The sequence below is a fragment of the Pteropus medius genome, unplaced genomic scaffold (assembly GCF_902729225.1).
Source record: "Pteropus medius unplaced genomic scaffold, Ma_sr-lr_union100, whole genome shotgun sequence".
Classification (NCBI taxonomy): domain Eukaryota; kingdom Metazoa; phylum Chordata; class Mammalia; order Chiroptera; family Pteropodidae; genus Pteropus; species Pteropus medius.
In genome coordinates, this window is record NW_024346667.1 from 12157107 (window position 1) to 12301285 (window position 144179).

General features: G+C 42.1%; 3 protein-coding genes and 1 long non-coding RNA gene across 6 annotated transcripts in view; 2 read left to right on the forward strand and 2 right to left on the reverse strand.

Annotated features, from left to right (window-relative positions):
• The window catches only part of CUNH8orf74 (chromosome unknown C8orf74 homolog), a 19873-nt gene extending 15328 nt beyond the window's left edge, over positions 1 to 4545 (forward strand). Inside the window, exons 3-4 of the mRNA XM_039875774.1 lie at positions 1501 to 1904; positions 4309 to 4545. Coding sequence (XP_039731708.1) covers positions 1501 to 1904; positions 4309 to 4545 — 641 coding nt within the window. The remainder of the gene's footprint in view (positions 1 to 1500; positions 1905 to 4308) is intronic.
• An 18710-nt stretch (positions 4546 to 23255) lies between these two features.
• SOX7 (SRY-box transcription factor 7) lies at positions 23256 to 30039 on the reverse strand. Its single transcript, XM_039876065.1, has 2 exons — positions 29664 to 30039; positions 23256 to 26052 (listed from the first exon to the last, which is right to left on the reverse strand). The coding sequence occupies exons 1-2, from the start codon at positions 29899 to 29901 to the stop codon at positions 25130 to 25132; spliced, it is 1161 nt and encodes a 386-aa protein (XP_039731999.1). The 5' UTR covers positions 29902 to 30039; the 3' UTR covers positions 23256 to 25129.
• Positions 25629 to 29041, forward strand: LOC120613343 (uncharacterized). The gene is made up of 2 exons (XR_005655673.1): positions 25629 to 25705; positions 28390 to 29041. It is a non-coding gene; the product is annotated as an uncharacterized LOC120613343 (long non-coding RNA).
• Positions 30040 to 50107: 20068 nt separating the features above from the next.
• PINX1 (PIN2 (TERF1) interacting telomerase inhibitor 1) lies at positions 50108 to 119292 on the reverse strand. 3 transcript variants are annotated; one of them, XM_039876068.1, is made up of 7 exons: positions 119181 to 119292; positions 114282 to 114391; positions 112403 to 112495; positions 110489 to 110567; positions 102768 to 102860; positions 96808 to 96884; positions 50108 to 50809 (listed from the first exon to the last, which is right to left on the reverse strand). In XM_039876068.1, exons 2-7 carry the CDS (start codon positions 114312 to 114314, stop codon positions 50345 to 50347), a joined length of 840 nt encoding a protein of 279 aa, XP_039732002.1. In that variant the 5' UTR covers positions 114315 to 114391; positions 119181 to 119292; the 3' UTR covers positions 50108 to 50344. The 3 variants fall into 3 exon arrangements, with proteins under 3 accessions (XP_039732002.1, XP_039732000.1, XP_039732001.1); XM_039876066.1 differs by having other exon boundaries at positions 119136 to 119292; XM_039876067.1 differs by lacking the exon at positions 102768 to 102860 and having other exon boundaries at positions 119136 to 119292.
• Between the last annotated feature and the right edge of the window lie 24887 nt (positions 119293 to 144179).

Below are 144179 nucleotides of genomic sequence, written 5' to 3' on the forward strand. Positions count from 1 at the left end.
ACTGGAACTCTGTACCCTTGACCAACATCTCTCCAATTCCCCCTCCTCCCAGCCCTCAGCAACCATCATTCTGCTCTCTGCTTGTGTGAGTTCCACTTTCTGAGATTCCACACATAAGTGAGATCATGTAGTATTTGTCATTCTGTGTCTTGCTTATTTCAATGAGCATAATGTCCTCCAGTTCATCCGTGTTGTCCCAAATGACAAGTTTTCCTACTTTTTAAGTCTGAATAACATTCTGTCCTCTCTCTCTCTCTCTCATATATATATATATAAGATTATATATATATAATCTCACCATTTCTTTGCCCATTCATCTGCTGACAGACACTTAGGATGTTTCCACGTCTCGCTGGTGTGAATAATGCTACAACGAACACGGGAGCACAGCTACCTCCTCAAGGTCCTGATTTCATTTCCTCTGGATGTGTACACTCAGAAGGAGGGTTGCTGGATCGTACCGAGGAGCCGTTTTAGACAATTTTCCCTAATTGTCCACCTCTGTCAAATTGTAATACCATAGTGTGCATATCTGATTACATACTGTATGCATACAGTAACTACTTTATACACACATAAGCTTACTCCTTATATTCGATTCAGAACTAAAGATTACTAAATAGAAATTTTAAGATAATTTTAAAAGCTTATAAATATCTAATTTAACGTTATAACTGTACTTTCTGAGTAAATTTTAATGTAATTCATTTCCTTACCTAAATCATAATTGTCAAATTACATATGCAAAGAAGCAGTTTAGGCAAATACAGAATGATAATAGCGATGTAATAAAACCTTCTATCAGTCAAACCTGTCACTTTTGAAAGCAAAATAATTGATAAAATTAATTCCTTAAAAATTATTTTCAGTAAACTTAAGGGGATCCCAGGCCGAGGCCAGTGTGCCCGGAGCCAGGGGCCGGGGTGGGGAGCGACCAAATCAAAATAAAGAATAAAGGAGCCGCCATAGCACTCGGCTTTCGCAGCGTGAGGATGCCCGTGGCACCGTCCTCAGAGTCCTTTCCATGGTATAAACGGTATTTGCCCAACTCTGTGACACAAACCTCCAGTGCAACAGTTGCTCAGGCATCTGTCTCCCCAGTCACTTCGTGTTCCATTCTTATCAGAATCCCTTTTTCACACCCTCACCACCTTCCCAAAGAGTTCGAAGTGGAAACTATAAAGCACAGCTGAAGTAAGGCTCTAAAACAAGAGTTGGAAGGCAAAATATAGGTAAGGAGTTGGGATCATCAAATTTTTAAAAACTGGGGTAAATGTAAGATATTACACAAAATTGGCTTTGAGCTTCCAAGAAACCAAGGTAAAAGGAGAAATGTGATACATTCTAGAGCTTTCAAAGACTAATAAATGACAATATAGAATAGTTGGTGGGACGTGGGCTCTAGGGTCAGAGCGCCTAGGTTCAGAGCCTATATCAATCAGCTATCAGTGTAGCTTCGCCTCAGTTCACACCCGATGCCTGGCCTCTTTGTGCCCACAGGCTGCTCCATCACTGAGGCTGTGACAATCCTAGGGAACAAGCTCAGAGATTACCAGGGGCAGTTCAACACCACCCACCTGCTGGCCCTCTGCGACTACTTCCACAACACCTTCATCCGCCACTACAAACTCTACCAGTATGTCCTGGGCCAGGACCAGGAAGTCAACCTGACTGTCATCCACCTGGAGGTGTGTTTGCCACCCCAGCCCCTCCCACTCTCTGAGGGCATGGACAGGGAGCTGTGGAAGCATGAGCAGCAGGTGGCCGAGCTCAGCATGGCTGAGGTGCAGAAGCGCACCAATGTGCTGCTCCTGAAGGAAACGCTGCACCTGGAGCAGGAGCACATGCTACAGAAGAAGTTCTCGGAGGTGCTCGCACAGCACACCCAGGTTCTGAAGAGAGAGGTAAGGCTGTGCCTTCAAGGTGGGAGGCTGCTCACCTGCCTTGTGCAAACGCCCACTTCTACCAAGAGAACACTCAGGCTGGAGTCAGACACACAGACAAGACCCCCTTGTCTGTTCACGTGGGAGGGGGCAGAAAGAAACCTAGAGTCATTGAGTATCTCCCACAGGTTTTCCATGCGCATTTCACCAAGCAGCCCTGTAAGGTATAGTTCATGTCCCCATTTTAATGATGAGACAACCGAGGCTTCAGAGAATTTAATCAATTTACCCAAGGTCACCAAGCCAGCAAGTAGTAGAGTTTGGATTGAGACTGAGGCCTGGCTGATCCCCAAATCCAAGTTCTTTCCACTGTAGCATCGATTAGTGACAGATTCTACCAAAAAAGACCCCAGACTCTGAACCACCACAAATTCTTTGAGTTCCCTTTGTCTGCCTGCAGAGCCATGTCCATCAAGGCCTGGGGGGCATGATGAAGGATGGGCTGGGGGTGGGGACAGCTCAGGGTAGGCGATGTGATGAGGTGGGCAAAGGGGTGGAGACAGTGATCCTAGAAGAGTCTGATGTGTGGATCTAAGAAACTGGGCTGCCCTCCTGGCAGGTCTTACAGACATCTGGGACTCTAGGAGCCAGAGTCTCCAATGATGAGGTCTTCAGTAAATGTCGACTAGCTTGGTCCCAGGGCAGCCAATCTCTTGAGGGCCTGGAAAAGTCTAAACTTATTTTTCAACTATACATAGGCACCAATATCATCATTGTTACATCGTCTTTGAACACAGAGACATGTGCATGTGTATGTACATGTATGCATGTGTTGGGGGGTGGCGAGTGGGTCTGGGAGTGGGGTTGGGCGTCACAGGGCCTGTGTGTTCCAAAAGGGTTTTGGTTTCTGAATTGTCAGCCAAAGAGTAAATGGCCCTGGAAAAGTATTCCTTTAAATATATATAAAACATTGGGAAAATCTCTAAATAACAATTAATACAACAGAATGAATGATATTCTTATGAGGGTAAGTCTCCCGGATAAATAGCACATTAGACTGCCACATAATCTTAGTGCATTAAGATGTCCAACAAGGACCCAACAGAACCCAAGCAACAGCCTGTCTCCACTCCCTTCCAGGGACCTTGCTCTAGAATATGTGGGCAAGGTCACAGGTAGAAGGCACTACTGCCCATCCGGCTCCTACCTCCCCCACACCCCGGCCCCAGCACACACACACAAACAATACCAAGGTCATCATCATCATCACTATCATCACGGTCACACAGTCATCACACACACACAGAGCTGTTCCTCCCTGCTCTTCCCAGCTCCCCTGTGGGCCTCTATCACTTTGTTACTGATCCCAGCCTCATGGATTGTGGGCTAGAGTCCTCTCACTGTGTGCCCCAGTGGTATGCCTGAGCTGGGGACATTCAATACCATAGAATCAACATGATGCATCCTCTTGGAAGACCCTCCTCCCCAAAGATTTAGGGGGAAAACATTCTGGGGCAAATGTAAGATTTTGCAAGAGATTCTAAGTTAAAATGTGAGATCTCAAAGAAAGGTCTTCTGGATGACTGGATACTCCAAGTACGTCCCCCAGTATCCCCCAGGGCAAGTCCGACCTCTCATCTGCTATTTGGTTGCTCAAGGAGAGAAATTGGAGAAACACAATTACACACTGTTCATGTCTCTGGGATTCCACAATGCCGTGATCCTGATCGAGATGACAGAGAGGGTCTCCCGTTTAAAACGGCAGATAGAGGCTGGCTGGTTGGGAAACACACACACACCCTGAGCTAGTCCCCACCCCCTCCAAAGAAGCTACTAAACTTTGAGACGTGAGGATGAGATGAAGGCAGGAAGGGAAGGAAAGAGAATGATATCCAAATAGAGATTGCACTGACCAAAATACGAGGGTTAACGGGCCCCCTGGGGCCCGAACAATGTTAGTAATAAATGACACACTTTAACAGGGCGATTGCCACAGTAGGCATGAAGGAAGAAAGAAAGAAGCAATTACCGGAATCCCAAAAGACAGATGTAAGAGAGGCCACAGGACAGGAAGTGTGGCTGTAGGTAGAGGCTCATAGCAATGGCCAACCCAGGGCTGGTCAGGAGGAAGGTGAGGGATCTCATTCCTCTCCCATGTTCAGATCTCCTGTCAGGACCTCCCATCGAAAGAACTCAACCAGAAGCCAGAGGTCAAGGTGGCCAGTCAATGCTGCCCTTATAAGTCAGAAATGCAGGGCACAGAGATGGGTAGAGAATGGTGGAAAGGAGATCTGGAGGGGGAAATGGAAGGTCCTGGCACACAGTAAAAGGAGCTGGCCACTTGAGAATTGGATCCTGTTGATCTGTAGATGGCTTTAACCCTCTCCTGAGCCCTGTTCTACCAGCCATGTTTTGTTTCTTCCAGGAATTAGAAAACCTTGTCCAAGAGGCCATTCGAATCCAGATTGAATGTCTAAAAAAGCTGCTACAGTATGAGATACAGATAACTTTTGATATTTTGGACCTGAAACTTCAGAAGAAGGCTTTAAATCTCAATGCTCCTGTTCCTTTCCCACTCTCAATCACTGGCCAGCCCGGCCAAGATGAATCTCTTAAGTTCAACAAAGCAAACAAAGGAAAGAAAGCGAAAGCCAAGAACTAGAAGGCCCCTGGTGCCTATTGTCTAAAAACTCTGGTTGAGGAAGAACCATTGACAATTATGAAAGTTTTATGTGATATGCTCAACAGATCGGAGATTTCTAGTGATTAAAAGAAACAACACTTATCATTTTACCTCTATCTTTTTTCTGGAAACTGTCTTCTACCACCTGAAAATCTAACCCAAATAGATTTTTCCTGTGTGATGGCAAAAGGCTGTCCTTCTCTGCTAAGTACAGAGCTTTGCGTCCGGCAGGCAGGCAAACGCCGCTTGTTGACTAAGCCTGAGCTTAGACGCTGAAGACAGAATTACCAACAGGGGGTTGAAGCAAGTAAGAGTGAGGGTGGCACCAGACACCAGGAAGGACTTCCAGCTGACACGGTGGTTCTGTAGCTGGCATGGGGCAAACAGGTCCTGGGATTCTGTCGCCTTTCTGAGCTTTGTGCAACCGCAGCTGCTCTGCACGTACTGGTTTTCCTGCTGGAGGACCAAGGGCCACGTACCTCCAGGAAACTCTTCCTCCTGGAAGAATCTACACTGTTTAGACTGAAGCAGGAGAGCGAGTGCTGTCTTGGGGGTCAGAGATCTGGCTTCTCACCCGGCTCTGCCACCGGTCTGCTGCGTGACCTTGCGTGTGTCCCTTTCGTCTCTGGGCTCCAGATCTCTCTTCTCTCCAGTGAGGAAGTTGCTGGCTGGCGTCTAAAATCCTCCTCCCACTCTTACATCCTAGGAAAGAGACAGGGCGAGTTTCGCTGTTCCTACTCGTCAAGGGGTTCAAGGTTCAAGGAGGTGTGGAGTATTTACTCAAAGTCACTTAGTGAGGCAGTGAAGGAACCAAGACTAGAACTCAAGTCTCTGGACTCTTACTTCCGGGCTCTTTCACCTGCAGCATTGTGCTTCGAGCAAATGGCCACACAAATCCTATAGTGATTGGCTTACCGCAGCCATAGAATTGACTGAGATCAGGGCAGAAAGGACATTGCCACTCGCTGCTTCTTCCTAGGCCAGCCACCTGCTCTGTTACCTCTGTCATCTGCTCCACGCCACTTGCTCACGATGGGATGGGCCACGGTGCAGCTCTCCTTGTCATTACCGTGCCCATCTCTCCATGGACACAGCTGCTTTCTAGGCCTTGTCACCTAAGGTGTGCCTGGGTATGCTTTTGAAGGCCAGGCTGGACTTAGGTAGAGAGAGGGAGCCCCAGAGAGGGCATGTCACCAGCCCTGGAGCCCTCTGAGAGAAGTCCAGGGGACATGAGAACCCGATGGGGAAGAGGGCCTTGCCAGGAACACTACTCCAGACTCTCTCCTTGTCTTACCTTGATGCCATAGTGAAGGGGATTTATACCTGAGATGTTTGATAAGCTTCTCAATACCTCGCTGAACAGAGGAAGGCTGTCCCAGCATTTCCTTAAAATTTTTATCCTTCATTCGTCCACTTAGGTTGTCATCCTTCATTCCACAAACATTTTTTACCATCCAAATCTACTGTGCAAGTGAAACTGCTGTGGCCCAGAGGGAAGTGTGAAAGCTGCCATGCAACCTGTCTGTGTGCATGCACGTACAAGCGATATTATTATTGATGTGTGTGTGTGTGTGTGTGTGTGCCGCGCGAAAGGCTGGCTGATCTTTTCCACCTTCAGTCTGAGGCCCCTCACCGGCCGAGAAAAGGGCATTTCGGGTCCCCATTTTAAACTACAAAATTGCCAGTGAGCTTTGGCTTTACTGTTATTCCGAGAGGCGCTTCGAAGCTTTTTTAATCACCAGACATTTTTTGGCTTGCAATTCGGCTCACAAACTTTTTTTTTAATTTCCTTTAACTTCTCACTGCACACACCTACCAGAGTAGAAAAGACCCCACTCTCTCTCACTTTCCACACACACACTTTCCCATGCACACACTTCTGGTGCTTTAGAGAGACCCTCGGGACCCCCATGGCTTTGAACCCTTTCAGACTCAGGCCATCCAGACCCTGAGTGTGGGTAGTGGACTACTGGTGCTGTCCTCCTCTCTAGACTTGGGCCTCCCCCAGGAGGACTCTTAATGTGAAAGCCCCAGTCACCACTCCAAGGGCTAGACCCCCAGCCTGGCCAGGGTCATCATCCTAGCACCAGCCAAGCAGCCAGCAAGGGAGTGGGTGCTGCAGAGGCTGCGAGACGGAGAAGGTGGTCCCTGCAGCCTTGTGGGGTCAGCCTGCAGGGCACCACTTCGCTCTCAGGGGTGGCTTGTTCTCTAACCTGGAAGGGTTGGGATTGAAGCTACAGTTTCAGCCACACAGAAGGTACAGATGTTAAATAATGTCTGGGAACTGAAGGAAGGATGAATGAATGAATGAATGAATGAATGAATGAATGAATGAAAAATTTAAGAAAGTCCTGGAACCTCATTCCTCTGTCCACAGAAGCTCATCAGACTTCCCAGCATCACACTTGCCAAGGGCAAAAGTGGAGTTAGTGGAAATAGGAGCCCATCCCGCCCTGCCTTGTGGAAACCTCCACCGAGTTAAGTTTCTGCCTTATGGAAGATCTCCTCATCTAGCAAAGGAGACCAACACCCCCATACCCAGATGACTTCCAGAGTCATTTGGTGTCATCTGCTCAAAGACAAGCAGAGGGGGCCTGGGGGGGATTGGTGTCTGAGGAAGAAGGAACCCCAAGGCCAGCCTGACCCAAGAAAAACCAGACGGACTGTGGAAATGTCGAATTCCAAGCACAAGGCCTTGAGTAGACTTAAGAAGTCACCCTCCTCCTTCAGCTCCTACCCAAATGTGTACACGTCCTGGTTATAGCACTTGTGAAATGTCTATTTCATGTGTAGCCGAGTTGCATTTATGAAAGAGATGGGGACAGGGAAATCACAAGGAACCAGAAATGAGGAGGGAAGCCACAGTGACGAGTAAATTCAAGGCCTCCTCGGGACAGGAGTGGAGGCCTCAAGCTCCATACACCATGGGAGCTAAAACTGGGCTTTCAAGGTGAGAACAGAGAATGGGTGGTCCCAATGGGAAAGCCCCTCTCTCTCCCCCACCTGAAGAAGTGGCACCAGGCAACCTTTTGCAGCAACTCGTGGAGGACCCCACATCTGCTGTGGGAGGGCAGAGTCCCCACCTATGCTCCCACACTCAGGCAAGTCCTGGATGCTGACACCACCTAGGCGTGGAAACCCCAAAATGGGAGAATGCCCTAAAACTGGGCTAAGATTAGAGTATCCTTTAAAACCCAAGGATAAAATACCCCATAGGTGAGGTAACCATATGTCCTGATTGACTCCTAGTGTCCTGGTGTCCTGCCTGGTTTGTCATGGTTTGGTGGAGTCCTATTCAGAATTACTTGAAAGAATCCAGAATGGGATTGGGACCCCTCCACTTGCACTTCCAGCTTCTGCCAAGACTGCATATCATGGTGTGCGAGTTGCATGTGTAGTGACTTTTCACCTCAACTGGAAGCTAAATTCGGAAGGCGATGAGGGCTGGCCTGACTCTCCTTCCCACATTTTCTTGACTCAGTGTAACCTTCTCAGAGGCAGCTCATGCAGCTAACCAAGACAGTGAAATGTACGCAGATACAAGCAAATGATGAGAGCTGATCTCCCCTCTGGGGTGGTGCTAAGAGATGGACTCAGTGTTGCTGCTCCTGCCAGTTGAGTCACAGCCTGCGAGATGCATGAAGCCACCAGGTTCCAGAGTCAGCGGGGAAGGTGGGAGTGACAGGTGAGAGGTACATGCATGATGAGCAAGAGCTAGAAGGCAAGAGTCAGACAGCCAGCAGGAGCAGCCTTGCTGCAGAGACTTTGCCATTTACTATCTGGAGTGAATCTACGACTGTTTATCTTGGTGTTTGCTATGGCATTTTCATTTTTCAATAACTCTTAGTAGCAATGAGTTCGACAAAAAAGGAAAGTACATGAGTAATAAAAATGTAAATTATCTTGATTTTCTCTTTTTTGAGAAAATTAATGATGAAACTGTAACATGTGCAAAATGGTTATCTGTGTTAACCATCCACCTGAGAATCACAGTGATGTCAACAATTACATAAAAAAAACAAGACACAAATCTGCTCAAGAAGCATCAACGTTTAACCAAAAAGTCATCAGTTACTTTAAGAAGACTGTCTAAAATCCTGGCCAAACATTATTCTGGGTGTTTTTGTGATAAATCCTGGCCAAATATTATTCTAGGTGTTTCTGTGAGGATGTTTTTGGATGAGATTAATATTTAAATCAGTAGACTAAGTAAAGCAGATTGCCCTCCATAATGTGGGTGACTCTCATTCAATCAGTTGAAGGCTGATTAAACAAAACACTGACCTCCCTTGAATAAGAGAGAATCCTTCCTTCCTGATGGCCTTTGAAATGAGACATCAGCTCTTCCTGTTTCTACAGCCACCTGCCTGCCTTTGGACTTGAACTGAAATATCAGCTCTAAAGATTTTGAACTTGCCAGCCTCCATACTCATGTGAGCTAACTCCTTATAATAAGTCTCTCTAAATATACATATAGATATATGTAGATATATAGATACAGATATATAGATATAGATAGATATAGATATATAGAGATTGATATAGCGATAGAGATAGAGATAGATAGACATAGATATAAAGATATAAATATAGACATATTAGATACTGGAATATGGGTAAGGAATCAAGTCCTCATTCTTCTCAGACAGAGTACTCAGAATGGAGTAGGATCTTAGGCCCTAGTCATCCTCACAGAACTCAGGTACAGGGCTAACAACAAAAATATTGATGGTACCTGACACCTATAGCCCTATAAAATAACACTACACCTCAATGGGCATTTACAGTTTGACTGTCCAGATCAACAACTCTGAAGATCTGTTCTCCACCTCCTGCCCCAATCAGGTGGTTCTGATGAGGACTCCCAGCTACAGTGCCTCCCTCCCTGGCCAAAAGATGAGCACATGCCCCCAGTGGACCAATCATAGTCCTCCATTGCTTTTGGCCACAGTGATTGGTCTAGGCATAGGCACATGACCCAAAGCTAGACCAATCAAAATACTTTATCCTTACCCCACCCACCACATCCCCAGCCACGGTGATTGATTCAGGAATTTTTCTACCTACAGCTGGCAAATTTCTCTCTCTCTTGGTTGTGAGGCTGTAGGGATTCTAGTAGGTCAGAGCAGCTGGTAACTCTGATTCCAACCTGAGAGAAGGAAGGCAGCATGTAAAAGGAAGCAGAGGAGGAAAAGGAGAGATTGACTGAGAGGTTACTCCTTAATCCAATCACCCTGGAGGCAGCCTCCACCCTGGCAGTGGTTTGAGCCAGCGTGCTCACACCTATTATCTGACTGAGGTCAGTGAGACAGGCAGGGCAGGGAATGCTTCCTCCATCACAGATGAGGAAACTGAGGCTCAGACAGGTGAAATGATTGCTCAAAGTCATTTGGCTAATAGGGGGTGAAGCCATAACTGAAGCAACCAGAATGTCTACCCTCCTTCTGGATGAGAGTTCATATCTCATCCACTGCCTCAAAAGGCACAGTCCCTGTAGCCAAGACCACCGCCCTGCCCACATGTGTACTGGCTCCTGGGTATAAGTCACCCTTTTTGTTCTGGACTCTGAGCGAGACCACAGCATCTACTCTTAGGTGGAAAACTACTCAGGGCCCAGGGAGCAGAACTTCTCCTCTGACAACTTGCACACACAAAATCAAATGGAGGATTTGAGCAACGCTGATCAGAATTTACCAATCATCATTGTTCTCTCTTCAGAAAACTTTTACCCCAACAGCAGCGTCAGCATATTTTACTCATTCCATAGCATTTCTACCATAAAATGCATTAAGTCTAAACTTCCGTCAACCATCAACATTTTATTATTATAGCTCACAGTGGAACTTGTAAAATGTCCTTTAAAGAGCTCAAAGGGCTTTCTGACATTTTCTGTAAAGTTCTTTCATACCTACTCCAAAAGGTGAGAAAAAAGAGAATGTCCTCAGTGCCCACATTTTTAAAATGAAGAGCAAAGTAAAACTTGTATCCTTCTTGAGGCCCCTTCCTGCTCCAACATTCTAAGAACGTGGCGATGTGGCTCCCGGCCAAGTGTGCAAGGCACCTGGGTTAGAGTGAGAACAGGGACAGTTTTCTGAATCTGGTACAATATGTTATCAGGCTCCACTACCCCAGAAGAGTTTCTCGGGAGACTGTCCTTCACGGTACAGCTGAGGAAACTGAGTCTCAGGGAAAGGAAAAGATTCACCCATGGTCGCCGTCATGGCGACAGGCAGGGCAGATACCAACCCAGTGCTCCAGTTCTCAGTGTGGACCTTCCCACCGTGCTGTGATGCTGGCAGGAGGAATGCAGGAAGGGCTGCCTTCCCCATAAGGAACTCCTGTCTTCAGTGTCCCTTTCAAGTCTTTATCCCCCGGAAATGCCACACTCCAACCTGATGTAAGCAGCTATTGAAATCTCTTCAAACACCGAGCCCAGGAGGGAGCCTGTGAAAGGGCCGAGGGTGTCAACGTGGGGGAGAGGCTCCGACTGGACCCAACCAGGTCTGTGTGTGCAGCTTTGCCTGTTTCGTGTTTGTGCCCATCGTGGCCACATGGCCCAGCCCAGCACTCCCATGACTGTCTCATCAACGGTGTGTTGCTTCCCCATTTTGGGAGCAATGGTGAAACCCCTGGAATACGCATGGCATATAGGAGAATGCAAAAATAACAATAAAATAACATCTCTAACTTAATATTCAGTACCTACCTAGTGCCGGCTACTTTATTTCATTATCCTCATTGTACAGTTGAGGAAATTGAGGTTTGGAGGAGTTGAGGACTTACCTATTGTTCCCAAGCTCATGAGTAACCTGTTGGGATTCAAACCCAGGCCCATCTCACCGAATCCTCACCATCTACTGTTTTCCCTAAACCGGTTGTCACACTGATGTGATCCCTCCCCTCTAGGAGGTTCAGTCTAAACAAGAGGCTGAAACACAGCACACTTGGTCTGGAGAGTGTTGTGTGACCGAAGGCTACAGGCCCACGGGCATGGGGTGGGCCAGTCACAGAAGAAGCAGGACTCAGGCCTAGGAGGGACCTCAGGACCCCAGGAGGGCACAGGAAGGTCGGCTTCGGGAATAGGAGGCTTCAGAAAGAGGGAGGGCAGGTCAGGGCACTGGAGCAGGCAGAGTGCCCACCTGAGCAAAGGCTGTGCTGGGAAGAAGGGCGGATGGTTAGAGGTAACCTGACCGATGGAATCCAGGGACTTGAAATGTCCTGCCAGGAGGCTGGGGGGGGAGGTCTCTGTGCTCAGTTTACACTTAAAGGAAGCAGGGAGCCTGTGTGAGCCACATTTTTTTGTGGCCCTATTTGTTTTCAAATTTGCCTGTTCAAGAGGGCATGGGCTTGCTCCTTGCAAGCCCATACAATGCAGACAAAGATTGGGAGAAGAATATGGAAAGAGTCTAAATTTGAGTGATGTTTTCAGGGTTAGGAGCCCAGATGGTCAGGGACAGGATGAGGCAAAAGGAAAAGTGCTCATTTATTAAGCGTCTGCTCTGAGTCACTCGATGACAGCAGGGAAGTTCAATCCACCCATCTACCCTCTGAGGGGCTCTCAGTGTCCCCATTCTTCCAGCTGAGCAAACTGAGGCTCAAGGAAACTAAGAACCTCACGCTAGGGCTCCCAGCCAGCAACCAGAGGGCTGAGAGCCAGGCCCAAGCCTCTGCCCTCCTACGAGCCCTTTCTCCCCACACAGCAACGAGCTAGAAGGGCTTCAACCTGGAAAGGTGCAGGAGACAGGAAGGCCACATCCTGCACAGTCACAGTCTGGCTGGAGAAAGGAGACGCACACAGGAAAATACCATCCAAAAGCCCCCTGTGAATTTTCTAGCAGAGGGAGCCATCTCTAGGCCCAGGGACACCCCAGGGCCTTTGCCCCTCCTTCCAGGAAGAGAAGTTTCCGCCCTGAGCAAGACAGCGCACGTCAGAGGCTGAGATCTGGCAGCCCTCGGCCCGGGCCGATTCCCAGCACTCTCAGGGCAGCTGGGCCAAACTGCTGACTCATGGAGCAGCCCTCAGACAAGTCACTTCCCTCCTGGGCACCCGTGGCATTGAAAGTGGGCATCCCAGTGCTCCTCGCTGCTCACAACCTGTGCCAGGGGACCCTTCTCGCCAGAGCCACTGGCAGCTGGTTGAGTGCAGAGGGAGGTCAAGTGATACCGAAGGGCTGGAAACATGGCGTCTGAAAACTGATATTCAACAGAAAATATAACCTACATTTAGAAAGTGAAAACAATGCCTACTTATTTTCATAACACACACCGCATACTTCTTGGGTGGTGGGGACAAGCCCTGATGGGAGACCTGGGGGTGGCTGTACTCCAGGGAAAAGGGGCAGCCGAAGGCTGAGAAACCCCAAAGCTTGGGCATGTATACTTTGCTCATCAGACCAGCAGGTAGACTGCTTTGTGGCAAAAGAGGAAGGTCCTCATTGAGGAAAGCTCAGGCTTCTTCAGCAAACTGCAGGACATTCTTGGGGTCCAGTAACATGGGGAACAGAAATGTGACTCCTAGAAGAGCCCAGCAAAGAATGTTCGTCACCCCTCAAAAGGCACACATTGACCCAGAAAGAGATTCAGGCTACATTTTTACTTTTTTAGAAAGCAAGTTTATGGAACAATATAATCCCACTATTCTAAAATAAAGTTCAAAAACATTTGTGTAAGCACACACATACATGTGTAAAGAAGCCTAGAAGGAACACGACAAGATGTTAACAAAAGATCTTGCACTGTGAGATTACAGGGTACTTCTCCCCCCAACTCTCCCTCTCTCATTGTGTCTCTGTATTTCCAAGTTTTCTGTATGTACCTACATAACACATTTAATAAAGGAAACAATTAACAATTTTTAAATTAGGCCTGGACAAGGGAAATTGCCAAAGGTCTAAATTACTTCCAAAGAGAACTTAAAATTTTTATTACTGTAGAATTAGCAGCCAGCTCCTCATTGTAATAAACCCCAACACTAATCATTATTAGCGACAGCCCCTGTATCTGTCTCACATTTAAGGTCAATAGAAAACGAAAGATATCCCTAGTGTGTCTTTTTTACTCTTCGGAGCCTCAGAAGGGAGTCATGTGGCGTGTGTGTAATAAATGTGTGCATTCAGTAGCCCCATGTGTGTGTGTGTGTGTGTGTGTTGCACCTCCACATGCAGCACAAATTTTCTTCTTAATCTGCTCTGGTGGGGACAATATTCCAAGTAGTTTTTATTCCTGACTGATGGACACAGGCTAGGAAGTAGCAGAGAGTCAGCTAGAATTAAATTTTTCCAAGGATCGTCAAAAGGTAATTGTGTTGCAAATTTATACCTCACTGTTGATCATCTCCTGAGCTATTCCCATTGCCTCTATTTATTACCATAATCTAAAACTCTTCACATTAACCAGTACCAATGTACAGAGGGAAAAACAGTCAGAGAAATGAAGCAACAGGTCTAAGCTCGAACACTGAGCAGAGGACGGACCAGTACGTGTTAGAGCTGAGCAGCTGTTTCATCATCTAACGAATATTGATTGGACACCTACTATGTGCCTGGCACAAAGTAGGCCACATGGAATCGAAGATAAATGAGATGCCTTTCCTAGATAAATGCGTTCCCAGACTAGTGGGAGGATAGAGGCTTAAAAACAGAGAGATTGCGTCAACACTCATAGGGTGCTATGTGAGAGAGTTGTAGGAATATGCAGAAAATGGGGCCGCAAACTCACTTGGAATGGGGGTTGGGGGAGGATAGTTTGGATAGGTGGAGAGTGTATGGAAAAGGCTTTCTGAGAGGGGAAATATTTGAGCTGGGTCCTGAGACGTAAGTAGGAATCCACAGAGTAAGGATGTGGGGAAAGGCATTCTATCTAGCCTGAGGGAACAGCCTATGCAAAGAAACTGGGTATGAGGAAACAAATCCTATTTGGAAATTTGCTATGCCCAGAACACAACGCGGGCCGTGAGGAGCGAGTCAGGGCAGAAGAGGCTGGCTGGTTATTTGGGACTTGAATATCCCTCTGAAGAGTTTGAGCTTCGCCTCGTTGGCAGTACCTGATAGGGAAAGCTTAAGCAAAAGGGGGACAGAACTTATGGACCCTCCCGCTGGATCGGAGGGGGTGAGGCTCAGGACGATAGCTACCGTGAGGGCCCGAAGTGGATAATTAGTCGTGGGGCAGGGGACGGCATTCAGGAGTCTCCATGGACCCCCTCAGGAGATCAGATGCGACCTTTGCACCCTGTCCTGCCTGGCAGGGAGGGTGCTCTTTGATATCAAGTTTACATGAGGACCTGCCAGGCTGGGCCCAGACGACAGAAGCCACTTGCCCCATCCTGTCCAACTCAACGCCCTACGTGGAGAGGTAGAGAGATTAGGCGATGTGGGCAAGATGAGGCAGAGTTCCAAGGAGGTGGGACCGGGGCCTGGGTGATGCGTGGGAATGCGGCCAGGCCAGGTGTTCTGGGGGCCTCATGCTGTGGCCTGGTGACAGAGGCTGGGCGGCAGCCCAGGGCAGCCGAGGCAGGAGTGGGCGATGCACTGGGAGGTGTTCAGGGCCTGGATGAGGGAGCCGCAGCTCCAGCACAGGTGTGTGCAGCTCTACCTCTGCTCAAGGGCACACTATGTCTGTCACTGCCAAAGGACACCCCACCAGTGCCACCTCCCTAGAGACCCCTCCCTTGCCAAGACCAGGAGCAGAGAGAAGGGGACTCTCTTCTTTTCCTTGCTTCACAGACTCAGAAAACCAGGGTATTCTAGCTCCTGGAAACTATCAAGTCTGGTCTCCTAATTTGCAGAGACTCAGAGAGGGAAAGTGATTTGTCCAAGGTCACACAGTGGCAAGTGGCTGGGCTAGCCCTACAGAGTATAAAATGTCAAGACTTAGGCCCCGATGTTTCTTCCTTCCCACCACTCCCCAAACCAGGTCTCCCATGACCAGGAGACCCCAGATCAGGGAGGGCTGCGCAGCCGAGGAGACAGCTCGGGTGGCCTCACGCCATCAGCTGGGCTGCAGGCTGTCTTGCTGCCCAGGGAATTCCCTACCTTCCCCTCAGCCACCACCAGCTGCTCAGGCTCAGCTGTGGCTGTGTGGTTGCTCCCCACCAGGGTCAGGCTGACAGATAGCCCCTCCTCCTGGGTAGGAACAGGAGAGGGCAAATTTGTGCCCCATCCTTGCTTGCCAGCAACATGACCTTACTCAGACCCTTTGCTCTTCCTGAGCATCAACTTCCCCACCTGTGAATGGGCATAATCTTACTTCTATCAGGATTGCTGTGATGATCACATGAAGTACCCAATGTGATGGCTCTTTGAAAACGGCAGTGCACCCCACCTGTGAAAGGCAGAGGTGCCGCCTGCTCGTCTGCGTGAGTGTGCATGCTCAGGTGTCTGTTGACACCCATGCGAATGCTTTCTCCAGGGCAAGCACATGTTCCTCCGGGCTGGGCGTTAAATACTCCCTTTGTGCACTTTTATTACCAAGAGCTGGCTCCCCAGTGAGGGTAGAGGGGGTGCCTTTACCAATGGGTTGGGTAGCAGATTGGGGGTGTGTGGAGAAGGTGCTGGCACCCACGTTTGGAGGTGGAATGCCTGGGGCGGTGGGCCTGGGGAGAGCCATGTTGTTGTGACAGGGGGTTCAACTGGGCATTGGTGGCCCACAGTCCTGGTGAGGCTCATGTCTGTGGATGTGTCTCTGAGCAGCCCCCACTCCACCCTGGCCTTTGTCCTCATTTCGGAGATGGCTACTGTCCCTGGTGCTCCTAGAAATGGTCTAGTCCAGCACCCTAGTCCTCAGTCCTGAATGTTGGGAGGGAAGAAGGCCCTCGCTCAAACATGGTCACCCCAGTTACAGACGAGGAGCAAAGCTAAGAGGGTGGGGGTCTCACTCCGGCCACACAGCCCGTCAGGGCAGAGCAGGGCAGGAGCCGGGTACTGGGGGCCAGCCCCTGCCCCTCCCTCAGTGCTAGCCTGGCATCTTGCCTTCCCACCCCACCACCCTCTTTACTCAGTGCCCAGGGACAACTGGCTGACTGGAAGGGGGCTGGTATATGCACTGATCCATTTTCTAGGCCCAAACTCCAAGTGTGAGATCTGACAAGTACTTCGCAGTCACTGCCCTCCTGGAAGTGGTTGACTTTGGAGCCAGAAGGCTTCCATGCGCAGGCAGCTGGGCAGTGGGTCCCCAGACAAACAGGAGTCCCCGAGCCTGGAGCCTGAGTGCCCTGAGGTGGGGACTTCTGGGCATGCTGTGCCCCAGCCCCATTTCCTGTGGCTGGTAGGGGTGGGGGAGGAAGACTCGGCTTGGGCCAGCTAATCTGGAGAAGTGATTTTTCTCCTTAGCCAGCCCCTCCCTGGGCAGGGCTTTGGGCTGGAGGGGAGGCCAGCCAGGGCTCCCAGGGAGGGGCTGGCTTATCAGACAGGAAACACTGGGCTCTGGCCACATCCTCCTCCTCCTGGTCACAGCAGCTCCCAGGGGCAGGAAACCACTCAGCAGCCTGGCTGCTCCTCCGCCCTCTCCAGCCCCTCCTGTGTGCCTTCGCCCTCCTCCTTGTCTTCCAAAGGACTGGGGAGGCAGAGCGCTCGGTGTTTGGGTCTGCCGCCATCGGAACTCTGCCCAGGCGCCTGGCCTTCCAGCCCTCCTCCGCCCCTGGGTTGCCTGATGACCTTTTTTTTTTTTTTTTTTGCAGTCTGGTCACAGGGTGGGGCAGGCAGGGATGACAGAAGCATGACAAAGGGGCACTATCTCCCAGTGATGTCCAGGTGGGCTCCTCGTGCCCCTGATCTTCAGAAGCCACCATTTGTTCCCTGAAGTGCCTGGGAAGCCTAGGGCGCTTGCCTGCCTTAGGGAGGCCCAATCCGGGCCTCGCTCTCCTGGGCCAAAACCCACAGAGATCATCTTGGCTTCAAGGAACATGAGAAGAAACATCTTTGTGAGAAGTCTCCTGAAGGCGTGCTAACACACAGGGCTCCTGCCTCCCTCCCACCTACATTCCCACGGCCCCTCTCCCTGTCACCCCACATTCCTGTATCTGTGCCACTAGTCCCTGCCCACTGCTGAGAACTCTGACTCAGCAGAGAGAGCGATGGGGTGCCCTCTCCCTCATCCCTGTCCGGCTACTTGGCTGGCGCTGCTAAGAAGCGCTGACCGCCTGACCCTGAGGGGTCTCGCTTGGCCCCTCACCCTCCTCCCACCCCAAGAACCCTCCAACAGCTTCTGAGCTCAGTTGCTGGCTCTCAGGAGAATCCCCTGACCTCTCTGGGCCTCCATTTCCGTTTTCATCAAATCTGGGGCTTGACAGAATGATAACGATTTTTTTCCAGCTCTGACCGCCAGTGATTTTTTTCAAGGTCACAGAGGTGGGATGAGAATATCCTAATTCTAAGGCCCGTGTTCTCTCCAGTAAAAATGGGGCTGCTCTGTTCACATTAGGGCACCTCCGTCAGTTGATGATCTTCATCTGAACACATTGCTTTCTCTTATTATGTTCTCTCTTGCAGAGTTTAATGTTACAAACTTTCCTTGACCTTCGCAGCCCCCTACATATGGGAGCTGGTGCTTCTGTTCATCAGGGAAGGGCATAGAGAAAAAGAAAGTTATGGACTTGTTGGGATCGGAACAGAGGAGCTAGGAGATCTCTCTTGGATTCTCTAGCATGATGAGAACAAACCAGGGTGAAGAGACATAGGAGGGAGCAAGCAGATAGCTTTGGCCACCTGCCCTCTGCGAATAACCTCTCATCCTTGGAAGTCACAGCCTCACCTCTCAGGTTTCATCATGAGACACAATAGCCAGCTCCCTGAGGCCCCTGCAGGCTGCAAAGGCCTTTCATTCATCATAATCTAGTGATTTTTCCAGAATCCAGTGGAATCTTTTTGTTTTAAGGTCCCCCCTAATTGTTCTAGACTTTTGCCACACCACAGTCCCTTGGATGGATAGAAGATGAGTGACTATTTGATCCACTGATGCAAACCACTGAGAAATGACCACACCCTACACCTACGTTCAGAACATTCTAAAAATGCCCACAGCATCCACCCTCCCACTCGCTGGCAAAATCCCCCACCTTCCCCTCTCCCAGTGTCCATACAACATTTAGCCTCTGATTAAGGGGAGTGCAGACCCGAGAGAGGGTCTGGAGGGAACCACAGCCCCTGCTATGCCTCAAACATGGTCCCATAACCAAAAGGAAAAGAGCCAACCACCAGCCTTTGGGGACGAGGACTATCGGGGCAAGATGCGGACGAAGCGTGTATACCTCCAGAAAGGACATCGAGTGGACATGGACTTGGACTGAAGCAGGAGGGAATTAGGAGTGGCAGAAGAAAGAATTTTTGACGATGGAACTTGTTAAGACTAGCCTCCAGAGGAAAAAAATCTCTTTTGCTAGAGGACTCTCAAATCAAACAGAAATCCATCTGCCAAGGATGGTTAAGAGGCAGTCCTCGTAGAGGCAGGAGAATGGACTAAATGAGCCAATGGTCTCTGTCAATTCCAGCTCAGTGCCCAGAGAAAGAAACCGACAGAGTCCTCCACACAATCCCGAGATGACAATCGCTGAACGCATGGCTCCAGATTTTTCAGACTCTCACCTGCCTCCAAGCCTAAAAGAAATGGAAATTGTCTAAAGCAGTTAAAATAGACAATAGGTATTCTGTACACACATATTAAGCTTTACAATTTTTCAAGCGCCCACACATTCCTTAAGTGCCCCCTTAGATGAAAGAACAGGTCTAGGATTTACTGAAGTCCCAGTCAAAATCCAGTGATGGGGTAAGGCCAGACTCCCACTCCAGCTGTTTCCAGACACCCTCCCGCTATGTCTAGAACTCGGAGGGCCCGTTAATGCAGCTGGCAGCCCAGACGGTTGTGCTCTGGGGACTCTGGGAGACCAATCCAGTTGCCTGGCTAACTGACAGAACAATCCTTTCCCCAAAATACTAAGTTGATGCTCAGGGAAGGGCATGCCATCCACGTGGTGTTTAGGGAAAGGAACACTCTCAATTTGCCAATGGAAGCTAGCAGCAAGCACATAATAGGTCCTCGAGAAGACAAAGCCACTGTGACAAGGGAAGCCACCTGAGCCTGGTTAGATGTAAGTCAGTTATAAACCGTCTTCGAATTCTTCCTGTTAAGAGTCGGTTCATTCTGCGAATTAAACCGAGTCATTTTGTGCCTAAACTATTAGTCGAGACTCTTTGGGAAAGACAACAATCACACAGTTTGAAGTAAAACCTGTGAACTTGTTCACACACTTAGACCCAGTGATACCCTACTGGGATCCAGCCAAGGGACGTAAACAAGTAAATGTTCCCTGCAGTGTTACTTATAATGGCAAAAAAAAATTAAAATGGAACAATTCAGTTATCTAATAGCAAGGAGGTGATCAGGTAAATTAAGCTACGTTAATGCACTGAAGTATAGTGCTGTCATCGAAAATGACAAATGTGAGGACAAATATCAATGTGGCAAACCTTCTACAACAGGATGTTGAAAGGATAAAGCCAAATACCAATAGCCCTACGTCTGTGCTGTGAGCGCACCAGATGCAATTCTGAACACATGAGTGCAGGTCTAGGAGTTCAGCATACAAAAATAAATAAGTTGAAAATGGTTTTGTCAGGGTCGTAGTGGGTAATTTTTCTTTTTTCCAAAAAGTTTTATATTGATTTTTCAACTGCAAAGAAGACATTTTTTTTTTGCAGAACTATAAAGTTTAATGACATAGAAAAATGTTTATTTAATATTAATGAACAAAATGTCTGTTATAAAAGACATATGTGTATGTAGAGCTAGACCAAAAAAAAAAAAAATACTGGATGAATATATGCAAAAAATTTTCAGTAATGTCTCTAAGTTGTAGACAATAGATGAATTGTTTTTTCTCTATGATGTTATTTTTTTAAACTTTCTACAAAGACTGCCTCTTTTGAGAATTAAAATACCAATAGATGATTGATAGATCGATAGATAGATGGGTGGGTGGGTGGGCTGATGGATAGAAGGATGATAGACACATGAGTGGGTGAGGTGGATAGATGAATAGATGGGTAGGTGCTAGACAGATGATGATAGAGAGATAAATGGGCGATAGATACATGATAGATGATAGAGATACCTCTTTTCCTTCCTTTCTTCCATCTTGCCTTCCTTCCTTCCTTCCCACCTTCCATCTGTCCAAATTCCTTTCACTGGGGTGAAGTCAAGAGCACAACCTTCTCAAAAGAAAAAGTAGACAGTTAGAAATGTTACAGATCATCTGTCCTCAGCTCTATTCTTCTGCTCTAAGATAGAATGAAAGAGAAGCTTCTCCCCCAGTGCCCCCGAGGCCATCTTCCGACCTGTGTGCTCCAGGCAACACTCCAGTGGGTAAGAGTGAATAGCCATGGCTGCCTCACTTCCAGCCTCAGAGCCTGGGAACTACACACACAAAGGCTCCGGGGTCTTGGTTTCCAGAGAGATGGGCCAGAAAATTAGGAACCCAGATGTTTTAGGTCTTTCTCACCAAGATTAACCAGAATAACCTGCAGGACATTGCAGGTGTTTATTTATTTGTTCACTGTTTTCTTGAGCAGCTACTATGTGCCATGGGTAGATGATTGCGAAGCTAGGTGTTAAGTGCCGTAAGACATCTGCTCAAGGTGTGCAGGAGCTCAGGGAGGAGTGACTAGCCCTTCTCCTGGGAAGGTCAGGGATGTCTGAGCTGGATTTGGACAGTGAGTGGGATGTCCTCAGACAGCTGATGGAAATCCCTGGTCAGGGAAAAGCATGGGAAAAACACAGAAGTATTTTTGCGGGGGGACACGGAGAGGGGAGAGAGCACTTTCAAAGAACAATAGGCATTCTGTGCAGTAGATACACCATGGGAAGGGAGAGGGGGACTGTGAGAGGCTTCTGGAAAGGAAAGAATCTGCCACAGGGGTACTCACAGGAGACCAACACAGGTGTTAGGGGTCCTGATGTTTGCACAATTGGGGGAGGGGACTTTAAAGGAAAGGACACCGAAAATCTTCCTTTCTGCAAATTTATAAGAACAAATGGCCATGTGACTACATCCTCCTCCCAGGACCTTGCAGAAGGGACTCAGAGGCATGAACCTCGTTGGCCTCATGTGAACCTACCTCTTCACTCACTCCGTGTGCCGTGGGGACGAGCAGGAGCTGAAGGATCTTAGGGAAAAGACTGAAACGGTCACATCTACATTTTAGAAAAAAAACTTATAACTATTCTTACCCATAAATTCTCACCAGCCAAAGCAAAAAAGGCCCTTGTCCCTGGGGGCTGTTGGATGCCCGGAATGGGCAGCTAAAACTCTAAAATGCCTCAGGTTTCTGGGCACAACTGTTTCACTCACAGGTAAGTAAAATGAAAGAGCAGCCGAGTCGCTGCTTGTTTCCTGCCCTCCCAGAAGCAGAGACAACACCCCTGCCCCCGCGGTATGTCCTGGAATGAATATGCCCCTTTGGCAGTGTTGATGGCCAAGGTCTCGGGCAGACACAGCCGGATGAGTCCTCCAGCCAACTCATGACCCTGCAACCGGCACTGCCAATCAGCCTCCATGATGGGCCCGGGCAGCAGTGAATTCAGGTCTCATCTGTCTCTGGCCCTGTAATTTCCTCTTTGTTTGTTCTTTCTTTCCCTGGGCTGTGGTAGGTATGCACTGGACCGCATGTACAGTAATTCCATGTCATGGTAAAAAGCACTAAAAAAGGCACAAAGCCTCTAGCCGTGAGACTGTTAAGCCGTCGCTGCCAACAAATATATGTGACAAGGGCCAAAACCTCAGCCTCCACCAGCCAGGTGGGATAAGTTACACTGTACCACCTCCTGCCCTGGACCTCAGTGTCCCTGGCTGCTCAATGGGGTGGATAGACAACAGGGTCCCACCCGGGGCTGTGGATGAGAAATAGCCCATAAAACTCGCTGTAAAACTCCCTACACCTATAAAGTGCTATTAAAGTAATGACTATAGATTATGATCCAAATTGAAGGAGGGACGTATGCCCAGTTGGGTCGTTCCAAGACCCACTCCTTGGCCCAGAGGGCTTGAGAGAACACAAGACTACCCTTGATTCGAACAAGTTACAACTGCTTCATCGCAGAAGAAAGCCAGACATGGGTGACCTGCATGGGGACTGAGTAATCAGCAGTTTTTTTCCAGGCACTTTTTGGCTGGCATTTCAATCCTAAACCTCACAAGATGTTACATCCTTTAATTGCTGATCCGTGTACTCCTCTGCCTTCTCCACAACATTCCATCAAATTCTGAGAGCACGCGTGTGTTGTTATTACTACATCCATAAATAGGTAGTAAAGAAGGTAATCCAGGTATTTTTCAAGGCTATTTCCAAAAGAAGGAAAAATATATAACAGCCTTAAGTTAGCAAATAAATGGGCAGAACTTCCTATCTTGAATTGATACCCGGTTCTAGTTTATAAGTGTGAAGTCAGGCTGGGGAGGAAATTTTTCTGCAGGTAGGCTAGGAATTGGTCTTTTCTTTCAATATTAATAATAACGATGCTTTCTCTCTTTACCGTAACTCATAAAATGAGCCACATCTACAAGATGACAACTTTTTAAAGTAAAAAAAAAGTCGACATAGAAAACGTTTTGACCAAAACTATAAGTAGCACTGGGTATAATATCTATGCCTCACTTGGAAACATTTTCTTTTTGCAAAACTAGATTTCAAATGATAGAATGGTCATGGTACAAAAAAAAATTTATTTAAATTAAATATTTTAGACAAAATAACATCCACCACTGTTCCAAAGTGTGTGTAGTTCTTAGCAAAAAACGGAACCGTTTAGCTTAATGTCTGCGATCATGTTTTACAAGATTATTAATACATATTCTGAACTGCACCAGTCAATCATATTGTCAACGATTTACTATTTATTACCAAACGTCACATACAGTAATAGTGTAAAGATTAATCATATCTTATAAGTGATTTTACAATAAGTCTCCTTGGAAGGAAAAAAAAGGATCTTTCAACAATACAAAATATAAGGTGAAAATAGTAGAAGAATATATAAAACACTTACATATTTCATACGGGCAATAATATGCTGACATCAAAAGACAAACTACTGCCTTTTCACTCACTTTTAGGTATGTTCCTTCAAAGGAGGTCTGAGAGAAGGACGGAAATGTTTTAGGGGTGGGGTCAAGGCTCAGAAACATTTTCCGAATCACAGTGCATTTCTGTTCTTTGGGAATTAAGTACTATGAGAGTGCAGTGGGGAAGTTGTTTTGAAGTGTTGGCTGAAGATGTTACCGGAAGAACCAGCTGGCTGGTGAGGAGGACGAATTCCCATCCCAGCCATGAGGATCAGGCTTGAAATTTTGAAGTCAGGGGAATCTTTGAATTAGTGGTCAATTCAGGGGTAGAGAAAGAGCAAAGGATGGGGATGGAGTGTGGGATGCAGAATCCCAGGAAGGAGGGAGGGAGATAGAGAGAGCCGGAAGAAAGCTCCTTTTGCATCTGCAGAGGGGAGGGTGTGCTAAAACTTTGCTCAAGAAATCGACACATTCAGATTGGAGGAAATTCTTTTTTAGGTCCCCTGCTTTTTGGGTCATTACGAACAGGGAGTGGACAAGCAGCCAATATCAACAACAGTATCTGATTTAGGCTGCACATACATGAAAGTAAGGGTGTGCGTGAAAGTGTCTGTGTGTGTCACACACTGTATATATTTAGGTTGTGTATAGTCTCTTGAAATGTGTCATAAAAAAAAAAAAACTTTACCTAAAAAATATACTTTTAGAGAAACAGCTTGGGTTCGATCTCATTTTCAATGATACCGTCAACTTTAGTGGTTAATTTCCCAAATCGAGATGACTGTTTTTTCTCAAACTGGAAGAGTCCTTTCGGAAGACTAGGATCATTTTGGAAGGCAGCCCGAGTGCAGAAAGCCTGTGTCCTTAGCTGCCCACGCGGAATTATCACAGGTTACACCTTACTGAGTGTACTGAGTCAAACTTTGTTTTCCTTTTAGTTAGCCTTGAGAGAATCCTAAATTAGAAAACCCCAGAGAAGAATGGATCTTAGGTGTCATCTGTCCCCCACTTCATATATGGAAGGACAGGCTGGAAGGGGAGGAGAGGCCAGTCAAGGTGTCGCCAGCCCTTGCTCTCTTGAGTCCCAGCCCAGGGGTCTCCCCACCTGGAAGATCTAAAGATCAGGCGGGCTGTACCCGCTAAGACTATGTCAGGAGCCAGAGGTGAGAGCGCCGGCTGGGCTTTTCACACATTTGTTTCTGTGATGGGGACAGGGAGGAAAGGTCGTTGAAAATTGTACTTGGGACCAGGATCTTTCAGCAACTACCTTGCCTTATTCCCAGGTATAGCCAGTGAAAATTCGTTTGAAGGAATATACTCAAAATGCAGGCTGCAGGGAGTGGGGCGGGCTGGGAAGGGGCCCGGAGGGAGCACTGGCATGAGCAGAACCCGGTTCGCTGGGGCGGGCTGTGCACACCAGCCCACCGGCGGCAGCACGGCGCAGTCCGCCTCTGCTCAGTGCGCAGAAAGGAGAGTGGCCGCTGCGAGGCAGGGGTGGGCGGGCAGCCTTGGCATCTATGACACGCTGTAGCTGTTGTAGTATGTGGCGGTGGCATCAGCCAGCACGGAGATGAGGCTGGTCTCTGTGGGGCCCGTCGTTGTCACCTGAGAGCCTGGGGCATGCCCACTCAGTGCCACCGCCCCGGCGGCAGAGTCTGGGTGGCCAGGAGTGTTCAAATACTGGTCGAACTCATTGCGATCCATGTCCCCCAGGAGTTCCACCTGGCTCAGTTGATCCAGGGCATCAAAGCCGGGGTGTTCAGGAGGCGGGGAGAGCTGGCCCAGGTGGGCATGGAGGTTGGAGTGAAGAGGGTGGTAGGTGGCAGGGGTGTAATAGGCAGGAGACGGGGGACAGCCGGGTACAGTGGACATCATAGAGACTCCTGGGGACTGGCCCAGGGCTAGGGAGCCCAGGGGGTGGCCGCAGTGAAGGGGGCTGGGGGCGTACTCAGGGGAGTAAGGGGGCCGGGGCAGATGGGGGATGCGGCGGGAGTGCGCATGCTCCTCCTGGCAAGGGGAGGAGAAGAAGGTCTGCTCCGGCTCCAGCACGTCCAGAGGCGACATTTCCGGAGGCGTGGGCAGCCCGTATGGGTAAGTGTCCGAGCTGCCTGGGGTGCCACCGCCGCCCGCTGGCCCCTCGTGGTAGCAGCCCCGCAGGCTGGGCAGGGCGGCGCCCGGGGAGTACTCACCCCTGTCCTCCTTGTCCCCCAGTGCCCCCCGGCCGCCGCCCCGCTTCTCGGGCAGGGCGTTCTGGTCCCGGGAGAGAGAGCTCAGGAGGAAGCCGGGGTCCACGCGCTTGCAGAGGCGCTTGGCCTGCTTCTTCCTGCGCGGACGGTACTTGTAGTTGGGGTAGTCCTGCATGTGCTGCAGGCGCAGCCGCTCCGCCTCGTCCACATAGGGCCTCTTCTGCGACAGCGTCAGCGCTTTCCACGACTTTCCTGCTCACACAAGTCAGAGAAGGCCACTTTCAGTATCTGCGCGGTGGCTGCACCTGTCTCAGACTCGTGCCTCCACGCATCACACATGCACGCGCCCTCCCCCATCCCATCGGTGGTTTCCCCTCTCCACCCAGGGCGGGGAAGACACTGAGCTCCTCGAACCCTCTTCCCAGCCCAGATCCTGCACTTGCAGCGAGGCCAACGCAACCTTCCCGGCCTGCATCCTGCAAAACCACCACAAGCCAACTACACACAGTCACATCACTTCTCATACAAAAGCCACCAGATAACCCGAGCATGTAAACAATGCAGGACTCACAGGGAAAGGCCCACCTGACATAGCCTCAGCCACAGGAGAAAAATATGTGACAGCCATAACACTGATTTGGGCTCCTTTTACCCTTGGACAGGCAATTCTAATTATGAAAACTTTCTGTCTTCGTTGATTATCACTGTTTCTCGGGAAATGATACTATATTATTTATGGCATAAACTTCACAGGCCTTCCCGTGAGGGAACTCAGGCTGAGTCAGACGTTTCACAGATGTAAGTATATTATAGGATCTCACTTAGTAGGTAACAGATGATTATCCCTTACATCTGAAGGTCAAGTAGAACCCGGCTCTTTGAAGAACCCTGACCATGGCCAGAACACTAGCATCTGCCTGCACCATGTATGTTATGCTTGCATGCACGCGCACACACACACACGCATGCTACAGCTTCCAGCCATCTACTTAGGACCTTTTGACCATGGCAGGGACACCTGCTTGACCACTGACTTTCCATACAGAAGCAAAACCCTTAACTTCCCCAGGTCACTATTTTACTCACTAGAAAATATATAGTGATGCAACCCAACTCAAAACTCTCTCTTTAAAAAGCATTGCACACACGTATCCCACTGGTGCTAAAATGTTGGTTTCACTTGTATTTCTTTTTCCTCCTTACTTGCTTGTGTGTTGTTTATAAGTTGCTGTAGTGTCTCTTTTTCAGCTCTCAAAGTGCATTTGTACATCCCTCCAGCTGCAGCAACCTTTTCTGAAGGTCACGTCTGGATCCCTTAGATTGTTAGCCCCTAGAGCGGACTCAAATTCTAAAACTTTGACAAGTTTCCCCATTACTCTAATGTTGCCTGAAGTTTGAGAGCCACTAACCTGGAGGATAGGCTCGGGGACCACATCTCCCACTGAGAGCCCTCTGCAGGGGGCCAAGTACAGAGATGTGTGTATGGCCACCCTCCCTCAGTGCCTGCGATGGCTGACTCTGCACACTAGGCCCTCAGAGGGGGCTGGAGGAGGGTGATTATTGAAGGCGTTCTGCCTCCTGGGATGAAAGTCTATATAACTATTCTGACAGTCGACAATTAATATAATTAGCTGTCACTTAAAAGGGCAACTTGAAAAGTGTTAGGAACTCCAGATTTGGGGGTAGTCCTCAGTTCCTAGCCTGGGCTTGAAGCTACAAAGTTGTTACAGGAGGCCCAAGATCCAGACACCCCACACCCTGCCCGTGGACTGACTATTATAAAATGTGACTCTAGTTTTTAACTGTATCTGGATGTTGCAGTATTAATAAAATACAGGTTCATTTTAAATGCCACTAAACATGTAGCTGCCTTTATGTGCTTTCTCATTCAAAATGTGTAAAAAAAAAAAAAAATCAAACTAGTGCTACTGGGTGAAGTTTTTAATGTTAAACATTAGAAAACTTATAGTCAAAAAAATTGGGACTCTCACATCCAGTCCTTTCTTTGCCTGGGTCAGAAAGGAAAGGGCTGGGCAAGATCATGGGGGTGCAACTAGGTCATCCTGCTGCTCCCCTATGAATAGATTAGAAAGTTCATATTTTAAAAAAGCAACACCAGGTTGGTTTCCCTCACCCAGTGCCAAGGGCTGTGTGGTTAAGCAGGAAGGAATCAGTGTCTTTCCTGCAAAATGAACTGTAACCTCGGAAAGCCTAAGTGCAAATAGACAGCAGGGATCAGCTTACAGGAGGCATTTGTCACCCAAGTCCCTTTGCCTACCCTTTCCCTGGAAGCAGGCAGGCTCACCCCTACAAGGCTCCGCAACCTGAGTTCTCCTGGGTCTGCAACAGACACCCAACTCTATCCTGGTCACAAGAGCTCTGTTTGAGTAATAGGCACAGCATCTAGGGCTCACCAAAAAACTTTTAGGGCTCACAAAAAAAAAAAAAAAAGTGTCTCGTTTCTTTAGCAATCTGAGAAAAAATCTGAACATTCAGGTGTCAAGGAAAATGTTTTATTGTATATATTAATGTATTTGCCTTTTTGCCAACACAGTGTAAAACACAATTTTAAATATTTTTATTTTTTAGGGAGGAAGGTCCCCCCTGAAATGTCCTGGGCAGAGTGAGCCGGGAGGCTCGCCTGTGGGTAGGAGGCGCTTTGAAACCAGCACTCCAGCAACTGCTTTGAAAGGGTGTCCAGACTGCAGGAGGGACCCTCTCTGCGGGCCTGTGGCTTTAGCCAGCAGAAGCCGGGGCCTCACTCCATGGTTCGCATCCGGAAAGAGCCCAGAGCTCCAACGGAAAAAGAAAAACGAAAAGGAAAACGGCTCCAATCGTTCTAGGCCTGGAGTGGTTGGGGAGGGCAGAGACAACCTCGGGTGACCACACTGTCCCTCCTCACAGGGCTTGGCATCCGCTGCACACACAAAGTACTTTGAAAGGTTTCCACCCATTAAAACGAAAAAAAAAAAAAAAAACCCCTAACACAAGGGGCTAAAGAAGTTAGGAGTAGGGAGGAGTTGAAAAGTGCTCAGCTCCAGACAGAAGAGAGACAAGAAACCCCGATGAGAAATCCGGCTTTTTCGACGTGCCCTAATATCCTCTCTCTGGGCGCCCCTGTCCCCAGTCCAGACACTGCATCATCACTCGGGGAGCAACACCTCCCGGGATCCAGGACAGACCCTCACTGGCCCCTAAACATCAGGAACAGATAATCTAAAATCCTGCGATTGAGAGGGAAGGTCTGGAATGGAGTTTATTTGCGCAGACTTTTATTATCTATCTATCTATCTATCTATCTATCTATCTATCTATCTATCTTTTATTATTTTTGCTTTTGCTTTAATAATCAAAACAGGGATGGGTTCCCGCAAGGTCTTGCTTCACAATATTCGTTAATAAGTAAGTTACAATCTCCCTCCGTGCTGGTGCCAGTGGTAACGCTTGGGGAATGATGAGTTTCCCACTCCGGTATTACTAGCAAACGCCAGGCGTTCCACCTCGTCTCGGCGTTTCCGTCCCGGCCTATCTGAGCGCGCGGGTCCGCCTGCGCTGGCGACCCGGGGCCTGAATGCTGCCAGGCCTTGTCTGTCCTCTAGGGACCCCAATTCCGCTCCCGTCCTCGAGAGTGGACCTGCCGGGCCAACCCCAGCGGGCCGCGCGGTTTCACTTTGAGTCTTGCCAAGGTGTCCCTGCTCTGAATCCTGGCCCCCGCGAGCACACCCACGCGTGCACAGATGCCAGCCTCGCGGGCACAGGGGCGCTCGCATTTCCCGCGCGTCCCCACACGCCAGGTCCTGTTTCGCTCGGCGCGCGTTCCCCAGGCGGCTTCTGCCCGCGCCCCTCGCCCGCCCGCTACTCACCCAGCATCTTGCTGAGCTCGGCGTTGTGCAGGTCCGGGTTCTGCACCGCCAGACGTTTCCTCTCATCCTTGGCCCACACCATGAAGGCGTTCATGGGCCGCCGGATACGGCTCTCCGAGCCCTTGTCCCCCGGCGGGCGAGTGGAGGACGGCGGCGACAGCCCATCCGACAGTTCGGTTTCCAGTGCCGGGCACTCGAGCCCCTCGGGCCACGAGTAAGTTCCCAGCAGCGAGGCCATGGCTGCGCGGGGGTCGCCTCGCTTCTCCTCGCGGGGCCGGTGCTGACCTGGCCCTCGCACGGGTCGGGGCGTTCAACCTGGCCCGCAGCCGCGGCCCGGCCCCTTATTTATCAGCTTCGGATGGTCGCGTCTTCCAATAGCACTCGAAGGCGGCGCGGCCCCTCCCTCTGTCTCCGCGCGGCCCCCTCCCTGCGTCCAACCTGCCGGGAGGGGAAGTGGGAAGGAGGGCCGCTTCCCCGCGCCCGCCCCCAGCCCGCCCCTCCGCCTCCTGGTTCCCGGTTCGCTCCCGGGGATCTGCGCCCCGCCGCCCCCGGGCCGCCTGCCGTTCCGCCCGCTCCGGGCGCAGGTGCCGCAGAGCCGGGAGACGGGCGCCCGCCGCAGTCGCTTCGCCCGGTAGCGGGAGCCGGACTCCAGCCCCCTGGCCGACACCTCCCGCGGCCAGACTCCACCAACGCCTCCCGCGCGTGGAATCCTACGGAGAACCGAAGCCAAACAGGTTTCGCTGGGAATGGCCGGGCGCGAGAGACATTGACCATGAATCCCCCCAGAGTAGCATGTGAACCGTTCTTAAGAGAACACACCTACTGGTTTGCTAAAATGACCCGGGTCCCCAGCCAACTTTGGCGGCCGCCAGAGTCTGGCAAGGCTGGGGTCGGATCCTGCATCGGGTTCTACTCAGTGCCCAGCCCAGGGCCCCCCTCGACGCCCAGGCTATCGGGAGAGCACCGCCGCGTTCTCAGTTATTCCCTCGGCCATCTCATTTCTCTCTCCTTACACGCCTTTGCCCCATCCCACCCCAGTCTCCGGCATCCGGGTCTCCAGCTCCCTTCCCTCTCTAGCTCTCCTCTCGAAGAATTCCCTTCTTGTATTTTCTTTTTCCCCTCCCACCAGCTCCCATCGAGCGAGGGGAGCCCCCCGCCCCGCCTCCCCTACGGCTTTGGCATGACTTGGGAGCTCCCGAGTTCTCCTCATCCTGACACTCCAAGGTGGACCGGGCTGCAGGTTCTGGGCCTGCACTTAACTCGGGCTGGGAGCTTACTGCTGTCCTTTGAGAACTCGAACCCCCTGCCACGGACGGCAGGTCCCGCGTCACCCTGTCTTGTGTGAGTGGGGCACATCCCTGGCTCTTCAGCGCCGGGCACACAGTAGGCGCTCAAGAACTGCCAAATAAGTGGATGAATAAATGAGTGAGTAAATATGGCTTAGACACACCCTACTGTATAAAACACAGCAATCATAAAACTTAACTAGATCCCCGAATTCAACCCACGAATATTTACTGAGCGCAGCAATCCCTGTGCAGTGCTCCACAGAAACGACCCTAAAAGGAAGTAGCATTGTCATGGGAGGACTGTGGGGTCTGGAGTCGGGAACTGTCTTCGGTGTTTGGGTTACTTAATGAGAGACTCTGAGAAAGTCGGGTGTATCTCGAGGCCTCCTTTCCGAATCCTAAAGTCAGGACAGTAACGAAGACTGATCCCATGGGGCTGTTGCGAAGATTTGGTATATAATATATGTGAAGCTCAAACTCCATACCTGGTGGCAGATATTAATATAACTCTAGACATAGAGCCCATAAGTTCTAAGTCCAGATTTTAATGTCCCAACGCGCAGTGACTGAGTTCACGGGTGCCTTGGGTGCAATATGCACTCCAGGGCGGGCCCCACAGCTAAAACATAGCAAGTGGATGGAGAAATGCAATTTCTCCGTTTTTAACCTAATTTTAATCTCTAAAGCCCGGATAATTTTCATCTGAGACCAGGCTTTCCGCATAAAGTAGATTGCTTAGTTTTCCTCTACCTTCCAGCCAGGATCGAGCGGCAGCACCCTAGGCCCATTCGTTCCAACCCGCTGCTCTCGCGGTCCAGGGCTGACCAGCAAAGGGCGCGGCGCAGCGCTGGCTGGAATGTGGGTTTCCCGTAGCCGGAGAGCATCTTGGAACCCAGGGCGGAGCGGCGGGGCTGGCTGGCGCCGGGGACTGAGCTGGGAGTGGGAGAGGTTTGCGGATAGAATGTGTCCACGGTCCAGGCGGACTTCCCTACCCCGGGAAGCCTAGGCCATTTCCCGTGTCGGACCCTTTTGCCAGAAATTCCTTTAGAAAAATCCCTGACTAGAATGCTCTGGGAACCGCGGGGAGCTAGGGCCACGCCTGGCCCAGGAAGGGCAGCTCCTTGGTGGGAGGAGGTAGGGGTTGGAGAAGGGATCCCTGCAGAGGGACTTGCGCAGCAGCCGAAAACCGCTGGGAGGACTTGACTCCTGCTCTTTCTAACCCACTGCCGCTGCAGGGTGATTACAGTGCCTCTCAGCGTCAGAGACCTCTAGGGGACAGGGTATTTTTGCAGGCCGCTGATGTCCCCACTCTGGTCCCAGCCTCTGGCGTCCTCCCTGCGCGGTTCCTGAGCAGAGCGCGCGCGGTGGGGCCGCGCCCAGGCACCAGGTTAGGAAGATGCGCGGGCCCCTGGGAGCGCAGAGCGGTCAAGTTGGGTCCTACAGACCCAAGGCGAAAATGGAGAAAACAGCGGGGGCGGGCGCGGAGAGGATATGTGTTGTGTTTGTTGATTCCAATCGTTTAATTTCTTGTATTTCGTCCGCAAAGAGCACTCGGGCCTGGGTTGTCCAGGACCCAGATGTTAACCGCCACATTGCTGGCACGGACGCGGTCCCGAGCGTGTGAGCTGTCTGCACGCGGGAACCCGGGCTCTATCACTCGTTCCATTCCTTCATTTCTTCATTAATTTGCCCCCATGCATTGATTCACTTGGGCAGCTCTATGCGAGAGTGCACTGGTGCGGGCGGTGCTAAGGTGTGAGGGGTCAATGTGACCCCTCCACCTCTCTGGTCATTACGACCTTGAGTCCTCCTGAGCTCCGCGTAGACCCCAAGTATCCCTAAAGCCCGGGTTTCGGAGCGCTGAGCGATATGGCCAGGGCTGGCGCCCTCCGAGGCATCCGCAACACCTGCTCTGACCAGCGCTGGAACAAGACCGCGGCCACTTGTTAAGAGGGGCTCATCGGTCGAGGCTCGGCTCAGTGAATTCGTAAGCAACTGAAACAAGAAGGGTAGAGACGGAAGGGCTGCGGGTCCTGCGGGTGCTTGAACCCGCAGGGAGGGAGGGAGGGACTCGGGGGCACAGTGGACACCGCGCTGCACCACGCAGTGGACCTGTCAGCACACACCCGTGAGCTTCCTTTTCTGGTGCTCGTTGCGTAAAACGCGCTCTCCGGTCCTCTCAAGTGATTTTTTTCTTTCCTTCTTTTCCTTTCTTTTTCTTTTTCCTTTTATCGTTCCTTGCTTCCCTACTTTTGTTCCTCCCTCCCCTCCGCTCCCCTCCTCTCTCCCCTCTCTCTTTCCCTCTCTCTCTCCTCCCTCCCATTTCTTTCTTTACCTCTGTTGTTCGCCGAACTTTGGTTCCAGGAGCACAGGGCTCGAAGTCAGAACCCGGAGTGCAAGTCGGGACAGCTTCCTAGCAGTATGATGATAGTTCATTTACCTGATCTTAGCCTGATTCTTCACCTGTAAAATGGAGATAATACAAGATTACTAACAGTGTTTGTGAAAGCACTATATTTTAAAGAAATGTGAAATGTTATAAAATAATGAATGGATGAAAATTTAAGTAAAATTAGTAGGGTTGGGTCTCCATAACTTCCTCCTCAAGGAGCTTTCCTTGATCTATTTCCTTACTCTATTACAGACTGAAGAACATCAGTGACTCTAACTAAGGCTCTGGTCCAGAACAAGCTCAGTGCTGTTACAGTGGGCTGGCAGGGCCACAGCTCGCGGCCCTTGTCTTTGCAATAGTTGTGTGCATGTGTTTTGCTGGATCTTTTTGTCCCTCACAGCAGGCTGGAGGTGGAAATCATCATCACCACCATTATCTTTACTCACACGGACTTATCCATACTTAATTGACAGTTTTTGCAAAACTCGTTCTCTGGCTCATCTGCGCCTCTACACAGCCCTCTCTGCAAAGTAGGCAACCCAAGTTTGAATATTAAGCTGTTTTTCCAGCCTTACCTGCAGCCTGGAAGTGGCAGATCAAAGACCTGAACACACTTCTCCAGTGTTCACGCCTTTGCTCCCTGGTTCCAGGGCTGCTCCTGGCTCATCTCCCAGCTTCCCACCCTCACCAGAGTCCCAGATCAGAGAGAAGGGCTTCTCACTAGCTGCAGGGTCTCCCCCTGACCTTGTGCCCTCTCCAAGTTCGGTGGAGACCTTTCCTTATCCAAAGGGCACTTTAATAAGTTCAAGGTAATGTGAAAAGCAAATGGGCAAACTGTTTTGACTACAGGCGAGGTGTATGCTAGAGAGCTGGAAACTGGACCCAAGCCTGCCAGCTGCCCTCTCTCCCACCCCTCACAGCTAGTCTAGAGGACAGTAGCCCTGCCTTCCCTCCAAGAAGCTGTGCTCAGAGTGTCACTCTTCTCACCCACAGAAATCTCTTCATAGTCGTTTAGGAGAAATTCATCAAGGTCTCTTATTTAGAGTAATTTGGAGGAATTCGACTATACAACATGGATTTAAGAAGTACCTATAGGCTTAGTGGTAGTTTGAAATCCATCCATTAAACCAATCTCATAAGCTAAACAAATAAATATCCTCAACTTCTCACACCAGAATTGTTGGCTCATGACAGAGTTCTTTGTGATGAGAACTATCAGCATTGCCTCTGTAATAATGTCAGTCATTACAGTGAACTGGAAGCAGACAGGACACAAGGACACCTGGACAAATTTACAGTATTTTGGATTTATTGATTTTTCTACTGGTAACTAGGGGAAAAAGAATAGGGTTTCCAGATGACATTGCTTCTGCATGTCATCCCTGACAACATCCAAACCTGGTTATAAGAGGGACTTAATAGTAACCAGACACAGGGGTACAGAGACCCAAATTTTCTTGGGGTACCCCAGATCAGACATCCTGGTTACAGCAGAATCCCCACTTTGCACATGCAAGTTTGTCTCTTATTAATCATGTCTCCCAATGAATGCTGGGAATAACCCAGACTTGGAGCCAGATGACGTGAGTCCAGTCCCAACTGCCACCACTGGCTGTGCACATTTGAGCATGTCACTTACCCAGGGCACAGGGTAAAGAGCCTCATGGGCGCAGGGATATGAAGGCTCGTCTCTGTGTGTACATTCTCACGGCAGCACTGAGATAAGCCAACGCTCGCTCTGGGGTTCGTGTGTGCTTCTCCCTAGCACTGAGGGCCGGGGAATTCCATCAAGAACAAACCTTTTCTATGTTAATTTTCTCACACTCCGCTCTGAACAATGATCGGTTTTCCTTCTGTAAGGAGGAAGGATTACAGCACTGAAATGAGCTTCATTTGGTTGGTGAGAAGCTAAACTTGCAGACAAATTTAAATGGGAAAGCCAACAAATTACAAGAAAAACTAACAATTGGTTCAAGGTGGGGTATGTTTGTATCTCTTTATCCTATTGTCTCTTCTTTCCACATGCCTATGAGGAAGAAGGGAAGCTGACTAGAAAATGCCTATAGATAATACAAAATGAAAAATAAGTCTTTTCTTAGGCTACCTATACACACGTCTGATTTCCAGGTAAATAGCATCAGGCTAATGACTGACATTGAGGCATTACTGATAGAGATCTCATCACAGAGAATTCTATCATCCGCCAACAATTCGGATGTGAGAAGCCAAGAATACCTATTCATTTAGGTATGAGGTTGCTTTAATGGATGGACTTCAAACTACCATTATCTTTTTTAAAATAAAATGTCCATCAAAATACAGTATGCCTACAGAGAAGTACAGAGATGGTGTGTGCTGGCTGTGATGTCATAGCGTGAACACATCTGTGTAAATAGTGTTCAGGTCCTGAAACAGAATGTTACCAGTCCCACTATTTTAAGGTCCCTTTACCCCCCACCAAAAAAAAAATTGTAAGTTTCTTTAGGGTAGGGACTGAGTATCATGCTGTTTTAAAATATAGTACATTAATAGAAAATTTGAAGTATAGTAAGGCCAACACCTTTGCCATTAGAAAGCTAGTTATTCACAGTTCCCAAGAAGGGCACATCATGCCATGGGGGCCATATGGGGAAACACTGGGAGAGGGGAAACTGTGGGCAAGAGCCTTTATTGTGGTTTCCTTGGAAAGGAACAGGTGAGGGAGGGGAAGCAGACTTAGGCTCAGCTAGTCTGAATAATTCCAGTGGGCACTGGGGTGTAAGCACATCCCTAGTTGCCAGGTACCTGGCCTTCGGATAATTAGGGCAAGTGGATAGTGGCTGAGAGTGCGTGTGGGTTTGTATGAAAAGTGCACTAGCAGGCGAGTTATTATCAGTAGAAACTGGCTAGCCCTGGGAGGGACAGTCCCTCGGTCAGCGAGGCCCCAGATGTCAAAGCATCATCATACAGACAATAAATGACATGGTTAATACATACTCATTTTCAACACTCCAGAACCTAAAATAATGTGTTGCATGTAATGGGCACTCAGTGAAAAGGGAAAGAAAGAATGGGGGACTGCAGAAGGGGCAGTATACAGTTGGGCAACAAGAGGGCTGCCTTTAATAGCCTCACTGGCACCAAGCACTCGAGTGAGTTGCCCACAGCAACTCATGGGAAGAGGCTTCATTCAACAGCTCCTGGATTTATATTCAGAAAGTTGGGACGTCTCTGCAGTCTTAGATGTCCCTTTACGAAGACTTCATTGGGAAATGTGCCCCTCATTCAACACATCCCCTTAGACTAGCTATCTAAATTGGTCCTTGAACCATTCGCCCTGTATTTCTGCTAGTATGTGACAATATCCAAGAAGGGATGTGCTAGTTATCTATTGTTGTGTGATAAACCACCCCAAACTTAAGTAGTACAAACAACTATTATGTGCCTCAGTGCCTCTAGGGTCAAGAATCTGGTAGTGTACAGTGAGGATGTCTGCTTCATGATGTCAGATGAGGTCTCAGCTAAAAAGACATGAATGACTGGAAGTAACTTGAATGGTTAGGAGCTGTAACCATCTGGAAGCTTCTTCACCATCTGGCACCAGGGCTGGGATGACTCAAAGGCTGGGCTAAGCTGGGACCGTTAACCAGTGTATATCAATGGCTTTTCCATATTGTTTTCCAGCACTGTTTGTTGAAAAGACTGTCCTTTCGCCATGGTCTTGGTACGCTTGTCAAAAAACATTTGTGTGTGTGTGTGTGTGTGTGTGTGTGTGTGTGTGTGTGTGTGTGTAAAGCTTAAAGCATTAGGAATAAATCCCACTTAGTTGTGGTATATAATCCTTTCATTGTGCTGTTGAATTCAGTTTTCTAGTATTTTGTGAAGGATATTTTTGCATCTATATTCACAAGGGTTATTAGTCTGCAGTTTTCCTTGGCTTTGGTATCAGGGTAACAGTGACCTCACAGAATAAGTTTGGAAGTGTTACCTCCCTCTTTAATCTTTAGAATTTGAGAAAGATTGTAGTTAATTCTTCTTTAACTGTTTGTTAGAATTCATCTGTGAAGCCATCTGGTCCTGAGCTTTCCTTTGTTGGGAGAGTTTTGGTTACTGATTCAATCTCCTTACTAGTTTTAGCTCTATTCAGATTTTTTATTTCTTCATGATTTAGTTTTAGTAAGTTGTGTGTTTATAGGAACTTATTCATTTCATCTAGCTTATCCAATTTGTTGGTATACAATTGTTCATAGTACTCTCTTATAAGAGAGACCTTATATACTTTTTATTTATGTAGAATTTGTAGTAGTGTCCCCTCTTTCATTTCTGATTTTAGTTATCTGAATCTTCTCTTATTAGTCAGTCTAGTTAAAAGTTTGTCAACTTTGATCTTTAATAAGAATCAACTCGGTTTTGTTGAAGTTCTGTTTTTCTATTCTCTATTAGTTTATCTCTTCTTCAGTCTTACTGTTTCCTTCTGCTAGCTTTGGGTTTAGTTTACTCTTTTTTCTTTAAGGTATAGAGTTAGACTGTTGATTTGAGACCTTTTTCTTTTTTAGTGTAAGCATTGCAGCTATAATTTTCCCTCTTAACACTGCTTCCTTTCACTGAATCTGATAAGGTTTGGTAAATTGTGCTATCGTTTTTGTTTGTCTCAATATTTCCCAATCCCCCTTGTGATTTTTCTTTGACCCACTGATTGATCGAGAATGTGTTGTTTAATTTCCATATATTTGTGAATTTTCCAATTTTCCTTCTGTCGATTTCTAGTTTCATTCTATTGTGATTGGAAAAGATAATTTGTATGATTTCAGTTTTTAAAAACTGATTAAGACTTGTATTGTGGCCTAACATATGGTCTTTCTCAGAGAATGTTCCATGCACACTAGAAAAAAAAGTGTGTTCTGTTGTTGGGTGGAGTGACCTGCATATGTCTGTTAGATCAATTAGTCTATAGTTTTATTCAAGTCCTCAGATTCTTTATTGATCTTCTGTCTGGCTGTTCTATCCATTATTGACATTAGGGTATTGAAGTCTCCTACTGTTATTGTAGAGCTATTTCTCTTCAATTCTGTGTTTGTTTCATATATTTTGGGGCTGATATTTGGTACATACATGTTTATAATTGTTCTATCTTCTTAGTGCATTGATCTTTTATTATTACATAGTGTCCTTGTCTCTTGTAACAGTTTTTGACTTAAAATCTATTTTTGTCTGTTATTGGCATAGCACCCCTGATCTCTTTTGGTTACTATTTACATGGAAAATCCTTTCACTTTCAACCTATGATCTTTAGATCTAAAGTGTGTCTCTTATGGACTGCATATAGTTGGATCCTGATTCTGCCACTGTATGTCTTTTGATTGATTAGCTTAATCCACTTATATTTAAAGTAATTACTGATATGGAAGCACTTACTTTTGCCATTTTATTTATTTTGTGTGCTTATAGCTTTTTTTTGTCCCTCATTTCCACCATTACTGCTTTCTCTTGTGTTCAGTTGACTTCGTGTAGTGACACATTGTGATTCTTTTCTCATTTCCCTTTTGTATATTCTACACATTTTTTCTTTGTGATTATCATGGTGATTAGATATACCACCCCAAAGTCATGATACTCTACCTTAAATTGACACCAACTTAATTTTAATCACATACAAAAACTACTCCTTTATAGTTCTGCTCCTCCCATTCAATGTTAAAGATGTCACAATCTACATCCTTATATATTGTATGTCCATTAACATAGATGTATATTTTTATTAATTTGCCTTTTAAATATTGCAAAAAATAAGTTACAAACCAAAATTACGATAATTCTTTTTTTTATTAGCCTATGTATTTACCTTTACAAAGAACGGTACATTTTCATATGGCTTCAAGTTACTCTCTATTATCCTTACATTTCAACTTAAAAGATTCTCTTTAGAATTTCTTATAGGATGGGTTCATTGGTAATGAGCTCCCTCAGATTTCCTTTGTCTGGGAATATCTTAATTTCTCCCTCATTTTTGAATAACAGTTTTGTCAGGTACAGAATTCTTGGTTGACAGTTTTTAAATTTCACAATTTAAAATATATCATCCCCTTGCCTTCTGGCATGCAAGGTTTCTGCTGAGAAATCTACTGATGGTCTTATTGGAGATTTTGTATGTGATGAGTCACTTTTCTCTTGCTGCTTTCAAAATGGTTTTTAAAAATATTTTAACAGTTTGATTATAATGTGTCTTGGTATAAGTTTCTTTGGGGTTATCCTACTTGAAGTTTAAGTTTCTTGGATTGATATCCATATATTTATTTCTTCAAATTTTATGTTTTTAGTCAGTAGTTCTTCAAATATTCTCTCTACTCCTTTCTCTTTTCTCCTTCTGGCACTCCCAGAATTCTTATATTGGTCTGCTTGTTTATGTGTCACAAGTCTCTTCATTTTTCTTCATTCTTTTTGCTCCTCAGACCCGATCATTTCAAATGTGCAGTCTTCAAGTTCACTGATTCTTTCTTCTTCCTATTTGAGTCTGTTGTTGAACCCTCCTAGTGAAAATTCAATTATTGTATTTTTCAGCCCAGAATTTTCTGTTTGGTTCATCTGGTTCAAAATTTCCTAATTTTCTATGTGTTTTCCTTTAGCACTTTAAACATATATAGGACAGTTGTTTTAAAGTCTTTGTCTAGTAAGTCCACTGTTTCTTCAGAAGCGGTTTCTGGAGATTTATTTTGTTCCTTTGAATGGGGTATGTTTCCCTGTTTCTTTTCATGCCTTGTGATCTTTTGTTGAAAACTGGATATTTGAAAACAGCTGCCCTACCAGTTTTGCAGATTGGCATGGGAGAGCTTTACTAATTAGCAGGTCTCTGATCCTGGATATCAGCACAAGGTTGAAGCTTAAGAACTTCTCCAGCCTTTGCTGGGTGTGTGTTCTGTCTGGGCCTGTTTGTATGTGTTCTCTCTCCCTGTCATTTTCCCTAGCTGCTTCTAAATGTCTCAGTTTCCCAAAGTGTCTCATTCAAGTGTCTTCTCAGGGCCTAGTCTTACTCTAGTTTCCCCCCCACCCCCCAGGGTCCCAGCTTGTTCTGTTGTATTTCTCTGCCCACAATCTATTGCACCAGGCATCTACAGATGTATATAGTCCCTCTGCAATTCATATCCCATGGTGCCTACCACTTCCTTCTATGGCTTCTAGCCTAAGATCCAAATTTTGCCATTATTCCCTGTCTGAGTTCTATGTCAGGCACGACAAATACTAGACCCTTGGGCAGCCCTTAGATAGGCTAGAATGTTACAATTTATACTTTATTCTTTCTGGCCCAAAGGACAGAACTGGGGATTGGGCCACTTCCTCTCTACTTCACTGTGGGGCTGTGGTGAGGGCAAGTAAAAACATCACAAAATTTCCTACCATTTTTCCTGCCATTTTTGAGCGTAGCTTTTTCTTGATTGGGTGTTCACTTTGTTTCTGTAGATTTTTGTCTGGTTTCCAGAGCTCCCAGAGTTATTACAGTTAGCCTATAGCTGTTTATTTGATGTTTTTGTGGGAGAACAATGGCCTGGAGCTTCCTAGACTGCCATCTTGCTGATGTTCTCAGTATTTAATTTTTCTGAGTGATTGTATATGGTATTGTATTTTAACTTCTATTTCCAATAGTTCATTAAACTATAAAAAATATAATTCTGTGTTGCCTTTGTATCCTATGAACTTTTTAAATTTGTCATTTCAAGGACTTCTGTGGGGTAGATTCCTAGGGGTTTTCTATGTAGGCAGTCATCTTGCAACTCAATATTAAGAGGAAAATGCAATAAAAGCATGGGCAAAATGTTTGGACACTTTACAAAAGCTATAAAAATGGCCAATAAGCATATGAAAAGATACTCAATATTATTAGTTACCAGGGGAAAATGCAAATTAAAGCCATAATGAGATACCATTTACGTCTATTAGAATGGCTAAAATTTAAAAAAATTGAGAGTACCAAGTGTTGGTGAGGATATGGAACACACAGAACGCTCATAAAACTGTTTGTGAGAATGTAAAGTGGTAGCCTTTGGAAGACCGTTTGGCAGTACCTAAGTTAAACAAATATTTATCAGATGGACTGGCCATTCTACTCTTAGGTATTTCTCCATGAGCAATGAGAGTGTGTGTTCAAATAAGGTCTTTGTATTTGAATGCTCATTTGAATGTCCTTGCATTTGAAAGTTGAAGCTTTATGTACAAGGGTATCCAACTGCAAAAAACCCCCAAATGTTCATGTGATAAATGGATAAACTGTGGTTATCCATATAACTTCATGTAATAAAAATGAACAAACTATTGACAAATAACATTGTTGAATCTCAAAAGCATTATTCTAAGTTGAAATGATTTCATTCATATGAAATTCTAGAAACAATAGAGCTACAGTGACAGAAAGCAGATCAGTGGTCACCACGGGGCCAGTGGTAGAGGAAAGAGACTGATAATGAGGAAGGAAACTTACTGGCTGATAGAAATGTTCTATATCACAACAGTTGTGATTACACAACTGTATCCACTTCTCAAAACTCACCAAATTTCACACTTAAAATTGGTGAATTATACTTTCATCAGTCTAACTTAAATACAAGATTGAGTGCTAGGCAGAGATTTCTTTGGGCTACAGGGGAAAGATACAGAGACATACGAGAATAAGAGGAATTCATTTCGTTTACTCATTCCATTATTTATTTACTCAAAAATGGTTTTTAAACATGTATTAGAAGATAGGCACAGTGTTAAGTGTTGGGGATACGGTGGGAAAAAGCTTCTCCAATGATAAGTTTGGAAAAAAGCATACACTCAGCTCTAAAGGAAAAAAGGACAGGGACATGTGATCCATACCAAGAGTGGTCAGGGAAGCGGGTGGCTGCTGAGATAAATCTTGGATCATGAATATATTGTGTTTCTTCCCAAACATGTTCACTTGATGGTCCTCAGAGTAGCTAAGAGGTTCCAAAACATAGAGGACACAGCGGAGGCTTGGAGTCAGGCAGATGTGGGCTTCATTACTCGTCTGGTTACTTACTAGATATGTGATCTTGAGAGAATGTCAGTCAAACAGAATCTCATTTTTTTTTGACACCCAAAATTAGGGTTACCATAATTACATACAGGTTATTTTGAGAATAAATGAGAAAATAATTACAAAGCACCTAGATTAATAAATGATGCCATTAATAACACGATAAGATACACCTATCAGCCATCTTCACTGGTTACCATAAGCCTTTTTAAATTTAATAAATTTGATGTGTAACATTACGTAAGTTTAAGTAACAATGTGTTACTCTGATATATTTCTATATTGTAATATGATTGCTGTTATAGATACATTTATCACAATACATTTAATTATAGTAAAATATTACCTATAGTAATTATACTGTGCCTTGGATCTCTATGGCATAGGCCTCTTTCTACCATCCTGGCCAAACACTAGGACTGAGTGTGAGTCTTGAATTCATGGGGCCCCTAAAACTCAAGACTCACATAATGTCACAACCAATGGACTTGGGGTGGTTTCTGTAGCCTTAGGAGCCAGCCAGGAGAGGACCCCTAGCTCAGCGACTGGGAGAGGACACAGGAAATCGTCTGATCCCTTTCTTCTATCCAGCATAGTTCTGCACTAAATTGTTCTGATTTGTAATTTTCTGGTAATATTTCTAAGGTTCCTTCAAGTTCTAAAACTCCAAGATCCATAAAGCAAAACTCAACATTACAGTCTAGCTCCAGCAAAGAGATTTCAAGGTCATCACTCCCGAATGCCTTCTGAAGAGCATAAAGTACCCTGGAACTAACTCCTTCTAACTCTGAATTGTCACACTCTTGCCTCCACACACAGGGGTCTTGTTGCCCGTGGACACCAAATGAGCATTCCTTGGCTTGTAAAATCTTTTAAGTAGACAACTTCCTTCTGAATTTGGATACATACAAATTTGAATATCCAAAGGAAGCATATGGCTTTAGTTCTTTCAATTTTCATGACACAGTTCACCAAATGGTGAGCTTTTTGAGGGCTAGGTCCATGTCTTTGTCATATCTGTATTCCTAGCCCTAGCACATAGCCTTAGCTACTTAAGGTTTGTGGAATGACTAAATGAGCACATCTGATGGTCTTCTCTCACATCATTTTGTATACCTCTCCTCTTACATGTGAATTACACTGTAGTTGCTATGTAAGGTACCTTACATCCCAAAATGAACTAAATCAACACATTGAACAGAATAAATCCAATTGTTAAAAACAAAAATCAAACAGTATCCATAACCTTTCCAGGAGCTTAAGGAGACAGCCATTGCATCTGTCATGTTATGAACTGGTGACCTTGGTCAAGGCACTTAGCAACTCTGAGCCTATTTCTTCCTGTATAAAAAGAGGAATGTAACAATACAGCTCTCACGGAATTGAGGTAAGCAGGGTCGCTTGTCTCAGGAACATTTGAAAGGCTCTTCTGATTTGGAAGACCTTCTGGCTTATGTGGCCAGAGTATACTTGTTTTCTCTCTTCTAGCACAGTTAACGTCATTTGTTCATCACAGGCTGGCAGTGCCTTGCTCCATCACAGCAAGATTTTGTAATCCCTCCAGGCTAATTTGCAACAACTTGCTCGACTAGGGCTGCCTAGGAGTCCCAGGCAAGGGCAAGATCCTGAAGCCTGTCACTTGAGAAGACTGAGTCAATGTGACCACACCCCGGCCCTGCCCCAGGGTCTGCTCACAGGTCACCTCCTTCAGCTGTGAGCTCTAAGCCCTCCTGGGACTCTGATGTCTTCAGGATAACCTCACTACACCTTCTGGTGTTTCTTCCTGGAGCTTGTCAGTCAAAAGGAAGAGTGGCTGCATCATAGTAAAGTGGTTCAGGAGCCCTGGCGATGGCTCTGTGCAGCACTGGCTGCTGCCAGAACCTCTTCATGGGTAAGGACGCCCGCTGCCGTCCTGACTGGGGTCCCCGACTTTTTGTAGGGAGGTTACTTTTCATTTCCTTGTGCTTGGAGGAAGAGAGGAAGATGCGTTAAGGGTATTCTGTCAGGTTTTTTACTAGGTCCTCTTTTTCATTTAATCCTATAGCTACCACTTGACGGAGACTTGAAAATACGGCCCTGGGAGGGGGTCATTTGAGATCACAGTGACAAGGTGACAGTAGTCACAGGGGAGGCCTAGGGGAGCAGTAGGGAGGAATTTATAATTAAGTCTTCAAGTCGGGTGACAAGGACTCACATTTACCGGTTAGTGTTGAGAATTCGAAGGAATCCCAAGTGGGGGTTGTGGTCACAGCGGCGCACTCGATTAGACATCTTCACCTTGAGATATGCTTCAGAGCATTTAACAGTCCTTCCCTAGCGGCTATGTGCAAGGCATTGTCCTGGGTGCTGTACAAATACAAAGATTAACTTCACCTTCAGGGCCCCTAGATGTGAATGGGGAAAACAAGACACCTAAAGGCTCTAACATAGGGTAGACTGTGATGAGTCAAAAAGTACTGTGAAAACTCAGGGAAGGGAGAGAGTGTTTCTAGGGGCTGGATGAGGAAAGGCTAGATAAACTGTTAATGACATCAGAGGCAGGCTTTGAGTAAGTAGAGAAAAGGCCAGCAGGAGGGAGTGGCGACACAGAAGAGCCACAGTTATAGACTACAGAGAGAGACTGCAGATGGAGGGAACCCCCAAGGCAGTGGGTGGTCTCTGAAGTATTATAAAGTGAATTGAATGAATGAAAAGGAGGGCTAGATCTATGAGCTGTAGGGGCAGGACTGACCAAGCAGAGAGGTCGAAGGGCGGGGGTGCCAAATTGTGAACTCCTAGGGGCAAGGACTTAACCTAGGACACTGATGGCAGTCACTTATTTAGGCTGATCTGTTATAAATAGCCTTAATGTTAAAGCCAGAGATTGAGAACATGGGGTACTCACAGCAATAAAAGGGTACAAAAGGTGGCCTGGGAAGGATGAACAAAAGTTCCTTTCAGACTCTTTGAATTTGAGGGGGCCTCAAGATAGTTGGCTGGAAATGTGAGATATAAGCTTGAGAATGACTTGTGGGGGACAGAGATACAGACCTGAGAATTGTTCAGAAAGAAGCAGAAACATTGGCCATGAGTATGTGTACGTGCGCACGCACACGCACGCACGCACACACAAAAACGTTCAAGGACTTCCTGTCTCCTCAGAGAACGCTTGGTTGACGGCAGGAGGAAGAACCCAGGAGAATTCGGGAACGGACACTCAGGAAAGGAGTTTTAGGGAGTCCAGGGTATTTGGAGGAAGGAGACTAAAACAGTCTGGAATGAAGCCACTCACCTGGGGAAAGCCGCATAACTTGTGAGGATGAGGGAGAAGATGAGGATGCTTCCATCGGGCATGGCGTTATGGACTCACCCTTGGATTTCTCAAACTTCGTCTTCCCAAGTTTTGAAGGCTGGAGATGGAGTTTGCCTTCAGCAGTTTTCCGTTTCTTTGACAAATGGTTGTTAGTACCTGTTTTTGTTCCACCCAGGTTTAAAGGATGTCTCTAGCTGAACCCTCTCCAGGCTCCCTCAGCAGATGTGCTAGTGACGGGAGGGGCTGGGGCAGCGGTAGGTTAAGATAGAGAAGTTGGGGTCTATCTTTCTCACACTCCCCACTTAGTTCTAATTCACTCTGTGTGGAGGAAGGTACATATAATTTTGCTTATTTATCACAGTTAGAAATGTTAATGAGAGATTTTAGTAGAAAGTCACTCCTTAGGTTTGAGTCAAATAGAGTTAGCAAAGAATCCCTACCGGCTCACTACCCAACTTGATTAACATACGCATGAACGCCAGAGGTGATAAACACCACCTAGCCACTGCAGAGGCCAGGTCCTGGGTACATCCCACTGACAGTGTTCCAGGCTATGACGGCCCATTCTAAATGACACGAGCTGGTAGATCTTGAATGTGGGTAGACCCTGTAATGGATTAGTTACTTAGTCCTGATCTAGCCTGGGCTTAGTCCAAAATTGGGCTCAGCAAATGTTTCTAAAATAGTGGCTTCTCAGCAACCACTTACCTTTCTCAAAGGAAGCCCAATATAGGAAATACAAACAGAAAATTTAAGATGTAACAAATTATAAAGTTCTTCTTTTGGTTAATAATTCACTGTAGTTTCTCTTAAAAGTTCATTACTAATGCTTATACAATAATTCAGCTCAGGTGGGAGGCAAGCTCGGCGAGTGTCTGCGTTAGCCCACGCACTGCAACCATACACAGCATTTTGGCAGCCCAGATGCAACCCTGTTCCCACCTACTTTTTTTACTTGCTGTATCTCTCTGCTTCCTCCTCCCACCCCTTACTGGTCCCATAAAGGCTTTGTGCATGCTATTTTAATTTATTCACTATTTCCTAACTAGATAATATACCTTTATGCAAGAAGACTAGTCATCCTTTTTATTAGGACATGATACTAATTTCCTCACTAATAACAGAGCACTATAAAATCGCACATCAGAACACCAATCTGACCTCCCCAGCCCCACATGCCAGAACAACAGGCTCCAAACTGCAGTGGCTGCAGAACCCTCGAGATAAACAGGCGATGGTGGGGAAGTTCTTACTCAAATCTAAATGCAGCTGCTGCTTGCTGGTCCAGGCTGAGATCACTAGGGTAGATTGTGCCGAAACATTTCTCTGATGCTGTTTCTAAAACAAACAACCAAAAAAGACAGGTCCCAGCTTGTCCCTGTCGGAGTCAGCCAACAGGTGAGGGAGGAGAGCAGAGATAGGCACTGCGGTCTAAAACCAATGCTCATTTTGGTTTCGTCGTTCCAAAGCATCAGTATTTTCTGCAAATTAGAAGAAATTCTTTTTTTCCATAGACTGGCGAACAGATTTTAAGAAGGTGATTTACTTATCCAATTTCCCATCAACCTCTTGACCAAGTTGAAAGGGAAAATCCATTGAGAATGTCTAACGCACAGGGTATCCAAAAGTTTTCTACAGCTCATATAATTAATACTAACTCCAGTTCATTGTAAAACTCTTTACGGTTTGCCAGCTGCTTTCGAATATATTCTCATTTAAAGTAACAATGACATGTGAAGTAAGATAAACGGCAATAGAAAATTTTGCTAAAGACAAGTAAAATCGGATGTAGTAAGGGCGAGGAGACTGTGATCATGGTAGGAGGGACTGAAGCATCACCGGTTCTCTGGGAGCGGCAGAAATCTAGTTATAAAAAACTGCAAGAGGCCCTTGTATAAAAGAGTTTATCTGCAAAATGAGATAACAATAATGGTTATTTACTGGATTGAGGACTACATGGGCTGATTTATTTAAAGTGCTTGGAACAGGGCCAGGCACGTATGACCTCATGCAGTAACAGTTACTATCTATTAAAGTTAACAGTAAACAGTAAAGAAGGGTGCTATTTAAAGGTAATAGTTAAGAACCTCTTCATTAGACAAAATCTTTTCCTGGGAAGCTACTTTCCCTCTTAAAACTGAAGGATGCCAAGGAAAGCATTGAAGAAAACAAATATATTTTTGCTGAGTAATTTAATGTCTCTCTCTCTCTATAATGTGTCTATATATAAAAAATAGGGTTCATATGTTAACAATTTAAGAAATATCACACTTATGAAATGTAATTCTCAAGCATATTTTATTGTTCTCATTTCCACTTAGATCCAGAAAACTAAATAGCTTAAAAAAGAGACACCTGGGAAATATGAAAGCTGCAGAGTTCTAGAAAGTTAAGATTCTGTGTCCTTCAAAGCAAACGGTCACACTGTCTGCTCCTTGCTGAGTATGTACTATTTTCTAAGGCTACCCTGAAATTCCTAAAATCATTCAGAAATTCTTTCTCAGCCTATTAAAATAATAAAAAATCATAGTCTACAGGTTCTAAAAATGGCATCTAACAATCTTGTGGTGTTCCAATCTTGCCGTGGAGTTCCCAGCTCCAAGAACTTCCCTTTGGCACCTCCCCCTGGTCTTTCTAGCTGACCCCGTTATTCCATCTGACCTAGGTGCATCTCGCCATCTTCCTAAACACCCACTAGTTTCCTCCTCCAGCGCACAATTCAGTATATTCTCCGGGCTCTCATTTTTATTGGTAAAGTTAAAGTCAATTAAAAAAGACAAAAAATCAGTCTCTCTCTAAATATATATGTATATAATATGTATCTCCCAGTCTAAACTACATTCATACATACATACATCTATCTATCTATTATCTATCTATCTATCTATCTATCTATCTATCTATCTATCTATCTATCTATATCTATCCATCTAAAGATAATTCCCTTTAGGTTCCATATATTCCCTTTCCTTCTGGAATTCATTTCATATACAAGATAGGAGAGGCAGAGGAGATAAACTGGGCATGTGCCCTCTGTGAAGAAAAGTGACTTTAAAAATCGTTGGTGTTTTATTAGACTGGATCATAGCCTGGGATTCTAAATTCTGGAGGCCATAATAAAACTAAGAAACTAGACCTCAGACTCTGAATTTAGAATTTTCTCTGTGGGTTGTGTGTGTGTATGTGTGTGTGTGATTTTTAAAAACCATTAACACTGTTCAAAATTCTTAAGAGACTAAAGCCAAACATTCTTAATATATTTTCTCAATTTTAAGAATCTCAAACCATGCTTCATATCTAATGTATGACCCTGAGAGTTAAAATCAAGGGCAAAAAGTCATCATCATTTTGTATATGCTATAAGTCAAGTGGAAAGCAGCACATAGCCTGCTCCACCCTGCCACACCCCCTCAGCTACTCTGACAGGCCTGTCAGAAGCAGGCCAACTGTCAGGACTGCAAGAGCAGGATGGGTAACAGGCAACTAGAAAGAGGTTAGAAGAAAACTAGAACTGAAAATAAGGAGGGAGCAAGGATGAGGGAATTAACAGTAAACAGAAGAAGAAGAAAAGAAGGAAAAGATGGAGAACAAAGAAAGGAAGAGAGGAGAAACAGGTAGAGAAAACAATAGGGCTAGACCTCTAAGTTGTAAGTTTGCATTTTCTTTTTCATTCTGTGTTCCAAAGAGGGTGTGTGAAGGTACCTGAAGTTATCTGGGTAACCAGCTCACAGGGAGACGCCAGGGTGTGGAAGGCAGTATAAACACAGTGAGATGACACCATTAGGTTTGAGCACGACGGAAAAGTATTTTTTACATTTATTTATGTACTATTGATACTTTTAAGAATTTTCATAAGGCAGTCCCACCCCAGAGAATGACTGATTTCCAGAAAAATTAATTTCCTGATCTTAGACTCCCAGTTTTTCTAACTTGTGACGACCTCCTGATTGTTATAAATAAGGTGGAGCCCACTGTAGGGGATGCGTCCTCAAGCACCACCGATGGAAATACACCAGACTGCCTACTCTCTCTGAGGACCTGCAGGGCCTGCTGAGAGCTGGAAGCTGAAAGGTCCCCAGAGTCAGTTCACTTCTTAAACTTCATAGTCTTGTGGAGAAGACCTCAGAACACATGGCTGTCACTGCTTAGTGGAAGAGAGGGCATTAAAACAATTTCCCCATCGAAACCAACCAAACCAAAACAACTCTGATTTGGGAACGTAATCATATAATACCTACTTGGCAAAAATGTATGGCTGGCTATAGAACAAAAAGAACTATCTGAATCCAAACTATTGACTCTTAATCCTTTAATTAGACTAAGTCCTTCAGAAGGAAGCACAATTCATTGTTACTGAAGGAAATCAAGAGCAAATATAGACTGTGATATATCTACACACATGTGCACATACATTACTTGATGTAGTCATACACACATGAATGAACACTCAGGGTAAAGGGCTCAGAGTCTAAAAAGAAATTTATTTGTTTATGAGAGCCATGATTTGGAACAGCAAAAAGTTCTTCTGGGAATATGATTTGGGAAAAATGTGATAGGGCGAGACTCAGCAATCCACGGGCATGTCAAAAGATGCGCCCAAACTCTCTTGGGTGAACTCTCCTCTGACTTCGGGCCAAAGGTGTTTGCCTGGCAGTGCCCCGACATCTGAGTGGCTGCAAGGCCCTGGCTCAAGAGAATTTACTTGGAATCTTTCCTCTTTTTCTTCTTCTTTTTCACTGGTGTTTCATCTAGAGTAGCATCCACTGCTGCCTCGACTTGCTTTTGTAGCTTTTTCTTTTCTCTCTTTTTTTTGGGCTTTTGTGGTAAGTCCTGGTCATCAGGTGGCCACACATAGTCCTCTCCATCCTCAGCAGAAACACTGGAATGCTCACCCCAGTGAGGCTCTCCGAGCTGCTGCTCAACTTGGTCTCTCTTCTTCTTGGTCTTGGGTTGGGTATAATTCTCCACATTATTATCTTTTGCAGTTTTCTTTCTTTTCTTTCCTCTTTTCCTTTCCATTTGGGTCTCAGGCCCTATAGCTGTGACCTGTGGTTTGTTCTTTAGCTCTGCCATCCTCTTGGCGAAGTACTCCTGGATGGTGAAGGCACTGGTCGTCGTAGCAGAGGTCTCATCCCCGTCCGGAATGGTGGGGCTGGAATCATCCTAAGGTGTGGGAAAAGAATTAAAACCAGTTAAGCATCAGCATCCTCACAGCATCCAGGACTTTGGCTGGAGCCACTCGTAATCCGCAGTTAGAGACCAGGCTGAGTACCCAGCTTCCCCTTCATTGATTTATTCCCATCAGGTAGAGCTGAACTGCAAGGCAGAGAACAAAGTGGTCAGACACATTGGTTGAATACGACGATATGGGGAGGTAGGCTGAACAGACTGAAGCCAACTTCAGAAGTTAGCTGGCAAGTCATCTAATAAAATTCCGAGTAAATGACACCTTAAAACAATGTTATAAATGGTGATTTATAAGTTCCCAGTCTCCCATGAAAAACAGGGACACTGAAGTTCTTGAGTTTTGAGATTTTGTTAGATACCCATTTCAGCTCCATTAAGGATTATGCAAGTATTTCTGCATTGACCTAAAGCTTAGATGTCATATGTATATGTTAACCCTTTCTATAATAGGAGCCAAATGCCAACCTAGAACCTGGCATGTCAGGAACACTTTCTTTCTCCTCCAATAATTACCTGGCTTCTTCTTTCATATTCATTATTTGCATAGGGAGAGACCGGATGGTTGTTCGACCCTCTTGTGTTGGGAGGATGGGAAAACAGTTTTCTGAATAAACCAGTTTCCAAATTAGGATTCTACAAATTATTCTGAACTTGGTGGGAAAAGCTCAACTTCATTGCAAACCAACGCATATAAACGGACCACGCATTTTCTTGATACAGAAGCACTCAATAACCAGCTCAGTGGACTGAAAGTAGCATCACATTTGAAATTCTGGCCCAGAGAGTTCTCACCAAAGGGTACCTTACCAAGAACACTGTAACTCATCCAATGAACACAAACCTTATTTTACTCAGGCTTAAAAAAAACACAAAATCATGCAGTCAAATTTTAAAGTTTCAAAATGTAAAATGCAGAACATGTGGAATAAACCAACTAAACTTTGGGAAGAAGTTTAAATGGTATCTATTAGCATTCAATTTTGGCTGGAATCTCATCAGGTAATTTTGAGAAAAATTTAAAAACAGCGATACAAAAACAAGGTCGCTTTGTCTTTTTGTTCCTCAAATGTTGAAAAAGAGCTGAAATTTTGTGTAGCAGATTGGAAAATCTTCTCAAGGCTCTCTTGGTGCGAGCCAATCCCAAACTGATGGACAAGAAAGGTCTTGCCTTCCATTTAAGGGCACACAGCCACAGTCTCTGTGAGGTGGCCTGTTTATGTAAAATAGGTCTCATTTAGTTTCACTGCATCAAAAGGAGTTTGTCTTATGTGAGTCAACTCATCTGGAGTGTATCTGTGTCTTAGGAACTCAAAATCAACTTATATCTTATGGCTCCTTTCCTTGCTCAACTCTTATTACCTTCTGAATTCCTGCTTTTCACAGTTAAATCACAGGAACTAATTGCTGGTATTAATCACACTTCTAATTATTAGGAAATATAAGACTGGTTTTTTTGAGTCACTTGTTTAATTCAGAGGGCTTTTTCTAATTCCAGAAAATAACTATGCTTATAACCAACTCCTCCAGTGATATGGATTTTAATAATCATGGACCGCTGCACACTGAGCTTAGCAGGGCATGGAGACAAGCAAGAGAGGTGCCAGCACCCGAATCCTATTTATCCCAAGGAAAGTGTAGGCAGAACAATGACTTGCTGGGGAGAGCCCTTCACTGCCAGGGGCAGCCACCCTCCCACACTACAGCGATGTATGTTTCAAAAAACCATGGAAACAAAGGTGAAATAGGTTGCGAATCTGATTCCAGCAGGAGCAATGCCCAGGACTCATATTTTATAAGCTCATAATTTATGATTTTATAAATCATAAATCCAGTTTTACTACAGCAATTATAATCTGTTTCTATATTCTTGGCAATGAATATGAAAAAATGTACACCTTTTCAAGAAAACGAATACTTTTCATATCTGGTCTCAACTTCAAAGAGAACGAGCACTGAGAAAAGCACCAGTTACTTTTAGCATTTTGAAATAGAGACAACTTGCATCTTCCCACATTTCCATTCAACTCATAATGCCTCAAAAAAAATCCATAATACCAAATATGACTATCACTACTTTGTCAACTTTGAGAATGTCCCAATTTGCTAACAGTGTTCTAAAAACTAGTAAGATAAATGTATAAATAACTTGAAAACTTCCAGTTCCATATAAAATACTACCAGGGGAGGTGTGCTGAATGAATCATCTTACAACATTTGATTTAAGCTTAGGGATTCAAGAAACCTCTTTTTAAAAAAATTCCAATCCCTGCTGTTAACTAGAGGAGGTGCTCGGGTAAATCCCACAGCCTCTCTGGGGCCTCGGTCATCTAATCGAGTCAGATCAGTAGGTTAAATTAGTTGACTTCTAAGATCCCTCAAAGGTCTAAAATTTACTGGTGTCTGAAAAGACATTTGGGCTGGCTACTCCTCTGTGATACAGGTGAGCAGAGAAGAGATAGTGAGGCAGTATCAGCAGGCAGCAGAGATAAGCTTGGTTAATAGAAAACTATCACCGCAACTGTCAAGATGCAGAAGTGATGCCAATGCACCTATAATCTACTTACATGAAGAATATTTTTACACCACCTGTAAGAAAGCACACAGCCAAAGGGCAGATCCAGTAATACCACTGAGCTAAAAGAGCCAAATACTAGTTTGCATTGAATCATTTTTTAAGACTTTGTTGGAAAAAAAAAAAAAATCGACAATATATAGGAAGCTAAAATCGATTAAAACAAAAACTGGAATGACTATTAACTGGAATATGAATTTATTTCAAACTTAAGTCCTGGAAATCACCCCAATACTTCTAAGAAAGGTGGTAAAAAGCTGGAATTTTAAAAAATGGTAATTCCCATCTTATAGTTATGGTTTTGAAGGTAGGTTCTTTTTTTTTATGTACCTTGGCTTAAATATCTCCACTGATCCTTTGCATCCCCTAAATGTGTGTCCTCACCAGGCAGAGCATGAGGAAAATGCTCAAGATGCTCTCTGGCTGGAACTGAAATGTGGTAGGCTTCTGGAATGAATGACCTGGTCCTTCTCCCTCGGCTTTTATGCCTCCACAGCCTAAGATTCTCTAAGCCCCCCTCAAACACTGAGCGTTTTCATAGCTGTCTAGTAATGGCAGATGCAAGGAGAGACATAGGCTTTTACTTGGGTACAGTGGGGGTAAACGGGCAGAGTCTCTATGAGTGGGAGCGAGTGCTCTGCCTGTGGGACCTCCAGCCTTTCTGCTGACCACAGTGTCCTGTCAGTTTACAGGTCTATCACTCAGCTGGGGCAGGGACCTGTTGCATGTAACTGCGCATGTCCAGGGCCAAACAGTATGCCTAAGATGAAGAAGCTTTTCAGAGAGTTCAGTGAAGGAGAAGGGGAAATGGCAAGAGAATTAACAAAATCTTGTTCTAGATTTGTAATATGTCCACTGTTCTACCTCCCCTTCCATAAATTAATAAGAAAGACCCAAAGGCACAGTTAGACTCCTGAAATATTTTCCATGTATTATAGAAGCTACTCTTTTTAAAATACAAAATAAAAGTTTCTTGTTCTTAAAAATGGTTTTACTGGTTAATCTTGTTTGTTCTCAGAACACCTCTGTCTTCTCATTTCTTTCAGAGCCGATGAGTGTATAGTGTGTGTTAAAAAACATCTGATGATCGCTTTTCCCAGACGATAGCTAGGGCCTTAATATTCTGTGGGCTAGAACTCAAAAGTACCTATTCCTTGCTTCACAGAACCTTAATGGTTTCAAGCCAGAAAAGCCCTTCGAGATTGCTCCCTTCGATCACATATGGAAACTACCCAAAGAGACCATACCTGGGTGTCCAGGAAAAAAGCAGCTGTCGTTTTCGGATGCGTTCAATGTGCCAGTCACTTATGATCACTGTCATCTCACGTGACTCTCACAGCAACCTGAGAAGAGGCGTTCTCCCCACTTTACAGAGGTAGGAACGGAGACTCACAGCACCTCATGTACAGGAGGACTCATGGCAGGAACTGGAAGTATCAGGATTTGGCTCCAAGGCCACCAGGCACAAAGCCCTCACTCTCTCCACTACAGCGTCCTAACTTCTGGCCTGCATCACATAGACTCGCTTGTCCCTGTTTCTCTCTTTAGAAATCATCCTAATACTGAACTATACATCAGTTGGTCATGTAATCCAAGGACTAAGGTCCATGGTGAATGTTGTTAGGGCAGAAGTTCACTGATGCAAAAGCTTCAAGTACAAAAAGATGTCACCAGAAATAGATACCACTTTCTAAACAGAAAAAAAACCTCTTCTATTATCTAGTTTGTAATTTACATTTTAAAAAGTCTAAAGCCAGGCTTAAGTATTCATAATTTGTCAAATTAACATGTAAATTCACTTGGCAAAGTGGGAGTTCTTTAAAGCAGGAAGTAAAACCCAAGTCCAACCTTCTACCTGAGGCAAGACTCTCTCCTGGGCACTTCCGATACAGACCGTGATTACTCGGTGTGGCAGGCAGTCCATTTCACCGTGAACTTGCTTTGTCTCAGTTTTTTCCTCAGCGATAGGCAGATTCAAGTGGTTCATGTGTGCCATGATTAGAGTTGCAGAATCTTGAAGCCTAAACCTATTTCTGGCAACTCTGAATTCCCACTGGGATTGGGGATGGGGTGGTGGTATGGGAAGCGTGGATGCAAAGGAAACAAGACCTTGCAGAGAGAAATCCTTAAAATATCAATTTTAATATACCATAATCATCTAAGGTACCTGCAAGATGCCCCAAACTATGCAAGCCAACTTTTCTCAAATGTCTACAGGTATTCTCCCTAGAGGCTTTGCAGTTCAAGCTCTTCTGGGTTCCTTCCTCTCTGTCATTGAAATAAATGTACCGAGATGAATTAACAGTAAATACCCAAATAAAGAGGATTTTCTTTATTATTCTCATTAGAATGTTAGTATTTTTTGGATTGAAAATTTGCTGAGGTGTTTTGGGGCAGATGCACCCTAAATATAAAATCCTACTACTTAAAATTAGCTTACCAATCCAGGAACAGGGTTTCAAAGGTAAAATATTTCGGCTCACAGCCTTTGTCATATATACCTCACTGCTGATCTTAAGTGACAAGACAACTGAAGCCTTTTGATTTCTATGTTAAGACACAGAGCTCATGTTGCAACAGTAATCCTTCAATGAACTTTTCTCATTGAAACAAAAAGTAGACACCCAGAGCTCAAGGGTAATGGATTTGGCAACTGGGGTTATTAGCTCTGATAGCTATTTCTTGTGATGAACAAATGCGCACTTCCACCTCAGCCTGTCTGTTGTCAGCTTGAGTCTGCGAAAAGTTAAGAAAGCTTGGCAAGTGAGTAGTTTGAAAGAATGTTTTATATCTTTTCTAAACTTTTCAGCAGGACAGTTCTGACAAACACAAATTATGCCTTGATGTACTCCTGGGAGGTAGAAATTACACCCATCCACTTTGGACAGGGAAAATTCAGGTACAAAGTGATTTAATGACTCATGAAGATGAAGGGAGTGCTGGAATGCGTGTGCACTAAACCCTTCACCAATAGAGGGAGCAGAATGGGCTGATGCACTCACTCACTCACTAAGCTGGACTATGATGTTCTTCCAGATCCTTTATGTCACCATGTGCATTACTTCCTTAAAGATCAAGCGCAAAACTCCCTCCCTGAAAAAAGCCTGATCCCTGGGTAACTTCCTATGAGTAGCAATTAGTTACTTCTATTTTTCAGTTTTGTATAATTTGCTTTGTAATTATCTTCCCAAGAAAATTTTAAGTTTCTTGAAGACAGAGACCATTCCTAGTTCATTTTTATTGAGCACATTCTCTCTAATGAGAAATGAATGTATGGTGAGTGCTCATGGAAAACGCAGAAGACACTAAACCTAAGCAGATCAAGGCTGGGAGGTGCTTCCACTGAACCGAAACCTTGTGTTTGTTGGCATAGATTTGTCCACAAGCCAGGCAGGGCTAATGACTAGAAGGGCTTGGAAGGATAGGAGGGAAAAAAAGAGTCAGCATTTTACAGTGTATATTCTCTCCATCCAGATAAAATCATTCCCTTCTAATCAGATGCCACTTTGCCTCATGGTGCAAACTGCTTCTCTAACGACTGCAGGGTACATCTGAGCGCCTTTAAGTGTGATCACTAGTTACTCCCTGTGGCCTTAGTAATGTAGAGGAACTCAGTCAAACGACCCATACATTTCTACTCTGGCCTGTTACTACCACAGTCACCTTTCGGGAGATAAGTAAATCGGAACTGCCATATTCATTTTGTGGGATTGGCTGAACGTAGCAATAAAATAGCCTGCACGGGATGGACTGTTCTTGCCGTCAAAAGAATAGATTGGAGAACAAGAGAGTTCTAGGACATATCAGAGACAAAGGTGGGAGCTCATTCTGGGAAGGCAAATAGTTGGATAAAAGTTCCACTGGAAGTCCCCGGTAGCAAGTTGTTACGCTTCAGTGTACGCTCTATCTTGAGCTGAAAACACCACCTGCGAAAGCTTCTGATTCCAGGGAGTCATCGGATGGTTTGTTTCCAAAGGTTAAGCTAAGCAGTGATCAACACCGTTAGTTAGAACAACATCGGCATTTCTTCTCTTGCTTTGTATAGTACCTTTTTGGTTTCCATATAATTTAAAACATTCAGTGTTTTACTGATAAAGAGCCATTTTTACACTTGCAAAGTTTGTTCAAGTGTGAAATCTTGTGTTTTTTTTCCAAGATATCTATCACTGTCATCTGGAGTTTGGTAAGCACACAGTCTCAGTAATAACCAGCCTTACAGAATCTGCCACGAAACACAATCCCTGTTAGTGCTCGCAAGCATCATGAGAGTTAAGAACAAATATAAAACTCCACTGATTGAAGGGAAGTTTCGATTTGAAGTGGGGTTAATAATCAAAAATATAATAACAGACTAGAATTATGTAGCAACTCAACTGGAAAACACATGTAGAGGTTACGTGTGTGTACGTGTGTGTGTTGTGTGTATGCATGCGCAAACAGGTTCCAGGAACCCATGGCATGTATCAGAAGCCCACTCTGTAGGACAGGGTTCTCTCTAGAACAGGGTTGGTAAACTATGGCCTGCGGGCCACATCTGGCCTGCCACCGATCTCTGTACCACTCACAAGCTAAGAATGGTTTTTAAACAGGGCGGGGTGGGGGGGGCGCGGGCATTATGTGAAAGTTATATAAATTTCAAATATCAGTGTTAATAAAGTTTTCAATTTCATCAGTAAAAAATTTGTGGAAATTTGTTTTCTCTCTACTACATAAACGTAAAAGGTGTTTAGTAGATATCTGTTGAATAAGTACATGAGTACATAAATTTATTGTGAAATATGATCTGCTTTTCGGAAATGATAGATGCTTTTGAAGTACACACACACAGATACAGACTCGGAAGGCTTTGGGTTTTGATGAAGTTCTCCATCTCAGTCTCTCTACCTTAATGAGTGATGCTAGTGAATAATAGGCTGCTAACTGCTGATTTCAAGCAGCAAAGGACAGTAGACAAGGACAATGTTTGGTGAAGTGACCTGGCATCAAAGAGAACTCTCTATACCCTACAAGCAAACAGAGATACCTTTCTAACAATTAGGCATTAGAACTTTGCTTGGAATTTAAAAACTCAGACAAATACATTGGACATCTCAGAGATGATAATGGGGAACTGGAAGGGACAGGATATCTCGCTTTTCATTGGACACTAGAAGAGAAATACAAATAATGCCAAATTCTTCATGTGAAGGCCAATGCTAACAAAGCTGCTCATCTTTTTCCACTTGCCTAGTCAGCTGCTCAAATTACCACTCATTAAGTAAAGCCAACATAAACATGTTTTAAGAGGATGGCTCTCTATGGCAACAACTTCTCAAGTAACTGACATCAGAACTACTGACAAGACTCATACAGCCTCTGGGGAAAAAGAGGGGAAAGAAAAAAGGAGCAGGTTTCCTGCCTCCCCGAAAGGTCCTAGGGCTTGGAAAGTTGCAGTGACTCATGTGACATTTCACAACACGCTGGCCATTATAAGATAAACGAGGCTCCTCCAAAGTAGAAATGATCAATGTGACATAGGCACCAATTTCTTTGAATGAAGTCTAAAAATAATCCAAATTGATGATATTTTATAATTCTAGGTCAACTGGTTCTCTTCCCTGCTCTCTGGAGGCAGGACAAATAGCTTTTTATAAGTAGTTGAAGGCTCATACCCGAAACTCAAAAAAACAGAAGCAGAGGCTAACAGAGAGTTTGTCTCTTCCATCTTTACTCCACAGGAAGATTTGAAAATTGCTTAAGAATCATGAAACTCAAATTTAGGCTCATCATTTTCGAAAGCATAGCATTGGAATAAGGTTTTAGAGGACCTTCTGTTTTGAAACTAGGAATAGAGTATTAATAGTTATCTGGACCAGTCAGAATTATTTTTAAGAGAAAAGAATATTAATTTAGGCAAATAAAGTTATAAACAAAAAAGTCTTCTTCCTTAGTTCTTGTATACTATATAAGGTTAATCTCTACATGCTCCTTTTAATTGACTAGAAATCAAAGTAGCAAATAAAAGTGTTTCAAAAATGTTTTTAGGACTAAATTTGGTAAGACAAAATAAATAAAATTCTGAACTCACTGAGTTATGTAATAAAAGTAAATTATACAACAATAAGATCTTGAGATGGCTGAGTTCCAAAAAGATTTGGCCATCTAGCCCCTCATAAACATCCACGAAGCAAAAGCTACTGTTTACCTGACTGGGGATGGGGCCAGATAGCTCCTGTCCTGGAGGAGATGGACTATTAAAAAAAATAATAATAAAACATAAGATCTGGGTAGATCTTATGTGTTTTTACTGGAATAGAAAAAAAAATAACACATTGAAAGAATTTATTTTTTAAATACACAGAAACTAAAGAAAACCAACTACAAAATAACTCTATTCAACAAAACCCTTAATCAATTAAATTGAGATTACAATTCCAAAGAGCTCATAAAAAATAAACATTACTGCTATTAAATATATAATCATTCTCTTGTTATTATTACATATATTAAATATATAATTGCTTCTTTTACACAAGCTATAATTTTTTTTTTGATTTTTTAAACAAGAAAGATATTAAAAGTTTAAGCGAAAAAGAGTTAAGTCACAATGCCTCCTACTGCTTGCTCAGAATCCAACAACGTTCTATAAGGCAAGACCTGTCTATTGTTTGTAGTCTCTAACTGGCTCATTCTCTGTGGAAATTCAATGCTCTATATGATAGTTAGTGCTTCTCAAACTATCAGGGGTAAAAGGTCAATTTTTTTCTTTTTAAAGTCTATAATCCATTGTAGGCCAAGATCTTTGTAAAATACCAAAATTTTTTTTTCAAAATAGAAAATTTAAAAGATATAAAATGGAAATTCTAATTTATAAAAATTAACATCAAATGACTATAAAAGTTTCTAAATGCTTACAATCAGTTTCTGTCCTTATCATAGGCTGGTGTGTGGACCATAACTTAAATGGCACTGATATAAAATATTAGCTACCAAAGGAAATTAAGAAAGGTACTGAATTCAGTGTAGTAGAGGTGGCAATGACCTAGGTGTCAAAAAATCCAATTCACATATGACAGAATGTGAGATCTTAGACAAGTCACTGGACTGTCTGGGCCTCAAAGTAAATGATTTATAAAACAAGGAAGTAGGGCTATTCAGTGACTTGTTTTCAAATATAGTTTTAGCACTGTACACCTTTTTCCAAATGAAATCTTAAACAGAAAGCCAATATGTAACACACATCCAGGGGAATTGTGGTCAAGGTGAGGCTGGGGGAACCCAAAGCTCATGTCTAAACCCTCCTCTCCCTTATTAAGGCCCCTGAGACATCTCTGAGGATCGCGTAGGGCTCTATGGAATAGAATCTGAAAACAACAGTGATGTTTAAAAGATCCACTGCAATTCTAACATTCATTGTAGCCTAGATAATTTCACAGGACTCAACAACGGGAGACTAGAAGCTGTGAATAAAACTGGACTTTTACTATTATATAATATACAAATTCTTAAAGTTGTCATTAACTTTTGGAATTCCAATAATTGGCTGTCAGAACTATCCAGTAACCAATGTTTTCTTAAAATGGTAGCAAAGTATCAAGCCTGGTCTCCTCAATACTATAAAATCTTAAGTTGCAAACTCTGAAGGTCCCGATAGCTTAAGATGAACGTTATCAAGGTTAGCTGACTCTTCCAGCTTTACTTGGTGAGGTTCCAAAGAGAACCCAGAGGAGGAGATGGTAACGCCCAAACCCGAGTCATCAGTGTCTCCACTACAGTCCCTTGAGACTGCAGCATGAGGAACAAAGTGTCGCCTTCTTACCAGCCACTTGCTAGGCATTAACCCAAAGGAAGCTTTCTCTTCATCCTATTTTCATTACATCATAGGATAAAAATCTGAGAGAGAATGTTATTTTTGCTTTCCTGATAGGACAGAGGGATAGAAGGAAAAATGAGCCAATATTTCACTCTTCTCCACCAACACTAGGCCATCTGTATATCAATTTCTTATTATCACAGAAGCTGTTAAAACCATTTGCTTAGTCTGTCAACAAACAAAAAGCCAAATCTAATCCTTTCAGGCCAAACCTGTGTCCTGGCAAAAGTCTACCCAAACAGAACAGCCCAGTGACTTAGAACTCTTGGGTGTTTTGGTAGTCCTTCCCCTCCCTCGCCTTTTTTTCTTTTTTAATGAGTGTCTTACTATGAAGTTATGTTTGTTGATCCAGAAGACAACAAATTTTTACTAGTACTAAAACAACTTTCAAAAACGCAACGACCCACTTTCTCCTTTCTGTCTTACAGAAAGTAGAGGCAGGTCCCCGAACCCTGTTTGAAGTCCTTTCTGCCAGGAGATGGTCGGTTTATGTCTCTTGTCCTAGGACAGGAAAAGGATGCACTCTCGGCACCGTGTGCTAGGGAGAGATAAGACCAGGGATTTCTGTCCTCAGCACCTTATCAGCTTTTCCTGCTACTTTCCAGAGCAGACAGCACCATGACTGGCAATAAACTAAACTAGCAAAAGGGGGGCTGGGTGTGGGAGCAGCCTGGGGATTGGAGGGAGTGAGGTAGGAAGGGGTAGAGAATAAGGAAAAGAGATGAGGCTTTTAATATGGTATGGTCCAAATAAAGTTGCCTGTAAAAAGAAAACACATGTGTTTTATATGTCTTTTTGTTACAAATGCAGAAACAGGGGTAGAAGTTTTTACAAGAACTTCCTTTCTGGTTGGAATGCTCCGCCACTTTCCTTATTTTGAGCCCTGTCCCTAACTGCCTTGTGCTACTGGCTCCTGGGCACGTAGCACAAGACCGATCTGCTGTCCGTGTTCCAACAGGGGGCCTATAAACCACAGACTGCAGACAGAATGCTTTCTACGGAGACATACGCCCCTATTTTCTGGGGCCAAGGCACTCACATTCCGTTTCCTATTGCAAAGGAACCAGCCAGGCTATGAGACACTCCTCCGAATGTAGAGGACGTCACTGATGATTTCTCTCATTCTGCAACAAATCACACCTGTGAATCCAAGAAGGCTTATATGCTTTGGGGAAATCCTGGTTCTTGGGTGGGGGCGGGGCGGGGGGAGGGGACCTTGAAGATAGCTGCTAGAGAAAAATCTAGACTCAGCAGGAAAATTTAAAATTAGTATTGGCCCCAGTTATTTCTAATGAACTCATGTGAAAGTAATATCAATCTTTTAAAAACTTTTTTATCATGAAAATTTTCAAAACATATACAAAAGCAGAGACCATACTATAATGAACCTGATGTACCCATTACTCATCTTCGATGATTCTCAACACACAAGCACCACCAACTCTACTCCTATCAGCTCAGAGCAATAAACGATATCCTACACTTCCATTTAGAAATATTTCAGTATGTGTCTCTAAAAGGAAAACAGCTCTAAGAAAAATCCATAACTATAATACTGTTATCACATAAGGTTAACAGAAATTCCATAATGTCACTAAATATCTAGTCTGTGTTCACATTGCCTTTGTTGTCTTTTATTTCTTATTACATTTTATTTGAATCGGTTTCCATATACTGTGATTAGCTGATATGTCTCTTGTCTCTTTGGGGCTTTATGTTCCCATCCCCTCTTTTATTTTTTTAATTTCCTGTTGATGAAACCAAGCCATGGGTCCTATAGAGTTCTCTCAGGATCTGAATTTTACTGAATGGATGGATCCCTGTAATGTGAGTTAACACGTTCCTCTGTCTCGTGTATGTCCCGTGAAGTTTAATCTAGAGGCAGTCTTATCTTCTAATGTAGCACTTTTTGAACACAGCATGCCATTTTATAAAAAACTAGGATGGATTCATGATTAAGTAAGCTTGGGAAACAAATCTGTGCTATCTTCCCTTTGATTCTCGTAATGCACATTTTATTATCTGACAGATACAGTCGTTGTTAAATTTTAGAATTTCCCAAACTTATTTCATTTTGGAACCCTTTTTGGTATAATGTCCACTGACATCCCTTAGAATTAGCATTCTGCTGAAACTATTTTGAGAAGGTCTGTTCACACAGATTATTGCCATGATCTGGATAAAGTGAGAAGGCCTCCTGATTAAATCTTGTAGCCAAATCTTTGATTTATCTTGGTCTAAGGGGGTGGGTTTTTACCAACTGACCATACATTTTATGCAAAAATGGCAGATACCTGGTAGAGAAGTGAAAAAAGGACCAGGCGAGCATTCTGTTATGAACAACCAGCTTGCTAGGTGACTGTGACTTCGGGAGAAGAGACTAGCTCTTCCCTAGATATTCCATAATTGAAATGGAAATATCTGTTCCCAGGCTTAAGAATCACTCTTCCATCTTGAAATGGAAGGTAGCAGAGAAATAACATGTTTTATATCGTGCCAAGTATGTATGGATCAAGTTTTAAGACTTCCGACAATCTAACCATATTTTTCTTTTTAGAATATGTGCCAGCAGCGGAGCTGCACAGTCTGACCAGTGGGCAAACCAAGATACAGAGGATCTCAGAACCAAGTTCCCTTTAAATGTCTGTCCAAAGTTCAAACTACAGAGTAATGAATAATTTATAATATAATCAAGAGAATAAAAATGGAGAACATAATCAGGAATCAATGGACATGTAACAAAGTTAAAATTTAAGAAAGCAATTCCTAAAAATAAAATGAAACAAATGAATCTGATTCTAAAACCAGCCTGTTGAATACCTACACAGAATGAAATTCCAAATGACTTTAAAACACTGTAATATGATTGACTGTACATACCTAATGAGATATGTTAAAGATAAAAAAATGGCCAATAAAAACCCCACAAAAACTCTCAATTTATTTATTTTTTGATAATCAAATTATTGGTGTTATTCTGTGACTACTGTGTATATAATGGGAAATAAGCAAGTGAGTCACGTGATATTTTAATGATTTTGTTCCTGGAATTAATAGATTCCAAGAATTCTCACTGTGCATAAAGATAAAAGATTAATGAGGTTAAGTCCTTGTGGTTCCGAATTTTAATCAGCAAGATAAGTATAAACTCATAATATATTTTATCATTAAAAAAATTATAGTTCTATTGATGTAAAAAGGCCTAGGAACAAAGACCAAACTAGAGGCAATAAGCAACTCTACTGACTAGATTGTGGTCTCTAAACATCATTTACCACCAAAAGGAACCAAGGAGAAATGGAATCTGAATCTGGGGCAGCAAATGTTTGAGGTAGGCCTGGAAAATCTTATACCACATAGGAAGGAGTGACCAAAACCATTTATGGTCATGTCAAGGGAATTCAGGAACCCACTTGAAGAAGCACCCACTGGGCAAAGATGCAAAACGTGATGATCAATAAAGATATTAAATGCAACACACTGAAACATATCAAATATATTTCAATCCACGAGTGATTAAAAAAAGAAAAGGAAAACTCATTGGTCACTTTCAGAGAATGCTAGAGAACCTCCTCTAATTGAAAATCAGTAAATAAAGGAAACAAAATATTTAATACTTCTTACCTCAGGGTAAGCAAATAGTAGATATGTGGAAATTTCTATTCGAAATTTCATTCTAAAAATGAATGAGGAAAAGAAAGAAATATGGAAAAGAAATCCACAGAGTGAAAGAAATTTAAAAAGATAGATCAACCAGTTGTTATGTGTGACCTTTATTTGGATCCTGATTCAAACAAAAAAACTATAATGAAAAACAAAATTTATGATACTTATAAAAATTATAGCGTGTAATCAGCAGTTTTTATAGAATATAACCATGGTCTTGGAGTTATATACTAAAGTGTTGAAATATTTATGGATGAAATGTTATGATATCTGGGATTTCTTTCAAAGTAACACAGAAGGGTGAAGTGTGTGGGGTACTTGCTCCTCTCTATCGACCTTTCTGGTCTAGCCATATCAGTATGCTTATTGCTCCCCTAAAGACCCTTGGCTTCTTCAAGGATTTGTGTCTTTGTGAATATGGTCTTCTTTTCTCCTTGTAAGGTCTTTCAACCTGCCTGAAGGCTACTCCTTTAAGGCACTACATGTATGTCAATCTCTGCAAGCTGAATTCATCACTATATCGTATATGTCCCCAGACCTCTGGCACAGCATCTAAAGCCTTTGCTCCAGTTAACTGTGTACATTTCTGACTTCCCAAATAAACTGTGAGTAGGGATTATGTCTTATTCATTTAATCACTTGTCATGCAACAATGCTATTGGATGACAAGGACAGAATCTCAGTTAAGTAGGAAAAAAAAAGGAATTAGAAGGGTCTGGATCAGGGGAACTAGATAGAAAGAAAATGATTAAAATTTTATTACTTACAATGAAATAAGGAGAGACTACACTGAAGGGAGTCATGACCAGAACGCTAGCCTTACGCAAAATACTGAGTCAGCTGAGCCAGATCCTACAGCTGGAAAGCACAGATGACTAGAAAGCAGGCTCTGTTTTTGGCTCACTAATAACTTCAATTCATAGACAGTTGATTTTATCCATTAATTTTATCAAAATGTCCTCAAAGTATCTACTAATAGTTCTTGATCCTTACAAGGACAAAAGAGTCTAAAATAAACTGAGATCAGTGATGATAATGTGTCATGTATCGTGAATAATCCAATTCTGAGTAACTGGAGTCCTTTAAAAAACAAAATAATATGAGTGCCATGCTTTTGTTTCCCTATTTATCATCTTAATGGGGAGGAAAGGATGGGATGAGTGTGAGGATAATAATCTAAAATTAACTGACTGATTTAATTTAATGAATAATGTCACCATTTAACTTTATAAAGTATATCATAAATTTTTAAAAAGACTTTTGTAGGATCATAAAATAAGCAGGAACACAATTTCCAATCTGACACTTTAACAACTTTGGAATAAGAATTAGATAAATATCGAAAAGCTGATACTCTATTTACAAGCTTCAATGATACAGGGAAATAAAATTAAGTTTACTGATTTCCAGAGTCTAATCAACATCTTGTAAGCGCCACCTTCCTTTTAGAAAGGGCTCTGACATAAATGCTCAGATTTTACTTAAGTAAACAAAGAAGCTTCCCAGGGTCAGCTTTTCTGTTTGTAGAAATAGAAACACCACCAAATCAAGGTTACTGAAATCAAGACATAATATAAGTTTAAACACTTGTTAAATAGCTATGTGGAGTTCAGGCTCACAAAATGCTTCAAAACTCATCAAGTAAAACATAGAATCTCCATATGATTTTAAGAGATAGAATGAAAATTAGGAAAGCAGTCCTAAACAAATGTCAGGGGACAGAAATGACTGGAGGCTAGTTGTTATTACTGTTACCACTTTGCTTAAAACAATTCTTTCTGATGCAGAAAAAATATACTTGTCAAAGAACAGACGACAAATCAAAATTCAACCATTTTAGCCTTGTGCTATTTGCTGAGATTGAGTGCTGTTGGAAGAAATAAAACTGACTGAACTTTCTAGAGGCTCAGTTGGTTTCAGATAAGAATTAACAGAACCTTAAGAAAGAGACTTACCAGCACTCTGATACCTAATAAATACAGAAAACTTGTAATTTAAATCTTACAGAAGAAAAAAAAAATATTTGGAAAATTCCTGCAAAGTTTTAGGTTAAAGAATTTTAAATAAAATTTTGGTTGTTATAAAGTGGTTCAATGGAATTACATAAAATTGCGATTTACTGACTGATAAATATCCAGAAATATATTGAAACTACACTTAGAGCTATTAGTGAAACCTTAACTAATTTAGGGCTGGGTTTAAGCTACTTCTCACATTATCTCTATAGAAGTATTGGCCTAGTAAATTAACAAATCAGAATCATCTTTAACACTCCTTTAGAACTAAAATCTACAAAAGACAAGATCCAATACTATTTTGGTGATAATTTATCCAAATGAGTAATTACAAAATAGCTTGAATTACAAAGAACTGCTAAGGCTAAAGGAAGTACTTATTAAATTACTTAAAAGAAATGCTTCAAGTAGCTTTAAGCAATTTAGTAATTTTCATTTACATATAAGCATTTGTTGTATTAATTACAATTAGTTCTTATCAAAGCAATTCCATTGGGACAGTTTAAAGATAAACTGGGTTTGAAGCTGTTTTTTTTTTCCAGTGGGAACAAAAGTTCTTAAATCCCAATCTTAAATAAGAAATGAAAGAAAATCTTGAATGCAAATACTTTTCACAACACCAAACAAACCAGTATTCAAAGATAAAATTTTAAGGACCCAATTTATGAATGTATGCTGCTTGTATATGTACAGCTGTATCTATATATACTCCCCATGTAAGGACAGAGTGATGCATACTACAAAGGAACAAAAACAATGTGCTATGAATAGTTTTTTCCTCCTTAGCAAGACAAATGTTTAGATTTCTTGCCAGGCAAATCAAATTAAAGATGGTGGGATTAGTTACCTAAAGATTCAGGACTGGGTATATATATCACTAGGAGATCTTTGAGGGGTTTTATATAGGTAACATGGCAGAACCAGGACATGGTGAGTAGCAAGATGAAGCTGTTCACTTTATCACTGAAGATGCACAGACTCTACGTGACATGAAATGTTCGAATTGTACTTAGGTAAAGTAGCTTCCCCAGGTCAGCTTTTCTGTTTGTAGAAATAGAAACCCCACCAAATCTAGGTTGCTGAAACTAAGACATAAAATAAGTTCAAGCACTTGTTTAAAAACTATTTGAAGTTCATGATTCTATTTTTTTTTCACATTTCCAATAATCCAGAATGCCTTGTAATGCTACAGAATTATCCTTCATCATTTGTTTGTCAATTTAGAGTCATTAAAAGTAATTAGCCAGCTGTTTTTTTTTTTCTTTTTAATGGCCAGAGAAATCTATTATTTTCCCTGTTTCTCTGTTATTTTATAGTAAATAACCATGTAAGTCTGTGTTAGTCTGTGATGGGAGAGAATGAATAAGTTAAGTACAGTTTACCATGTGCCACCATGGGAAGAGTCTTAAATTTTAGATGAATTTCTTGGGGGCAATTAAACCAGATAATTAACTGCCAAGGCCAAGTCTGTGAATGGCTTTGATACTCTCCAGAGTCAATGAAAAAGTGCAGAGGCCCTGATGCCACTCCTTACTCTGCTGTCACATAGTTTTGTTCTGTGAAACATCTGTTTCTGTAACACCAAGCAGCTCACCTGTCACTGGTAAACAGGGAAATAATGACAGTAAAATGTGGAAGTTGTGTGATTTTTCTGAGGCCAAGGGAGCCAGGACGGTGTAAGTAGAATCACTACCAGAAAGAAAGGGGAAAACCTCAACGTCTCCCAGCCTGGCAGCTGCTTGGACAGTACTCCCTCAGCTCCAACTCAGAGTAGTAAAATTAGCACTGGTAGTACTTCGTTCCCACTTGCTACATTCACTTGTCTATCATTCCATTGTCACTACTATTAACTATTTTTTCAGATTTTACCTGACGCTGTGAAGTCCTTACTTAACCCTTCTCGTGGACCCATCCACACAGGCCAATGCCCTTTCGCTTAACACTGTGTCAAAGTGAATGCTGTGCTGTGCCCCCAGATCCTCCCTGCAGGACTAAAGGGTTTGCTCTCAGCTGTCAGATCTCTCTGGGAATAGCCACCTGGCCTAAGATCACCCTCCCATTCTTGGCAGACACGGGGCTGGACCAGTGACTGGTCAAAACAGGGCCATAAAGGCCCAGCCTATTTCGAAGATCTTGGGTGGGTCCTGAAGAGGTCCCTGTGGAATCAGCTAAGGACATATGACTACATAATGGCAATCCAATTTCTGTCCAATCCTACTTCTTCCCCTCAGCTAGTAATCCTGAGAACACCTCCCAACACACTTCCTACTGCCCAGGGAACTCACCTGCAACAGCACTCACATCCAGGGCTCCCTCCCCACAAAGCGCTTGGCTGGCAGCGGATTGACTGCATGTCCCAGTGTTCACCTTAGGTGGCCCCACAGCTCACAGGTCCACTTCAGTCCTTAGTATCTCAGCATTTACAAGCCAATGGATTCATTCCAAGCCAATGTGTTCATTCTATTGCTTTTTAGCATTATTTTAAGATCCCCTAAGTAGTCTCCCTGGTCTGAGTGAATTATCTCATGAGGCAAGTGTGTGTGTGTGTGTGTGTGTGTGTGTGTGTATGTGAGAGAGAGAGAGAAGAGAGAGAGAGAGATAGGGTATAGGTGGTGCTGGTAAGGCAGGCAACATGTGCGTTCTGGTTAGGAAAATACGTTGATTTTAGCAGTCTGCCTCTTACCCAATTTTTTCCATAAGCTCTATTATTTTTAATGGGAACTCTGCAAAATGTAAAATTTTTCGTGAACATACATATAGTGTTATAGCAGAAATGCCTAAATTTGACATATTTTATTATATTTGACATTAATACTTCAGAAGAGATTACAATATTAAGTACTGTCTCTTAGATTACGTTGTTAGATTACGTTGTAAATTACAGGAAGGCAGGAACTACTTACATGGTAAAGAGCCGTGCAAGGGAAATTAATGATCAAAGGTGGTCCAGCAGGAATGGTAATTTATGTTTTAAAAAGATGCAGTGTAGAGTTTCTTTAAAAAGTGAATACATTAAAGGATGCAATGATGTTGAAATCAATAAAATTCAAAATGTAAAAAATTCTGCAAGAAAAGGAACAGAAGGTCTCTTTGACAATAGTGTGCAAGGAAAAAAGAGAAGGGATTGGAACTAGGGTTAAGAGTCTAAAACACATTATCGATTAGTTGCAATATATATATATATAGTTTGTTGGATCCTGATTCAAATACATGCATAAAGTCAAAAAATTATAAGACAACTAGAGAAATCTGAATAGTGACTGGATTTAATTTTAAAAAATTGTAGTTAATTTTTTGCAGTGTGACATGGTTCTGTGATAGTGTGTTTAAGAGTTCTTATCTTTTAGAGATGTGTAATGGAATGTTAAGATAAAATGATATATATCTAGGAATTGTGTCAATAATTTGGGAGAGAGTAGGTGGAGTACTGTTGACGCAATATTGGTGATAAACTGATCATTGTTAATCTGGCAATGGGTAGGTGAGGACTATCATTATTCTTTTTACTTTATTACATTTTAAGCTTTCCACAATAAAATGTTTTAAAAAGTGAATGTATGTCTGCTACTGTATAATTTTTCCTGGAGTGCAATGAGTAACCCAAGACATGTGTACATAAGTGAAAGTGATCACCAACTGGCCTAACTGAAGCTGACAATTCCGTTATCATAAGAGAAATCACTGCGGACTCCCACAGAAGAAACAGGGCAGAGGGGAACCCAAGCAAGGCAGAAAGGTAATCCCATCTGTGAGCTGACTCAGTTAAGAACAGAGAAGCCAGCAGTGGTGTGTTTCCCATATGAGATCATAGATTGGCCACCAGCAGCTGCTACTAATGTTAGAACAGGGTTTTTCCCTGAAAGGGTCACAATTCCTCTCGTTAGCAAAACAGGAACTGATCCTAACAGGAGTATTATGTAATACCAGGGAACTGAGAAGGTTGGAAAAAGCAGGATGAGGGGTAAGAAGAGCTACAGGATGACAGGATGAAGGTGGAGGCAGGGAATGGAAAAGCCCCTCACAGGCCCTTAAAGGGACCAAACCCAGGACAACTTCCTGCTAGCCTCACCCCTTCCAGTCAGTGCCTTCTTTCCCTAGATTACCAGGCAACTTTTAGGCCATCAGAACATGGGGGTGGGGGAGCGAGGGGAGGAGGGGTGCGGGACGGGGAATAAAAACGCACAGCTAACAAGCAGAACTGAGAGGATCCCGGGTAAAGAAGAAAACGGGCCAATAAGAGGGGGAGCATGCTGAATGGGCCCCCTTTCACTGTAGAGAGAGAACTGGTTAAGAGAGGAGCATTTTAGAAATGCTGTCCATCAGCACAGGGCCCAGAAGCAACACACTTCACGGGCTTAGTGGCAGAGCTAAAAATGCAAGTTCCTAAAGAGACAAAATATGTGAATTTTTAAAAAGTTACAACAGCATGTATATTATGATCCTGCTTTTGAGACTGCCAGGAAACCACAGACACAATTTCTACCACATCCACACGCCTCCAAAGCCAAGGTTCTAATTAGGGCTATCTCTAGGTGTCTGGATCATGAGTATTTTTCTTCTTCTTACTGCATATCTATAGACAATAATTTTTCTACAGTGAATATTTGCTGCTTTATAATAAAAATCATTTGAAATTAAAACATGCACGTGCACAGAGAGAGAGAGAGAGAGAGAGACAGACAGACAGACAGAGAAAGAGAAACTACAAGCTTAAGGCAGGGCACTCTGCCTCCAGGATAACCAGATTCAGGTCAGTCGGCTCTTGTGCCCAAGGGGCAAGTGCTGGCCTTTGTTGCTGAACTAATCACAGGAGGTGGCATTTTCTCAGTTCCCTCTACTACTCACTCCACATTCTTTCCCTCATCTTTTTTTACTTCCAGATGGTCCCAATGTCTCTGTCAAGGTTCTTCCCCCATTAAACCCATCAACTTGTATCTATAGGGATTCTAATGAGGCAGAGAGTAAAAAAGCCTTTATCACATTGAATGACAGGAGAAAGTGGCCAAATGAGAAGGAAAGAGGCTTATCAGGAAGACATGCCTCAAGGGGAAAAAGTTAAGTGAGGACCCTCAGAGCATCAGGTGAAATGTGAAAAACATACTTAATAGCAATGACAATGAAGTGATAGGCAAGTGAATGTACAGTGAGTGGGAAGGAAGTAAAGGTGTAACTGCATGGAAGGCCCAGGATGACACTCATGTCTTGTGAGCTAATGTTTCATTACTGAACTGATCAGTCTCCAGATTCACTCCTCCCTTGGCATTCTTCATCCCAGTGGCCCACACCATCATCTATTCATGCGGCTGCCGAAGCCAAGTCAGAACTTCAATTCTTCCATGTCCAGCTGGACCCCAAGTCCTGGGGAATCTACAATACCGCTCGAATCTGTTCCTTTCTCCTCAGATCTCTGCCAACCTTGGCTCAAGCTTTCCATGACTCTCTAGAATAACAGCCTCTTAACTGGATTGCCTAGTTAGTCTTGTCCCCTCCCACTGTCATTCTTATTTTCTTATCTCCTGCAGGCAAAAGGATCTTTCTAAATTAGAAAAACAATCACGGCCCCCCCTAGGCTTCAGATCCCTCAGTTGCTCCCAAATGCAGGCAGAGGCTACAGTCAAAACTAATTTGTAACAAAACTTTCTTTTCTTTTGACACCAAACTGCCCTGAAAGTATATGAAGCCTATAGTGGTTTCCAATCCATTTCAGCGGAGCTCACCTAGCAAATAATACATATACGGCATTCAGGGGTAAATGTATGTGGCTGCTTGTTGGTGGCAGCTGCTGGTGACCCGCCCAGGGATATCAGCTGCCCCAGGAGGCCCCACTGCAAGGCTGAGGGAATCAGCATCTCAATAGACCTGCAATCCACACATGGCACATTGGCTGCTATACTCAGTCTTAGAAATAAAGTTGGCTGGTCAAACTTGTCAAAACTACCATTTAAATTTAGGCCCCAGTACTAGTTGGAAACAATATATTCTCTTAAAGGGACCAGTAGGGTATTTTTGTTTGGGGAGCCCCAGCCCCTCCCTGCCTTTGTGGCTGCCCCTGCTGCACTTGGGGAAGCTGCTGGCTGCATATGATTTTCCAGTTAAGAGTTTGACTTCACAGCTAGAAGAAAGGCAAGTGTGGTAATGGCCTCTGTCCAGTCCTGTCCAAGGCAAAAAGGGTGGCGCTGGCCTGTGGTGCTGCTGCTGTACTTGCTGGGGACCCTGGTGGAAGTCCTCTTCTAGCATGACCAGAAAGAAGCTAGCTTTTGGAAGGCCTGTGGCCCTTAGAACAGCCTCCTCCAATCTCAATCTCTGCACAGAGATGCTTTTTACACCATGCCTGGGGCAGTGAGACTCTCAACCCCCTGTTCTGGCCAGGCTTCCCCTTTCTTCCCTTCTAGCACTCAGGACGAACAAGATGGAGCACTGAAGCCTGTTTATATTTGTATCATATTCTGGTTCTGAGTCTCTGAATAAAGGTCCAGTTATTTAAAGACCTAGACAATCAGTCTCTAGTCAGACTAGCGCAGGCCCTGAGCAACATGGCTCAGATCTTGTCTCTTAACACCCTCTCCCGGCACTCTGGACCTCTGTGCTCTTTCAACTTCACGTTTGCATATGATGCTACTTCACCTTGAAAAGCCTTCCCTGCCTCTTCCCTTACTAACCCATTTGTCTTTTATGGAAGGACACCTCCTCCAGGAAGGCAGGAGCCAACGCAAGGGGCAGGTGTCCTATCAGGGTTCCCACAGGGCCAAGTGCACACCTCTAGCACAACAGTTACCAAACTGCAATGAAATGATGGACAGTTTCTATCTTCCATGGCCCTGCGAGCTCCCTGGGGGGGATGCGCCATGCCTTGTCTTTGCAGCCCACTGCTTTGAAGAGTGCCTGGCACACACAAAACAGATACTCCAGAACTGTTCATGGGATTAACGAATGAAGTAAAGCAGATTTACAATCAAAAGAAATAATCTTAGTGATTGAATTGATGAGGGGTTTGCAAATGACATGCCATATGCAGACCACAAGGACTCATGTAAGGTTTAATGATATTTTTAGGATCTTCAGATTTATGGCTGTATTGATAGTTGAATGTAATAAAAAAAAAATAAAGGACAAGATTGCTTTAATGTGATATATGGACCATAGTGTACATAGTGTACTGTGAATTAGTAACAAACGGCATTCTATGTCATGTGTGTGCATACACATACATATATATGTTATAGCTACAACCTGTGTTAATTACTTAAATCATAAGGTGTATCATACAATTATACAATATGTGTGATTAAACAAACCATTTTATTACTTGATACTCCCATCTTACAGCCTAATCTAGGTTACTGTTCAACTTTTCCCCCACCTTAGGCGTCTCTCATTCCCATGTAGAAGCTGACTCTCTACGCTACACTCCTAGCTAGCCTTGCCTGTTTGTTCCACACAGACTTCTTCCCACTTCCATGTATTTGCCAAATCATGCTCCCCTGGATGTGTTTCTTGGTGCACTATACCAACTTTTGTCAACATCTGGTGAGGGCCTACTATGCACCAGCTCTTTGCTAGGGGTGGAGATCCTGCCCTTGATGAGCTTCTACAAGCATGAGCTTGATTAGTTCCTGCCTTCAAATCTGTATCTCTAGCGTTTGCATTCCTGAACTATTTTAATGAGCACATTATCTACATAATCCTCTATTAGAGGGTCTACAAAAATATCTCAAACCAAATTACTATGTATGGCACGAGAGTTCTCTTAGCAAAGAGTTGTGTTCCTGAGCTCAGTCTGTTCAAATGTTCTGACCTAAACAATTATTTTCTCACCAAAAAGCGCAAACTGGGCTAACACTAAAGGAAGAACGCACATGTCCAGTCGAATATAGGCACTTGTTTTAATTTTTACTATGAAAGGATATTATTTTCAATAACCAAACAAAAAGGACTCTATTTTTAAAAATAAAAGTAGAGTGAGTTTACAAGTCATTTAGCCTCAGGGATCTCTGTCAAAGCAGCAACACAAATATGGTTAATTAATGTTGTTGTAACAAACCATGATAACGTGAGTCACTTATGAGCATTTTAGTGTATTCCCTATTACCTATAGAGATTAATTTAAGATAAAGTTAAAACAAAGATTATTGCAATGAGTATCTATTAACAGATTCAACCAGAGGCCAAATAAGTCAATTGGGGTATATGAAAGCTATGCTACCCAGTATAGCTTTTATGCTAGAGGAAAGGTACATTCAAAGATTCAGAAATGGTTTTAAAACTGTTAAAAAATGGATTTGCTAATTGTCTGCAGTTGTTTGTCATTAACATAATAACACTCTTCACTGATTTTTCTCTTCAAAGATGAGAATGTTATAGAAAGGTAATGAAGGGGTATTCCTAGGAATGGGCTCCGAAGAACTGAAGTATTGATGCTAACTCACTGGTAATTTATCACCGATTAAAATTTATCATTACAAATATATCTTAAAATATATAGATCCTATAAACTTTCACACAAACACCTCCTTTAACCTACAAAGAAAAGCAACTTTTGTTTTCTCATAAAAAACAGCTTAATATCATACATGGCCATTGTTTCAGGCTGAAACAATATTACAAAGTAAAAAGGTTCAAACCTTTTTTGCCTATTATTGAGTGGGAAGAAAATCCATGCCGCCAAATTAGACTTTTAGGACTGGAAACTAAAATTTGAGTGCATACATATTTTTAAGATGGCATTTTGTTTTTCGTGACTTCATATACAAAAAGTGCTCCGAATTCTTCCCAGAAATGGAAAGACCATTTATCTATTGTATTTATTCAGGGCAAGCTTCCTTGTCCAAGTCAGACTGGGACATTTAACATTACTGAAGAGAAACAGCAGTAAAGGAGGTAAAAGTTAGAACTGAACACATCACACATTTACAAATATTTAAAGAGGGTAAATGTTATGCCCATCTAGAAAGTGGGTAGACATTTAGAGAATCAGAAAAATAAAATTCAAAAGCTTTTTGACTTTATAAGTACAAAACTCTAAGATTAATTTATTCAACAACAACAAAAATCACTTAGGCTGGGTAAAAATGCTAATATCAAAGTAAGAAAATTCAAACCTACATGGCTAAAGGTTATCAAACCTCCACCCTGCCAAGTAAGTTCATAGAGTTTCTCTGACCTGGCTACCGACCAAGGACCTGGCTTGCTCCCAGGCTGTCTCTCTTAGCTGCTATAATCAATGAAGCAGAAAGGGTACTTTCTAAAGGCGCCAACACAAATTTTCAACAATCAATGTTACCTTAAATTTAAAAGTTTTCACCTTGTTAACTTCAAGACTTACTTTATAGTCACTGCTTATAAGAAAAAACTCAAGACTTTCAAAGCCTACTATATTACCTAAATAGGTTAAAGTGATCTCGCATTTTTAAAATTAAAATTACCTACTTTATGGTAGGTAATTCTACATATTATGATAGTCACCAAAAAATAACTAAAGGCCCTTATCACAAACATCATTTGAATCTTTTTCATGCTGCCTAAGTGTCGCTTGCAACTGAACATAAAATTTGTATGGGTAAATATAATGCAGTGACTGCTTTAAGTACCTGAGATGGTTTAAAAAAAACTATTATCCTCACAGAAGAAAGGTATTTCACAAAGAGAATTGGTTGATGACTTTGGATGCCAAGTGGTGAAAGAGCTTAGAGATTTTGAAAACTAGTGGGCTCAAATGAGACATGATTTCTCGAACTGCAGGTAATGATGAGGAGAAAAGCACATCCAATAACTGCTGAATGCATGGAAGTAGCTTGCTTGCTCAGACAAAAAAGCCTTCTAAGGAACTGTGTGCAAAAACTAGGTGACAGGGCAGCATGGGGAGGAGCGCTACCATTTGAAGTCAAAGATGCCAGGCAGGTGGAAGGTGCAGGTGTCCCTTGGGCCAAATGGAGCTTAAAGGAATTTTGATTTGGTTAATTTCGCCAGAGTGAAGAAAATCTGTAAGAATCTGCTGGAGTTATATCTTTTTTACTTTGTATTCCAGCCTCCATCATAATATTCACTTGGCCATGAGATCGTGTTCCAGAGAGACGAATGGGAAAAGAAATGACAGTAATTCTCTATTATACTGATGACCCAGATAGCGAGGTTTGCCTTCCACACTGCTGTTCCACTTGTTTAGTTTTATTCCGGCAATACATTTTCCTTAAAACATAAAATGTTTAGGACATAGAAAGTCCTAGAAAACTACTTGTTGACTTCAGATAGGTTATAAAAATCTTTTACTCTGCCTATACTTTTGTATAGGTAATTTCTTCTCTTAGTGACCTAGAGCATCTTTCCTCAACTCATTATTCTAAGAGATGTAAATAGGTGGTTTTTCAAAAAGTGGGGTCCATAGTCAAGTAAGTAACAGAAGCTTTGCAGATATAGCATGTTCATTACTACATAAAAAGCTCTAAGAAGGATGTGGTAAATTCCACCCCCTCCACCCTCCCGCAAAAAAAAACAAAAAACAAAAAACAAAACAAAACAAAAAACCCCCCAAAACCAACTTGTTATATAATTACATGATTGATCTGGTATTTCCCAAATGTAGTTAATATGAGCATGTGACATGACGACCAGCAGCCCCCTCCCCTCCCTCTTCCCTCAACACCTATTAACACCATTTATCGTTCCAGGAAACACCTTTTGGGAAACCCTGACCAATGCTGACAGTAAGAACAAACCAGAAGAAACAGTGCCACAGCTTGAACTGAAGGCGACCCAGTCAGTCCCTGTCTCCCCTGCCCCCAGCACAGGTACCCTACATTCGTCTGCAGCATAACAAAGCCGACTGACAGCAAGGATGCTGCTCAGTTGAAGTCAACAGACCTGGGTATCGAGCACAGGTCATGACACTTATTAGTTTGAATCTTCAACCAAGTTACTTTAACCTCTCTGCAATCTTCCTCTTTTAATACCTGCCTTGCCTGCCTCTCAGGGTTGGAGTATCTAATAATCTAGAATGAAACAATGACTGTATTCTCCAGAAGATCCATAAAAAACAAGGCGTTATTATTGTTGAACCACTCCCTGTCTAACAAAAAGGTTCCAGTCTAACAGTATGGATCTGCATTTAGCTCAAACCTGCCAGGTAGAGCTTGGATCAGTGGTGCTCTACAAATCTCAGTTAGAGTTCTGACCACAATATAGTTGTTACAAAGAAGACAAAAACAAAACAAAACTTTCTAAAGACAAACAGAGTGTAAAGCATGTCTATTATGACAGTTTAGGGAGAATTAGTAAACCATTATTTCATTCGAAATAAAAAGAGAACCTCTGAATCTGAAATTTAGAAAAAAATCTAAGCAATGACACCTGGAATCACGGACTCTGAAACTCACTTTTATTTCTAGTGCTTCATCGTCATGACAAGCTATCTTTTGGTATGTTCTAATAATGTGAGGTGAAAAACAAAAAAACAACAAAAAAAATCTGACAGCATGCTTTTAAGTTACAGAAAAAAATTTATAATAATTTCTTTAAATATTTGCTAATTAGGAAATGGTACAACAGCAATCAGTCTCTGATGCTGAGAAGAAATCTGCATTAATACATCAATGTCAGAAAAATCTCTGTCATCCTACTAATGTTTTAAAGTATAAAGTTCTAAATGATAAAATAAGTCAAAACAATAACTGCTACTTTATCAGAAATAAAAGCAAGTATTTTTAAGTAAGGAAAATGTATTTACATTGATTTTTCAGAAGTAAGAGCTTCACTAGAAATAAAGACTAGAAAGTGAGATAGAGTCGATTCTGGATTTGTCCTATCAACAGATGTGGCTCTGAGATGACCGTAAAACTCAAGTGGGCTTTCTTTGCATAAACTGGTCAGCCAAACTTTTGGAAAACTTAACTGAACTTCTAGACCTGAGTAAAGCTTGGCACACTAATGTGTGTGTATGCACGTGTTGTTGACCTTCTGAGCGAAGCAAATCCTCAACCTCAAGAGTTATTTAAAGCTGCCTTCCATGCCTTCTCAAATCCACCTGCCTTAAGCATAACTGGAAACAACTCAGAATAAAGTACTGTGGCTAACTATTACTTTACCAGTTTTTAAATCGCACGTGGTTAAAAAATAAAGTCAATATAAAGGCATACTTGCACTTGATATATATAAAACACAAAATGGAAATTATTAAAGAAGAGAAAAAAGTAATTTCTTGTTATCAGTCAAGCTTGTAGCTAGGACTCTTGATTAATAAAAGTCAACCAGGCAATTCAAAAGCCATATTGGTGGGTATTTAGACAAAATCCTTTGGCAGGAAGCTGGTTAAACCAAAACCCTTCTATATCCTCATCGACTGCTTTTGCAACTCTCTCAAAAGGGCACAGACACCCTTTCTAACTCCAGAAGGGGTGAAGTCTTTCAAGCCTAATGGCCTACTCAGTGTTTCAGGAACTGCACATCACAGTTTACCTGGGGGTTTGTTAAGAATGTCTATCTCTAGGGTCCAGCTAGAGCCTATAATATGCATTTTTAACAAGCTTACCAGGCGACTCTTCTGCTCGCTAAGAACTGGAGTTGGGAACTGGAGGCAGTGAATAAATTCCTGCTCAGTAGCTCCTCTTAGTGTCGGATTTTCAGAAAATACTCAGTTTTCTCAAATTGGGTACAAGAAGCAACTATTTGCTATTGGAAGAGCAGTCATTTAGAGAAAGATCTTCCTGATCTTCTTCTTCCTCTTCCTCCCCCTCCTTCTTCTTTTTTTAAATTTCAGTGCATTTGGAATCTATTCTGCTATATTTGAACAGAAGATAAAACTACAGAAAATGGTAAACTCCGTTAAATGTATGATAAACCTACATAAAACAACAAGTTTTATACTATTAACTGTATTTGGATACTATTTCAATGTAAGATAGTCTTAGTAAAACTGACAAGACTCTAACGGGTGTGTTTCATTGTGGTTGCTTTTACAACACAAGGTGAACAGTCCCCTTCAGGGCCCAGAGGCCTGACAGATGACAAACAGACGTGTCTGCTCCTGTTTCATTTTGTCTGGCCTGGCTCTCTAGTCACCTTACTCTGCCTTCTGTAGCTGCCATAAAAAGAGTCTAGTTCATTATTCATCACACCTGCCTGGCTTATGAAAATATATCTTTGATAGGGTGTGAAATGTACAGGTGAATGGCCTGACATGGTCAAAGTATGCTGGGAATAGCACGGCTACTCGGTCAGCAACAGCACAGCTGTCTAAGACAACCCTCCTCCCCTCTCTCAGCTGGGTTGCAGTGGAGAAAACACGGCGTCTGCATGCGTCTGAGTGAAGGGGCATGGCGCGTGAGCAAGCGGCCCCGGGCTGGGAGATAAGAAGAGTCAGTTGGCAGGGGATCAGAGGACAGTGTTTAAGGGCTATAGATTTGAACACAGATCTTAGGAATTCTATTGGGAAAGTGGTTTTTCCCCCTCAAGTTAGGGTGACTTCTAATAAAGGTTAGTCCTTGCTGAGTTATTTGTCACTAGCTAACTCCTGAGGCTCAGAAAGGTTCAATTTCTGCCTAAGGTCATATGACCCATAAGGGCCAAGTGAAGACTGAGACCCCGGTCTGCACAACGCCTGTACTCTTTCCCACTATGCTACACTGATTTTGCATTTGTTACTTCTATTCTTTAAGAATTTTGCCCCGCTTAGTTTTGGTTTAAATTTCATTTTTCTATCTACATTGTCACTTCCACAAAGTGAGATCCTGGATGCAGGGACATTACCTAATAAGAGTCTGTTACACAGAATTTGGTACAAATCTAAGGGTTTAGTGAATGCTTCAACACTGCATATGTATAAACACAACAGATGTTAGCGGAGGATTATACAATGTCAATGATAATTATTTTTGGTTCTTTTACTGCAAGTGCTATTATGACTAAATTGGGTTTCTCTTGGTCATGGTTAACTAAAACAATAGAATGAAGTTTATTTACATGATCTGCTTGAGAATAAAGTACAAATTCTTAATGTTACACTAGCCTCAAAAAATATATATATATCACTCTCTTCTCTGCTTTCCCACAGCCTCCAACCAACTTGACCAACGCACTTACTTAGGAGGACCCACGTAACTAAGCATGTGGATGACAAGCCTGGCTTCACTCTCTTTCCTGCATGAGCACACCCTAAGTTCATGTAAGACAGTCACCACATTGCTGGATCCTTGGTGTAGGTCTCTTCAGGGCTACATTTTATTATCACAAGCGCAAAGATAGAGACAAAGAATTTTATATTCCTTCTGCTATTCAAAAATGGTATCCTAAGAACGTATAAAAACTTAAGTGAATTCCTTGTAGTATGACAGATTAATCAAGCCTCATCCTGCAGAGAGAAGTCAGGTGTGAATAAACAAAAGAATTGGATGAATTTCCATTGATGGCTTACAAAATTGTACCGCAAACTCTGTTTCTCATATATTAAAATAGGAGAAAATGAATATGATTTGGGTATTTGCTTACACTGACTTCTTATCACTTCAAAGATAATGACACTCTTTACATTTGCTTTATGCCTTAATGAGTCTCAAAGTGCTTTCACACACATTATTTCATCCATATTTCCCAGATGAAGAAGCAGAAGCACAGAGCAGGTTAGTGGCCAGATAAGTGGCGTGGTGCCCTCATCTAGAAGTTAACAGCTTGAATCCTGTCAGCCTGCCCCTGTGGTGGCCCAGATCAACTTCTATGGACCTGTTTCCTTTTCTGGAGGGAAAGTCTAGGGAAGAACTATATGGTCTCTTTTAGCTCTAAAATTCCGTAGCTTGCCCAAAGTCACACTGAGGATTAAGTGACAGAACTAAGACTAACACCTAAGTTTCCTGACTTCAAAAATTCAATACTCACTGAACTGTGCCAAACCAGTACTAATGAGATAGGACCTCTGTTATCATTCTAGCCTGCCTCCTGGATGCTTTGAGCTTGTGATCAGTAAGAATCCTAACTATTAGATGAACAGGTTTGCCTAAAAGATACAGGTACTTCTGTCATTGACCTTGGATACCACCAGAGGCCCCTGTGAGACTTTGCTGGTAACAGGCTGGAAGTGGTGAAGACAACATCACGTCATGCGCTGAAATACGGCCTACTTATTATACCATTCCTCCGATGTGAAAGGGAAGTAAAAGATATACTGTATGCCTTACAAGTCATGATTGTGTCCTATTGATAAACTAAAATATGTACAATGATGATAAAGAAAAGAACACAAAGACTTGAAAGAAATGAACAAATAAAAAGACAGCTTGGGGACTGGAGGAGCAGAGGAACAAGACTTAGAGTAACTGAGACTCCCCTTGGACCAAGCCATAAATCTCACAACACACATCTCTGAGGAGCCCTTTCCTCCAGATCCAAAGCAACTTCAGGAAGAATCTCATGGAGCTGACAACACCTGGGTGACCTTGGCTGGTGAGACAAGCCTCTGTGGTTTACACACATGGACTTACTCATACTAAAGATAATTCCCTCCGAAATCCTCAGTCCGCACATAGAGTAAACTTCACTCCATGGAAACACCTTTCACTCCTGGAATACCGATCAAACTTGGACATTTCAGACCTGAAATAGCTTTGCATTCCATTCTCTCTTCCTATGATAAAACAATCACTTTGTGATCTTGCTCCCATTCTCTTTGACAGAACCCAAATGACGACAAAAACCTATTAGTTACCCTACATTCCTAAATTTTCCTTTCTAGATTTCCCAAGCAGTCAGGAGCAGACATATGGTAGTGGACCCAGGAGGAATCAAATACTCCATTGTTTCTACACCTTATCTCTGTCCCATGCGACCAGGATGATGAACCATAAGTAAAAAAGGTAGACCCCCTAGCTATGGGGGAATGAGATGCTCAAAGAACAGGGGAACTATATTCTGTGAAAGATCTAAATAGCTACTCTCTTGTGGCAATCTTCTTTTGTCCACCTTTATTCTCTCTCTTTGCTGGCTTCCATCCCTGATATCTATGAATACTAATAAGGATGACGAGAAGACTTATTAAAATGATTTAAGGAAGGAGTAAACTAGGACATATTAGGACAAAAATAAACTGGGCACTAACAACTTTTTGTAATTGAAAGATGACGATGACATTTTAAACCTACTTGCCCTGACCTCTGTTCCAAATGCTAATGCCCACTAATGCATAACACAAATCTCTACCAGCACCAGCTCAGCCGCCTCCAGACAGCCTCTGCCCTCTCACATCTTTGCTGCCCCACACCCCTGCCTCCACTTTCACTGCCCTCGGCCTGTCCACTCTGTCTGTCTGAATCCTTCCAGTGCAGCTCAAGTTCTGCTTCCAGCCATTGAGGAAGGAAGAGAGGGTATGGGAATAATTACATGGATACACCTATTGTTCCCCCCCAGAAAAAAAAAAAGCAAACTTGTAAAGAGAAACATAATTACAGTACTTGGATTAACAGAGAATGGCATTTACATAGTCACAAAAATATAAACACCAAATATCAAATTAATAATTACAATACATCAGTATTTTGAGTAGTGAAAGGCTTAAATCCTAACCCACCCAAACACAAATCCAGATAATGTTAAAAATTAATACATCAAGAAAGTCGATGTAAGATATTATTTTAAAATACAAAGATGTTATTTTAAAAAATAAAGATAAATATCATATAATTTAATAAGAACTGAAGAAGCTGTAGAGAGCAGACTTGGGAGGTGAAGAGGTGAGAAGTATGACTGAAGAATGCCATTCCTTGTGCTGTTTAGTGAAGCTCAAGTTTTTAAATCTATATCTATATATTACTTTTATTAAAAAATTACATTGAATATTTTTAAAGTAATCACTGTCTGTCAAGCACTGTTCCAAATGCTTTATAAATGATATTTAATTTTACAACCATCTTCATAGGTGACACTATTATTATCCCCATTTTAAAGGTGAGGAAATTAAAGCACAGAGAGGTTAAGTAATTTGCCCAGTATCTTACTACTAGCAATGGATAGGGCCAGGATTCAAACTCAGGCAGTGTGGACCACAATATGGAGGACTTAACTTTGATGGAAGCCAGGAAAATTTAATTTCATAAGTTATTTTGAAAAAAAAAAAAAAGCTATCTGAATTCACCTATTGATAAATCTAGACAGTCAAAACCAATCAAACTAAGAGATGTGAATAAGTAGAAAGCATTTATTTTCTCATACCTAAAATCCTATATTTTTCCATCAACAACAACAAAAAACACAGCCTAAACAGCAAGAACAGCAGAAAAGAAAAAGTTGGAAAAAAACTGCAGTCACACAAACTATAGTTAAAAAATGACTAAGTTTCCTTGATATATGAATTTGTTGGAAAACCATTTATCAACAGCCTGTTTCTCTCTAGCAGAGTCCCTCAAGCCAAGAGCCATGTCATTCCCCTTTGACTGATTAATTAGCCAATCAGGGGACATTTTTCATTGTGAGGCATGATGGTTTATTCCAGCTAATGTTTGGTCTCTAATGGCGACATATTAAAGCCAACTCGGCTATTTTAGCCCTGTGGAGTGACCAAAAGGAAAGGATAGAAGATAAATCAAAAGAGCTCCCTTCAGTTTCCCTTCAGTCCTTAACAAAACCCCCAAGGAGCAAATGGCTGGAGGAAAGATCCTCTACCAATAAAAAGAAAAAAACAAAGAAAAGAGAGGTGGAAATGTCTTCAAGCCAAGGGGGATCCTTTCCTGTCTCTGAAGAGCAATAATTTATCCTCTGTTGATTAACAGACCACTGATAGAACGGGCACCAAAAAGTCAATATCCGGCTCTTCTTCCTTTTATCAAAAGCTGTGCTCAATAGAAAATCTAGCTCTGTAATGCTTCTTACTCACTTGGAATGATTTCACCTACACTCTGAATTCGAAGAGGCAGCGAGTAACCTAAGACACTATTTACACACAGATCTCAATTCAGTAAGGCAGCTGCTGACTGTGGCACCAGCTCTCTAAGCTTCTTATCAATCCCTATGCCTTTGACAGTCCACAAAGCACAAAGAAGTAGAAGTTCAAATCTCAGAGGACTACAGTTCCTATAGAGGACAGATGTGCATATTCGGATATCCAGAAGAGAAAAAATTCATCTTAAATATGTTCAGTATGCTGCCTAGCACACTCAATGAGATGGTCTAAGCAGCTAGTCTTTGCTATGAAATTCCACACCTAGACATGTAAAACTACCCAACTTTTTCATCTCCAAATAAACCAAACATCACAAACTAGCAGTCTGTGTCAGATGAGATCACAAACATATTTCACTTGTCTTGACGAGAATTTACCGCCATCATCATCCTTATTATTTATGAATTTTGGATACTTTCGGACAGGATATCAGTTTGCTGATTCCCTGTTATCTTAAAGTCAGACTTACTTACACATTTACAGGCATATGCCTGGACTCCATTGACATTTGAATTTGAGGCCTAGGATAAGCTGTTGTTCATATTACGTCTCCTTTTCTGACTGGTCCACCCAGAGACTCGTGCTCTTTGGGCCCTTATCAATTATTAATTTCTCTTTGCAGCTTTTTCTGACATTCCCAGTAAGAATTAATGGCTCCCTGGTCTGTGTTCTCAATTCGCTTCCAGCATACTTCGACAACTGAATTCAATTCACCTACTTGATGCCAGGCATGGTTCTAAATGCTAGAGAGTACAAAACTTCCTGCCGTGTGGGGGCTCCACTCTGAGGAAGACAGTAAACAAGTAAACTAGAACATCCGATGGTGGTAACTGCTATGGAGAAAAATAAAGAAGAGGGTACAAGAGTGTCGAGGTTTTCTGTTGTTATTGTTAGCATTTTTTTTTTGACTATAAATAGGGTAATCGAGGAAGACCGACTGAGATGACAAAATGTGAAGGAAAGAGGTGGGGGCATGCCATGCAGAGGAACTACCAAGTACTGAAACTTGAGGTGAGAGCAATCTGAAGTCCTGGAGGAAGAGCAAGGGAGCCAGTGTGATGAGAGCAGAGTGGGCAAGGATGAAGCAGAGATGAAGTAGGGCAGTAATGGGTGTGTGTGTGTGTGTGTGTGTGTGTGTGTGAGGAGAGAGAGAGAGAGAGAGTGTGTGTGTGTGTGTGTGTGTGTGTGTGTGTGTGTGGTGTGATGGGGGAGGCAGCAGAGGATGGTGTAGGGCCTCAGGCTATTATTGTAAGAATCTGCCTTTTACTATAAGTGTGACAGAGAAACTTGGGAAGATTTTGAACAAAATACTGAAAATGATCTCAGTTACATTTTCATAGGATCATTCAAGATGCTGTGGGAAAAATATAGAAAAGATTCTGTTAGACTCTCGTAGAGAATTTATTCATTATGTTCAATATGTTTATATGCCTCTCTACTCTAGCAGAGGACGATGAAGTCCATGAAGAGGGCCAAGTTCTTTGTAGTTTCAGCAATTAGAGTAATGCCTGGGACACTTGGGGTACTCAGTAAATAATTATAGAAGGTTAAATTTTTATAACTTTTGAAGTTTTGCCGCTTTTCCATCATGAAATAAGTGCCAACAAACTATATTTCTTGTGGAAGAGAATAAAACAGAACTGTACCTATAACTTTTACCTATAAGAGAATATTTTTTTGTGTCTGGCTTCAAGGGTATTAATAGAAGTGAACATATTACGAAGCACAAAGAATCATCTTGGCTGAAACTTAATATCGTTGGTAAACTATTTACTATTTTATCTTAGTTTTCATATCTCCAAGGATGTTATGTTGTCTAGATGGATTTCAGTGACAGGAAAGGGTATGATAAATGGTCTACCAGTGCCTCCTAAATGCACTGTCCCTCAATTCCCTCAGATGGCATTTGATTCCACATGTCCCCAAAAGTTAAATTTTCTGTGACTTCTCCAGATAACCTGTACTACCCTCTCCCTCTCTTAATGGGGACATTCTTTGTATCTAACTTCATCTCTGAAACTCACATTAAAAGTCTGTTTCTCTTACTATTGTTATTTGAATCAGACTGATTTCCAGAATGATGACAGAAATAGTCCTACTAGATGCAGGGGCATAAACTAGGGGCACAATCCCAAGGGTCTTCCTGTGCCTCGGATCTTATTATCTTCACATAAACAGACTCCAAAGGTACTAAAATAATGCATATCTTTAGGGAATAGAGATAGCACTGAATCCTTTAAAAAATTTTTTTTATTAAATTCAGTACCATCATCTCCATGAATACTCAATAAATGCCAATGATAAAGAACTTCTCAGTTTTCTTTCATTTTTTAAAGTAATGAGTTCTTTACACTCTAAACAAATGCTTATACCTCTACCCAAAATTGTACAAGATATCATATTAGAAGGAAAACTACTGCCTTAGCCATTATTGATCTTAAATATTAATGAAAACAAAATTGATATGCCAAGAAGTCCTCTATAATTGCTGTAATGGGAATATGACAATGAAAAGCCTCTTTGCTAGAGGACTTCGAGAGGACTCATTGGCAATGAGTGAGTTTAGTCACTACATTTATATTACATATTGTTCAGTATGTGACTATGTGCGCATGGACTGAAATTGTCTCATTTCGAAATTATTTCAGTGGAAGTTATTACTCACCACCTTAAATTTGAGTGTGCTAACAATTACAATGACGATAGCAATCTTAGCAGCAACTAAGATGCACTGGGCACCTACTACATGCTAGAGACTTTGCCAAGAGGTTTACATGGCTTATTCCTCAATCTGTGCTAGATTATTTATCATCCCCACTGGAAAAAGTTATGCAGGCACCCCAAGACTACCTGAAGGCTCAGAAGAAGAAGCCAAGGCTCAGAGAGGTTAAATAACTTGCCTCAAATCACACAGTCCTCAAACTACTCATGGGCTCAAATGCAGGCTTATCAAACTCTAAAGTGCCTATTTTCGGTACCATATCCCACTGAATGAGCCTCCCTGTAGAGGAACCAGAGAAACGGAACATTTCCTTGGATGACATCTTTCCTTATTGTATTGGTTAAGAAGGTTCTACCACGTTCACCATCAATGTACAATCAGAGAACCACAGAAGGATGGATCCTAGAAAGACATTTCAGTTATTTAGGTATGTAAACCACCCCCAAACTTAGCGGCCTAAAACATTAACAATCATTTCATGATCGCTCACCATTTCCATGAGTCAGCAGTTCAAGGAAGAGCTTGCTGGGCTGTTTGGCCTCAGGGTTTCTCTAGAGAGGCTGTGGTCAAAAGCGTGAGAGCTGGCCTAGCAGTAGGCTGCCCTGGTCCCCGCTCCCTTCAGGTAGTCTGGGGGCACCTGCATAACTCTCTGCATCCTGGCCTCTCCATGTGGGCTACTTTGGGCTTTCTTACAGCTTAGGGGCTCAGGGCAGTTGGACTGCTTACATCAAGGCTAAAGGCTGTAAGAGCAAGTAGTTTAGCTAACAAGGCCCCAGAAATCACACAGCATCCCCACCACTTGATTCTATCCCACCACTTGATTCTATCAGCCGCAAGCAAGTTATAAGCCTTCCCAGATGGAAGCGGAGGGGGATGGGTCAACCTAGAAGAGTATGTGAAAAGGAAGATATCACTGAGGTCATCTTTGGAAAACAGAGTCTACTACAAGAACATATGATTCAACACTCTCATTTTATGGATAAGAAAACCAAGTTAAAATAACAGATAAAATAAGAACATCCAAGACAGCTAATTTCACCTTGACACTCAAAATTTCTAATAACTCTTTTAAGTCTTAAATCGCTAAGACAAGCTGCTATTTTCCCTCAAGATTATTTAATTTCTTGTTTGAACGCACCAAAGGATTTTCACATTCATCTCCTGAATAAAGAACATAAGTAGGTAACGCAAAACTTCAAGTACCCTTTCAAATGTGAGTATTTCATGTGTTCTCTTTACTTCAGAAGCAGGGAACCTTAGGCCTGAAAGGATTCACGCATTTAGTTCCGACTCATACCTATTACAGGAAACTAACCACGAGGTACATCCGATAGCTGGCCCGCTTTCCCAGCCCATGCTGCTTCCTTTCTCTGAGTAGAAATCTTCCTATGAATTTCATCAACTAGTAGTAGTTCTTTTCTATGAAGCATACCAAACAAATCCGTTCCTTTTCTAGAAGACCACTGAAAACGTCCAACATTCAAAGTCAGGATCTCTCTGTAGTCAAGGCAGAATTCCCTAATTGCTTGTCTGCTCGTTCCTGTGCATAACATGCTTTCCAGATGCCCACGTCCCTAATACCATTCTCTGAGTGCACTCTTTTAAAACACGGCAGCTGGTCCTAACAGAACAGTTCAAATACAGTCACCAGTGCAGAAAACAAGCAAAAAGACTGTTGCTTTCAGCATATGGGAACAATACTTCTAGTGCAGCCCAAGCCTGCAGTCAAGATAGTGGCATACTATGTGTTTTGGCTTAAGTTAAACTTGTGGTTAGGTTACATGCCCTAGCCTCTAATTTAATTCTCATCTAGATCTACCAAATTAGATGTTTCCAGAATTAAATGAGACTTTATATATCTTTATAAATTTCATCTATTTAGTTTTGGCCAAAGTCCCAGCTTAGAGAGATTATTTTAAATCTTAATTCTGTTATCACTGGTCAAAATAATGATGAAAATTACTGCTGTCATCATTGCTGGTAAAAATAAACTTTAGACATTAAATGTGTTATTTGGCTTGTTGTGGGCTTAGTTCAAATGTATCTCTAACTAAAAGGTTCTTCATTCGAAGATCACTTTCCAAATACTAGAGAGGGAAAGCTGTCCAACTTTTGAATGCTGATGCCCAGATCTGGGGTGGGGAGGGGAAGGTAGAGTGATAGAGGTTGGAGGAACAGGGGAGATTCAACTTTAAGAGTCCACACCCTGTAAACCATTTCCCAAACTCAACCCAATTCACAAATATAGGTTATTAACATGAAAATTCAGAAGTAAGGAGAAACAGCCTTCAATTCAAAGACATTTCAAGTAAAAAAAAATTTATTTTAAAAAAAGATCTCTTCTTTCCCCAACGATCTTCTCAATGAGCTGCTTAGGGCAGTTTATAGAACTAGAAGAAAGAACGGTCTAAAATTCCCCATGAATTCAATCAACCAAAAAAGAAAGGTCTGCTTTAGTTTTCAGATTGAACAATCTGCAAGAAATTAAAAAGAAAGGGGATTCCTGATAACTGATGCGAATGAGACACAAACCACAAAGAAGTCATGCTATGGTTCAAAAAGCAAAAGGCATCAGAAAAATTCAAGGAAAGTGATCTTTTTTTTTTATCAAGGAAGATTTTAATTGCTTCAAACAGGGAGAGAGGAAGAAAGCACGGAAATCTAACACAAGGCACAATGAACGTGGAGCTGAATGAAACCAAACCCTTCCTTCGTTCAAACAGGTTATCTTTTTTTGTGTCTGTTTTGAAGGTGGTTGCAGTTTTGTTTCATTTTGCTTTAAAGAGATGAGTCTTGAAGGCAAAGTTGTAATGCCTTCCATTCCCTAAATTAGGGTGGTTTAGAGAAAGCCACCTTGACTACACAGCTAGGGACTGAGATTTAATAGGGAAAGAAAGACTCACAGGTTTCTAATCAGGTTATAGAGGTGAAGTAAATGACAGTTATTTTGCAAAGAGCCTATGCCAGAAACATGTTGTTTGCAGAAACAAAGTAGGAATGCTGGTAACATATTCTAAATCCTTGATATGGTTTAGGAGTATTTTCTCTAGTGATAAGGCTGAATCAGGAAACAAGTTGGATAGAGGAAGGAAATTGGGAAGGTGGGGGAGGGAAAAAATGAGAGGAAAAAAAACCCGGAGTATCAGGAAGTTCAACCAGATAGGAACTAATGGAATTTGTTTTTCAGTGTCTCCAACTCCAACTTGCAAACCAAGTGAGAAAAGACACACACAGACACACACACACACACACTTGTATCTACAACTCCTGGCAGGCACTGGCCAGCACAAGTACTGGCTGCAGGTCTCAAGGGGCCCTAGTAATTTCAATTCAATACATTCGATCATTTCTTTGTCTCCGTAGAAAGTGCATACATCTCCAATTTAGGTGCATTCCCATTCAGAGTTATTGTCCTCCAAATAATATAGTATAAAGATGGTGGGGAAAAGAAGGACTTGAAAATTAGAAATGTACAGAAATGTACAACCAACTAGCTATACCCACACAGAAGAGTTTATTAAAAGTTTTCTGAGTTATTAGTAGTTTGTGATCTTTCACTGTTTAAGCAAGGAGTACTGAATAGCCAGATCTGGCTCAGGAAACAGTGCCCCTGATAGGCTCTGTGGCTTGAGGGGACACTAAATACCAGAAAGTTAAGTATAGTCCCTGAAAAAGTAGGAAGTCTTTAATTTCTGTAGCAGTGGAAAATGGTCAAGACTATGAAAAACTATTCCAGAGTGAAATGCAATGTCTGAAAGCTAATTTATGGCAAATGGGATTAATTTTGAAAATCATAAAATGTCAGAGCAAACATTTACTCAATAATCCTTTCTCAAAAATCTACTATGTACACCAGTGGGTTATGCTTGGCATGAGATTGGAAATTAACTGTTGAATGTTTCCTACTCTCAGAGAAAAGTTATTTATTGATCAAAATATTTCAAAAGGAAAAAATATTTCAAATATCAACTTTGAAGCTATACAAACCATGAATAACAATTACGATGTCCATTTTTTAAAAAAGAGAAGAACAATGAAATTTCAATTTACTGAATCCCTTCCATGTACCAAATACTGATTTTATCACATGTTAGGGATCTGGAAATGAGTACAACACAAGTCCTTTCTCTTTATGTAGTCCACTGCCCAATATTTGTGACAGATGAAAAAGTCCCCATGTAAAAATACAGTGGATCTATTTCTTCATTAGACGTATGAAGGTTAGCCAAGAGGATAGAAGGTTTAATTTAAATTTTATAAATGTGCCCTAGCCATCTTAGGTTTAGCTTGGATTGTTTTGTTTTGATGTTATTTCCTTTTTATTTCCATATATTATATGGAAAATAATTAAGGAACAAGATTCTTGGTTTGGCCCAGTTTGTTCTATTACACAATACAAGGCTCATTCCTACTACTCTCACAAAGAAAATTTTCATTTTAAGTGATTTTCTTTTTTGACTAGGAAGAGATTTTTTTATGCAGTCTCGATTTTAAAGCTTCTTTTCTGATCAATGACTCCTTTGAAAATCTGTTAAAAGCACTGAACTTTATATATGCATAAACACATGCACACATGCCCACAAACAAATTTTGTATGCAATTTAAAGGAATTTACCAACTTCACTATAATGAGTGTACCAAGGAGCTCTCCTATACTGATGTGTTATAGATGACAAACCTGTCACATAATAACACCACTTTGCATTTATTTATCACTTTACAGTTTGTTGTACTTCTGAAATTACTAAAGTAAATGACTTAATAGGCTTGTACTTAAAAGACATCAAATGATCTGATTTTTACGAGTTTTCCTCTAAAGACCCGTAAGACAGAAGGCATAAAATCTCGCAAGGATAAGTGCAGAAGGTAGGTCATAGAGACTACAACAAGCCCTGAAAGCCTGGGTATTCATCGTTACTGATATGAGCAGACTCAGCATCAAACCGAGAGATCAGATGCTTCACAAATATTGTATTTCAAATTAGACAACTCTGTTGGCAACAGTGGTTGCTGGGGTTAGAAATGGTGGTGGAGGGGATGTGACTCTAATGAAAGCAGCATGATGGAGACCTCTGTGGCAGGGGAACAGTTCTGCTTCTTAATTGGGACAGTGGTTACACAATCCACAAGTGTGAGAAAGTGGCACAGAACTAGGCACAAAGACTGTACCAATGTGAATTTCCTGGTTTCCATCTGTACTACTTATGTAACATGCACCACTGGGATAATTGAGTGAAGGGCGAATGGAATCCCTCTGAACTATCTTTGCAACTTCCTGTGCACCTATAATTATTTCAAAACGAAAAAGTTCTTTTAAAAAATAAAAAGCAAAAAGACCTCATGATTGTTATTAAAGGATACTGATGTTTTTTGAATATAAATATATTCAGATCATTCAATTCATTTGAGAGACCAGAAAATGTACAAATAACACAGCATCCATGCTCCAAGACCTCAAGCTAGCTCTTTCTTACATCAGCCTACAGTTCCAATGACATAGTAAAATCATTCCCAAAGCTAGCCCAGACATTTATAATATGCTTCTGACCCATAACAGTTCAACTCTGACTGAAGGCAAAGCAGAGAAGTTTTAAAAGTTAAACCATTATTTTCAGCAAAATGAGAATAAAAGCCAATCATTTTCCTACAACATTATGATAAAGCATTAACTATTTATGTCTTTGACAAAAAAAAAAAAATCTCAAAGAAAACTTCTAAAGCATAACTAAAATCATTTAAATGTAGATTTTCTTAAAATGCAAAAAAGTTCATTGACATTGGCAGTATTGTGGTAGAGGGGAAAAAACACACTTTGGAATCAGAGAGACCTGGATTTAAATTCTATTTGTGCCATTTTGGAGCTCTGTAACAACCTTGCTGGGTCTCAGTTTCCTCATTGCTAAAAGAGTGCTAATAATGCAACTTCACAGTATTGTTATAAGGATTCAATGAGATACTATCGTAAGTGTCTGGCACAATGTCTAGCACACGCGCATGCTTAATCAAGTTGTAATTCTATTACTATAACAGTCAGGGGTTGTAGAAATTAGTAAGCTTGGGCTAATGTGAGAGATATGATGTTGCCCCAACCCAGAGGTGGTCAATGCCCAAGGTTCTTTACATCTAGCTGCAAAGTCAGGATCACTATCAGCACCTTATGCAGAGCACCTGGCAAGGTCTTAACTGCTTTAACACTCGATACTGCCCTGGTTTCTGAGGTTCTTCAGGTATTTGACCTCCAGCAGCACCTTTGCTTTGGCAATGCCAAATACAAATTCAGGCCAATGTTGCTATGGGGGTCAAGGGAGTGAGAACAAAGCAATATTCTTTCTAGCTGTGAACAGGAGCCAAAAGAGATTGTATTTTCCAACAAATCTGATCAAAGGCCTCCTGCCCTTGGCTATACAGGCTGTTGTAACTAACACGGTAAGGTTTCTTAGCAACAGGGTATTTGGGGAAGGTACAGGTGTGCCTCAATAAAAGCAAACTCTATATATGAAAATCCACATATATGTAACATTTAAATTTAAAGGTGACTCTTCTTTGCAGAAAGACTTCTTATTTGGTGTCTGAAAGTGTGATTAGATTTAAATACATTCTATCTTATACATACATGCAGGTGTATGTCAAATGTAAAATACTGCAGAGGTCCTACCTACTCAGTGTGGACTACACAGCACAGCACAACCAACATCGTTATCACCACCTGGGAACTTCCAGAAATGCAGAATCTTGGGGTCCTCCCCACCCTCCTGAACCAAAATCTGCAGTTTAACAAAATTCCCAGATGTGCGTACATACTAAGATGTGAGAAGCCCTGTCCTAGGAGATTTTCGTGACCCTGAGGCCAGAAGCTCTACCAATACAGTTACATATCAGGGCTTCCACTAGAGGGTCTCAATTCTTATTTTTTGTTAGACATCATAATAATCACTTGAATCATCTGGGCAGGCTTTTTTTTTTTTTTTAATTAACAAAATTTCTTCTTTTTCGAATACTTAAGCCTGGACTCTCACCCAAGATTTGAATTTGATAGGTCTGGGGTGGGACCCTGGCATTAACGTTGCTTAAAAGCTCCTTAGGTGACTGGAGTCAAAAGGTTGTTGAGAACCACTGCTAAAGATCGAGAGCTGTACAGTGATAGAAAACTGTCTCTGCCAAACAATTAGAATTTTAAATGCATCATCAGAAGAAAACATTAAACTAGAATGAGAGGTTGAGATATACCCGGATATAAATCTTGCACAAAACATAGTATTATATCAAATTTGGTCTTTTCTATACCAAGTGTACCAAAATAAACTTTCCCTGGGCTAGTAGTGTGCAATTATTTCTGAAGCTCAAATACTGACTCACTTTAACATGATCACAAATGATTACACCACCAAAAAGTAACACCAAACAGCGTTGAAAACCTCATGACACCTGACACCTAACACCAGTAAGTCTTCAAGCATGTAGATGTCTGCCAGAGGATTAGAAATCTCTGATCTTCTATAATGAAAAACTTTCCTGTGCTTACCATGTAAATTCCTTTAAAGTTCTACCAAAAGCCCATAAATAATATTTCCTTCCCTGATCTGCTCAACTGTAAAATTTCAAAGAGAGTGTTGGAGAGATGACGGTTAGGGGCAGTAGGGTTGGCAGCAGGGAGAAAACGGAGGATCAAGGAATCCAAGAATACTAGGATTGGTAAAAGCCAGTGCAACCTGAATGCAAGCCTGAGAGCTAGAACAGGAGGGTTAGCATCAGGGCTCCACGGTGGGATGTGGTGCTAAAGCAAAGGTTCAGTGTGGCTGCAGGAGGGGGCTGTTAGGGCAGAACAGAGGTGACAGAGTCTCCAAAAGGATCCTGAAATCACTTTTTTTTTTTTTTTTGGTCAAAGGAGAGGTGTTCAAGAGGAAGACAGATAAGCCAGATGCAAAGTCCTTAGCAAACAAGGCAGAGGGCCTAACCCAGGTGATACAGTAACCACTGAGAGGTAGAGATGCAACCAGAAGCAGGGCTGTCTGATGACCCCTGCTCTTTCCAACAGCCTCTGGTAAATGAAGCATCTAGTGTGGCTCAATATCAGAAGCCACCTGCCTATGATACGACTCAGCACAGACCCACAGGCACCACCCCTCGGCAAGCCCTGGGCCCACATTTCCCTTCTGGCCGGGGCCTGCTTCCTTGGTCCTCAGGGATAAAGCTATAGGGACAGAAGAATGCTGAAGTACTAAAAATTTAGTCCTAACCTGCAAAGGAAATCGCCAAACAAAATTTCTAACAACTGGTAATTCCAGAATCTTTGAAAATAATATTAAGTAACACATAGCTACCAACCTAGAAAAATGTGTCAGTCAGGAGAAATAGCAGAAATAAATGAAACGAGTCTTTTTTGTTCTATAGTCATCAAGGGCCTTGACTGGGAACCAATACAGGAACATAAGTATGACATACCAGATTAGCTAAGTGATAGCTGGAGCAACCATATATTCCAGACTTGCATAGACAATGTTAATTTGAAATATTTTTATCCCATTAGCTCTAAAAATCCACATTTAAAAAATTCTAATATCAACATATACACTACAGCCTGGGCTGTATCTTATAATTGAAAATGGTGCAAAATTTTTTGTTCTAGATTACACAGCCAAATTTAATAATTATGATTATAAATTATAGATTCATTCCATTTAGGGTGCAGTTTGGTCACCCTATCCTTATTTTTTAGTTCTGAAAAAAACAGCATTATACAATAGAAGAAATATTACATCTAAATCCCTTCCAGACTCTCAACGCTGATCCAACACCATTTCAAAATGTTTTAAAAATGGAATAGACCAGAACTGGAGTACGCATAAGATATTCTTCCTCCTTAAGTCATATTCCAAATAGAGTGATGCAGTCTGAGCAAAGCAAACGAAATCAACACATGCAGCCTCTGCCTCTCCTGGAGATGGGAGAGAGATCTTCCCCTCTGAATAGATCAGCAACACGATTCATCCCTAAGGCTATAGTCTACATCTCATAGGACAATAACAAGAAACCCAGTTAATACATATCCTTTTTCAGATTCCCTATAAAACATATTATCTACGAATTATTAAGAAGATCACATTTAGCCTTTGTAAGAAGCCTCTAAAAGTTCTTTTTTGGTAGCTTTGTCTGAAAGCTATTTGTGATAAATAGTTTTATACACAGTTGAAAATCAGCGTGGAAACAGAAAATAACAGCTGTATGTGCCTTAATACCTCGGGAGTCTTCTTACTCTGTCTTTTCCCAAAAATGCAGTCAAGATCTGTTTTGCTCCGAGATGACAGATCCTTCCCTAGAAAAACAACACAATGCCTTTTAGTAAGACTATTCTTTCAAAAATATGGAGTGCACATATAAACTATAAAACTTCTGGAAGTAAAATGGGTTTTGGAAAAGAAACAATTTTGCAAACTATTGACTATCTCCCCTTCACAGATTACAACTCTTTAATAAAATCAACTAAATTTTAAAATCACTTAAAAATCAAATAGTGTTTGAAAAACAGAATCTATGACATTCTCTTAATGGTAGAAACAACCAAGAGCATGTAGACTGAGAGAAAAACTAAATTCTAAAGCTACCTCTACTACTGGTATGCCTTTGAGGTATAATTTCTGGGTCTCTGGGTTTCCCATTTATAAAATAAATCTTATTTACTTTAAGGCAACATGAGCTACTTACTTAGGATTAAGAAATACAGATAAAGCCTCAAGACCCCACATACACGCATGAATGAGAACATACTGTATTTGACACACAGGAGCTCAATAATTAATAAAATGAATGAAAATTTCAAAAGAATAAATGCAAATAAAAATTATTGTATTAGGGTGAAAGAGTTTTAGGTTTTTCTTTTGAAATGTTTTTTGTTATGGCTATATCAGCCTTAAATAATAGGATACATGGTAAGAGCAGGAAATTAAATGGTTTCTGGCAAGAGCAGTGGCAAAAGGACCCATGATTCTTATTAAAAACACTAAACTTTTTTACTTAATTTCAAACCCATAAACTAATTTAAAATGCACTTCTTTGGAATTACCACTTCTACCAAAAATACTCTATGAGCAATCAACCAAATCTATTTCCATTTGTCAACTTCATGGTAAATGCCTTTTAAAATGTAACTACTACATGTAAAGTTTTGAGGCTCTGGGGGAGTGTGGCTCTGGGTTAGACACAGGAATTTTTGTTTTGAGTTGGAAGCCTGAGTTCCACTGTCATTGACTCACTTGGTTTCCTGTAGCAAACTGACTTGGCAAAGTAATGTCATGACCCAGAAGGTTCTAGTTCACTGATTATCACCGGGGCATTCAAATATGATATTGCTCAGTGACTCCATGAAATTAAAAAACAAAGCACCCTTCAATTTAATGCAAAGCCAGGTGCCAAAACAAGTTTCAGAGGCAGCAGCACCATATTCAATGGTCCAGTCAGTACGGCCTGTTCTCATCAGGAAGGACATGCTCCTCTGTGGCTCTACTCTGCTCTCCCTTTTAGTCCCAAGCTAGAAATGAAGGCTTCCTGGTTCTAATGGATTATTAAGTAGAACCCAGACAAAAGACCACAAAGGAAACTGACTTAAGAACAAAATGAAGCATGTCCTAGATAGGAACTCAGAAAATAAACCAGAAAAGTGGGGAATAAGATTGGTCGTTGTGGGGAGAAGTGGACAAACCCTCAGAAGGTCTGGAGACCTATTCTTAGCTTTGTCATTAGCATAACCCATTTTGCACTGCAGAGCACTTTCAGGGTTGCAGTTTCTATTTCAGAAAAAGGAGTTGTACTTAGTTCAAAATATGTATTGGCCATCTATCCTAAACTATCTTCTGAAATGGAACAGAAAGCCTAAAAGAAATGCAAATTCAGACCTCTTTTACAGCAATTCAACTACAAGGAATGCTGGGGGGATTAAGGAAGGGAAGGTACATGAAAGACTACAATTTTAAAACAGGACGCCAAAATATGAACATGCAGAGATCAAAAACAAATCTAAACATCAAAAGGAAAACTGCCAAGCTAGTAGAGACAGTAAGCTATACCAATGAAGGTGCAAGTGTTTCTAAAGTTTTGGTGATGGGTTCTTGTTTCAGAAATTTTTATCCTTTAGCAAAGTTCACTTAAGTAAATGTAGAAACCAGGATTGTTACAGGCCTTGCTCTGGATTTGATCTGGAAAACAAAACACAGAGAAGAATTAAGAGTCAGAGACCAATGGAAAGGAACTCCAAGGCAGGTAAAAATGGAAGGTGGGAGCAATACTGAAATAGTTATTTGTTAATAGTCCTGGTTGAATAGTTTACAAATGTCATGAAATTATGGCCACTTTTAAATAAAATATACATAAATGAGTTTAAAAGCTATTTGGTCTCAGTTCTGAATTACAGTCAAATCACAGAAAATATTGTTGCTAGATCTCAGAGAAAATGACAATCAAAAAATTGAACAGACTAAGAAATATGTTATCTGTCTGGTTTTGGATCTTGTATCAATTAGTCTTTAATTGGCCATAACATTTTGAGAACCAGGAAAAAAAGGCTTCCAAGTTGATGTAACAAAGATCCAGGAAAGGATGAGCAGATAGAAGAGCACTTTGTTTATGATCATTTCAGCTGCTTTTCTAATAATCATGAGTATCAGGTTTTCCAGTCTATCAGAGTAGCAAATTGGAAGGGAGGAATGTTACTGCTACAGCCAGACACACATACGACACCAAGAAGTCCACATGGGAAGCAAATGAAACTATGAAAAATAAACATAGGAAGTTAAGAATCAGAGATTTGGAGCCTTTTAGTTTAAAGGCAAAAGTCATATATAGAACCCAACAAGATCTAAGGAGAAAACTATAAAATATTATATGATAACTGAAACTCAAAAACTCAGGAGTTTTTTTACTCAGATAAAGAGGCAAGGGCAAAGAAATGCAGGTTTGAGAAATAAGCTTATTAAAATGTTAAGGATTATGTAGGTAGTTTCACTTGCCTAGAAAATTTATTTGCATTCCCCTATCAAGGATAAAACAAATAATATTATATTTTGATTTTTTTTTTTTTTTTTTTTACCTGAAAACACATGAGGCCAATAATAAGCCTGGGACAGAAGATTATGACAACTTCACTGCAAAGATAATGTCAGAAAACCAGAAAATGTGAGAGAATCAGAGAAGGGGGAGAAATAATAATAAGACGAAATTTTTTTAAAGCCTGCGATGGTGCTACTTTATATTTAAATGTCAAAAGACTCAGAAGAGGAACTTAGTTGCCCATCACTAGGCACAGTGTGGGGAGGAGTTAACCACACTAGGAATACTACAGTCTGTTTCCAGACTAGCAAGCCAACTACCAGGACACATGTTGTCCATGTAGTTTCCTTGTTTAAGAAACAAAATACTACAAATTGTCACAAGGATAAGAAGTCTGAGCAAATTACCATGATAAAACTGCGCAAGTACAGTTTCTGCAACTTTTCATCTACCCATTGCACAGCTTGGGGGAAAAAGCAATGAATGTCTCTTGACAACTGCTCACTGTATATAGAAAAACTTCAACGGTTTGGTAGAAATTGATATTTTCCCTATTGTTTCCTCTCTGCAGATATAGCATTGCCAAACATTTTTTGAATTAAAATAAACTATTTGAAGTTTGGCTTTTAAACAAATATGAATGAAGTTAACTTTTAAAAGTACATAATTATTTCAAATATAAAATTATAAATTTCGGACTAGAGAAAAAAATAATTATGTGTCAGAACTAAAATGATACAGCCAATACTTAGGCAGTCGCAAATTTTACAATGCCATTGCTACTGTAACCTCGCTGAAGTAAAGTTTTTACCTTCACTCTTCACACCAAGCTATATAAAATGACATCTTCTCAGTTATTAGTTTTCTGGACCATAGATGGAGTTACTATATGAATCATTCTCATCCAATAAGCAAATTACTTACTTCCATTATGAGCACACCCATGGGCTAAAATCTTTATTATCCATAATGCTGAACAATCAAACGTTCCATATAATGGAGTCATTTCTGGCAAGTGTTAAAATAGAACCTATTTTAGAACTCAATAATGACTTAAAAATCTTTCCTCATCTTACAAAAGAGGAAACTGAGTCTGAAAGAAGGGAAGTGGTTAAGTGATTTGTCTGGGAGTGATGGCCAGGACCCAGGTTTCCTGTGACCTAAGGGAGTCTACCTTAGAGGAAACTCAAGAGTTTATCATTCATATCCAGTGACAATAGCTGTGCTACACGAAAATTTTTCTTTTAGTAAATTAAAGACTTTAAAATAAACTTTCCCTGTGGACTGTTAAGATAGGTGGTAAATAATGATTTTCTTTACTACCTGGATTTTTGCCTCCTTCTCCCAGTTTTTCAACTTATTCCCAGTCTGCATTTCCTCTGTTTTCTCAGTTTCCTCTGCTACCTAACTCTCTTCGCATCATACCAGTGCCCCACTTCTCCCTAAGAAAAGCTAATAAATAAGCACGCCTCAATTTAAAAGAGAGAAAATGAAGGCACGGCACACCAGGCAGGTTGACGGGGTCAACGGGCAAGGGAGTAGCTTAACTAGAAATAAAAAGCAGATACTCCCAGCACCCATTAGATTAAAGTAGACTAAAGAGGTTTATCCCAGCTTCAGCAAATGCTTCGGATGAACTCATGCATGTAGTCAGGTACTAAAAGAACATCAGAAGATTTTATTTGCAAGAGTGAAAGCTTAAAAGGCTACCATACCACTCAAGAATTATAGACACTTTTAATTGCATTAATTTGCTCAACACCCTTCTGCTCTATCTCTACTTCTTTCTATAGGGTCTAATTAAAAATAAAGGAGGAATATAGAAGGGGTTGGGTATGAAGTGACCAGTTAGCCTCCCTTCAAAAGGACTGAGGGGCCAACAAGGACTATCTTCTGTTCTGCAGCAGGCAGGGGGTAGACAGAAACCCGAATTGGAAGCCATACAGAAAAGCAACGAAGAAGGTTCTAGCCTGAGAGAAAAAAAAGGACAACACGAGAGTCATGCAACCACATCTACTGGGAGAGCTAAGGGGGAAGCCCCAGTCTCTTCCTGCAAACATGACGAAAGCCATTCGGCTCCCAAACACTATTCAGCTCTGCCACAGGCTCTCATTTAAACCAAACCCATTCCTACCTTTTGGGGTCCTGGACCCAAATGAGAACGACCATTAATGGTTTAAAGTAGTGAGAATTCCAGCTGCCACTGCTATTCAGGCAGGTTCTAGGAGTTAGGGAATTCCCAATCATGCCATCAAGACTAAAGCAAAGAGGTGTGCTTTTCCTGCCATTTCGAGGTAGAAACGTACATCTAATCTTGTACAGATGAATCATCCAGTGGTGACTAAATATCACAGCATAAATTATCATATTAATACTTTAAGTATACTATGTAATAAGTAGGTTTTTGTGCCTGGAAAGGGCACACAATGCATAATAACACTGTTCTACAGGAAAACATTTGGAGTTGAGTTCACGTTAAATTGTTTCTTAGCAATACAAGACTGCCACTTAGTGGTTAAAAAGGACAACTGCGCTCACAATTGACCATAAGTACTGGGAAGGGAGTAAGGAAGACAGGATTTACCACCCAGTTCTCATGCTTTCTAACACTGTCTTCGCATTGACCATGGGATGCCAAGTCAGCACTCCACGAAATGAAGAAATGATGTGGAATAATTTAAGAGTCAACTCGGGAGTGAGATTTCCCAAACCGGAGTTCTCAATAAAAAGCATAATTCTCTAAATGGATACCTTTTCAGAGCTATTCAACACCAACATTAAGCTCTGAAAAACAAGAAAATGTAACAAAAAATGTTGAGCAATAAATTAAATTTGTTTTCTGACCTAGCCATATAAAGTTCCTTTTCTCCTCTAAAGAGCAAGTTGACTTCTGCTTTCAGCTTCATCGAAGGACTTTGTACATAGTCTAAACAAATCCAGGGCCCTACCTCAGGACTATGAATCTGAATCTGCTCCTGTTAACAAGATTCCCCAAAACTGCTGAAAGTTAAGCACTGCTTTAGATTAATCCAGACAAACCATCCGTGAGTTCCCATTTGTATGTAAAACAAGAAGCGATGCTGAAGAGCTAAGAACGCTTTAAGAAACTCAGTGTGAACACAGGAGTTTTCAACAACAAAGAAACGCTTAATTTTACCTTTTGTGAATTTCATATAATGAACACGGTTTTTGGAGATTTTGGACTTCTCTTCAAGGCTGAAAGATTTCTTTTCTTTGTTGTCTGAGGAGTCTTAAAACAATGAAAAGCATTATATTAAACTCTGTAATCCATTCTTATTTATTCTTACAATGACATGGTCTTATTTAAATAAAATATTTAGGAGTCCTATTATTTATTACTGAACTCTAATCAAATGATTAGAAATACTTTTAAACTGTGTGGTACAAATCAGACATGGCTACTCTTCAGAAATTTATAAAATCTTTGAGGAAGAGAAATGAAACCTTGTGTTCACACAAAAACCTACATACAAATGTTCATAATAGCCTTATTTTTAATAGTACAATACTGGAAATAATCCAAATTTTTCAATGGGTGAATGGATGAGCAAATTCTGGTATCTTTATTTTGGAACACTACTCTGCAATAAAGAGCAATGAGTTTTCTATACATGCCACATCCTGGATGTACCTCAAAGGCATTCTGCTTGGGGAAAAGGTCAATCTACATACTATGTGATTCCATTTACATAACATTCTTGAAATAACAAAACTATAGAGATGGAGAATAAGTGGTTTCCAGGGGACAGAGATGAAAGTGGGGTGTTGGAGGTTAGAGGAAGGGAAGGTGGATGTGAATACAAAGAGGCAGCATGAGGCAGCTCCTTTGTAGTGATGAAACAATCCTGTATCTTGATTATAGCAGTGGCTATAGGAATCTAAACATGTGATAAAAGTGCGTAGAGATACACACACAAATGAATGAATGAGGCTAAAAAAATGGTGGAAACTGAATACAGTCTGTTGGCCTAATTAACAGTCAACACCAGTGTCAATTTACCGGTTTGGATAGTATACTACAGCTATATTAGATGCCACAATTGGGGGCAAACTGGGTGAACGGTACTCAGGGCCCTTTGTAGTACTGTTTTTGCAACTTCCTATAAGTCTGTAATTATTTCAAAATAAAAAATTATTTTAAAAAAGCTTTCAGACAATTCTTTGCATGAATTAATTGTTTCGACAACCTGAAACTCTCTTCTGCAGTCACTTCCCAAGAATAGCTTGAGGTTTTTTTTTCAGAGACTTCCCACCAGTAAATTTTTCTCTGCCTTTTGTGACCAAACATTTCATATGGCATGTAACATTCTCAATCCGATGTCTCAAAGACAAATCACCTAGCCACTTATCAGCTTAAAGAATCTATTATTAATTGAAGATGCGTTCAGTACTAGGCATTGAACTAAGCTTTCTAAGCATTTCTGTATTTCTTTTTACAACTACCCTATCAGGTAGATGCTATGATTATTAAAATTACTTCACAGGACACTGAAGCACAGAGGGGTTGAATAAGGCACTTCCAGGAGGTGGCTATGATGGGACTCAAACTCAGTCAGGTCTGAAAAGAGTGCATATTCTTAACCACTGTGTCCCTGACAGAACTGCCCTCCCACTTCAGAGGACGTTAAGAATCCCCTTGGGAGCTTCTCCATCTTCTGAGCGTACAGAGTTCCCAAAATCCTGAGCAAGGGCAGACCTTAAGGGAATCAGTTTCTACCTGCTTGTCCATATGCATTCTTCCCTAAAACTGCTCTGATTCTGAGTGGATGCATCAATCTGATTCTCCTTCTTCACGTCTCCCATGTGTCCTCCTCCTGCTTTACAGAAGAAAGGTACAATTCTTCTCTTACCAGAGATAAATAGGGACAAGCCCAAGTGTCGGGGAAGTGTCTTTTAATCAAACAGAAAAAGCAGCCCCATTCCCCACACCAATCTAACTCATCAAGAGACGCACTTCCAAAAAGAGTTTACTGTTCTAATAATTATCAAAATGTATGTTTCTTGGTACTATTAATTGTAACCTACTAATTATAATGTCAACCTAAAGAAAAAATAATTACATGTAAAGCCTTGAGGTTACTAGAAATAAACCAAAAATTTATATGTATTTGTTTTGTGGCAGAAAAATATGATAGGGTGATGAATTTTATAAAGTTTAAGCAAACAAACATATTAACGTAAAATACTACAGGGTATATGCAATGGAAAGGAACTATAAAATATAACATTTCTGACTATTAAGGAAAGACTTGTCTATTTCTAAATAGATAACAATGGGTATCAACTGGTATTTATCATCCATTGATTTTATTTTAAAATGCCAGTATTTCCCAATAAGCCAGAAATTATAGTACTTTGCAACTACTTAAAGCTATGATTAAAAATACCATAGATGTTAATATAAAAATGTGAGCAGTTTTTAAAAATTCCCTTAGAGGATATGTGAGCAAAAAAATTGAAGATCCCCATCCCAAACCACACCTTTGTGGATGACAGGTTATCAGCATTCAGTTTATTTCCAAAAATATTGAAAGTCACAAGGAACAAAATATCTAATGGAAGGAAGAAACATTTCCTAAAACCAGGAGATAAGTCCACCGAAAAGCTAAGTTGAGTCTGGCACACAGTAACTAAATGAGACAGGACAATTTTTTAAAATGAAATTTTAAAGAATATACCGATTTTTGTATTCCATAAGGAGATAAGGTTTATTTCTAGAACCTTTTAAGATTCTAGGAGAAAGCAGTATGGAATCTCTGCTTAATTAAAAGGCAAACTGTGTATATTTGGTATATATACTGGGTTATTATGTCGTTTGCTTGTCAGCTTTAATATGGCCAAAATTTCACTTAGATGAAGTGGATTTTTACTAAAGATCACATGGCAGAAAAATAATTTATTAGCTTTCCAGGTCCATTTCTTGGACAGGTTTTCCCTTAAAGAAATATTCTAAAGGCTTTTCAGTACTGAGACTGGTAATTAGCAAGGCCTGGTTGGGCTGTACTGAGCTAGACAGGAAGCAGGACGGCAACTGGACCGTCCCTACCACAGGGCTACCGGCACCCTCTAGTGGTCTTGAGGTGGAACTTAATCTACAGATTAGTAGCTTCTGCTGTCCATGATCTAAGATAATTCTGTCTTTTGCAGAAAAGAATCAACTTGCACAGATGAATCTGTGGACAGGGCTGTGCAAGGACAAGGTATCACTGCTGGAATCTGTCATGCATTTACTACCTTCCTGACAAATAATACAAGAGTCCCTTTAAACAAATAATACAAGGGTCACTTTAAACATTTTACTGACTGCATTTCGATATTATTACTTCAGGAAGGCCCGACTACAACAAAAACTGGAAAAATCCAAATGTCCATGACCAGGTGAATGGATAAACAAACTGTGTCATACTCACACAATGGAATATCACTCAGGAATGAAATGAATTACTGATAAATGCAACAACATGGACAGAACTCAGAAGCATGCTGAGAAAAGAAGCCAGATGGAATAGACAATACAAATCTAATCTACAGGGACAGATCAGTGGCTGTCTGGCACCAGAAAACATGATGGGCAGGGGGGAGAAAGGAAAGGAGCTGACAGGAAAGTGACTCAAGAATATTCCCTGGAGTGATGAAAACTTCTTTATCATGGTTATTATGGTTACAAAGGTATATATACATTTGTCCAAACTCATGAAACTGTACCCTCAGAAATGGATAAATTGTATTGTATATAAATTATACCTCAATAAAGTTTACTTTTAAAAAAGATTACAGGCAGAGTTCTGCTTTCAGTAATGGTGGACTAGCTAATTTCAACCATCTCTTTTGCTAAGAAAACCAGGACAAAATATTGGGGGTGGGAGTGGGGGGTGGTTATTGCTCAAAGATATTATCGTGTGGCTAACAAAACAGCAAAGAACTACAGAGTCACAGGGATAAGGAAATCCAGGGAAGTGAGTCTGACATTTGGGGCTTTTTCCCCACATTGACTGTCAGCTCTAGAAAAGGCAGCTGAGATGTTGAGAAACTAAGCAGGACATTCGAAGAATGTTAAAAGTTTTTAAAAAGAGAGAACAGGAGAACTAAAATCAGTTTGTATAGAAATTTTGAGTTTTGAGCAAAGGAGAGCAGAAGTAACAGTAAATGAGGTAAATGGGGTCAAGAAAAAGATTTAAAATTCATTTTTGAACATTTTTTTTGAATAGGACATAATGCACACGGTACAAAATGTTAAAGGTACAAAGAGACTATAGTAAAAGCAAAATTTTCTTCTCATCCTGTTCCCCAGTCGCTTAACTCCTTTCCCTAGAGGCGACCACTGTTAGATCAGTTTCTTAAGTATTTTTCTGGAGATATTTTATGTATATAACATATACTCAGAATAGATATTCTAGAGATATTCTATGTAAATCAACCTCAGCACCACTGATATTTTGGGTCAGATAATTTGGTCGTCAGGGTTGTCCTGTGCACCGCAGGATATTAAGCAGCATCCCTGGCCTCTATCCTCTAGATGCCAGAAGCACCCCCATGCCCAGCTGTGACGACCAAAAATGTCTCCAGACATCGCCAAAATCACCCCTAGATGAGAACCACTGGTGTATACCCAAGCACAAACACACATGTCCTCACTATTTTTTTTCTACAAATGTATGTCATTCACACTATTTTTCATCTTCATTTTTTTACTTTATAATATTAGAGATCATCCATCAGTAGTACAGAGATTTCAAATTTTATTTATATCTTGCTGTCATTAGTATAGTATTTATAATGTTCATTATCTTAAGAAGATTTTATTTTTTTATTTGGAGATTTAATTAATGACACCTAGGTATCAGGCCAAAATTCATCCACCTAAAAGTATCGCTCTTAGTTGGCGGCAGTACACCCGAATCGCAAAAAGTGATCAGGGGAAATACTCTATTTTGGAGCTCTATCTCTGCAACTAATAACAGTAATGATAAACATTATAGCAGTTAATAGCTATTAAGCACTTACTGTGTTAAGTAGTGTTCAAAGTACTTTAGCTATATACTTTAGCTGTATATTTTATTCTCACAACAACCTTCTGAGGATGACATTACTATCTCCATTTCACTAAAGAGGAAAGCAAGGTACAGAGACATTCAGCAATGTATTCAAGGTCACACAAGTACAAGGTCAGAATCAGGATCCGAATCCAGGCAGTCTGGCGCTGGTGTTCATCTCTAAACCACTATACTCCATTACTCTTCAGTCAAAACATACAAGTCTTATATAATCACGTTTACATTCATATCTCTATTTCTATTGATTTCAATTGTGATCTTGAATAGAAAGATGTTTTTGTTTACTTAGTAAAAGCTAATGTCCCTGGATTTTACTGCTGCATATATCCTGCACTTCCTAATACCAGTCCAATCAGTGTTTTTACAAAACATTTTCCTTATCTTTTTCTTTGGCTAACATTTAAATGACCATCTTTTAAAATAGGACCACACATAGAACTGCTAGGATAGTTCTAATAGTTATCCCACGGATAAGGAAAACTGTCCAAGTTAGAGATTCCAACAAGAAGTCTAAGCCGATTAGGGAAAATACAAACAGAACACCTTTCACACTTCTGGGATCACTCTCATACACAGCACCGCAACAGTCTTCCCACAGTTAGATTTGTGCTGTAATTTTACCAATTACTAGCATACCCTCCTAAGCAGGGATTATGTCTCATACATCCGTACATACTCGAGTCTAACTTCATATCCAACACACAGCTCAATAAATGTTTGCTGAACTCAAGTCTAATTTTTAATTTCACTCCACAAAGTTCTTTTTCCTTCAATTTAACAGTTTTTGACCGTTTGCTACATGCCAAACACTGTGTGAAAGGACTAGAGATTCCTTATAAAAATGTTTGCAGAATATAGCTCAACAACAAAAAAACATGATTCAAAAATGGGCAAAGGACTTGAAAAGACATTTCTCCAAAGAAGACATATGAATAGCCAACGAGTACATGAAAAAATGCTCAACATGATGAATCACTAAGGAAATGCAAATCTAAAGCATAATGAGTTATCACCTCACACCCAGTAGCATGACAACTATCAAAAAAACAAAACTAACAAGTGTTGGCAAGGATGTGGAGAAACTGAAACCTTTGTGCACTGTTGGTGGAAATATAAAACTGTGCAGCCACCATGGAAAACATACAGTAGTTTCTCAAAATTTTTAAAATTGAACTACCATACAATCCAGCAATCCGAATTCTAGGCATATCCCAAAAACAACTGGAAGCATGGACTTGAAGAGACATTTATACACCCGTGTTCATAGCATAATTCACAATAGCCAAGTGGTACAACCCAAGTGTCCATCAATGGATGAATGGATTAAAAAAAAATGTGATATATACATAAATGGGACATTTTCACCCTTAAAAGGAAGGAAATGATGTGACACTGGATGCTACAATATGAATGAACAAACCCTGAAGTTTGTTAAGTGCAATAATCCAGAAGACATGATGAAGACATTATGTTAAGTGCAATAATCCGGATACAAAAGGACAAATACTATATAATTCCACTTACAGGAGGTACCTAGAGTAGTCAAATTCATAGAGACAGAAGTAGAATGGAGGCTGCCAAGGGCTAGAAGGAGGAGGAATGGGGAGTTAGTGTTTAAAGGGTATAGTTTCAGTTTTACAAAGTGAAGAGTTCTTTGGATGGATTGTGATAATGGTAGCACAATAATGTGAATGCACTTAATTTCACTTAACTGTGCACTTAGACATGGTTAAGACAGCAAATTTTATGTGTATTTTACCACAATTAAAAAAAATGTTTGGGGAGTGGCTCCACAGTGTAGTGGTTAGCACGTCTGATTTACACGCAGAAGGTCCTGGGTATGAGCCCCAGGGGAGCCACAGCCCATACCCTGGATGCGTCAGGCTCCAGGAGCGCCAGACAGGCCCCCCGGGTGTGCCAGGCCCAGGGTGTGCTAGGCCCCCGGTATACACTGTGAGCGCATGGGAGGCGACGTCCCGCCTTCAGAGATCCAGTTCTTAAGGGGAGAGACGGCAACATCCGTAGGTCAAGGGTGGAAGTTGGGCGGGGGGAATTAAAGAGGGTGAAAAAAATGTTTGTAGAGGGGCTTATAGTCTAGATTTCTTCAGTGAATATCCAGCAGAATTAACTGAAGTTATGTCCTTGCCTTCCAAATAAACATGTGACAAAAAACTTCCTTTAAAAACCTAAAGTCATACCAAAGGCTCACAAATTTGAGTACACTATCCGTGTCCTTCCCCCAACTGTACTATCTTTCTGTCAATTTACTATGGAAAGACCAATATTCAGTTGTTTCACTTCTAGTTTCTATAACTTAGAATACAATTTTTAGTACTGAGTCCCTTGCAACAAATTTACCCAAGCAATCTGAATCTCTTGCATACATTAAAAGGTAAAACAAATTTCACTAGGTAGAGACAACACTAAAAAGGCTTTACTATCAAGTCTTTTGCTGGCTGCTAATTTATGGTTCTACTTGATACTTCTTGTTTTGTATTTTTAAAACATGTTCTAGTCATATTCATGGATCCCCAGAAAGATCACTTTACTATCTGAGGTTGAAAAACAAATGGATTTATCTTGCCATTCTCAAACTCGTAATGGAAAAAAAGTATTTGCTTATAAACTTAAGGTTTATGTAATGAAAGCACCATTAAAATGTAAACAAATGACTATTTGTAATAGCGTCAATCAATTAACTTTCAGTAGTATGCTTATAGCAAAACGAGTTGGTAAAATATTTTAAATTTAAAGATTATGTCTACTATAAATCTAATGGAAAACAAAGCAATGGTTTCCCTACCTGTTTTTTCCTGACCATGACAAGTGTTCAGTTCAGCCAGAAGATGGTTAAAATCATCCTGATGAGCAATCCAGTTGTCCTGAAAATACCAAAAACAACCAATTAGAGGCAAGTCTGTAGTTTAGCTACGCTGGTTGAGAAAAGTTATCTTGGAATCAAGGAAATCTGGTTAATGTGAAATTTTAAATGTTTCATCAAAATATTTTATAAATCTGAACAGAGAAGATATAATAAAATTTGAAATGCAAATTATTTGCATTAGTATTAAAAGTGGATTCCTTAGAAGCTCAAGTCCTGATTTCAAATGTGGATCATTTATCAATAGTCAATTCACAGACAAATAATCAACAGGCAACCTGCATGCTAAATATTAAAATAAAACAAAATAGTTTTTCCTCACTACAGGAAAATTATGTAAGTCAAAGGAAAAAGCGGTGGTGGACTTGGTTCTCTTCTTTGTTCATTTGGAACTTCATATATTTTGCCCAATTCTATCTGCTGGCATCAAACCCAGTTTTACAAAGTTAACACTGAGGAAAGGAAGAGGGCGGACTACGAGTTCCCTGAATCAGTCAGCACACATTTGTAAGGTGCTGAGCTACTCAGTTCACTATAACAAGAGAATCTGGCTTTAAGAGAGAATGAACATCTCCAAAATAATCTAAACCAGTGGGAAGCAAGGTATCAATGTAGGAATTTGCCTCACAGACACTTTTTTAAGACTGCTTAAAGGTTTAAGCATATTTAATAGGTTTACTGGGCAATGCTTTTCCTAAAAAGTCAAGCGTATCTATACATCTATCTCTCAACAACTACCTTCAATATCAGACTTATATAAACTCTTTCTTTAGTTGTTTAAAATTTTAGCTGTTAGTCCAGAAAATTTTAGCTTATCTAGTCTCCTACTCAGTTAGTGCTATTGAACTAATCAAAGTACAGTTGACCTTTGAACAATACAGGTTTGGATTGTGTGGGTCCACTTACATGCTTCTCCCCACCCCCGAGAAATACCATATATATTTTTTCTCTTCCTTATGATTTTCTTAATAACCTTTTCTTTAATTTACTCTGTTGTAAGAATATAGTATATACTGAATATAACATACAAAATATGTATTGATCAACTGTTTATGTTATCTGTAAGGCTTCTGGTCAACAGTAGGCTATTACTAGTTAAGTTTTTAAAGAGTCAAAAGTTATACCTGGATTTTCAAATACGCGGGGGTAAGCGCCCCAACCCTCACATTGTTCGAGGGTCAACTGCAATTTAGTTTAACTAAAGTAATTCTCTAAATTTTCTACCAGATTCTCTTAGTTGTAAAAATTTAAGAACAAAGCTTTCAGTTTGGACACTTGCTAAAGAAAATATTGAAAATGCAAAGCATGATAAGCCAGGCATTAATTTTAATTACAGTGTCATATTTTCAAAGTGTCAGTGCTTAAGAGGAAATGTGACTAAATTCAACTGTGTATGGCAATAGTCAGAAATAGAAAATGGGACAGGAAAAGAACACCACTTTCTTGCAAAGGAAACTTTTAGTTTCTTTCTGAAACTAAATGTCACCAACTTATAATAATATAAGCTAATATTAGAACACAGGTAAAGATGAAAATTCCTGTCTGTCTTGAAATGAGTATTTCTATAAAAAATACTTTTTGAAAGGTTTAGCAGTAAAACTAATTTGAGTCTCTTAGACATAAATAAAGAATCCCATAAGGACAATAAGGCAAGGTGAGAGGATGACACTTGATGAAGAGCCAGCTTAGTTACAGGCTCTTTACTTAACCAAAACGTGGGGGATACACATTTGAATGCTTAAAAACTGATCAATCAATTCTATTGAATTAAAATTTATAAATTTATTTAAAGTCAATTATCCAAGGAAAACCCCCAGCAGACACACTGTTGCTCACTTCATTATTGATTGTAGCTCCAAGTCCCAGGTGGTTATTTTTAACTTGAACTTTAATATGATCTGTGGCTCCTTGCTCTTGAGCCCCTAAACCCTGTGGATATTAAACATAAAGAAAGTTAGCTTTCTTAAAATCAAGTATGAAGAGTGATTATCTCTATGTTTCTTCATCAACCATTCGATTAATTACTAAACATCTAGGATCAAGGCACTATCTGTACCCTCAAAGAGGACACAGTCTAATGGATTCTCACAAGATACATCTATAGTACCAAGGATGTACTTACAATAATGAATACTGATTCTTTAACCTGAGACCTAATTTAAGGCCCATGTAAACACTATGAAGAATGTGCCTGTTTCTGATGTTCTACTAGAAGCCCACTGGAGGTATGATAGGTCTATGGTTCTCTCCATTAAATACTTTTATAAAACAACAGTGAGAAAGGGGAGAGGGGGACTCCAAGTCCCCTGCGTAAATCAATACTCATTTGTAAGGTATCCCAGAGAGCTTAAGGTACTGGAGAACCTAAGAGGCACCCAGGGTGGCTTCAGCAGCATGAATGAAGAGGAATTAAGATGCTTTAAAGGGGATACACCTCACAGGACCTTGAAAATTATGACAGAAATTTGGATCTTATTTTTTAAAACAATGGGAAACAACTGAACCTTTAAGCAAGAGAATGACATGATCTAATTTCTGCATTTTAAAAGCTCATTCTGGCTGTTGTATGGCATATAGCTCAGAAGAGGAAGAGAAGGGAGATGAGTAAGCAGTTGAGAGGCTACTGTGGTGATCAGGGCAAGTGATGGCAGGGATTGGACCAGTATGGTGAGCAATGAGAGAGAAATAATGACTGGGAATGTAGGAAGGGAGAAAAATGGAGGAACCAAGCAAGACTCCCAGTTTCCTGGTTTGAGTAAGTAGGTAGACAGGGGACAATATGCAAACATGGGGAAAATTTGAGAAGAAAAAGATCTAAAGGATCGAGAGTTTTATAATAAAAATGATAAACTTGATATGCTTACTCAAGTGGAAATGTTAAGCAGGCTGACCAATTTATAAATCTGGAGCTCAAAGGACAGAAATGGACTAGATACAGAAAAGTGACAGAATTAGATAATTCTCGTAATTTAGATAATTCAAAGTATGGTATGGAATTACTATACCATACTATACCAAAGTATGGTATGGAATTACTATACCATAACTCCTTGGGGTTCAGCCACAGACTGAAAAGGGTCTGTGGCTGAACCCCAAGGAGTTCCAAAGCTCAAAAGACTAGAAGAGGAAGAGTCACCATTAAATTTAGGAGTGACCAGTGAGGCAAAAGGAAAAACCAGGAGGGAGGGCAAGACAAGTATTTCGAGAAGGAAGCAGTCAATTACATCCAATGCTATTAAGAGATTAGGTGGGAACAAAGAAGGGTCCATTGGATTTGGCGAAAAGATCATTAAAGATCTTGACAAGAACCATTTCAGTGTAGAGATGTCGGCAGAAGTCCTATTTGAGTCAGGAATAAATAGAATGTGAGGAAAAGGAGAAAATGTATAATAAAGTATTATTAGTCCTGAACTAAGTATATTAGTATTATTAGACAAAAAAAACTCTGATGGGTAAGTATGATTCCAAATGAAAATAATTAAAGGGCATTGTCTATAAAAGATGCTAATCATACAGTTTAAATGATAAAAAGAGTTGATATTTATGTTCCATTCTAACTTTATAATCGCAAAGTCACTACAATTTATTTATTTCTCCAAATTCACTTATTTAACCAAAACGTAAATTTCTACCAGTGTCCAAAAAAAAAAATGCCTTCTTCTGATTTGTAATCTCTTTGTATGGATCAAATTTCTTTTGCTTTTATGCAAAATACCTTTCCTTTGGACCACCCCATCTTCTCCAGCATCCTCTGGCCAAACTTGGAATCATCATTACTCCATGCAGTGTTTCTTGGATCTACAGCCCACTTCTGCTTCCGCCGACCTGTAAATGATAAAGTATCTCATTAGCAACCTATCTTTCAAACCTGGAAAATACCACACAAATACACACATACCTAATATACACATACTTGTATAAACTATGACATGCTTGATGTCTTATTAAATGCAGATATCAGATTCTGCATCAGATTGGATCATTTACCCTGGTTTCCCCAATAACTATATATTCTTAACATATAAATTAATCTTATAAAACAAAAATTAAGATATTCCCTCCAAATGTGACGAATCGAAATACACAGTTATACCATAAGTTGGGCCTTCCACATTCAGCTAAAGGCAGCAACTTAGTAAAGCACCTGTAGACACGTCATCATCATCATCACCATCAGTAGCAGCAGCAGCAGCAACAGCAGTTGTTATAGTTTTTGTTGCCATATATTACGTGCCAAATGCTATCCACACATTACTAGATTCAATTTTCAGAGTCATTCAATGAAGACAAATATTCTTAGCTCCACTTTTCAGATGAGAAAATCTGAGGCTTAGAGACAGAAATGTGGCTAACATCCGCAAGCAAAAATCAGAGCCTCTACACAAAGCAAGGTCCTTCTGCGGTCAAAGTTTGTATTCTTAGTCCGCAACATTCAATAGTCATTATGCTCCCGGGGGAAGAGTCAACTGTACCCTCCACACACATAACTGAATTAAGGGACTACTTTGAGTCTCTTCAAAGTATTTTTTTAAATGCATATAAATTGGGAATCCAAATTTATTGTTGTAGTTTTAAGGAAAATTATGGCAGACACCTCAGAAGTTCACAGAAAAAGAATATGAAACTCAAAAGTAAATTGTGGCCAAGTGAGAAATTTGAAGGTCAAGTGTCATTATCACTCACCTACTGAACCAATCGAAGCCCAATATCATAAAATAATTTTTAAAAAAATAACACAACCTCCACTCAGAGAGGCTTACTGTACTGCATGTAAAATCAATAAAAACACCCATAACTATACACACCTTAACAAAAATAAGTGAACCTTTTACAAACATGCAGGCAGAAAAAAAGCTATTTATAAAGCAAAATAAGTTGGGCCAAAATTTATAGTGTTTTCCAGGAAAATGGTGACCCAAAAATGCTACTCATGACTGAGTTATCGCTTTACTTATCTTAGTAAATACTCAGCATAATGTTGCCTCCACTGATGACCACCACCTCACAGATCAGCCTTGTTAACCAGTGTTCTCTCTGTAGGCTGCGGACGGGTGTGTGTCAGGGTTCATGTCTCTTACAGTAGTGTTTGTCAGGGCCCTCTGACTGTTGCTTGTATGAAGGAGATCGTCGGAGAATGACTGAACTGCACAGTGTATGTCACATATGTACGTACAGCAGAATGTAATGCTTACATGAGAGATTAGATGGGTAGCCAAGGTCAGCGCTCTTCCCCAGAAAAATGGCAGGTATCCCTCAACCAGTGCGGCAGGGCTGTGTTTCCCAAATAAGATGTTAAAGGTGAGGAGGGACTTCCCATTAAATCAAAAAAGAGTAACACTGGATCAAACAAAATTTAATAGTGTTCCAGACTACAAACTTTCTCAGACTTTTAATATGCAAATGTGTAGATCCTCTGAGTGGAAGACAGAGCAGCACTGCCATGTTCCCTTTATTTGACCAGAACCCTGTTTGCTGGAACACTATCTGGCTCTCGTGCTGTAAAAGTTTCCGGGTTTGGGAAATCCTGGCAAGGAAAAGACTGTCTGTGGTCTGTTCAGATTACACCTACTTTTACATGTGCCATGTTACTCTTATTCCACCGTCCATTCTGTGCTCAGACGTCAGCTTTGCTAATACCTGTGTACAGAAAAGAGCTAACACAGCAGGCCTGACTCACATCTTCCCTTCAAAAGGCTTCCCAGCAAGGCTGGCCCTTGGCTGGGAACTTGGATTTCAGGATTCCTACTATTCTCAGAAATGTTAAGAGAGGCTCACTATGCCCAACTGTTCAAACAAACAGTATGGTTTATGCTGAACGCCTGCTTTCCTTCTGGGAGTCTGGGATGTTGGTACATGCCAGGCAGTGGCTGCCTACGAGACAAGCCTCCAGTAAAAAATCCCTGGGCTGAAAAAAAAAATTACTGAGTGTATAGCAAGCTCCCCTGGTAGGGAGCATTTCACACGTGTTACCACAACTCATACCGGGGAGAATTAAGCATGTCACGTGTGCCACTGAGAGAGGACTCTGGAAGTCTGTGCCTGGTTCCCCTGCACTTTGCCCCACGGGTCTTTTCCTTTTGCTGATTTTGCTCTGTATCCTTAGGCTGTAACAAAACTTAGCCATGATTACAACTATATGCTGAATCCTGTGTCCTGAGTCCTAGCAAATCACTGAATCTGGGGATGGTCTTGGGGATACCTGACACTATGTGGAACAGCAGTGTAAGGGACACTGGGCCTCAGGGTACAGTGCCCAGAATCTTCAGAATCACTGTCTAGAATGATGTGTTTAACCATCCTCCAGCGGGGACTCCTATTTGGAGATCTAACTGTAAATGGTTCTGTCAGGATATTTTAGGGGTAACACCAATAAACCACCTTCATAGGACAGCTACAAGGGACTTCGCCTTTCATTACTGCATGCCTAATACTACATGGCTTATGCCAGGATTCAGCTTCCTCTGAAAGGTGTGTTGAGTTTCAAGAGACAAGGGCAGAAGTTTTCTCTTTTTTTTCCAAAGACATTTTCAGATATTCAAGAGCATAAAATATACAACCCATGTATTCTTATTAAAAAATCATTCAAGACATTCAAAATGGAGGAAACTACAGTATATTTTAATGCAATGAGCATTAAAATCCATTAACTAGTGTTGTGATATAATTATTATTTTAATGATAAAATGTAATGATTCCAAGTATCAAAAATTGGTCTGAAAAAGAGTCTAAAAAAAGTCATACCTTGATAATAATCTGGGTCTAAAATTCCAAATGATATAAAGACCATTAAGTGAGAGTGATTAATGAAATTTTTGTCCTACAAAGGCGCAGGTTTGTGTAAGCTGGTTTTCTTGTCTGTAACATCTGATAATTAGAGAAACACAGGATAAAGAGTGTTTTTGAGAAACACAAAGAAAATTACTATAAGATTTGTAAAAAGAGAATAAGTGCTTGTAGTGAAGATAAAAGAAAATATAGTCCACTTCCAGAAGTGAAAATGCTCACTACTAACATTAAATAGGAAAAAAAAAAGTAGGATACAGAATTGTATCTATAGAATGACCTCAATTTTATAAACTATCAGAGAAAATAATTGCTGGGTGGTGAAACTATGGGACTAGAACTTTTCTATGCTTCCATATTCTCATCTCTAAAATAAGAATACCATTCCTAAATATCTAATTGTAAGGGATGCCAAAGACATTAATTTAGCAAAATTTTTAACGAACCACAAAATTGTATGTAATATCATGACAAAGATTTGAAAATCTGTAATCATGGTGGGTAGAGAACTGAAAATACTCCCTTGAAATCATGCAATTTGAATTATTGATGTCTACAAATAGATGTTACGCCTGTATACCACTTCATACTATGAACTATTTTCACATTCACCATCTGATTGATTTTTTTAAAGCAACCTAGCAAAGAAGATAATAAATGAAGTTTTTAATAGCCCCACAGAAACTGGTCACAGGAAGAGATATAAATGAATAGCAGAGCCAGGGCCAATGTTCCCTAGTGCATGCTGAATTAAACACACATCAAAGAATATTAAAACTGGAAGAAAGCTCAGAGATCTAGGCTCTAAGGTCACCATCTAAAACGTATTCCTTTCTATGAGTCCCTGTTTAAAAACAGTAGAAAACTGCAGGTCCTAGCAAGAACATAAAAATATAGATATAACTACATCGATTTTTTCACTTTCTAGCTCAATGATTTGGGGTGAATCCATTTTGTTTTGTGATTACATTCCTCCATCTCCTTAGATAAGAGGATGCTGACAGCATTTATTTCACAAAATCCCTGTGTAGCTGCTGTTGGTCTTGTTCAGTAAGCAGTTTCTGTTCATCGCTCACTACACTCTTCCAAAACGCTATGGGCATCTCTTCATGACTAAAGCACGACTGCCCTCTGGTGGCAGGAAATCTTAGCTACAGCTACCATTCAGAAGTTAAACAGACGATCCGGAGAATTAATGAACTGACAGTAAATATCAAAGGCAAACCGAGGCAGGATGGGGCACTGTGGCTTACACTCGTGTCAAGAGTTCTAATTTCCACAAAGTCCAAATAGCCAAAGTCTTACTTAGAATAACTCATTAGCCCTGCACTCTCTACAAAGGAGCTAACTTCCTGTATGTGATGCTCCTAATCCCTTTGCTTTTCTTTGTCTGGATTCAATACATCTTCGAGAATGGGATTTCACTGCCAACGGAGATTTTGCCTAACCTCCTCATTTTAACCTAGGAGGCTGGGTGAGGCTCGGGGAAATGAAAAGAACCGGTCCAGGTTCCCACGACCGGTGTCCTGACTCATTCAAACCCACTGCGCGCGTGCTCAATATTGAACGTGACATTCACAAAGTCTCTTTCACTAGCAGGCTGGGCTGGGAAATCTCCGCAGCAGGCAGAGTGAAGTGAACCGGGCTTCCCAGTGTCCCCGCCCCCAGCACTTTCCACCTCATTGCGTGTCGCCCACCCGCACGCCCTACCACTGGGTCTGGCCACGCGAGTCACCCTAAACCTCCACCTTCGCGCCCCGGTCGGGCCTTCTCGCCCAACACTCACGCTCCGCCAGCATGGACATGTCGCAGAGCCTGTGACGCCACGGACCTCCGGACCTGAGCAACTAGGGCTACTGGGCAGCCCGATCGCGGGGAAGTTGGAATCAACGGACTCGCACGCCCGGCGAAAAGCAGCCGCGAGGGCGCGCGCTGGTGACGTCAGTGAGGCGCGACCGGCTCCTCACTACGCGACGGCGAGTGGGCGGGGCGAGGATAGCTTGGGGGCGGGGCAATCTGAGACGTGAGCGATTGCGGCACCCGGTGGGGAGAGGTCCTAAGTCTCCGGATCTAAAGGAGGTGGGGAGAGAAGTAACGATTCCTTCGCTCGAGCAAGTTCCTGTACTAAATGATTGGATATACGTAAAGCCTTTACAACAGTGCCTGCTGCCCGGTTCCTAACAGGCCACGGACTGGTACCGGTCTGCGGCCAGGGGTTGGGAACCCCTGTTACGGAAGCTCAAATGAGAAGACAAAAGCTAGCCAAGAGCAGGGTGAAGAGAGGGTCACTATTGATCCCAGTCCAGAAATGCCTTCTGGCTTCCCAGCAGCAGGCCTGGCCTGAGATTTCGCCTCTGTTTATCCTTCCTATCAAAATATTACGGCTTAAAGCTTTAGCCATAAAGCTCAACAGTGGAAAATCACGTCCAGAGATCAAATTCACATAATGACTCAAATGAAAAAAAAAAAACAACAGATTTCCTCACTGCCTTATAATTGTTGTCTTTATTGTCTTAGATAAGCTTTCTCTAGCCTTTGAGCAAGGTGGGTGAAGTTAGCTTTTGTATCTTGAGATGTTTTCAGAATGGCAGGTTGTGGAGGGGAGGGTGTTGGTGATGGGGGCAGAGAACGAATAGACACAAGGTGGGAGTTAGGGTGGTGAAAAGAGGATGGAGTGGTGGCTGATTTAGTCACTTGCTTGAGAGGGTTTCTAGACCTGAGATTCTGGCTGAGGACCCCTGTCCTAAGTGTGGGAAAGCATTGTTTCAGGCAGGGGCTCAGCTTTGGCGGTTATGAGTGGACATTCTGGAATCACCTAAGAAGGTTTTCCAAGCCTCACTTTTGGCTTTCTCTGACCCCTTCTAAAATCTTGCCAGCTTCTGCTGCTCTGTAGGTAAGCAGTCTACAGCCCATGGAGTTCTGTTGGTGTAGCCTATTTTCCCTACAGTGATTTTCCTTGATGTAATAATTAGTAGAGCGGGCTCCAAAGTTAGAAGGTTCAAATCTGGCTCTGACACCTACAAGTTATGTGGCCTCCGATGCCTCTCCGCCATCCCATGGGATTGCTGTAAGTATTAAGTAGAAACACAGAAGGAAGCTTAGTGAGCTATAGCACTATTCTACTGCAAGTGGCCACTGCTGTTTGCCCTGAAAATTACAGGCAGCTCTAAGGGCCACATCTGCCCCATCTTTATTCTTCATGTCCCTCTTCATCTTCTGCCACTTATCAGTTGTTGACCTTGCATAATTAAATATTCTGTGCCTCACTTTCCACATCTGTCTAATAAGGATTATAATGGTACTGCCTCAAAGGGTTGTGATGCTGGTTAAATGAAGCGATTTAATGAATGTCCTAAATGAGGTGCTAAAGTAGTTTAGGACACCAAGGCCACGGTCTTGATCTGACCAGTAGTGATTCAGTGTGGGTAACAGATGAGAGATTTTTGAGGCAGGAGGCTGTCTTTGGACATAGAACCCCTCATAATCATAGACCTGGTAAGCCACTAGCTGGGTCACTGCTGATTGAGGAGGTGGTAAAGAGAAGGCCATGAACGTGGAGCACAAATATCCACATCAGGGGATATTTTAAGGAAATCTCTATAAGTCCTTTAGGACATTTTTTACTTACACAGAGTTCATCCATGTTTAGTTCCTTTAAAAAACTTCGTCATGAAAGATTAAGTAAATAATACCATTTGCAAAACTGTAGGTACCCCGTATTTTAAAATCCCACTTTTAAAAATAAAGCGGCACACACACACACACACACACACACACACACACACACACACACACTAGTCTATATATATACAAATGCAGTTAGAATATGCATGGCAAAATTTGGGGAGACTATATTCCAAATGGTTAATACTGGCGTTTTCAGTGGACTGGGGAAAGGAATTAGAGAAGACTTTATTTTCTGCAATATATATTTCTGTATTGTCAGAACTTTAAAATCATAATGTTACTTCTTTATTATATCAGAATAGTTTATATATATATATATATATGTATATACATACATTCTACTTATTAATATGTGAAAAGGGGCATGCATGCTCTCTTTAAAAAATATTGTCTGTATGTGGGACAAACATAAGTATCTTGCCTGGAAATTTAACTCCGTCTTATCCACTCAATCCAAGGTATGCTGGAAACCTGTTATAGGCGCAGATGTCAGAAATCTGTCAACATTTTGGAAAACAATTGACACTTTTAGCATACCCCCGAGGCAGAAACACAGGAATGGGGAACCAACAGACTGCGGTTGGGATCCCATGAACACACGCTTACTCCTAACACATACTACATGTTTGCAGCAACTCTGCTCTGCCATGACTCTGAGTTACTTCAGACTCATCACAGCTTTCTCTGTGACTTTCCAGCTCCTACTTCTGAATTTATGTCCTTTAGGGATCTTTGGCTTCCAGGCTCCCACTTCTTGATCCTGGTCTGACTTGCTTTGGTTTACTGGCCCCCAATATTTTGATTCCTCTCCTGCCCCAGGCTTTCGGCTTCATACAAGAGCCCTGCCTAGAACTGGCCTATGATACAACTCTACGGAAATTTTTAGATATCTGAGAGGGGAGCTCTGAAGAAGTTAGTAATGTGGCTTTGAAGCTCCCTTCTAATTAAAATGACAACTGCAGTATTTGCAGGCAGGCCAGCCAGCTATGGCCTTGGTTTTTGTAGATTCATTCAGGTCGTTGCACATATCAACAGTCTTTACCTTTGTAGTATTCCAAGGTATAGATGTATCATTGTTTAACCATTCTCCTGTTGAAGGATATCTGGACTGTTTCCATATTTTTACTGTTACTACACACATTCCTATACAGATTTTTGTGTGAACATAAGCATTGCAATTGCTGAGTCATAAAGTAATTGCTTGTTTAGAGTTGTAAGAAACTGATAAAATGTTTTCTAGAGTAACTGTACCGTTTCACTTTCCCATCCACAATATATGAATGGTCTAGTTTCTTTGTATCCTCTCTAGTATTTGGTGTTATCACTATTTTTTAGTTATATAGCAACATTACGTGGTTTTAATTTTTCATTTCTCTGATGGCTAATGACGTTGAACATCTTTTCATGTGTTTATTTGCCCTTCATATGCAATAGGCCCCCTTAGCTGCAGGTTCACTTTCATAAGTCTTAAATTCTGAGTAGCATGATGAAATCTTGTCCTCTCCTCTTTCTTTGCACCCAAAACGTGAACCGTCCCTGTGTCCAGATCTCCACGCTGTATGCATTCCCAGCCTATTAGGCACTTAGTAGCCTTCTGGGTTATCAGATTGACTGTCACGGTATCACACTGCCAGTGCTCAAGTAACCCTTATTTTACTTAATAATGGCCCTAACGTACAAAAATAGTGATGCTAGCAATTTGGTTATGCCAAAAAGAAGCCATAAAGTGCTTACAGAGTGAAATGTTGAAAGTTCTTGACTTAATAAGGAAAGAGAAAAATTGTATGCTGAGGTTGCTAACATCTACTAGTAAGAATGAATCTTCTATCCATGAAAGTGCCTAATTTATCAATTAAACTTTATCGTGTACAAGAAAAACATAGTATATATAGCGTTTGGTACTATCCTCAGTTTCAGGAACCCACTGGGGATCTTAGACTGTATTCCCCATGAATAAGTGGGGATTGTTGTATTCTCTTTGGGGAAATGTCTGTTCAGACCTCTTGTTCATATTAACCACTTTTGAAAAGTTAGCTCTACCTGCAGAAAGTCGACAATGTGAATCACAAGCCATAGAAAGCACCATTTTACATTTGTTAGTAGTTTTGGGGGGCTAGGGAGAGGGTCAAGAAGATATATACTATGCCTTGCCCTCCAGTTTATTCCTCCATCAGACGATTAAAGATATACTGAACTGATGGGGGTTCAGGTTTCAAGATACCATTGGACCACATTTTCTAGTGGTCAACGTCACCATGTGTGATGAAAATGATGTGGCTCTGTCTCTGGCAGCAGAAGGAAAGGGTTGTCTCTTTGGGGTGGGCTTGCCCATTTTGCTTTCTCTCTCTTCCTCTCTGCATGTACCCAAGTGGCAGCCTTGTAGATCTTCAGCCAGATGGGGAAGGAGTTAGACTTAAGGTGGAGAAGAAGCCTCACTTAGGTCATGTGCTTAAGGCATGGGCTCCAATCAGTTGACCAAACGCTGTGCACTGGGGTAAATACCACATGCCCAGGTGATAATGAAGTGCAGTCAGGAGAAGAGTTTCATTCATTGATATCAAGATCTTGCTTGGGGTCACTTCCTTTTTCACAGAACTAATGATTCTTTGAAGTCAAACTCAACATGAAGAAGCCAAAGTCAGTGATGAAGGGGGTGTCTACTGACTCCAAGATTTGACTTCGAATTGGGGGATGAGGTTTACAAAACTTTTTGCACCCAAGGCTGAGTAAAACCTAACACTTCCACAGTCTCCACAGGGTGAGGATGTTATGTTAGGGGTATCTTCCAAAGGTCCAAACCCTCAGGCCCTCCCAGCTCTCACTGCACTCACCCTCTGTCACTAAGCGCTTTCTTTGTCATATTCTGATTTCCCTACATTCTGTTTTCTCCCCCTTTGCTATCATTTCTTCCTCTTCCAGATGTCTAACTCTAGCTATCACCTAAGCTTCTTGTTTACTCTTCTCCTTAAGTCTCACCCTCTTCTAGGGCTTGTTCTTTTTCATGATTTCGGCCACTGCTCCTTTCAGGTGTTTCCCAAGAGGATGTCCCTCCTGGATTTCTGGATCTGGACCACAGCTTCTTCCATGTCCTCTGTGGCCATTTGCCTTGCCATTGATAGTGACTTTCTGCCCCAGGAGCTTCTTCCTGGTTTCCTATTCCTAATACTGGCAAATCCATCATTAACTAGACCGAACAGGGTTCTGTTTAGACCCCTGTTGCAGTCAATGAATCCCTCTTTTCTTCCTGGGTGGGAGCAGAGTGTTGTGTTAGGATTGAACATTTGTGTTGTGAGGTGCTACAGTGACAGTATGGTGTGTGGGAAGAGCACAGGTTTAGGGGCGGACGGTCCTGGAAATAAGGCACGGCTCTGTCACTTATCAGGCAGGGAGGTCACCAGGTCTCTTTGAGGCTTGGTTCCCATATTTACAAAATGGAAACTCAGGCAATAATACTTAGCCAAATGGGACAATATGCTAGTAAGTGAATTATAAATGATACAAGAAGTCATTGTAGATATAGTAGCTGTGATAGTGATTGTGTTTAACCAAGTCATCCACCAGAACATCCTTGGCTACAAGCCAAATATTTTTCCATCTTAAATTTCCCTTTTCCCTGGGCCAGGAATCCTGATGGATACTCCTCTATATAACAAAGCCCAGATGAATTTTGAGTTTCAAAATAAGAAAGTATGTGGGAGTTTTCCATTTGGACAAGAACTGCCTTAGGCATAGTTCAGAGCACTATCTCCAGCTTTTTTAAAAACAAAGGCTAAGGGAGGGGTCTAGAGGGTGAGTAGGGAGGGGTGCTGGGGATATCAGGAAACCTAGATAGAGTGGAACTGGTGAGCTTGGTGTGTTCTAAATCGTCAGTTATTTAACCTTGCTGAGTCAATTTCCTCATCTCTAAAATGGAGTAATAATATTTACTTTGGGGTTGGCTGAAGGATTATTAACTGAGATACTATACGTAAAAAAAAATCTAGTGCTGAGCTCCGCATATTTTTACACTCAAATAATGCAGGAAAGAGGACTGGATGGTAGTGAAATGCTGAGGGAGAAATCTCCATGGTACGAGAGAGAGATGCCAGAGACATAGGTGCTCCATTGAACAACCTTGTTCCTGCTTTTTGTCATTTTTCACTTCCCTAACTCTACTGAGCCTCCACTCACCCCGCTATTTTTTCATCCTCCCTTTAAAATGCCCCTCACTCAACTCCAACTGCAAGGGACCAAGGCAGCACAAACTTCTCTTTAGGAGTTACAGAGAAGAGAGAGTCCAGAATCACAAATTCCCAATGCAAATGCACAATTGGCAGAGGAGAAGAACCTGAAATTCTGGACTCGTATTCCCCAAGAACAAATTCTCCATATACATGAAAAGGGTCTTCTACGTTTCCTTTGATGAAAGCATTTGGCAAAGCAGATAAACTCAATTTAGGAAGGATTTTAATTGAAAATAGTAAGAGCCTCCCACATCCTTTCCTCAGAACCCAAACTCTCTTTAGCCAGCTGAACTCCCTTCAACCTAAAGATTGCTCATTCATTCAATAAGAGTTTTGGAAAAGAGATTGGGAAAGAGGTGGTTGAGAGGAGGCTTTCTACATCTTTCCTGGGAGACGAGTCTCCAAACTCGCCCCTTCGTAGGGCTGAAGAGCCATTTGTTTTCTATAGTTGGCAACTGATTCATTTCTAAAGTATTGGCTTAGGACTTGGACTAATCCATTAATTAGTTTCTTGTTCAGAGCACACAAATCTACGAGAGGAAGCGAACGAAGATGGGATGGGAATGCTTAAGGAGGTGAGGGGAGGCCCCTTGACTCACCGTCCGGAGTTGCCTTCCTCAGATGTGTTTTCCTTGCTGGCTGAGGCAAGACTGCATGTCAGGGGCCTAGGCCAGAGAGCAGACGCCTGAGAAGGGCAGGTGTAGAAAGTCTAAAAGTTGGGAGGTGGAGAAAGGAGGGAACACAGAGAAGGAGATGCTGAAGGAGATCAATCGAATGGCTGATGTCGAGAACGTGCCATCTCCCCTCCCAGAGTCCTGGACATTCCCCCATCTGATGCGATCTCACGCTCTCCCCTTGGGGGAGTCCCACATTGAGCCAAACTTCTACTGGGAAGAAAGGGCTGAGGGATTCCTTTCAAGTAATGTTCCTCTCTCTCCTCCCAGATGACACTTTTTAGAAATGGATCATATCCAAACATACAGAGAAGAGCAGAGATTAATGTTGTGAAGCTCGTGGAAACATCACCAGGTTTGCCAGATAATGCTTGGGAAAAAGTTTTCAGTAAAGCCCTCCAGAGGCAGCTGTGTTTGACACCTCCTGCCCTCTTCCTCCCAGCTCCTGCTTCCACCTGTGCTCACCCCGCCCACCTTCCCACCCACCCTCCAGTAAAGAGCCTGGAATGAGTTGCAATTCTATTCGATTTTGCTTCTCCTAGTAGAACAGTGCTTCTAATGGAGCAATAAAAAAAAACAGAAACAAAAACTTTTTTGCTGGTTGTCAGTGGGCTTCCTTTAAAGGCAATCTGCAGAATTTCTAGCGTACGGTATTAGGGTGGGGGGTAGTGTTGTGTCCCGAAAATACAACCCAGACCTTTTCTGTCTCTCCTACCCTGCACCCCCCCCAACTCTTCATATTTAACACTGAGTTTTCCCTGTACCTTCTCATCTGTCTGCCCTAGTTTTCCCCTTCTTCGTCCCTATCTCAACCTTTGATTGACAGCCTGCACTCAGGCTCCATGAGTATATCCTTTATGCATGTTCCTACCTGTCTGTGTGTGTGTGGGGGTGGTGGTGGTGGTGGTGTCAGTACATTAGGAGGCAGGTGATGCCCGAAGGGCCCACCCACTTACCTCCACATTTACCCTGTACAGTCTCTTCCTCTCCCTGGGGTTGCCAGCTGCCTCAGTAAATCCTTTGGTTCAGGCAGAGGCCACTCTCTGCTCACACTGATGCGAAAAAGCACCCAGAATTTTCCACTCCATGATTATTTGCCCTTCCCCCACCATGTAAAAGGAAAAGGCACACACATACATGTTATTAAAATGAACTGTTTATATTATCTCAGTTGAGTCAATACATTATAATGTATTAAAATGGAAAGGTACAAAATTGAAATAAATACTTTCTGATTCATGTATAAATCTTTTTTTTTTTGTCAAGATGACTTATCGTCAGTACATGTCACAAGAAAACATTTAAAATGACACTGAAACAATCATTTAAATCATGGTGCATGGAGGAAAAAGGTAAAGAAAATAACTTTTGGCTTGTTTTGGCATGAGACCTTGATACGATTTGGGTTCCCCAAAACCATGTGAAGGGTGGTAAAATAGAAATGCTCCAAATCGACTTAAAAAAATAAACAGGCTTTACAAAAAATCCTCTTTTTGATTAACCCAGCCACTTCTCTACATGGTCTGCGCTTACAGTAGATACATTCATTATTGTCCATGGGAAGACAGCAACTGCCTTTCGTTTTAAAGAGCTTGGTGGAGAGGCTGAAGAAATAGGCTGCAGCTGAAGGTGGGTAGCATGTTCAGGAGAACGAAAAGTCTAGATGGTCTTCAGGAACGGCACCGAGAAGGATGGGGTGTGGAGGGTCTCTGGAACAAGAGGTGGGAGGGAGGGAGCGTGGAGTCCAGATCTGAAGCAAAGCAAGTCTGAAGGGCCGAAACAGCTGTCAGCAGTGACAGTGTGGCGCAGGGATCTCTCCGCCTGAGCAGTTCTGGGTTTGTCCTCAGCCTGGGGACGGTTCTGTTTCAGCGAGAGGCTAACCCAGCACTTTGGAGACAGGGCTGGGACTCGTTTCAGGCACAGCAGCGTTAGGGAGACTGGGGCAGCTATAGGGCTTAACAATGAATGCCACCCAAGGGGCTTTCTCTTCTGGTTCTGACTGCTTATTAGGTGGTCGTTAAGGCAATAAGGACTTTAGCAAACTAGAAGTTAAGGACAGCTAAATTCAGCCAGATTGAAGGTAAACAAAAGGTAAGGAGGAGTCCCCTTCTCCTAAACTACCAAGTACAGGAGGCCTCAGCTCCGAAGCTCTGACTGTACAGTGTGCAGTAGCAGAGGGCTTGCCCTTTGGAAGGCTCCATGGAAAAGAAGGCTCGTCCCTGACTTGGAGCAACTTGACTGAAATTTCTACTCTCCAGACTCTTTCCTGAGGTCCTCTCAGGAGGGCAGGCTGTGGTCACCCAGCTGTCGAGTGAAAAGTGGAAGCACCAAGGTTTGTGCACAGTTAGGGCAAATCCTTTGCTATGGACCATCTGACCCATCCCAACAGTCTAGAACACCATGTATCCTGGAAAGCCAGGCCTGATGCTCACATGCCCCATTGAGACTTATGCTCAGCTGGAGACAGGACTAGCCATTCAGGGTTCAGGAATGTTCCCACTGCATCAGATGGAATGACAGTTACAAAGTCCATGGGAATGTGAAATCCTTGCAAGGTTTGTAAGTCCCCGGATAAGTCCTTAGGGGAGCGGAAGAAGCTCCTTTGACTTGAACGTGCTCACAGAAAACTGAACAGAACAGATTAAAGGACCTTTTCCTTTCTCCTTGTTCTGGAGTGAAGGAGACAGACCTTGAAATGCTATGAGAAGGATAAACCTTGAGAGTTGTGTGACATTCTGGGCAGGCTACTGGCAAGATGCTGGGTAACATGACTGCTAAGGCCCTGGAATTGAAGAACTGGCTCTCAGGTGGTTGCTAAAAGGTACGACTACTTACTCCAGCAAGTGAACCACATGTGAGCTCAGTAAATAAGACAGACATCCCCTCAATCCTGTAGCATTAGATTGCAACCTAATGCAACAACTCTCCACGAGATGTCTGGGGCCTGAGGATGCAATGGCGTGGACTTAATGTCTGTGCTGTAATTACTCAGGACCACCTCAAAAGGAGGCATTCGTGAAGACGATAATGCATGGAAGCAGAAATGCCAGTTGTGACGGCCAGCTGTCTGGGGACCAGTGCCCTGCCTGACATTTCTCTGGTAGAAGCTGTCTTGTTTTGGTTGTAAGAAAAGTAGGTGACATTTCAACCAAGAATCCAAGGATTATAAAAATAAATCCATAATAAAGCAAATGTGATCATCAAACTGTGGGTGTTCTAAACCCTTCTTGTTTCATCTATAGAAACAAGAATTGCCACGAGCTGATCATTTTTGAAGTCGATTGGTAGGTCTAAAGGAGTTCATTATGCAATTCGCCTTTAATAAGTGCTGAAATATATGTTTTGAAATTATCCACAGTACAAAACAAGGCCTCTTGGACATTATGTAGCTTACTCCCTCATTTTACAAACAGAACCCAGTGGTTAAATGCCCAAGGGCACACAGGGAGTTAATGCAGAGCCAGCACTGAAACCCAGCCCTCTTCCTGCAGGGATTAGGATATTTTGGTTGGATTTACATTCTTAAATCAATGTCATGTTCTTCAGCTCCACTCTTCCCCTTTTGAAAAGCAGGTGGCTGTTTTTAAAAATCCTCCCTTAAGAACATAGTAATGGCAAGTACCCATAGAGCCACCAGGGGGTGTGTCTTAGAGGGGTGTCTTCAGCCCCAACATTTCAAAGGGAGACCTTCCCACCTCAAGATTTAATGGGACAAAATAGTCACTGTAGTCGTTTCTTCTCAGGGGAACCAGGACCAGGAAGGACACTGAATGTGGCCCGTGGCTGTGTTCAGTTTTCTCTGCTGCCTGGTTGAGTGCCTGGTCCCGGGAAGAAAGCATCACATTTATGAGAGGGGAAGGGGTGTAAAGGCTGGAAGAGCAGCCGTTCAAGAGAATAAATCCCTTTAAAAATCTTCTATTCAGGTTACTTGGTCCCTTTAGAGAAATAGTACTGTAATCTAATTGGAAGCAAAGACATTTCTTCACTTAATAAGAAAAAAGACATTTAAGAACTGGAGGATGGGGGAAAGGGAGGCAGGACTCACTCGGCCTTCTCAGTGATGACACTAATAGGGATCAGGGGCCGCTCGGTAGCAAATTGCAGGCTTTATTTTGAAAATTAACATCAAAACATTCCAGATACATCTTTGTAAGCTTATGAGAACAAATCTCAAAGAGTTCTTCCAAAGGAAAACAGACCAGAGAAGCCAGGCGCTTCTAAGCTCCCATAAGGGGAAGGCGAGGTCAGGAGGCCTGTGCTGTTTTTAGGAGAATGACACCCAAGGAAGTCCATGGGTCTACAATTTTATACAGGAAAATGCACCTTGGGTTCTGGTGGCTCAGTTGAGATAAAAGTTGGCAGAGAGAGGTGCATTTTGAAAAAAAAGGAGGAGGAGGAGAAATTTATAGTAAACATTATGAAGGTTAGCTTTGATTAAAAAGGTGTGGCCTTCCTGAATCAGATAGTTAAAAGGAATGGATGTTCCTCTGGAGAGATCAGATGCCTTGGGAATAGGAGATATAGAAGTAAGTTGCAGTGGCTGAGTGAGAGACGGGGTGAGTGTGTAGATGGACAGACCACTCAGGTTATTGAGAAAAATCTGTTCTAGCAAGAGACTTAGTAAGGGCAGGTGATAGATTTAGATTCTGCTGCTGTTTATTCTCATTGTTTTTCCTCTTCCCTCAAAAATATAGGTAACTAAGACATCAGTTCATTTCTTATTCGAAACCCTAACAACCCTCTTAACTTGGCTCTTACTGAGAGCTGAGTTTGGAGAGGGGGGAGTGTATATTTGTGTATGTTCACTTCACCTACAGTCATTGAGAAAATAAACTCTTTTCTTTCCCAGAGGCTTATATTAAAACATGATGGTTTGGGAAAAATCATCTGAGTTTCACAAATTGAAAGAGGGAGTCTGAGCTATGGTTATGAAGTCAGGAGAGGAACACAACCAGCATTGCAATGCAGGATCTGATTCTGGCTCTGCTAATTTCTAGCTGTGTTTCTTTGGGAAAATTACTTAATCTCTTTCTGGGCTTCTGTTTTCTCGTGTGTAAAAGGAGGAGACTGAGCCACATGAGCCTAAGATCCTTTACAACATTCACAATCTGTGGTTCTAGAGAACTGATTATCAGTCTGGAATATACATGAGGTAGGGACTGAATTCTAGGATCATGATCTCTACTAGCCTTGCATCTGAAGGGAACATATCTTGTTCCCGGGGATGATGAGTAAATTTTCTAACAGGTTCCATGGGACTCCTGACTAATGTCACTGTGGAAGAGGGATCAGAGGCTCACCCCCTCACAAGGTCAGCACACGCATGCTGCTCCATCTGGGAAATTCTGGCCTTGGAGGAGCTGGGCAGGAGAGGAGCAGTACCAGCCATGTCTCTGGAATCCTGCCCCTTCATACTCAACCTTGACTCTGAGGAAAAGTAGCAAGTGCTATTCAGACCTAATAAAAATTTCAAATATTTTGAAGGCTGTCCGCTAGCAATAGTCAGTAGTGAGCTCAATGCTCATGGTCACAAACATCCAGCAGGATGAAGTGCCCGTGACAAGAGGCTTGTGAAGCATTTGAGCTCTGAGGTCTTTCCTCAGAAGAATGAGAAACGCAGTACTTGCTTCCACCTGGTTGGCATCAGGATGGACCTTTCGATGCAGAACCGAGAAGCCTGAAGACCTTAAAGGACTGTCTGTCTCCAGATTTGAAGAAGAAGGAAAGGCCCATTTGGAAACAGGTACACGTTTCTGTGAAAAGACCAGTGTCTGCAAAACCACAAATACTGGAAATACAGGTGCTTCTATTACCAACTGTCTATGTTCTTCCCAGCAGTGGGGGTGGGGGTTGGGGGGGGCATTAGAGTATTTGGTGGGAAAATACAGAATGGACAACTCCATGTGTGCCCAGGGGGAAAACAAACCCATGGATTCGGATTCAATTCCAGAGAAGATAGGACTCCAGGGGATAGAAACTCAATTCCATTCGCCAGAGATATCGCCTACCAATCCCACCTCCTTCCCAGCTGTGCAGAAGCCACCTAGCCAAAGAGACGATTTAGGATGCCAGGGTAATCTCACACCAGAATAGCTCGTGCCTTTTCAGACACATCATTCCCCTGAGCAGCCCAAATGTCCTGAGGAGGGAGGATGCTGCCAGCCTGGTCTCCAAACAAACAGCAATTAAATCTCTTAAGGAGTTAAAGACCCACTTTTGCTCTAAGTGCACTGAAGACTCAAGAAAGTGTAGTTGCCTCCTCCCTAAAACCACTGCACTTCTTCATCTTACATATGGTGAAACTGAGGCACAAGGAAGGACAAACAACATTTCTGCAACTCTCACATTGATCTAGTGACACACCTGGGAGGAAAATTCAGGCTCGCTCTCTCTCTCCTCTCTCTCTCTCTGAGTCCTTCAGTATCTTCCATTGGCTTTCTGCTTAATTCACATTGAAAGTCTGTCTGCCTATCTATCTATAATATATTATATGTACTATTATGTATAAAATATAAATAATTCTTAGATTCCTGCTTAACTTCCTGTCCTTTTCTCCTCCTTGATATAACTAGGTTAAAAAAAACATGCTCCATGGCAAGGGAAAAACCACAGTACTGCTCAAAGGAATAGACCTCTGGAAAAGAGATGACAATCGTCTAGAGGATGGGAGTGCTTCAGATCTGGACTGTACAGCATATTAAATGGAACACAACTCAACGGAAATTGGCAATGGAGACATCTGTGCCAGACAAAGTGAACTTCCACAACCTGGTTTTAAGGAACAGTAAATACAATAGAGATAGATAGATACACTATGCTGAATCTTGAGTAACAAAACAAGTTATAAATAGAATTATGCTAAATTAAAGACGGACATCATAGGGAATAGTCTGGTCAACAACCAATCACCATTAGAATCAAAAAAATAAACCGGCCTTTTCACTGAGCACCTCCACGACGTTTCTCAATGCACTAAGTACATTTTAACCATGCAAAAATACACAAACATCTTAACTAGGTTGTTTTTTCTTTTTTTTGTAAAAAAAATCAAACACCAACATTATGCATTTTTGTTAATTATATTGGTTAAAGTAACAGCCAGTGGCTGCCAAATATCAGATACATCATATACATATTTTTATACAGAATCTGGACAACACAACATTACACATCAGAGAGAGAAAGAGAGAAAAAGAGAAAGAGATTATTTGTTCCTTTGTGGGTTTGCTGTTGTTGTTGTTCAGTAAAGAAATAAAATATGAGAAGCAATGCTAAGAAGGAAAACACTTCAACGAGTTAGGAATACATAGGGAGAATTTGCTAATCAGAAATACAGGAGGAAAAGAGTTCATAGTTAGGTCTGTGTCTAGAATTTTCTTCACTAAGAAACCAAAGAGCACAACAGGTGTATTGGTTTGGAAAAGCAGAAAGAGCGATAACATCATGCTGTCTGGTTCCCAGCACGTTTCCAGCAAGAAGAAAAAAAATCAGAATCACAAATTAATTTCACAAGTTTTGTTTTCAAAAATGTCCTCCCTTACCCAGGAAGCTGGGTAGTGCAGGGGTGGGGGCAGCTCAGTTTTGAGAGTCCTTGGCAAAGGTTTGGTCAAAATCATTGGCCTCAAATTAGTTGGAGATATGAGCTGTCTGTGGGAATTCACGCAATGAGATGTGACGTCAGCTTGCTCCAGTCTAGGCAAGTTTTCCCGTTGCCAGCCAGTAATCTGGCGGAGGGAGGACACAACCCCATGACAGGTTCTGCTAGCCGGGCCCCAATCCTGCCCCTTAAACATTTGGCATCGACACAATCCTAAGAATTCAACCTGGAAAGAAACAAGACCTTGAACACAAGCTATGGAAGCACTACCGTGGTCACGGTTAGATACAAAAATGTGAAAATTCAGATGTAATCAAAAATACAAAATCAGTTTCAATAAGATTTGCTTTTTTTTTTTAAACCATTACAGTGCAAGGTTTTTCAAATTACAGTAAAAGTTATGTGTCTGCTTACAGTAACTAGAGTAAGTAGCTGATTTTGTTCTGCTAGAATCAGAGGTCCCTGATAAGTGAGAATGCACCAATCTGAAATCAACCCAGCACAAGAAATGGATATCTTAACATAAACACAGTTCACTATGGTCTTTACCCCTTCCAACAGTAACGAAAGAATGGTGTCATTTGCACAACTCATTAGCACGAGGTTCTTCCTTCGTTAAAAAATAATAATAATAAACGGATTGAAATTCCGACAAGAAAAGGACTGGAAATCTGGGGCTGAAGGGTGGAACATCTGAAGGGAGTTTTCCCATCTCGCTGAGCTTTCCCATTGCACTTAAAAAGAGAAAGTGTTTTAGGGTGAGCCTCTTGGGCAATGTGGCTTTGTGCTTCAGCTCCGCTGGCCCAGGCAGTTGGGAAAGGGAGCAGCACCACCTCATGGGACTAAAGAAAAACACGATGAAGGTCACACCCCATTGCGCCACCAACAGGCACCCTCCAGGAGAGGAAAATGGAACTGTGAGACCAGAATTGGAGGTGGGCGGGGACTGGGGAAGCCTGAGCCTACATCTAGCAAAAGGAAGGCCCTTGTCAAGGCTGTTGTGCTTCTCAGAGCCTCGTCAGGAAGGAGAGAAGAGTCAGAAACTCCTAATTGCATCTGAGGAAAAAGAGCCGCCATTTCCTCAGAGCTTTGTCTTTGGGAGTGGGCAAGCGGCTGAAAGAGCGCAATGAGGCTGAATGAAGTGACCAGGCGACAGTCTTCCCATTCACGTGGCGGGGCATGAGAAGCACAGTGACTGAGAAATCTTCCTCTTTTGAGGGGAATGGATGAGGACACACGAGACACTGGAAAGTCTCAGGGAGCCCTTCTCCCCATGTATGTAGAAGGAGGGGCGTTTGGCAACCTTGGCCTCAGGCCAGAAGCCTGTGGCGGCCGCACAGAGCCCCTATTCTCTGCCTCTCTCTAGCCTCATCCTGTTGCCCATATGCATGAAAACCACTCTTTGACCCTTTTGACTGGCCCCTTACCTAGTCCCTCTGAGTTCCTCCTAACGCTGTGGTGCAAACTCTTCCCTGGTTTGCTGAAGTTAAAGGGGGACAATTTTAGACAGCCTGAGGCCGTTACTTAAGCTCTGGGATCTGCTGGTCCTACATTGGGTGTGGGCGGCACCCTCTCCCTCCCCCTGGTCTGTGGCTGGGTGGTTGGATCCATGTGCTTCACACGAGTGACCTGCATAGCGAGCAAGCCCTTTACTCACACCTACACCCCGAGAACAGGAAGAAACGCAAATTCTTCTGCCATGTTAGAAAGTTGTCTTACCTTTGAAATAGAGTGCGAGGTGCTGTAAGCCCAGGAAGCACTCAGTTATTTGGTTACAATCTGGTCATTGGAGGAAATTTGGGCTTCCTCTCAAAATTTTGCTACACATTTCAAGAAGAAAAGTAAGTTCCGCCAGATCCTGCAGGCTTGGTGCTTCTGCACGGCTCTGATTCCTGCTCTCATGGGTACAGGGGGACAGCCGTGCTCTGCTGTAGCACGTGGCTTCCTATCCCAGGTTTGTCCCATGGTTCGTTCTGCCCCTAGGAGCTCTGGAATCAGGCAAAACCTGTTTGCATATCCCTTGCTTTTTGCACAATGTGCTCATACTTCCTCATCCCTTTCACCATAAGAGATCCTGTGCCAATCTCCTTTCCTACCTAGCATTCCCAAAATTTAGTACCCATCCCCAACCTATTATAGCAAAGTAGTTGCTCTATGCTCCTCACTCCGCTCTCACTCAAAATACAGCCCAAGGCCTGGTTCTCTGGGGTACAGAGGTTGTGGGACCCTAAACAAGCCCTCTGCTTATTGCTCTGGGTACCACTTTTGAACCAGGCAAGTTCTACAAGGACCACCGACCATGGGTTTTCCTGAAATAGAGGATTTTTAAAAGGCGCAAGCTGCTTTGCCTAACTAACCTTAGCAAACACCTATGTTCTTCCGGAGATAAAGCCCAAAGCCCTGCCTGGCTGGATCTGCTTTCTCCACATGGTGCGTTTCTGATCTGGCAGTTGGTGGTTGAAAAAACATTTGAGGATTTGTGATCACAAATGTATCCACATGAGCGAAGGGACAGAATAAAGTTGGGGAATGAGTTCATATGTAATGCTGATTAAAGGCTAAAGAAATGCTCCAAGATCCTCTGTGCCGTGTTACTGTTGCTGTCCCCAGGCCAACGTGAAGCCCAGTGAAAATGCCCCAGAGCTGGGCTGTGCTGCCTCACTTTAGGTCCCTGGGACTAGTCGGCACAGTTTACTATTAATAAGAAGCTGTCTCTGGCTGAAAGAGATTTCCACGGATGGCGTGGAGAACGGATACAGTCAGTCCAGGGATGCTGCTGGTAAGTGGACTGCTGCTTTTCTGCCTTTCAGGAGAGTGGGGACTGGACATGCCTGGCTAGGGCATCAGATACCCAGGTTGGACCCTTACTCCTTTGGAACCATGTGACCTTGGGCAGGCTGAACCTTAGTTTCCTCATTTGTATGTTGAGCGTTGTTGAGAAGAAGATCAAATGAGATGGTGCCTGTGAAAGCACTCCACAGACATTCCAGAGATGCTGGTGGATAATCTCATTCGCCTCCATGGAGAGCACCACACCTTTCTCTTGAACCACAGTTTGAAAATTGTCTGTATCCAAGGACTGAAGCCTGCTCTAAGTGGAGCTCCAAAAGACAGTAGGGCTTCAGAGGCATTTTTTTTGCTTGCTTTTGTTTAGCTTGGTTTGGTTAACAATTTCTGCACACCCAATATGGCCGATTCTCATCTCATGATGAACAGATGCTCTGGTCTTTATCTCAATACACTTAAAGTGCTTGATGCTGCCAACAAAAAAGGAACTGGGGAAGGCAAAACGTTGTTTACCTTCAAGATATATATTTTGAGTACATTTATTAAGATAGTGAGAAGTTGGCTGCATCTTTTCTTTTAAAGTAAGAGAAAAATATAGTTGAATTGATTTAAGAGATGTTCGCCTTCAATTTAAGAAAGATTTTCATGGGTTCTTTTGCTCATAAGCTTTAGGATGGGTTAAAAAGGGAGGAGTTAAGTTTTTCTCCTAGGGTTTCTTAGAAGTTCACAGTCTGGAGACAATTCAGAGCTCCACAGACATTCTGTTGGATGCATGTGAGTGTTGATAACAGAATCTTAGGATGGACGGGACATCAGAGTGTGTCATCTTCATTTTGCAGAACAGTTAACTGTGCTTGAGTTAGTGTAGTGGGTTGGTGGTGAGTCCAGGGCTCCTTCTGCTGCACCTGGACTTCAGGGGAGTGCAGCCCTCCTCGGAGGGGAGGCAGGGCTGAGGACAACTCTCAGTAGCTCTGTAATGTAACAGCACAGTTTCCTAAGCAATCTACAGAAGTCATTCCAATCTGTTGTCACTTGGCCATGCCTTGAGAAAAGTACTGGATAAACTACTAGTAACCTTTTAGGGTCCAGTTTGCTGAACTGAACTAAGATATTAAAGAATTAACAATAACAATTTCTGAAAACTTAAAAATACTCCCACTATTTCTCATCGCTGTTAACCATTGAGGACTTTTTAAAAACTATCACCTTTTGACATTGTCTGTAGCTTTAAAATGGACTTATTTTGAGGTTATTATATAATATTTTGGAAATGGGCACCTGGTAAATGATGAATGAATACATGTGATATGTCTTGACTTCAGAAACTCTTTTGATAATGTACCTCAAGACGTATCTCATCATTTACCATGAGAACAGAAGAATGCCAGAGAAAGAATTATTCTTAAGAGAAATTAATAACAATTCACTGTTGGCATAAAGGGACATTGTGAGGGTCTCCTGCAGGAACTGGCCCAGAGATTCTCATTTCACAGGGAATCTCTGAAGGTTAGTCAAATGATACAAGGCTTATGTTTACCCCGTGTCATACTATTGTGCCCCATTTCTCTTTTGGCTGTTTGTAAGAGAATATCCTTCTCTCTTATTCTCTGTAACCGCTGGTGTACATGTTCATAGTTTATTTCTTAACCTAAATGCTGTAAGTCCATAAACTCAGGATGGGGCATGTGTTATGTGGACATAAAGAAGTGATGGCTAAAAACGACAGCTAGAAACGTTGTCAGGATGTTGAGGTTCAGGTCTGTCATGTCTCCCAGAGGCAAGGCAGTAAAGGGGTCTGCTATGGACTGGGTGTTTGTATCTGCCCAAATCCATATGTTGAAGTCCTCAATGGGATGGTATTTAGAGCTGGGGCTCTTGAAAGATAATTGGGTTTAGATAAGGTCATGAGTATATAGTCCCCATGACAGGATTAGTACCCTTATAAGAAGAAGAAGAGACCAGAGCTCTTTCTTTCCACCTTGTGAGGATGAGCAAGAAGGTACTTATTTGTAACCTCTCACCAGACATCAAATCTTGGTGCACCTTGATCCTGGACTTCCCAGCCTCCAGAACTGTGAGAAATAAATGTTTGCTGTTTAAGTCATCCAGTCTGTGGTACTTTGTTATAGAAGCCTGAACTGACTAAGATGGAGTCCTTTCTTAAAATCCTGATCTGCATCACTGTAAGTCTCCAGATCAAAGCCACCATGACTATGAGTGAAGCGACCTGCTTTTTTTCTAGAGCAATCTATCTCAAGGGAAGAGGAATCTTTTCGTTACTCTCCTTTCTCTTTGTCTCTTCCTTCTGGTCAAGCCATTTTTCCTAAGAGAGCACTGCTTTTTGAGGAGAGCTCCTGGTGATTTTGCAAGAGGCATCTGCTAAAAATGGCTATCAAGGGAGCTAATATACTGATGCAAACGGTGCGGGGAGGTACTTTTAGGGAAAAGAGGGGACAGTCCCCTTGAGGGGACACATTGCGTTAAGGTTCTAAATGGAGGGTGTGCTATCCATGAAGACTGCTCAGTAGTCCTTTAGAAAGATGGGTGAAGTCAGAGGGCTCACATTCCCCACATCATCTCCTCTTCCTTTGAGCTCAGAGACCTGTATCTGAACTCATCACTTTCAGTCTCACCTTTCAGCCCTTGATGTACAGGTTTTAGCTCCCTGACCAGACTGTGAATTGCTTGAGGACAGGGTCCAGTCAAGGGCCTGGGATCTCTGCCGGGCAACTAAATTAATGAACAGAATGAATAGACTGGGCATGAGTTCAAGCGTCTGACTGAGCCCTTGGTTCTCAAGGGAGGAGAACTCCTTTAATTTACATCAGGAGCAATTGCTTCAGTTTTGACAGCTGGCACAAAGCAAAGCAAGGTCTTCACAAGCTTCCTGAAGCAAAGTTAGAACCAGAGTCCTCCTAGTTCTTTAAGTCAGTTAATGTGGAGGCAGTAATTCTTGTTAAATGCAGAGCTTTGCTGTTTAGTTTCTTTTTAGCACCTTGGGCTCCAAAAGAATAATGGTGCCACTCAATGCCCTAATTCCTTCTCTGCAATAGGGATGGATCCTGCCCTAAAAGCCTCCTGGAAGAAATCAGAACACCAACTGACTTAAAAAGTAAGTTCTCATAGGAAATATTTTAGGCACTTTTTAATTTTTTTCAGAGAAAATTATTGGAAATCAGGGAAATCAGGCTGATGCCTCAGGACTCCTGCTCTTAGGTCATCTCAATACAAGTAATTTATACCCACGCCAAGCCATTCGGGGCTACCGCAGGACTAGATAAATGTACCATCGTTAGGGGTGAGCTCTTAAGGTAAGAAATTGAACTTTAAGGTAAGAAAATAAAGATAAGACACCTCCACCAATTTAAGTGAGGGGATTCACGGTCAGATGTGATGGCAAAGGCAGAGGACTTTCAATCAGGACAACTGTGTCCACATCGTGGTTTTGTCTTTCATTAATCAAGAGAAGTTGGGCAAATCATTCAACTCCCTAAGTCTCATTTTCCTCCTGTGAAATAAAGTTCTACGTTAAATCCCCCTAGATAATAAGGTCACTGTGAAGAATATGTTGGATAATCTAAATAAGAAAATATATAGAAAAGCCCGGAGCAAATAGCCTGGCATGAAACAAGTGCTGAGAAATTATGAGCTAAATCTAAGATGAATGATGATTTGGGCAATACGCTCTCGAGCAGACAAGATGGAGTGTGGCACATGGGAGCCACATGGGAGCTCATGGGAGGCACATGGGAGCTAGTGAGTGTCTGGGAGTCACCTCCAGCCTAGGGTACACATGAGGTCAGGCTCAGCAGAGCTATAGCTGGTGGGAGGTAAAGGGAATGCTCAAAATTTAATAACTTGTAGCGTGGAGTTAAAAATGATTTGTGCAAAATAGAAGCCCATTTTTTCTAAATGGATACTGGGCTGAGATGGTTAATCTATTGGCCTCAGGGACGCAGGTGGTCACCATCCCTCCCTTTTCACCATCTGAAAAGATCTCATGCCATGAGTTGGCAACAGCAGACTCATCGTGTGGAGGTTAATGACTGTAACGAAACAGACTGAGGTAACGGGGATTCCAACTGGAAGGCCGACCCCGTTTGTTCTATTGATAGGTTCTAGTGTTCACCAAGGTCACGCCCTGCATCTCCGCTTAGGTATGCTGAGAATCTGAGTCTATGTCAAAAGCCAGGCCACACTCTGGGTGGGAAATATGAATTCCAGGAATGGATCCATTTGGGGGTAGGTTCTGGTACTTGCCGTGCTTCTCTGTGCCCTTGCATGAAGTTAAATCGAACAAAGTGTGGGACAACGTGTGTGTAGGGCTGACAGAGTTGGGGACCAGAGGAATGGTCCCCTCACCAAAGCTGCAGGGAACTAAACTTTGAGCCAACATATGACATGAACACATATGAGCCCCCACAAGCCCAGGTCTGGTGGCCTGCAAAGCCTTCCACAAGGGGGAGCCATTCTCTGGATCACATTACTGAAGGAAGGGAAACTGCTTGCAGCTTGAAAGACCATTCTTTCAACGAGGTTGGGCGAACCTTAGCAGACAGTGACAGACACGGCACAGCTTAAGTAAGTGCTGCTGGGAACTGTCTTGCTTTCTCATCAGAAAGCAATCCACATCTTAAGTGAACAAATGATGTAACATGGCTGCAGGCATGGCCGACACATTTCACCCATCTTCGTGCATCCTACGGATCCTTCGAAACCCAATGCCAATCTTTTTAAAGCCTTCCCTTCCACCACCACTTAAAAGTATCGCTTCCTGTTTTGGATGCCCAGAGCACTTTGAGCCTCTTCTAGGGCTCTATTTTTTACTGCATTATGGTTATGTATGTCCATTGCTCATCTCTCATATTTAATCCCTTGAGGTTTGTTTCATCTTTAGAGCCCCTACAGTTCTAATTCTGCTCTTGACATAGTAGGTATTAATAAAGATTTGATAGCCAAGTGATAGAATTTGAAGTGGGAAAACTCTTCTGGCAGGAAAGCTCCAGGAGGGAAAAAGTAACTCATTATCTTCCACCTTGTCCTTGCTAGGAGGGTCAGTACATGGCAGACCCAGTGGTCTGAGAAGTCCGAGGTCAAAAGTCTCTACAATGGTTGTACCACACCTCAGATTGGGGGTAGAGAAATTCTTGTATTGTTTGCCACATCCTATTGAAATGCACCTGCTGCCTCTGATTTCAAAGTTCCTCAGGCACAGCTGATCCTGTCTCAAAGCAAGGAAACCAGAACGCAGGTAGGAAGTCAGAAATGAGTTCCCCCGGAAGTTCAAGAGCAATGAACAATCACGAACAGGACTGAAAGCATCCCCAGACAGTGCCTCTACCTTCAAAGCAGACAGACAAATATCCAGACTAGCAACAATGAAAGAAATCCCATAGCTTCCTCACAGCAGTGCAAAAACTTCCCATAACCACCCAACAATGGCCAAGCCTAAGGACTAACTCACCCTGAGGAGACATGGTCTCTGGACAGAAAAGGAAAGAAAAAGAAAAAAATGCCTTTCACTATGAGATGAGGCTCAATGCCCTCTCCCCGCTTCTCATGCTCACTCTGACATGTCAGGAATTCCCTCCCAATGAAGGGAGCTTTCCTGGTGGCCAGCAGTAGGTCACTATATGAACAAAACTGATTGGTCTGGGTCGAAGTTGTGACGTGCCCTCTACTAGGATTACCTTTAGAGATTGGTCCATTTTCATGCTTCTGCTCCAAGAAACGGATCAAACCCAGTACTTGGGGCTACCAACACAAACACCTAAAATGTCTCTACCTCAGATGCAGCAAGCAGCTCCTTCTGTTCACCCTAAAATCTCCTAGTTACCTGTATCCTGGTAGTTATTTGGGGGTGACATGGGTGTGGACATCCTGGAAGGGTGGCGCCAAGTATGGAAATAGCCCAGAACCTTCATGGAGAGAGAAGTCAGCCCAGCATTCACTCTTCAGGAGGGTCTCTAGTAAATAAGCACCCCCATGTGAAAATCAGGGTCCGGAGATGAATGGGAAGATGGAGCAAAGATAGGAGGGTATCGATGGCTCTGTAGCTTATTTTCTATTGGCATTGGGAGGGCTGGAAGGTGGTCTAAGAAAGGATCCCACGGAAACTCACCTAAAAATAAACTTCTCTGAATCTATACTAGTTATGTCACCCAAAGAACAGGGAATAATAAGAATTGTGCTTTCTGGTACCCCCCCCAAAAAAAAACAAAGCAAAATATTTCTTAAACATTTAATTATTTCAAAAGAAATCTTAGGATTTGGGAAAGCTCAGTGAGGTGGTAAATTCCTCAGAATAAAAAAAACCCTGCTTTTGGAAGCATATTGTCATTGCGTGTGTGTGTGAATTTATCATATATTCTCACTCACTTACTTACAGGTCTCTATATATAAATATATATTTATTATTAAATTTCCCCCTTTAAATCAATACCAGTGTGTTCCACCTTCAGTGCACATTTTATCTGCATTCTGATTCATATACAGACCATTATACCATACAAAAAGAGAAATATCTGAGAACGGGCAAAGTGTAATCGAACCAGAATTATTTTAAATGTAGGTTCAGCATTGTTAAGAGCAAACAAATCTCCCAAACACAAGTTAAAATGTCTGCTATTAATACACACTAGCAATTCTTTATGATCATCAGAAGAAAAAAAGGAGAATAAACAGACATATTATGAAATTGAATCTTAAGCATTTTTCTTTTTTTTTGTAGTCACGGTATGAATTTTAAGATAAATTTTATCATTTGTAGAAATGGTTCTCTTTGATCATTGGTTTTCCCTAGCTCTCTGGAGCTGGTGAATAATAACACACATAGAGAATTTCTCTGAAGTATCATTTTTTAAGAATATTTTACTCTAACTTATACACTTTTTACAATCCCACTTAAAACATATTTAATGAGTTTGTGAAATGTCTTACATATTTTGGCAAAAGACACAGCAAAATGAGGGTTGTTGAACCATACGAAGTATTTAGAGGTCATGACCAAGATGTGCTTAACTAAAGAAAAGTAATTCTGTTCAAACACAAAGGAAAAGGAATCAGTCGCGGACAATCCACCTTGCAATTTCTAATCAAGGTTCCTTCACCCTGTACTGCAACTGGTCAGAATTCTTCTGAAAAATTTGAGTCTTTATGGCATCGCTGTCTTGTAGACTACAAATATTTCCAAATCACCATCCCTCTTCACACATGGTATGAAAGAGAGTTCTCGAAGGTTTAGAGAAGATGTGGGAGCTGGGCACAGGGCAGTTCACCACCAAATAGCACAACACATAAAATCAATCTAGAGGAAACGGCAAAGTCAAAAAGTTGAGAGCAGCCAAATCAGACGAGAATGCTAGGGAGTCAGTGAGTATCATAATCCATGCCAAGAAGTTGAAATTGAAAAAAGAACGAAAGCTGGACATAAATCATCATCAAAAGCTTCAAAAAGTCAAAGCCAAACCAATGTTTCCTTTTCCTCCCATACACAAACCTTTGTTCTAAACCCAGAGCCCAAAGGCAATGAGATCAATCATTTTATCTGGAAGATTCAAGTCTGCAGAGACACTTCCTTCAGTTTGATCACTTGAGTCCACAGAAATAAAGCACCTTTGGAACCAAGAGTTGTTCAAGAATCCTAGTGTCTTATTCAATAGTCGAAAAAGTACAGTTAAAATAATTAGAAGAATCAATCAAATGACAAACACAATAATATTGACTCAAGTGAACAGGCAAAAGGGCTCCCCAGGACAATTCACAACTAAGAAGATAGAGCACAATAAAAGGCTATGACATTTCATGAATATTCTGTTATAGCTTTGAACTTTATTGCAAAGCAAAAATATATATTTTTTTAT

What these genes read in the sequence shown, in the direction of transcription:
- SOX7 (XM_039876065.1), bottom strand. Translation starts at nt 29,901, where the DNA reads ATGGCCTCGCTGCTGGGAACTTACTCGTGGCCCGAGGGGCTCGAGTGC. An exon ending in CGAGCTCAGCAAGATGCTGG is followed by an intron (nt 26,053 to 29,663) that starts GTGAGTAGCGGG and finishes TTGTGTGAGCAG; the next exon opens with GAAAGTCGTGGAAAGCGCTG.
- PINX1 (XM_039876066.1), bottom strand. An exon ending in TCATGGTCAGGAAAAAACAG is followed by an intron (nt 102,861 to 110,488) that starts GTAGGGAAACCA and finishes CATTGTTTTAAG; the next exon opens with ACTCCTCAGACAACAAAGAA. An exon ending in TTATATGAAATTCACAAAAG is followed by an intron (nt 96,885 to 102,767) that starts GTAAAATTAAGC and finishes TTGTTTTTCTAG; the next exon opens with GGAAGGATCTGTCATCTCGG.